At 36.6% G+C, this 144,179-nt stretch overlaps 4 protein-coding genes across 4 annotated transcripts; 1 reads left to right on the top strand and 3 right to left on the bottom strand.

The window, feature by feature from the left end:
• Positions 1-11,850: 11,850 nt before the first annotated feature.
• LOC129247583 (uncharacterized) lies at positions 11,851-12,875 on the bottom strand. The gene has a single exon (XM_054886764.1). It carries the CDS (start codon positions 12,803-12,805, stop codon positions 12,005-12,007), a length of 801 nt encoding a protein of 266 aa, XP_054742739.1. The 5' UTR covers positions 12,806-12,875; the 3' UTR covers positions 11,851-12,004.
• Positions 12,876-16,686: 3,811 nt separating this feature from the next.
• LOC129248184 (uncharacterized) lies at positions 16,687-24,422 on the top strand. Its single transcript, XM_054887645.1, has 7 exons — positions 16,687-17,667; positions 17,727-17,804; positions 17,866-17,992; positions 18,051-18,154; positions 18,281-18,379; positions 21,979-22,074; positions 22,125-24,422. The coding sequence occupies exons 1-7, from the start codon at positions 16,825-16,827 to the stop codon at positions 24,006-24,008; spliced, it is 3,231 nt and encodes a 1,076-aa protein (XP_054743620.1). The 5' UTR covers positions 16,687-16,824; the 3' UTR covers positions 24,009-24,422.
• Positions 24,365-25,742, bottom strand: LOC129248185 (glucose-6-phosphatase catalytic subunit 1). The gene is made up of 5 exons (XM_054887647.1): positions 25,627-25,742; positions 25,372-25,536; positions 24,830-25,301; positions 24,651-24,769; positions 24,365-24,551 (listed from the first exon to the last, which is right to left on the bottom strand). The coding sequence occupies exons 1-5, from the start codon at positions 25,692-25,694 to the stop codon at positions 24,365-24,367; spliced, it is 1,011 nt and encodes a 336-aa protein (XP_054743622.1). The 5' UTR covers positions 25,695-25,742.
• Positions 25,743-30,127: 4,385 nt separating this feature from the next.
• Positions 30,128-112,963, bottom strand: LOC129247091 (dual oxidase). The gene is made up of 13 exons (XM_054886012.1): positions 112,813-112,963; positions 90,987-91,210; positions 46,254-46,334; positions 40,420-40,769; positions 40,112-40,316; positions 39,638-40,041; positions 39,302-39,579; positions 35,849-37,497; positions 35,664-35,787; positions 35,333-35,583; positions 34,196-35,028; positions 33,999-34,127; positions 30,128-30,787 (listed from the first exon to the last, which is right to left on the bottom strand). Exons 2-13 carry the CDS (start codon positions 91,180-91,182, stop codon positions 30,659-30,661), a joined length of 4,629 nt encoding a protein of 1,542 aa, XP_054741987.1. The 5' UTR covers positions 91,183-91,210; positions 112,813-112,963; the 3' UTR covers positions 30,128-30,658.
• Positions 112,964-144,179: the final 31,216 nt, after the last annotated feature.

Below are 144,179 nucleotides of genomic sequence, written 5' to 3' on the forward strand. Positions count from 1 at the left end.
TGTCGTTCGTTCCGCGCTCTCCCTTGCAGTTCAAGCACATTAGCTTACATTTGCTTGCGTACGGAATAGATTCGTATATTTGATATTATATGTCCATATGATTTGTATGCATCTTTACATATAGATTTATTCTTTTTGAAAATTGCGCGAAATGGTATATGTATATGCATGTTTATATACATATATTAGTATACAACATATCTTATAAGGTATATGGTAAATATTACCATACATTTTTTCCTTCATATATAATAAAAAAATTAATAATAATAACATTAAAACAACAGGTATTATTAACAAACTTGGTTTTATTTTAAATTCTTCAAGTAAATCAAATTAATAATAATCAATAAGAAGGCATATGCAAATACAAATACGTGAATTTATATATGTACATATGCGCATATACATACATATATACGCTCACTTAAATAGGAGAGAGCAAGATGTCGAACGTTGCCGTTCGTTTGCTTTGTTTGCTTTGTCGTTCGTTCCGCGCTTTCGCTTGCAGTACATTCAATGCAATGAGCAAGGTAACGACAAATGAGCAAGGTAACGACAAATAAGCAAGGTAACACTAATGAGAAAGGTAACGACACATTTTTTCGTGCGTGCAGCCTGTTAAATCGAATTATAAGACGTTATCACGTCAAAAGGCGTTTCAACTTGACGACTGCAATGAAATGCAAATTACCAATTCTGTTATAAAATTTGTGGGCACTGCAAGGACGCAGGTTTAATTTTTAACACAACTCTGACTTGGAAAAATCACATCTATAGTGCAATAAGCAAATCTGGAGTTTGCTACTCAGCACTTTCCCCCAGTGGAAATTCGACTGTTTTTAGCAAAAATGTTCTTCATACCAACGTTACTTTATGGACGTGAAATGTATGCCGATTGTAATAGGCTATGTCGCAGAAAGCTTAATTACAACAATATTTCGAGGTACGTTTACTACATGAAACGCCACGAGCACATATCAGTTTTTTCTAAGCTAATATTTGCCATACGATTTATTGGCTTGCTAAAGTTCAAGAGTTTAACACTTCTTCACAAAGTCATGGCTTCTCAGGAGCCCAAATACTTTACGCACCGACTTCAATTTACTAAATCGTCTCGACCTCTTAACATACTTAATATGAAATATAGTCGCCTCGTAACAGAACGTCAGTTCTTTGTCTTAGCTGTACGTCTTTGGAACCCCCTACCACAAACAATCTAAATAATCAGAAGTTCACCACCTCTTAGAAGTGAACTGCTACATCACTTAGTTGCCAATGGTTGCTTTTCCCTTTTTTCTTTTCTCTGCTATTTTTATAACTTCACAATTTAAGCATTTTTATGCAAGTATTGTACGAGTATATCCTACTGAGACCGCCTGCTAACTCCATATATTGGGTTGTCCGGAAAGAAATTGCCGATTTTTTTGAAGAAAGTAAATACATTTTTATTAAAATTTAGAATGAACTTTAATCAATTATATATTTTCCATTTTGTTCGATAATCTTTTACCATCTTTCCGTCAAATTCATTATTCCGCGCTCATAGAACTTCTGGCCTTTACTATTGCAAAAAAACTGCACCAAGTGCGATTTTATTGCCTCATCATTGCCGAAAGTTTTACCATTTAAGGAGTTCTGCAAAGACTGAAACAAATGGTAGTCTGACGGTGCAAGGTCAGGGCTATATGGTGGATGCATCAAAAGTTCCCAGCCAAGCTCTCTCAGTTTTTGGTGAGTGACCAAAAATGGATGCGGTCTAGCGTTGTCCTGATGAAATATGACGCCTTTACGATTGATCAATTCTGGCCGCTTCTCGTTGATGGTTGTATTCAATTTGTCCAATTGTTGGCAGTAGACATCCGAGTTTATTGTTTGGTTCCTCTGAACAGCTCAAAATATACCACACCCTTCCTTCCAGTCCCACCAATCTGGCAGCGAAATCTTCTTTTGTTGAATATCAACCTTTGAAGTGGTTTGTGGGGCTTCATCATGCTTGGACCATGATCGTTTTCGATTGACGTTATTGTAAAAAATCCATTTTTCATTATAAGTGATAATCCGCTTAAAAACGGATCGACTTCATTGCGTTTAAGATGCATATCACAAGCGTTGATTCGGTTTGTTAAATGAATTTCTTTCAATCCATATGGTACCCAAATATCAAGCTTTTTTACCAGTCCAAGACTTTTTATATGCTCATGAACGGTTGACTTTGGTATACTTAACTTCTCTCCAATCTCACGCAAAGTTACATGACGATGCATTCAATTAAAGCCTTGATAGCGTCTTCATCGACATCACTTGGACGACCTGGACGTGAAAAATCTCCAGAACGAAATTTGATAAACCAATTTCAACACTGTCTTTCTCTTAAGGCTTTATCACCATACAAATCACGCAACTTTTTAGCAACCTTCTCTGCGCTTTTTCCTTTATGTAAATAATAAAGTAAAATATGACGAAATGCTCTTTTGTGGGCTCCATATTAAAATTGACGCCCAACAAACAAATATACATAAATAAAATTACGCGCACTTCTTTTCTAAAGCAAGTCAAAAGTGACAGCTAATAACTGTTGAAAGAAGAAATTAAAATAAATAGCCACGAGCTGTCCAAAACAATTATCAACGCCGTCTATATGTAAAATCGGCAATTAAATTCAAACACTGAAAAATAACTTTGGGTTGTGTGTTTGATAAACAAATATATAAATAACTAAAAGTATATAAAAAGTGGCTCAAAATTAATCACCCTATAGAAAGATTTTTTTTTTTTTAGAAAATAATCTTTGTAAATGGCGTCGTACGTCAACTTGTGAACTAGACAGCTGCACTATACAAACAGATACGCGCGTGGAGCGCGTATAGTCATCATTTCATGCCGACTGATTTTAATACTGAAGGCAGACGCCATCCAATGGATGACGAAACCAATCGTCACCTGGCCCAGTAGCGGTGGGTACGAAAAAGTATTTTTAACAAATCATTTAATACCGGCTGAAATTTTTTTTTGTATATTGTTGCCATTTAGTAGTATAAAAAAAGTAGTCAGCTGCGCCGTAGAGGGGGGGAAATAAGTCAGCTGAACAGGCGAACTTGTAAAATAAATTAAAAAGTGAAACTACTTTATGCCGATTGAAATTTTTTTACATAATTTTGGACACATATGAAAATATAATAATGATGGTCAGCTGCGTTCATAGCGATGGGAAGACCGTCAGCCGAAGCAAGAATGTATCATTGCGTTCAGCTGACGTATTTTCCCCCCTCTACAACGCAGTTGACTTTTTTTTATTCTACTAAATGTCAAAAACACAAAAATTTCAGCCGGTATAAAATGAGTTGGTAGAAATTTTTTTCCGACAAGTCTCGTACCCTCCCACAATCACACCCACCGCGGGTGTGCCAGCTGACGTTCACTTTCGTTATTCATGAAAGCTCAATCACAAGTATAGTCAAGAATTTAACGGTATAAAAACGCAGTCTAAAATCGACCCTGGCTCCCGGACTATAAAGGTCAAAATAAAGATTTCTATCATTCAAAATAATTTTTTTTGTTTTTAAGTTATTCAAAAACAAAATTGGATGATTCATTTTGCGCAGAAAAGTACATACCAATGCTCAGGTAAAAGGAATTTGTCTAATGTTTTCCCTATTTATCTTTCGTAATTTCGATCCCTTCGCGATCGACCCACAGTGCTTTAAAGTCATGGAGCGCGGATTTTGTCTAAAGGGATTTGTCTATTTATTATAGAATTGCTATTCGTTTTCTTCTTTCCGAACACCGACCTTTTTTAATTATGTATTTATGACTTCCGCCGTAGCCGAATGGGTTGGTGCGTGATTACCATTCGGAATTCACTGAGAGGTCGTTGGTTCGAATCTCGGTGAAAGCAAAATTAATAAAAACATTTTTCTAATAGCGGTCGCTCCTCAGCAGGCAATGGCAAACCTCCGAGTGTATTTCTGCCATGAAAAAGCTCCTCATAAAAATATCTACCGTTCGGAGTCGGCTTGAAACTGTAGGTCCGTCCATTTGTGGAACAACATCAAGACGCACACCACAAATAGGAGGAGGAGCTCGGCCAAAACACCTAACAGAAGTGTACGCGCCAATTATTTCTTTTTTTTTTGTATTTATGACTTTACGCATTTTTATTTTCCTATTTCAAACACCCAGTTAGAAGTTCGCACAATTTTTTGAAAGTCCTTTGGGCGACGCGTATCTGTCAATTATATACTTCACAATAAATAAAGTGCATTCAAATATGGAAATAAATATGCGACATTATATTTAAATTTTTGAAGTTAAAAAGGTTTCAGATTTTCATACTTTTAACTAAAAGGCTTGTCCAAAAATTTCCACCAATAAAAGTTTTGCAAAACAATCCAACTCTAACCGAAAATTCCAAGTCTTTATTTTTTGAAGAAATAAGTAAATTTTATAAATAAAGATAATGATAATGAATATCCAACTAGATGGATTTGAAAGCCTTGGATTCCATTTTGTTGTGCGGCTTTAGTCTTCGATTAAATTTTTAAGTAATCTTGAATTATCAATTCAGAACGAACTGAATTCCTTTGCTATAAAACTTTTTGGGAAAGCAGCAGGAAAGATTCGCCAACCATATCCCAAATATAATTTTGATTTGGCCTGCCAGAAATTTTAAAATTTTTTATGTGCTCCAATGCAATATAAAAATAAATAAATAAATAATAACCAATTTTTCTTAATATTTATATGGCCACAAATGTATCGGCTACTTAAATTAATTCTTTTTTTTTCATTTTTCAAGGATATGTACGGGTTGTTACCCTCTATTTAGAAATTAAGGCATAGCAACTCATGTTTGATCACAAGTCACTGTTGATAGTTATTCGTTAAAGCTGTTAGCGAATTTTTTAGGCGAAAAGTAATTGCTTCTACCTTGGACACAGCAGGCACAGAAAAATCTCCATAAACGCAACTATTGTATTCATGCTTTTACATTGTGCATGATCAAAGGAGAGCTAAAATGGGGAAGTCCCGAGAGCATTCGTGAGTTGGTGATAGCTCAACTCTCTTAATTTTTGAAGAAGTATCATCATATCTAATTTGTGATATCTAAAACTGCAGGTTTATCAAAATAGTGAGGGTTAGCATGTCTGAATCTCAGTCCGGCGAGAGCAGGACAGCTGAGGAGAACATGCTGTGATATACCACCACATCTTCCAGACAGCTGCTGCAGAAAGGACTCAAAGCAATGCCAAATCTCACCGCGTGAATATCTAATGGCCAATGTCCGGAAAGGAGACTCACAACATTCGTGAGTTGTCGATCGACAGGGAATTCGGATATTTCTCGACCAGTTTCTAACTGACCATTGTGGAGTCCAGTCCAGCTGCTTTTCTTGCGGATTCGATGTTTATTTCTTGAATAATTTTTACACAAGTGAGCAGCCAATCAGCTGAGTGAGTAGCCCTTGAATCAAACTTCGAGCCACCCGTGAAAAGAGCCACTCTTCCCCTCAGAGAATAGTCATCGATTATTCCATTATAATACAAGAATCAAGAACCCTTTGTTCATTCATTCCTAGTGAGAATAAGATATACGGTTGTCAAAAAAGTCTTGCGGTATTGAATTCTTGAATTTTCAATTGTTCATAAAATTGGTTATAATAATGCGATTTAAGTCAAATATGCGCCGTTTTGTTCGATGACGAGTTCCCAACGAGATGCCAACTTCATAATGCCCCTCTTATAGAAGCTCGCTTCCCTATTGTCAAAAAACTCGGAGAGCCAATTTTCACAGGACTCTCTTGTGGACAACTTCCGACTACCAAGCTCGTTCGCCATGGACAGAAATAGGTGGTAATCACTTGGTACGAGATCCGGACTATACGGTGGATGCAAAAGAACCTCCCATCCGAGCTCCCGGAGCTTCTGGTGCGTCACCAAAGATGTGTGTGGCCTGGCGTTGTCCTGATGGAAGACAATTCGGCCTCTGTTGATCAAAGATGGCCTCTTCTGCATGAGTGCTGCATTCAAGCGATCCAGTTGTTGGCAGTACAGGTCCGAATTGAGCGTTTGGCCATAGGGGAACAGCTCATAGTGGATGATTCCCTGCCAATCCCACCAAACACACAGAAGAACCTTCCTGGCCGTCAATCCAGGCTTGGCCACCGTCTGGGCAGCTTCACCGCTTTTCGACCACGACCGTTTGCACTTCACGTTGTCGTAAGTGACCCACTTTTCATTGCCAGTCACCATCCGCTTCAAAAACGGGTCGATTTTGTTGCGATTCAGAAGCGATTCGCATGCATCCATACAGGCAAAAATGTTTTTTTGCGTCAAGTCGTGTGGCACCCATACATCGAGCTTCTTTTTGAATCCAAGCTTCTTCAAATGGTTTATAACGGTTTGATGACTCATGCCCAGCTCTTGGCCGATGCTACGGCTGCTACTATCCCGGTCTCTTTCGTTCAATTCAGCGATTTTATCGCAATTTTCGACGACAGGCCTTCCAGACCGTGGCGCATCTTCGATCACCTCTGCACCAGAACGAAAACGTTGAAACCATCGTTGTGCGGTGGAAATGGAAACTGTATCGGGTCCATAAACTGTACAAATTTTATTAGCAGCATGAGATGCATTTTTGCCTTTATCGTAGTAGTACTGTAATATATGCCGTATTTTCTCTTTATTTTGCTCCATGTTTGCGACGCTATAACTCTCGAACGACTAAAAGCAAACAACAATTAATCAAACACGTGCTACCACGTGAAAAGAGCTTTCCAAAAAGCTCTAGCGGGAACCGATGCGACGAATACAACTAGAACCACGCGCTTGCAAAGACAAGCTTGCGGAAATACCACAAGACTTTTTTGACAACCTTATATCTGTGCTACTTTGCACATGCGCAAAGTATTAGCCGTCCAGGCCAGGGGCTTGTTAAGAGACAATAAGTGGGGTGGAGTTTAATCTACATTTTTTGTAGCCAGTCATATTCTTCGGCTCTGTTGAAGCGTTTCTTTCCGTACTTTCTCAAATAGTGTCCCACTCCAGTTTCCAGTTAGTTTTCTTCTTTTTCTTCCCTCTTTAAGAGTGTAACTCAGATGGTAAGCATCCCCAGTAGCAATTTGCGTTTTCACTGTTGTGCAGTCCAAAGATTTATACTCTGGTAATATCACCGAGCTCTAATCACTATCTGCGATGCCTGATTTAACAAAAGTGCCCTGAATGAGGTATACCACTGCCTACAATTTTCCATGACTTCGACATAACAGATAATGGTTTCTATAGATCTAAGTCCACTACTCTTCATAGGACCATTGTGCTTAGAATCAAGAGCTACGGCATTTAATCTTCCGCAACAATGCTGATTGCATCAGCTCTCAATCAATCTGACCAAGGTCTAGTCAATACCGAGAGTAGACTGGCCTCTTATGATGGCTCGATAACGCCCTCATACTTGAGATTATTACTCCCAGTAAAATTCCAAGCACCGTCTTATTGTTGTCTGCAAAAACTACTGCGAGTCAAAATTCTTATCTAGCAACCCAGCATAACGTCTTCTTGGGAACAGGTATCTTTAGAATATTTTAGGATCTGTATCGTTTGAGCGCTATACCTAGACGTTGCCGCCGAAATCTTCTTTGAAAACGCCTTTTCTTTTTGCCGCTGTTTTTGTGGGACTCCAATATCCCGGTATCTCGGAACATATATACTCACCAGTAACCGCGACAAGTTTCCCTTACGGGTTTCTTCAGGTCTATAGGTGTATAAATAAGTTCACGGAAAATAATCAAATTCTTTACGATTGGGTATTGATATGCATAATACACGTGCGGAAACTATTACGTATTGGCATCGTGAACACTGCGTGTCCGCGCAAGCAAAAACAATACTACTTTCATTTGTGCAAATAAATAGTTACACTAATCTCTTAAAGTTTTAGGCAGAGAGACTTGAGTACTTGGTGGCAGAAGATGTTTATCAGCCGAAAACATTGTCATTTGACAAAAATTTAATTAAAAAATGCGTGTGGTGCCGGTGAAGAGCTCCCGTATATATGTACCTATGTGTAAATGTTCATATAAAGTTATGTATGCGTAGATACGAATATACGAACACTTTTTTAATTATTAAAGTGCGTAAGTGTGCAAAATAAAGAAAATAACTTATCGCCTAATACCCAGCCAACACTTAGAAGCATAAACGAATATTCTTGTCACGCAACAAGTCGCGAGAAACTGCGTGGTTGGAGACGTATGCAACGTACCGTGGAAGAAAAAACGCGCACTTCTTAAGGGGCTACATGGGTTTCGTTGTTCAAAAAATCGATTTATTTTTTTTTAGCTTATTAATTTCTACAACTTCTCAGGAATATTATCCAAAATTTTCAAGTCCATCCGAATAATAAATTCGGAGATACAGCCTTTTGAATGTGTGCGCTCCAAGCCACTTTTATTATTACTCAAAACTTTAAACGCGTTTTTCTCGGAACCGTGTTTTCAAAGTCGGTTGTCAAATGTTCTCGAAAACTACTCAACCGATTTTGGTGTTCGAAATACAATTTACTCGTGCTTGAACGAAGGATTTTGTTTTTTTTTTTTTGAATTACAACTATTTAAAAAAAACAAAATGTCAAGCAAATTTGACCGAAATTTTCATTTTTTTGCAAAAATGTCTGCCAAAATTCCAATTTTTTTCTTTCCTTCGTTCAAGCACGAGTTTATGGTCTTAACTAAAGTACTTATTTTTGTTTTTTCATTTTTGATGAGCCTGTCAGGAGTTATGCTGACAACGCGGACGCACCTTTTTTCGAGGGGTCACCGGAAATGACGTCACAATGGAGGAGTTTTAATTTTTCTTTTTTGAAAATTTCAGAAATTATTCTTTAAATACATATGTATCTATAAGACAGAAAAAAGTTTGAATTAAATAAATAATTTTTTACATAAAAAAAAATATTGAAAATATGCCTTTTTTAACCGACGAAACCCATGTAACCCCTTAAGGGGGGAGTCCATGTAGAAGCCTCAAAATCGGTCATTTTTTAAAAGTATTTTTAAAAGTGTTAAAATAATTATATTATCTTGAAACTTTAACACAACTTTACTTAACTTTCGAGAGTACAAAAAAAATTTTTTTCATTTTTTTTTCAAAATGGCGGCTCATTTCTTGTCAGCTACCTATGGCGCGAGGTCCCAAACTGCTCTATTTATTACTCTTAATCTATCGATCTGAAACAAAAAAATGAAACTGGTTGAAAGGATGAACCTATAAAATTAAAAAACAAGTATTGAATTAATTATGAAATAAGCCTTTAAAAAAAGTCAGAATTTAGGGCTATTTTATTGACATTTTTAACCCCCAAAAAGTAATTAATTTGAAATTTTAGGTTTATCCTTCCGGTAGTAATGTATGTACAGAAAGGCTTCCCCAAACTTCAAAAAAATCGGTCTATAACTTTTTGAGTGACAACACGAGCAGTTTTTAAAAATACAGTTTCGAGATAAATGAGTTTAAAGTTTGAGGTACAGGAGCGCGCGGACCGCTCTCCACATAGTTAATGGGCTGTAGAAGCTATAATATTTGGAACTTCCGCATGAACATTTCACAGTATATTCTTAAGAAACTACCTTTTCGAAAATTCGAAAAAACAAAAAATCGATTTTTTGAAAATTTTACATGGACTTCCCCCCTTAATGCGCACTTCTTCTTCTATATAAAGTGACTCATAGCGGCTGGAAGAAAATGGCTCTTATCATTCTTGCATGGAACCTATCGTGTATATGTACATAGAAAACCAGGAATGATAAAAATCGTTTCACCAGGAGAATGATAGTGTACAAGATTTGGCCAGGCGCAGCGAAGCTGTGAGAGTAAATGGCTACTACATTTCAGGGTATTTTACAGCAGAAATGTGTAGCTCAGTTTACACGTATTCTTACACTCTTCTAATCAGCCGTTGGTTGAAGATAACCAGTCTTTCATGGTTGAAAGAGATAAGTTTACAACAAATTTAGTGATTGAAAAAAAGAAGCGAGCAAACAGCTGACGGATGTGCGGAAAATCACGTAATCAATTTTTGCTTTATGTAGTTTGTGTTATGTTGAAGGTTAAGGAAAAATTGTAAGAAATAAAGGGTGGTTAAGTTTCAAGGGCCGGTGTTGATTTTGAATAAAATACAATTTTTTTAGGAAATTATTGTCATTTCTCTTTATTATGATAATATTTGTATGGCTCAATTACGTATGGAACAAAATATCGGCCAAATGGCCGCTGCGGCCTTGGCGGCACACCTCCATCCGATGGTCCAAATTTTCGATGACGCTGAGGCATAATTGAGGTTCTATGCCGTTAATGTGCCGAATTATCTCATCCTTTAGCTCTTGAATTGTTGCTGGCTTATCGACGTACACCCTTTTCTTTCAAATAACCCCAAAGAAAGAAAACCAACGGTGTCAAATCACATGATCTTGGCGGCCAATTGACATCGCCGCGACGTGAGATTATTCGGCCATCAAATTTTTCGCGCAAAAGAGCCATTGATTCGTTAGTTGTGTGACAAGTGGCACCATCCTGTGGAAACCACGTATCGTCCACAATGTGAAGCTTTTCAAAATAAATAAAATAAACTTTTCGAGTTATCGTGTACGCCAATTCGAAAAATATAGTTTTAAGAAAAACGCTCTAAAGTTTGAATATATAACTATACCTCTCCCAGCGCTCGAACGGAGAGATTAGACTCATCACGGTTGACGATCTATAATATAAGAAATACTCAAATTTACGTTCTAAAAATTTTTTGACATATTCTTGAAGGATTATATTAACATGCAATGAAAAAAATTTTTTTTTTTCGAAATTTTACAGGTTATCTGTCGGCTTACAGCCTCTTGTAATCAACTGAAATCAACCATCTTTCTTACTCATCTCTCGTTCTTACTTAGCCTTCGTTCGACCCTCATCACTTCACTGTCTTTATAGGGACTTTTTAAGACTTTCTATTAAGTTTCCACGACAGTCGGTGCTACGTTACCGAAACGACCCGGATTTATATCTGGGCAAGCACTGTCAATCCAGCAGCATTACCCGTATGTAAGCATGGGGAATGTTTATGCTGCTACAACAACAACAACAACTTTCTATTAAACTTAAAACATTAAAAAGATATTCTTGAGATTGTAAATAAAAAACAATGGAACATTTGAAAGTGCTGGAGAAGCTAGCCCCCTTAAGGTTTTTCCATAGGCCTTTCGAAGACAAATCATCGTGGCACTTCCATTGTAGGTATGTCTTTTTGACTTCTCTACTGCTTGTAGATACTTTATTCCTTCCAACCCGTTATTTTTCCAATGATTGAGTACTTCTACAATGTTTCCATTTCTTTCGAGCTTTACTATGCTCCCTATTACAAAAATAATACCTTCCACGTACATTTTGGTTTCTTGTTACCACTGATTTAAACTTTTCGCATTGGAACAAATCTATGAAATAGATGGTTTTTTCTTTTAAGGACTGGTCAAGAGAGCATATTGCCAGGAAAAATATATGGTTAAGTAGAGCATCGAAATGATACAGTTTCTCATAAACTATTGCATGAACCAATTAAGCACAGAACAGCCTCTTTATGTAAGAGATTATTAAGAATACGCTTAAATTAAAAAAAAAATAACTCTTTTAACTGTATTAATTATTTATTTTATATATTTATACAAATGCGAGTATTTTGTACATTTTTTCGCTAATATTTGCATCTGTATTATGTATACACTGTGGTCTTGTATGCAACCGTCGCATACATGGCTAATGGGATATGATTTAAGTTCCCATCTAAACTAATCAAAAATGTCAAGCTTAATACTAAACAGTAAATTGAGTAAATATATTTTCAAATTATAAGCATTATAGACATTTTAGCTGCTTGCAAAATGTCATAAAATAAAGGAGTATACGAGTATGTATTCAAAACAGACAAATGATCTTCAATAATCTAAGCACAGTATGCTGTGAATCTAACTGCCTGTGCGTGCATTGTTGGTTTGCAGCAAAGTCCTCCGTTTTTTTTGGACGTTCGATGCCTCCAGTGAACGCCTTCTTCTATGCTTTATACGCTCTTCTAACTGAAATTGCAAAACTTCAGGTTTTGTCTCCAAAGAAAACTGTATCTCTGGCATATTATAGGAGGCGAGAAGAAAATTTATGCGAACTCGATCCTCAGCTATTTGGTGCAACAAAGCAGTGGTTTCATCTGATATAAGGAGTTCAGTGCATGCATCGGATAATTGTTTGCCGAGATTGGCGGTCGCTGATTTAATATTTAGAATTTTCGGTGTGGTTTTGTGTGATTTTGGTGACTTATTTTGTTGTACACCATCAGAGTTAACGTTTGTATTGTTTTTCGATTTGGTTGACGTATTGTCTTCGTCATCATCTAAAGCTATCGTTTCGAATTCTATTTCCGGACTTACACACAGCGGATGATGCATACTCTTGCGCCGACTTCGTTTATTTTGTGGTATGATTGCACCACTTGAGGTTCCAGCTGCAGCTATTACCAAACCATTATTTCCAGTTGGGCTTCTATGCACACTAGCAATTGCAGAAAGTGGTGATACATTGATAGAAGTGACATCTGAAATAACTAGTGGTGGGGACATACTGCCCGAAGAAACCACCGCAGGCACTGCATTTTTTGCCGAAAACTTTGCCACTGTAGATGGCATATGCAAAGGCTGCAGATCTGCTACTTCACTGCTTTTTGGCACTCGGTCAGCCTCGTCATCGGAGTCGGAAATTTCTATTACTTTTGACATTATATCCACTATATTTAATTTACACAAAACCACTTGATTTGTTTATCGACATACTAAATGCGTAGTCAGCTGTTGTGATCAATAACACAAACCATATGAAAAATATCCCAGGGAAATTAAAACAACGGCGAGATGCCAGACTTCCCCTATTGACATGTAAACTGCAAAGGCTTTTTGCTTACCATACTCGTATTATTATTAGAACGTCAAAAGAGAAGGCATATATCAATATATAGTAATAATGGCACATGATACTTCTGATAATATGAATTTGTTCCATTTTAATATAGTATAATGACGGTTGTAAAGTGAAATACTTGATCGCCCTCAGACACATGGATGAATGAATAAGCAAAACCAAAAGCAAAAAAATGGTCATCATCGACGGGCGCTTATAAACAAGAAATATTGGTTTCCACAATTATATGAGATAATTATTTAACAAGTATATTGGTTTGTTGATTATTCAAAATAAAAAATATTTATTATTATTATTCTTATTATTTATTAATATATAGTTAAAATTATAGATTAATCTAATATAGGGTGGGCCATGTAAAATTTACTTTTTGAATCGGCTAAAAAAAAAAATACTCAAACTTTTTTCAAACGTTTTTTTTTTATTTTGAAGATTGAACATTGTCATTTATGAATGAAAAATAATATTGTTCAAATGACTGCAACGACTGGCTTTACAGTAGGCCATTCGATCAACCCAATTTTTAATCACATTTTTGATTGTTTGGGCTCCATTTTCATGAATGGCAACTTCAATTTCGTGTTTTAAAGCATCAATCGTCTCTGGATGGTTCGCATAGCATTTGTCCTTAACGGCTCCCCACAAAAAATAGTCCAACGGGCTTAAATCACAGCTCCGAGGCGGCCAATTGATATCGGAATTCAAAAACGGTAACCAAAAGTTCGAGTGTAACTTTGGCAGTGTGATAAGTTGCACCGTCCTGTTGAAACCAAATGTCGTCAATGTCATCCTCTTCAATTTTTGGAAACAAAAACTCGTTGAGCATGTCACGGTAACGCTCGCCATTTACTGTAACCGCGGCAGAAGAAGAAGACTCACCACTTTGGCAATAGGTTTTCAATATTTCCCAATTTTGTTCAAGCGTATAGCGACCCATTTCGTAAATGTCAAACCTTTAAGTAAATTATGAACACATTTGACATGTCATTTGTGTGTGATAGTAAATGTAAGTATATATAAATTATAAAACTAAATAAGTTAATTTTGATTTGATTTTGATTCAATATTTATCAAAAACAAATTATTTTAAAACTTTTGTTTTATTGATATCAAAAAATATCAAAAAGAATTTTAATTTGATATGCAACATTTTGCTTGCAGGCGAAAAAAAATTTTCTTGACAATATTTTTGAAGTGAAAACTTCTTTAGAATCGTTGGGAGTGATTTGAGACTCGATGAAACGAAAAAGCGACACTACGAAGCGTTATATTGTGATATACGTATATGTGTGTGGCTGCGTACTGCTGAGACACGCTGGTATAGTGAGTATTGTAGTATGTATACTACACTGCCTATTACATGCTTTGGTGTTTAGTTCAAGCGTCATACGTATGTATGCTAGTACGTATGTGTGCGCGCCTGCGTATTACGGAGCCATGGTGAGCGAGAAGGCATTATGTATACCTATACTACACTACCTAATACTTGCTTAGACCAAGCGTACTACGAATGATTGTGTGTATGTTAGTACGTCTGTGTAATATACGCGTTATGACGCTCATAACAGCAACCGCGTCCGTATTTTTATATTCGTAAATGTTTTCATTTTAAACGAGCAAAAACAACAATTGACGCGGTATTTCAAAGATATGTTGACAACATCGAAACCAAAGCATTTGTATCATATTTTAGCTATCATAAGCCACTCGTATCATTTGTTGAAATTGAAAACATTGAGGATGAATAATAATAAAATGAAGAAAATAAAATATGAACTTTATAGCAATATTATAATGAACCCACAATTATCCCGCTCCTAATGCTGCTTTCGTCTCATTCTCTCTCAGTTTGTTTTACGGAAGGTTTCACTTCTATCGCGTCTAACCGTTAGACTGGTATTTTTTTGATAATTAACGAACAGATATATTTTTTGAAACAATTTATTTCTGTTACCCACTTAACGTTTGTTAGTTTTTATATCGTGTTAAAATGAACGTTATTATCAAGATAAGAACTTACGAATTTCTCTCTTCCTGCAAAAGTGTCAAACTATCACTAATTATACTCGTAGTCATTTTGATGTGATAATGAACAAAAAGATTAAACTTTAACTTGAAGCGTATATAAAAGATTTGAAACCAAAAAGCTTAGAAATGTATGAATAAAACACAATTTTTTTCGAACTTTAATTTGAAGTGTATGCAAAATATTTTTAAGCCAAAAAACTTAGAAATTATTGAATAAAACACAATTCTTAATATTCTTAAATAAATAATTTTGATTACTTTAACAAATACTTCTCGAATTCGGGCAATGGTTAGGGGGTTCTTTTCTTATTTTATAACTTTTTGTTGTAAGTAAAACTACACGTAATAAAATATATGGTAAATATTCCATTCTATTATTTCCTTCCTAATAAATGTATATTTATATTTTTTTAATGTTATTTATTCATTATTTCTGTTTCGGCGTCAGTAACGCATGCACATACCCACGCAGGGTGCTCGGACCCGAAAGTTATAGAGCTTTTTTAATTATTATTATTAAGAAATAATAAGTTTTAATTTTCTGACCGTGGTTTGGTGTTTAATGACTAATGAATGTACTTTACATTTAAAAAGTTGACAAAATATTTTCTAGTTTCGAACTAACACTTAATGCCTTAATTGTTATTATTATTGTTATTTTCTATATTTTACCCCAAACGTGTTTAATACATTTATTATTTTCAATATATTATTTCTTTCTTTGATGATAAGCATTTTATATTCCCTAAAATCACCTAAATTATTGAGTATCTGTTAAATTTCAGCATATGTCTCTTGCTCTTATTATTCCAGTTTTTGAAATCTTTATACTCGTTTTGTGATTGTGGAACAATATTCAAAAAGTGGTTTAATCACGACACGTATGCGTTTTTATTACTGTCACTTATTTAGTTTATTTTATTAATGTTGTAACATCTTCTTATTTTTAAAGTTTCTCCACTTACAATTTTAAAAATATCAGATGAATATATATATAATTGATGCGTACACCCTTTTTGGGTGTTTGGCCGAGCTCCTCCTCCTATTTGTGGCATGCGTCTTGATGTTATTCCACAATTGGAGGGACCTACAGTTTCAAGCCGACTCCGAACGGCAGATATTTTTTATGAGGAACCTTTTCATGACAAAAATACACTCGGAGGTGTGCCATTACCTGCCAAGGGGCGACCGCTATTAGAAACATGTTTTTCTTAATTTTGGTGTTTCCCCGAGATTCGAACCTACGTTCTTTCTGTGAACTCCGAATGGTAGTCACGCACCAACCATTCGGCTACAGTGGCAAATATATACTGCCGCTGTAAATGGAATAAAAATAAGCCGATCGAATTTAAGAGCATACAAATGTAATTACTCTGTTATTAAAAGGTAAGAAGTTCGCATTCCGTTATTGTATAACATCGGTGGTGAAAATATTTGTAAACTAATATATTTAAACATTGTATTGACAAATTTTTAAGACGATTTTTAATCATGTTGGATATAATCTTAAAAAAAAAACTTTATTGAAGTAAAAGTTTGAATTTTACATCACTGGTATGTGTTTCCTTCAACAAAATCTGGCATCTTTATGGGAAATTTTTGTAATAAATTGTATTCGGTATTTTCAAAATTTGTTCTTGCATTTTATTGTATCGTTAAGCATATTTTATATTTATTAACAAAATACATGAAATATTAAAACAGAATGAAAAATAATTAAATTTTGACACAAAAGCGCAATGGAAGTATTTAATATAAAACATGACGCACCATCTATAGAAAAAGTAGCACAATGGATGATCAAAAAAGCGAGAACAACGCTCCGATTATGAAAAGTGCCGTTAGTGAAATAGAGTCGCGGATCCGTGAGTCAATACTGCATAGCCCTTCACCGCGTGGTTTGATGATACGAGGTTGTGGCACTAAAGAAGCAGTTGAGAAATATGATCAGTTAAATGCAGCTTGCTCTAAGGGATTAATGGGGCACGTAGATTCCAAAAAAATGAAAACAAAGTCGGCATCCTTGCTAAAATATATAGACTACAATTATGATCGCTTCTTCAATAATCAGAATTATATTGAGTTAAACAAGCTGCAAAGTGAAGCAATTTCTCTAAAAATTAAAGAAGAACCCCGTGATCAAACTAACATGTCTGATAGTGAACAAAATGATACAAAGTCGATAAAGCTACTTACAGGATTTATTCTGAATCCTTGCGCTGCACTTTCAAAAAATAGGGCGGTTAAAGGACTTGATCTTAAAAAAAAGGAATTAAAAAAACAGGAATTGATTGAGCAAAATACCGATGCAAATACTGGGCCCCAAATCGATTATCTCCAAACAGTTCAAGATAATAAATTTATGCCAGAAATTTCTGTTCAAATTGGGAATAAAAAGTTGGCTGGACAAGAACGCGACCAGTTGGCGCAAAAGGATATTGAGCCAAAAATTATAAAAGAGCAGTTTGAAAAAAGAGTTGAAACATTTGAAGGTAAAGGAAAAGAACACAAAAAACGTGGAAAATGGAGAAGAAACCCCTTTGCATTAATTGCATCGGAAACCAAAAAATATGCCCTTCGAGAATCCGTGCGCGGTGATCAAAAGATAAAAGAATCTCCTTTGAAAGACACTGAAGTAAAAAAATAAGTAAACTATTCTTTAAATGTTAAATTACATATAGTATATGTTTTCAGATAAAATTTGAGTATTCCAAACCGCTTTTTAATGCAACTGTTAAGAACGAATGGTCAGATAAATTACATGAGATAAAGGTGAATTATCTTTTTACATGTAGTTTTGTATCTAATATTATTTAATATTTATTATTTACAGTTGGAATGTAGGAATTCAGCAATAGATTCAGAATCACACCGACTATCCGATTTTGATTCACTGCACAATACTTACTTTGATTCTCTTACCCAAATCGGCAATGCAGTCGGATCGTCGCTTAGTACAAGTACGTATTTCTAACGTTGCTATATAAAAATAAGCTAATTTTAAGCTTGATTAAATAGATATTGAATCGCAAGCTTGGCTGGCTAAGTTGGCTGAACATCCATGTGCGCCAATTAAAATTGTAAAACGCAGCACGTCTATAGAGATATACTCAGCTGAAAAGGTTTGTTTTGTAATAAACTCAAGTGATATTTATTCAAAACTTATTTGCATACAAATACATAACTCATACCCATGTAAAATATTTTTAAGATTGGTAACTGATATTATAAGAAATTATTTTTTCTAGCCTAAATGGAAATGTAATAAGAAAACAGAGGGCAAGCAAAATAATTCAAACAAAAATAAATTGGCAAAAATTAAGCAGATAAATAAAACAAAACCAAAGGTAATAAATAATGTTTGTTAAATGTTTTTTATTCTACTGCTTTTTGGACTACAAAGTCAACAAACCTTTTACATAATATTTCGCTAACTAATAATAATTATAATTAAAACATTAGAAATAACAGGGGTTTGAGCAATATTAGAAAGTTACGGAACATTGCCAGATATAGAGAAGCATTTTGTGACGTAAGGTCTGTTCATGCAGCAAATAATTTGTAATAATTGTTACAAACTATCAAGTTTTGATGTTTATGTATCCAAAAAACTTGCAAAGTAGAGGAAAGTGAGAGAGCAAAATGGCATTTCATTTTGAGAGGAAGTTGCAAGTTTTTACTAGATAAATTTTTACTTGTAAGTATTTGCAAGTGAAAAAACAGCTGATTGCAAAGTAAAAATAAACACCCGAATTAAGATTTGCGAATTGCGTTAACGTTCTAAATTTAAACAAAAAATGGAGAATGCAATATAGAAGAAAATATACTAACATTTTAGATAAAATGTATAAATTTTATTTGAAGTCATATACAGGGTTGGCCATATTAAACTGGCCCATTGAGTAACCCTATAACTTTTTACTGTAATTTGAAATCTAAGGTTTACGTCAACAAGCCAAAGACACTAGGCGCACTTAAGGCCAATATCCGACGGGAAATAGCCGCCATATCGGCCGAGACGCTGGCCAAAACTATGGAAAACGCCGAAAAACGGGCACATTACGCTATACGAGCTAAGGGCGACCACTTGCGCGATATCATATTCAAAAAGTGATGTAAACGAATCTCCTTGAACTAAATTAAATGTTTTTCACAATGAAACACAAAAAAATGTTTCTTTTTCCATATTTTTTTAATAATCACATGGGTCAGTTTAAGATGGCCAACCCTGTACATATCCAAATACGTGCTAAGGGCGACCACTTGCGCGATATCATATTCAAAAAGTGATGTAAACGAATCTCCTTGAACTAAATTAAATGTTTTTCACAATGAAACACAAAAAAATGTTTCTTTTTCCATATTTTTTTAATAATCACATGGGTCAGTTTAATATGGCCAACCCTGTATTTAATAAGACTTGGATATAGAAATAAGACAATGATACAGAGGCATGTACTTCTGAACCACAGCCAGCAGTCACCACTGCTGCAGTTTCCGAAATTCAAATCAAAAGCAGTGAAGGTTTCTTTTGTGCTTTATGCTTGTACTTGTTGGTTATTAACTCATTTGGCAGTATATATCCATGCATTGACGGAATCAAGAAAAATATGAAGACAGCTGTGCTTGCCGTCAATACAATTTCTAATGGTATGTTCTTCATCTGACAGCGATGATGAAATGGTACAAATTATTGTGGACAAAATAAAATCATTTGATGCTAAACTCGTTATTTAGCTTTTTATTGGTCTTATTTTATTTCTCTTTAATTTAGTACGTGGCAGCTTAACTGAACAAATTTTTAATTTTCCCCGCCAACAATTTAATCAGCAGTTCGTAAAATTTGCATATTCTTACTGGTTTTATGATATTTTTCTCTTTTTTTAAGTTACCGGATAATTTTTACATGAACAGACCTATAGTTAATAATATAATTTAAGGGTTGTAATTATTTATTAATTTGTTTGCTTTGTTTTGTTCTTCTTTGTGGTTTTATATGTATGTGAATCTAAAGGGTTTTCGAATAAGAGGTGTTACTTTGATATTCCTAGAAAAATGCTATTTTTTAATATAAATGATCGGATGTTTATTTCAGTATAAAGCGGGAGGTATGCCGTTAATAGGGGAAAGTAACATCAGGCAAATGACCACCACGACCACGCTTACAGGACAATATCCTTGTAATGAAATTTTTCATAACCAAATTGCAAAGTGGCTGCCCTATGTCCTCGATAGCCTCACGAATTCCATCTTTGAGGTCTTGAATCGACCCTGGGCTTTTGGCGTGACCTTCTCTTTCACGTGGCCCCAAAGAAAAAAGTCAAAAGGTGTTAAATCACAAGATCTTGGTGGCCAATTGTGATCACCTCTTCGGGAGATAACACGGTTCGTAAACTTTTCCCGTAAAAGATCAATGGGTTCGTTGCTTGTGTGGCACGTAGCGCCGTCTTGTTGAATAAAAACGTTGTCCAGATCATTACCATCCAATTCCGGCCATAAAAAATCGTTAATCATCTCTCGATAGCGATAGATAACATCTGTTATTGGAAAACCTTTTATGTACGGATTGTGTATATTGGGTACGGGGGCATAGAGGGAAATTAAATAGTGAACAGAATAGCTAAAGAAGGCACGAGGCTTGCAGTGGATCAAATAAGTCAAGCACTTAAACCCCTGCGCACAATTCAAAACGCACTAACGGAGCACACGTTAAGAAAGACAGATGGCTTAGCTTAACCAATTCAAAGTTTTCGGGATCATGTGCAAATATGTATGTGATTACAAGTATACTAAATCGGTTATATCGTTCGATAGAAGGAACTGTAGAGCTTGAGTTGGTGTACCAACAGGGCAGCCTGGCTGTAGCGCATGATTAAAAGCAAAATCCAACTCTTAACGATGCTTGCAGGAAATGTAATGAGCCGGGTACAAGATAAACGTTGGAGCATCTTCTATGCTACTGTCCGGCTCTTTCAAAAACTAGACTATGTACATGGGTGCTCTCAGTTTTGAAAGACTTGAATCTATCTCTGAACTGAAGCTTGAGCGACTCGCAAAATTCGCAACAGTACGCGCATTATGAGTAATGCATATTTTCGCTAAAAATAACAACCTGATCTGGGCCAAGATGGTCTCTGCGTGGGTTTGGCCAGCCAGTATAACCTAACCTCACCTGAGTATGCATTTATATATGGGCTTATATAATTATTTAAATTATTTTTGTGCGATCGCTAAACATTCAAAATCGAATGTGCAGATAAAGAAGAAGAATAAGCCCAACGATTGCCCTCCTTCCGCCCAAAGGGCACGAGGGGCGCATTCCACATGACTTATGGACCAATTTTGTTTTGGTGTCAGGCCAATAAAGTGAGATGTTTGTTGAGTGTCGAGATCTGAAACTCTTTAGCTGCAATAAAATTAATCAGCTGAATAAAAATTTCAAAATTAACCATCGTCAATAATTTATTGAGAATTCTTGACGGTAGAAAGCGATTCTATAAGTAAAAAGAGCTGGAATGGGAGTTAAAATATTGGCATAAATATCAAAGAGGTTCCGTAAGGTCGTAATTAATTTAATGGTTTAAAAAAGCCTAAGGGTTTAAAAACACCTCTCTTGATATTCGTGAGGGAACGTTAAGTTAACTTCCGTCAGAAGAATTGGGCTGGAAATTGACATATGATAAATTATTTTCACGACGACCAGTAAGAGTGAGAATATTGATAAGCTTTAGGCGAATGGTGCATGGAAGAATATCATATAGCCAGTTCAAGTAAAAATATCTAAAAGCAACAACAATTCTAATCTGTCGAACCGTAAAGTTGTAAAAAGCGCTTTAGTAAATATGCGATACTAATAAATTAGAACCATGTTTCGTATATAAACATTAATCGGTTAAATAAAAAAATATTTAATTACTTATTACTTTTATGCTTCTAACCATTTCAGAGCAACTGTAGAACTAAGTCAAACACTGAATCCCAACATAATTATTCTCAGAAAAGTACATCGGAGACCAGAAAAATATGTAGAAAAAATCCAAAGGTACACGTTTTATGTTATAATATTTTGATAATGTCATTTTCACCTTTTAGCGCAAACGGCGTCGCCGTATATTCGCGAATGATAAAGCTTATTCTTGTCCCATCACCAATGAGAAATTAAAACAAATTACGTGCTCTGCTGATGGCAGAATGCATTTACGTGTACGGAAAAATAAAATTTTGAGCAATGGGCTTGGCACATCGTTTCCAAAACCTATGCTGGAGGAAAAACCGGAAATTGCAACTCCACCTGCACCTATACAAATCAAGGCAATTAAACCATGTTTGGATATTAATTGCGAAGGAACAAAATCTTCTTATGAACCTCTGCCATTGGAGTATCAAAAACGAAATGCCAGCAAAAGTGAATTAGATTGCTTACGAAATGTGGAAAAAGACTTTAAAAATCAATTTTTATCACACACAAATTATAGCGAAGTTAATGAGGCGATTTCTAATTTACAAAAATCCGTAAAAACAGAAATTGACTGCAACGGTTCTGAAAAGCTCAAATCATGTGCAATGGTAGACAATGCAGCTAAACTCAGTTATGATGTGTCTGTTCAACCAAGAGTACGTTTGAGGTCTATGAATGTTAAACGAAAATTAAGTGCATCGTTTTTGGAAACTCACATTAAACGAGAGATGATACCTAGAACAGTCGAAGTCACAGGTCTATCGCAGCCTTGCAAATTTCTCAAATCGATGAATCCAAGAGTTTGCCTGAAGCGTTTACCTCCTCCTAAGAATGTGGGATGCTTGGAGCCAGAGAACTCGTGCCCCATGACTCTCAGAACTGAAAGCATAGCGAAAATAGAAAATCATGTAAAGACTCCAACTGCTGCCAACTGCACCACATCGAACAATATTGAAGCATCTTCAAAAGCCCAGATAAACAGCAGTGTTTGTCTGAAGCGTTTACCACTTCCTAAATACTTGCACCAATCAAAGCTACCTGATACATGCCACATAAATATTAAGGCTGAAACTATACCAGAGACGCATGTCATGGATAAACCACTAAGCGCGGTGAAGAACTCCAATGCATATAGTGGAACCAAGATAACACCGAAAAATAAGCGTGTCTTGGATTTGGAGAACTGTAAATTTTTGCAGTCACTGCAACCGCAAGTGCGCCTGAAGCGTTTAAATTTTCATGGCAGATTTCTTCGTTCGACAGTGGCAAAACGTATTACCGTCTCGGATTCCATACAGGTGCCCTCAAATTTAAAGCCATTAGTGCGTCTCAGGCGTCTAAAGCTTGTTGATTTAAAAATGAATCATTATTCAAATAATCAAAAAATTGAAAATAATACCAAGCAGCTGAAGGTCGACTTAAAAGTCAAGCGCAAATGCAATTTTTACGAAAAGAATGCAAGATGTGCTCCAAGAAAACGTAAAATGTACAAAATGCATATAAAGGAAGAAAAACTATCTCCAAAAAGGAATGCTTTACCGATTACACCAACATCGCAATTGCGCATAGCGCAGGCGTTTAGCTTGCAGCCAATAGTACGCGTTAATCGATTAACCAAGTTTAATCAAGTTGCAAGACGGCACTCGAACAGGCAATCAAGTGTGAAGTCTACGGAACTAGAAACACAAGTAAAATCGGAAGCCTTGGATGCTAGTGAAGAAGAGTTGACACCTGTTTCCTTTGCCAAGCAATACGAAGAGGAGGATAGTGGTGTTCTTTTAGATTCAATAGACAACGCTAATACGTCATTTCATGGTGGCCAGCCTGAAAGTACAGCTGGGAGTAAGTCCCCGGCGCATACCAAGTTTGCGACAGATGACATTCTATTGAAAATTGCATTCCAACGTGCATGTATAAATGACTTGCTTCTGCGAAATGGTTACTCAGCTGTACAATTTCGCCTGTATAATAAAATAGAGGAATTAAAAATATTTTTGGACTACTTGCTGGCCAAGTAGTTAGATATATTTAAGATTTATTGATACATTATTTTATATTTTGCTATTTTCGACTTATTGTTAAGGTAAAAGCTCCTAATTTTTAATAGTTAAGATAGAATATCTTTTTAGTTTCATTGTAAAGATTTAATTCATGCATTTTTACGGGCTACATAAATCCCTTCAAAACTTTTGTTCTTGCTCAAACTTATATAAACTATTGACAACAATTAAATTGGGATTATTGATTATTTCATCTAAATTATATTCCAACTTTAAAAGCATTCAAAATATATACAAACAAGTTTTTTGTTGTAGCGAAAATGGTTTGGCAGGACCGGCTGCTGTAGTAGATGTCACTTTATTAAATTTAAAAACTATGTTGCTATTTTTGGTAAAATTGTTAAAAGTGTGAATGAATGCATAGCATTTCGCAAAAATTCGTATGTGACAAATGCAACACGACCGTGACTTTTCGGCGTCTCCAGACGCGCATAATAATTGAGTACTTCAAAGATGAGCAGTAATGGTAAGCGCTTGCCGATAACAGTTTTTTTTCCGTAGCTGAAAAAATAAAATTATCATAATTTAAAAGGGTGATTTGGAATACTTTTTCAAATTTATGGTTTATGAATTTTTATGTTTCCAAATATTCTTGTTTACCTTTTGTAGAGAGGCGCTGAGAGTACTACACCCATTAGATATCCCAAGTCACGACCGAGCACAAAAATTGAACTCTCCTCGTGACGCATTTGTGCTGGATCCACACACCACTTGAAAGCCTGTTCAACCAATTTGTCTCGGTTATTGTCAAAAGAATAATTTTCTATTGCCACACTCACCATTCGCACCGACCAATGCGGATCCAAATCCAGCCGCAACATGCCAAAGTAGATTATCACTGGCAGTAGGCTCAAGCAGAAAACAATCAACACTGCCTTGAAGCGATTTAGAGTATAGAACCTGTCAGGATACTCATCGAATGTATGCAGAGCAGCTATGGCCGCAAAGCATGACGCAAGGCATTGATGTGGAAATTGCGCACCCAAATAAATGCGACTGAAAGCCATGCAAGTGGCTGCTAGTATGACTCCGGCCCTACAAATGGCGCTCAGATGACGCATAGGCCACTTCAGGTGGTTCCAACAAGCGGGCAAGAAGTACAGTATCAGTAAATAAATGAATATGGTGAATGAAAGGCAATAACTCGAAGGAAAGGCTGCCGTAGTTTCGCATGTGCCACGGTATTGCTGTAATGGGATTGTCTCATTGTATTCACGTATCCACCAGTAGGGCCGACTCGCTGGAAAAGACCTGTCAAAGGTATAGATGGACAAGTATTCTTTTTTTTTGCATCAAAAATCACATTTATTAACACAAATACCATTTGATTAGCGAGGAGAGCACATTGATGACACCTAATGCGCCAACCAAACGCACCAATAGCTGATGGCTAAATGCACCCACGAATGGCACATAAATATCTATTAACTTCGCTGGTTTCAAGTGTTCGCTGAGCAGCAGGAGTGCCGGTTCTACTGGCATTAAACTGTAAAAAGATAGAAACAGCGTGGGCTATTATGTAAATGCAAAATATGTAAGTTTTACCAAAATTTTTCATTCCTGTTGCTTGACTTACACATTTTGCGCCCATTGCACCGTTAGTATTTCCACATGATAAAGTGTAGCAAGTGAATCCTCCCACATTTTTATGGAACTAAGTAAAACAAATTTGTACTGAAAATTTCACGTTTTCTTGCTGTACTTGGCTTGTCATATGGTATACTACCGGCATTTTACCTTGACATTTCAAGGGCATGCGCATATCTCATTTAACGTTCTTTAAAAAAATACACGTAATTTCTGTTACCAATTATTCATTTTGTTGTTGTTGTAGCATAAAACACTTACTGCATTACTGGGGTGATATATAGCCCTTAGCCGGCTATAATAGGAACTCCTTGAATCAACGTTTTTTTATATTTGTGTAAACAAAAAACTTTCCCTGCCAAGCATTTAAAGTTGAACATTTTTACTTATTGTGAGCCCCAGAAATGAGTAGATAAAATTTGATATATTACATGTTTTAAGAGGGGCAGCATTTCGTAGAAAATAAAAGTTAAATGATTTTTAAATCTTAAAGTGTTTGTGCTTTGTGCGCAATTGCAGGAAATCTAATAGAGTTCAGCCTAATAGAAGCGTCACCGGCAAAATTCAATGTTAGACTTCCGTTATAAAAAAATTGAAATGCTGTCAAATAGGGATATACTTTTTGTAACATACGCTGTGTAATTTTTTAGTTTTGTGTTTTTATAAAATGAGTTCCGTATATGAAGAACGATTTGAAACAGCAAAATATGGTATACCGAAGTTAAAAACGTTGAAAACTTCCTCGCATAAGGTCCAAAAAGGAATGCTTCTCCAAAGCAAGATCAACTGATCAGCGATTTGTTTGTGGCAAAGGGTCTGTTCATGTTACAAATTATCACGTTTGGGTGTTCATGTACCCAAAAAACTTGCAAAGTAGGGAAAAGTGAGAGAGCAAAATGACAAATCAGTTATTTTGCATTTATTTGCTTTTTTTAAGGGGGAAGTCTACTGTGAATTTTTCAAAAAATCGATTTTTTTTTTATTAGCTTAAAAAATACTTTGAACCCTCTTAAATAAGGTACAATATGTGTTACAGCTGGCTAAATTTTTCTTCGTTGAAATTTCGACCTTTTCCCGAAGCGCTCCAAAGCGCGTACGTGCTAATACTGAAACTTTAAACGCATTTTTCTCGAAACTAAGTTTTTGTATACGGTGTACACGATATCTCGAGTTCTGATAAATTAATCAGCTTAAAAATTTAATTATATATTCTCTGTAATAGTGTCTCTCGTCTGACATAGGATTTTTTTGATATCGTTATTTGTTAAATTGTTATAAACAATAGTAACATCAATTTTAGGCAAAAAAAAAGAAAAAAATTTCAAGAATTTTTTTTTCAACGCCAAAATTTTTTATCGACATAATCCTACGTCAGACGAGAGTCAATACTATGTATATGATAACAATATTTTGTTTTTTTGTTTTAGATCACCGAAACGTAAGATTTCATGTACACCGTTTAGGCACCTAAGAAAAGCGGACCTGCGCTTGCAGAAGTGCCACAGCGTCCATTTTGAATATTTTGACTTAAAATTTTTTTTTCAAAAACTTAAATATATAATAAAGATAAGAGTTTAAATAGATTTTATGTACGAGCAATATTTTGTTAGAAATAAAATCCGGAAAATAAGCCTGTTTTTTCCCTTGTCACAGTAGACTTCCCCCTTAAATTTAATACGATAATACGGTAGCTCAAGTGAAAACATTTTTAATTTTTGTGATTTTTCCTGCCAACAATTTAATCAGCTGTTCGTGAAACTTGCAAATCGTTACTGGTTTTGTGTTCATGTACTTTTTTTTTTTGATATTTTTCTCTGTGAGAGAGAATTCTTGGAAATTATAAGTTACTGACAAGTTACTGCATAGTTTTTACATGAACAGACCTAAACCCGAACTTAGCGTTGTGTGAAATGGAAGCCGTTTTAAGCAAAAGTGGTGCTAATGTATCCAAAGACAAAGACATTTACGTACAGAAGACGTCAAATTCCGGAGCGCAAAAAAAACCTCTGTTCTTATTATCACACATTGAAAAAAGACTTGCATGGACTGAAGAAAATTCAGAACGGAATTGAGCAAACGTAATATTCACGGATGAATCTTCATTTTGAACGAATAGTTGCATACGTTGGCCTGGCGTACTGTTGATAATCAACAACTTCAACGAACTGCTAAGCATTCAGTTAAGGTTTGTGTTTGGGGCTGCTTCTCCGAAAAAAGATGTTTATTTGTGTTTACCGTCAATTTGAATGCAGTTTTGAAGAATACAATTTGCCGTCAGTTGTAAAGATGCTTAAAAGAACTAGCCTATCTTGGGGTTAACAAAAAGGCAACGATCCCAAGTATCGAAGCGGAATGTGTGTAGAGTGGAGACAGTAAAATGGGATTGAAATTTTTGATGCCTGATGCAAGCCTTATTGAAAATGTTTGGGCAATAGTTAGGCAAAGATTTGAAGGAAAACAAAATGGACGATGAAACGGTTATCACGGCTAATTCGGCGGATTTGAAGCCGATTACCTCATCAACATTCACAGAAATTAAAATAAATAAGGGCAGCTCTCAACTACATAAAGATCTCGACTCGGGAAGACGCGACATGCCAATTGCTTATGTGCGAAACATGGAAACTCCAAGTAAAGATTGGTCTTGTGATTTGTTAATGGTATCCCTGAAAGTCAGATGCAGTGGAATAGCAGCCTTCTGAACTCGCATACTCTTTTAGTAAATCTCGTACAATGACTCCCTGACTGAGTAAATCTCCCCATATTGAGATGAACAAATAAAATAGATTGCGGTCAAGTCGCTCTGAAGTTCTTGCGAGGCAAGTTTTGTCAATTATTTCTACTGTGCGTTTCATATTGCCAAGTGCTCAAACGTGTTCCTGAGCGCGGTTCACTTAAAAAAAGAGAGTTTGGACGGCAACGACGTAACATGTGCGGTAGCTGCGTTGATTTTTTCGTATACGACCAATGCAATCTCATTTTTGCCGACCGCTGGCATCTCCCTTCCCAAGAATGATAGAAACAAAATTCCGCCCATAAGAGAGTACGTGACGTCGCATTAGCTGAGTTGTGAAGTGTTGCCAATCCTTTGCTATTCGCAGTAAATTTGGTGCTTTTTTATACCCAAAATGCGAAAATTTGTAAGTTTGGTGTTTGTTTCTTTTTATTTTCATAGACAAAAATGGACCGTGGGACTGTATTGAGAAAAAATCCTATCGCGAAATTGGCAAACTTGTCGATAAATCATGGTCCAGCGTTTGAAACATCGTTATGTATTATTGCAATACTGGCAAAATAGCTCCGGAGAGCAGATCTGGCCGCCCAAAAAAATTAGCCAAACGACAGGAGCGAATTGTGGTGTCCACGGTGGCACAAAATCCAAAAATTTCGGCTGTCAAATTTTGCGAGACCATGCAAAATTCATTTGAAATCAATTTTAACCCCTAAACTTTTCGGAATAACCCATATAAGGCTGGGTATCGTGGCCGAGTTCCTCGACGCAAATCCTTCATATCGAAGGTAAAGAAGAAAAAGAGGCTAGAATTTGCTAAACAGCATTTAAATAAGCTCGACGCTTTTTGGATGAATCAAAATTCAATTTATTATCTGATTCAAATGAGCATAAAAGATTTGGTGAAAGCCAAATAAAGAGCTTCAAGAGAATAACCTGCTCAAAACAGTTAAACACGGTGGAGGAAATGTGATGGTTTGCGGGCGTATTGAGCATGTGTGGCATCTTCTTGAACGGAGGTTACGATCTCACCACATAACGTCAAAGGATTCTCTAAAAGAAGCAATAATTGCTGAATGGAATAAAATAACACCTTCCGAAACTTCAAATCTGGTAAATAGTATGAAGAGACGTTTGCAGGCCGGAATTCAGTCTAAAGGAAGACGCACAAAGTATTAGCGCGTTACAGCTGCAATGGAGCAAGCTGATTACGCTACCTGTGCCAATACTTTTTTGATGTGAATTTGTGCCTTATTTTATCTTTCAAGGTTGAGCTTGTAAACTTGAGTGGAAATTATTTTTTTTTTTTGTCCAGATACGTAACGATACGTTTTCTATTTTGTTATACTTCCATTAGAAGAAAAGTTATACCACTGAGAACTTTGATTTTTCGAGTGTGCCAATACTTTTTTCACTCACTGTATGAAGACTCCATTTGTCTTGGCTGTTTGATAGAACGGTGAAACGACTTTGTGGGTTTGACTAGGATTGGGTATAAAGTGTTTGAAGCCATTAGCTGGGAGCAGATCAATGGAGCTTTTTTTTCAAAATATATCTATACTCGGTTGATTTAAAGCAGATGAAAAAGAACAAAACGGTAAAACAGTTATTATGCTAAGTTCTGGTTTTCTCTCAATTTTTTGTATTGTTCCGCAAAGAAATATAATAATACTGTCGGAGGGAAGTGTACATAACTGTAATAAAACACATATCGTTGCATTATATTTTTTATCTCATACTACAAATTTAATGAGTTCATATAATAAATAATTACATCAGATTTTTACAAAGGGATAACAAATGAGATTCAATAAATAAACTTGAGTTGAAAGAATAAGTCGTAAAATAATTAATATTACAACTATCGTTTGTTATGGAGTAGTAGTAAGAGTACCAATACTTTTACAAAAGATGATGTATGTGGTAATAGTATATACATATACATACCTACATATGCAAACATTCTATACAATGACAATTCTTAATTTCTCTAGAAAAATTCATAATGAGAAGATTTCCATACTCATGGAAATAATGGAAAATCGCTATTTTGACTAATATCATTTTTAATTAGATTTAATTTAATTTTAAGCTTAGTCCTCTTCATTTTATTTGTTCGAAGGATGACGACGATTATTTTTAAAAAATTACTTAAAAAGTAAAATGTAAGCTCTGACTCAGAACCAAGTGGTGCTTTCGAGTTACGAGTGGATGTTGAAGGCTGTGTGTTGCGATAATGATTGCATTACTGTTGTTTTTCCATGTAAACCTCTTTAAAATACAATTCAATTTAACCGAAGTTCTCGAAATGATGTATGAAGTATGGAAGTTTGCGCGTTTTATTCACCTCATCACAGGCGGACATTATACTCTTCGTGAGTGGCCTTGGGCCGCATGAAAAAACGCCAATTTTCGATACCTAGTTGGGAAGAAATTAAAAAAATTAATAATGAATTCCGCAGTTATGAATAGTACGTAGATAATAATTATTGAACAAATGTGGCATTTAAAACTTCATCAGTTTTCGGCAGGGCTCTCTGCCAATATCTGGTGTCTTGATTTTTTTCCTATAAAATCGTCACCTACAGTTGTAGCACTTAGTCCTGAACACTATTTTGCGAAAAAAATGCAATGATTCTGAGAAGATTTTTAGAGGTGTGGCCAAGATCAGATCGTTAACTGGCTTGCAGCGAATTTGAATTGAGAAGGTGTGCTCAATAGCATACCGTTATTCGGCTCTGATCGAATTTGACAGAATCAGCTGATGGGCTGATGTAACAGGGGATGTGCTTGCAAAAAATTGGTGGTATGTGAAAAAAATCAACATAATGTCACTTCCTTGCCATCCGAACAAGGAATGATTGGACGAATACATGTAAAATGATCGTGCAGAATGTGGCTGCCGAATCCCTTGTGACGTGGCAGTCGAAGTTCTCCTTACAATTTTCTTTTTTACCACAGTTAATGAGCAAACCTTGTAAATCCAGCAAACTTGGACGTACCAGGGGTCATGAAAGCGGTTTGTTTACGATAAAACTGAGATTGTGTTGGTGATAAACGAGAATATCAACGCGTTCACGTTATGTCATTGCCGTCTGCACAACGACTGATTGGACGCGTGTGTGAAAACGTGTGTAATGAGCAAGCAAAATACTGTTGAAGACTCCCCGATGATGTGGCAGCCGAAGCTATTCTCACTTCTCACTCTTCCTTGAGTCGCTACCATACGTACGCTCACATGCACACTAAGTTACTGTGGCCACCTTATGCCAGGTATTCTTTAAGCAACTTGATAAGACCAAACTCTGTTGTTAATGCATAGTTTATGGATTTGTAGCGAATAACTAACGGAGCATTAGACCCACTATAGAATTCGTATTTATATTAGAAAAACTTATAGATATCCTATCTTTCTATTAATTTTAATTTATTAAGCTTAACCGATTTGTAAAGTTTCTCGTGACTCGATGGTTATATAGAAAACCTTCTGGACTCTTATTGAATTTTAGGCTTTCGAATTATTTCTAGAATTCTTTCTAGTATTTTCCACAAAGATGGAGTGTTGTCTTGCTCTTCTCGAGCGAAGAGTGAAAATATCTTATTGCACGATTCGAATAAATCTCGAGTTAAAGACCTCTGAAACCTGTTTCGGCGAACTCAACTTAATCTGAACTCTGCTAAAGCCGGTGGAAACTGTCGAGCATTATTGAAGAGGCCCAACAGACACGCCATAAAATACGCTATTTGGGAGGAAAGTGTTGAAAGAGAGGCAAGTGTTCCATCGCATGCGGGGCATTAAATGGATTTATAGAAATATATTGACATTAATCTCTATACAGTATTCAGAATAAAGCCGCATCTATATTAAAGAGAGCATGAGCTGGAAGAAAGTTTGAGAAGATGCTGTAAAACTGGGCGCATGATTACATCGAATGGATATAGCAAAGTTGTTTGTTATTTTTTCAAGAACAATGGCCAAAACGAAATAAAAAAAAATTTATTGAGAATACTCTCCAAAAATTTTGTGTTATTTGGAATCGACTTGTCCCCGACTTCAATGTAAAATTCCACTTTCGAGCAATATTGGCATATGACCTCAAGGGCGCGACCGTGAGATATTGGCAAAGTTTTCAAACACTGAAGTTAAACCAATGTTGAGCCTCCATCATTTGGCATCCTTTGTTCATTTCAACTACAATTTGAGGGTTGATGATAAAATATTACTGAGAGTTATCGTCGGTTTCTGCTTTGGCCATGGTTCATGTGAAATGGTTAAATAAAATGGATCCAAAATAAAATCAGGTAATATTGGAACTGTACAAACGGCCTTAATCACGCCAAAAAGTTCCTAAGCTTTAATATCAACACAGCAAAATATGCTCTAACCTTAGATAAAAAGGGCCTTAGATTACTCTGTGGAGCACTTACATGCCACTTTGCCTGCAATAAACATTTCACTACTATATGACTATGGGATGAGTTTATGCAGGTTCTGCTGCGATGAAGAGAAATCCATAGAACACCTAATCACTAATTGTGAAGCGTTAGGTCACAGGAGACACAGAATCCTGGGCTCGTACCAACTAGAGGATGCAGACTTACAAATGCTCCCTAATGAGCTGGTTCGATTCTTCGCAATACTAAATAATTAAAATTAAGCACTTGGGGGCGCATAATAGATCAGTCTGGTCGCAGTGCATAAAGGCCTTAGCCTAACCCGTACAAGCATTACCATGTGAAGATATTTATATTATTTCCAATAATTTAGTACGTGTTCACAACCCGTGTGGAGTTGCCTGGTCTCCCATCGGGCGCGTCTCAGATGGTGGATTGGAAAGCCCTGACATCAGACGAGTGGCCTTCCCTGATGGGGTGGGCTCAACACTCGTGTGATGACTCAAAGTTGGCATAGAATCAGGGTGCCATCCGCGAACCAAACTGGCTAGGGAGGCGTCCCGACTAAAAACCATCCTTGGTAATGGACAAAACAGAGGATATTACTCCAGGTGGATTCCACTCAAGTGGCAATCCACCCGCTTCGGCGGCAGGGGCATGGATTCTGGAGGCCCCACTATATCGTGGCTTACTTCTTCCATCCTACTTTGCATCCCATTGTGGTTTAAATTTAGAGCTCTCGCTGACTTTCAAAAAAAAATGTGATTGGGAATATGAAGAGGATAGGTTATTGTTATCACTGCGACTGAAAAACATCAAGTGATGGTAAAAATTGTTTCTGAATATATTTCTGTCATTAAAAAACCTCTCATGAAACACCATCTGCCGTTTGAAGGCGGTATAAGACTGAAGATCTAACTAACAAACTAGCGGAGTTGGTCAGCAAAGCACCTAACAAATGATTGATGCGCCAGTTATATCGTTCATGTGGTGCTAGAGTATAATAACTAACACAGAAAAAAGAAGTCCAGTTTTTTATCTGCCAGTCCTTTTTCTATACTCGACGGAACCAATTTCTTTTGCACCAACCTTTGAATTGTCGAGTGTTCGGACGATTATTTCCATAAAAAATCACGAATTTTGCTATATGTTATTCTAAAAGATCGGCAATTTTCTTAATAATTGGGTATAATTTTCTTCGCACTCGTTGTTTCATATTGGCTTATTATACTTACATATGAATGCTTTTTTTGCACGAATTTCAAAAAGCTTGACATATCAGGTCGACCGAAATGATTTACCGCCTTGAGACCCGTGAAAATTGACGTTTTCGATAGACGCTGGAAGTGATTCTCGCAAATATACTGTAAAAAGCAAATGAAAAATATGTGAAGATCTCATTAAGGATTGTAACTAAAGTCGCACAACTCACCAGCATGGTGGTTCTCAGATCGAATTTGTGGAAAAATTGTGTTATAAAAATGTGTATTTCCAACACATTTGTGACATCCTTCTTTTCCACATCGCGTAATACATCAATGAACCATTCGAAATGTTTATGCGAAGGGCAAATCCAAAGGAAGTATACTTTCTTGCACGCTACACCCGAGTATCGATTCGTGCTCGTACCGAACACAAGGTCGTTCAGCATAGATGCATACGGCGTGACACCAATGCCACCGCCTACCATTACCGCTACCTCGAACTTGTACCAGTCCTGATTGCCACCGCCAAAGGGTCCTTCAATACGTATTTTTGGTTGGTCTTCCGGATTGTAATTACATGGATCAAAGTAATTACGCAGTTTCCAAGTCCAAGGGCCCTGCGCTTTTATATGACAACTAAGGAAATTTTCATGAGGCGCCGAGGTCAACGTGAAGCTGTGCATTTCGTGTGGCCGAAAAGCAGTGCAAGATAAGCGCACCCACTGACCCGAGAGATACTTAAGATTAGGTGGACGATAGAACTTAATTTTGATGACGTCTGAAGGTAGCAGATCAGTCTCTATAACGTCCAGTGCCATATATTTGGTGCGTAGAGAGACGATCTTGTCAAGCGTATAAATAATACCAGGCCCCAGGAAGAACATCCAGAAGCGTGGAGGTCCAGTGATACGCGCCAAGCCGTGGATGAGTGAAAGCAAATACAGTCCAATGTATAATTGATGAGTGTTCCAGAAAAATTTGTAGGCCTTTTTGCGCACAGTTGGATGAGCGAAAACGAAAATGATACACATGACAATAAATAGTAGAACGCCAGTGATGCCTGGAAATACAAACATTGAGTTGAAATATAAATATTGGCTAGAATACATTTTGCTCGTTTGCTGCAAGAACGTCATAATCCAAAAAATTGGATTTTAGATAATTATTGCAAAAATTTACACTTTCGATTATGTTCTCTAAAAAGTCCAAGGGGATATCTGGTAATAGTAACTAATTAGATGAAAATGTGTCGTTGCTTTTACTTGGTGAGATATCGTAAATTTAAAAATTTGAAGCCATTTTTCTGGAAATTTCTCGATTTTTTGGATTATGACTCGCTTTGCTGAATATGTCTGAAAGCTTACCGGTAACTGTCTGGAACAGCCAGAAAGAGATGTCTGGTTTGTAGTCGGAGGCGAAGTGTACCTCACGCGTAAGGCACCGTAAATTCTCATGGGATTGCGTGGAGACGTGATAAAAATTGACTATGTGGCCAATGGTGTGCAGCACCGAGAAAAAGAGTGCAGTACAAGCTGCGATTTTGTGGAATTGTATGTGCGCATCGAGTGGAATGTACTGCTGTATGGGAAACTCCTTCAACTTGGTAATGAGGTTTCTGAAAAGGCGCAAATTATATGAGTTTTTCAATATAAAAATCGATATTAAACATGTAAATTTCCGGTCATCGAAACTCACCTGGACATTGTGAGCAACAGTAAGGAATAGCAGAAAGACAACGAAGCCGCTGAGCCACGTGTTATGGCAATACCCACGCCCATAATGTGTCGCAGATCCGTGTGCTCAGCCATGAAGGAGTAGTCTGTAAATATTAACATTAATTATAATATTGTCTTCACCCACTCAGTTCATTATCTACTCACGTATGAAGCGCTCTACGAACAACACAATCGTAATGACGTAAAAAAGAAATAAATAAAATATATTTTGTCTGTTCTCTTCCAAGAATGTTATATAGCTATCCCACTTCTCTTGCATCCAATGTCTCGGTTTCTCCTGCATTGGCTCGATATTGAATGAAGTCATGCGCGCCACATTTGTTGAAGTGTCGAGAAAATTCTGTTTTGCACCTTTGCAGTCCAAGCCGATTGCTACAAAATCGCCCTTATATTCTTTCATCATTAACTTGAAATCCTGGTATGTCAAGTGATTTTTGTGCTCAAGTCCCACGTCTTGGAACATGCCATCAATTAGTTCGGTTACTTGATCATCACCCAAGCTGGTAGTACGCGCCATCTCCACTAACGAGCGCATCATTTCGCTCAACTCACCCTTATCGATTACACCATTGCGATCATTGTCGCACATATCGAAGATAATTCGCAGCTTATCGTCCGTCTTGCCGCGCGAGAACAATACAACAGTCTCGAGAAACTCCTGAAAGCTTATGCGCCCATCTTGATCTTTATCAACAATATTAAACATCTTGCGTACGAACATATCGTTCGGTTTCATGCCTAATGCAGCTGCAAATTCCGCCTTCGAGAGACTGGTGCGCATAACAGTCATTACTTCTCCATCAGTGGAGGCGTCGGAGCGGCGTCGCCGTTCGCCCGGTCGTAAGCCAAATGTTAGCGCATATGCTTCGCGGAAGAAGTACTCCAGTCGTTTCTGGCGTCTTTCTCGGGTTTCAGCGCGTGCTAGCATGATCTCGCGGTTCACTTCTACCAATGTCATTTCCTTTTTATGCAGAAAGAGAAAGTCTTCCAGCTTCTTAACAAACTTACGTCTCGCGCCATAGGATTCTAGTTCTAGCACCAAATCATGGTCGTTGGGTACACGCAGTAATATGTATGGCTTTTTCTTTATATGATTTGTTGACGATTCTTCCACTGTCACCACATCCACATTCTTCAAACTGAAAGAGCGTAACTTTTCGCCCTTCCTATCCACTGTGTAGATAGCCGCCTCCGGTCCAAATTTTACAGTCACCAACCGTTTGTGATTCGCATGTAACCATTCACGTGCCAACATCTTATCAACAGAACCTTTATTTTGTGCTGAACGCAAAGCTTCTTGACGTATCTTTAGCTTGCGCCTTTTGCTATTCTGCAATTTCACTACGCAGTAGCCAGCTCCAGCGCATAGTATGGGCACAAATCCGAGAAATACGCATGCGTAAATAAACATTAACTCCGAGCCGGAGAAGTAATCGTAGCCCTCAAGGTATTGGCAAGGTTCCAATTCCGAAGCATTCAACTGCATGGGCTGTGGGCAGGGGTCACCCTCGCGCCACATGAATACATCGTGTTGTATGTCGGAGTCATTGATGTCTGTGCTATTTACTATAACGTCCCACATGGTTATCTTGCGCAAATCTTCGATTTCTTCTCGTGTAAAAATACCATTTCGTTCGTTTTCGAACCAAAATCGATCAGCGTCACGTAAACGCTCGAATTGTTCCTTTATTATAACTGTGAAGAACTCGCCAGGTTGACCGTACGACTCGAGCATGCCTCCAACATAGACGTCCACGTCATCCAGACGACTGTTGTAGGCAGAGATCAGCATTCTGGAAAGGTTTGAGTTTTTTTATTAGAAAAGTTCTTGCGATTTAGTCCAATAATAATGAAAGTATATTCAATAATAAAAATAATTGGTTGATAGTTTGAATAATAACGATTACTTTAGCTACAAATGGGTATTAAGTTAGAGTAGACGGTCTTCTCAAATGGCTAGAGTGATACCCAAGCCAACTAATTTACACTAATTTTACTTCTAACAGTATCTTAAACACTTCGTCAATCACTCCAATCACATTTTAAGAGAGTGCATTTATCACAGCCGGGCATTAAGAAAATAAGTGTTGATTTAAGAATACTTCCAGGTAAACCCTTAGGTCTGCCAGCAATATGACGTGATGTTCCCAGTGTCTAGTTTCATATCAGAAAGTAAATACGGCTCTCTTTGTTCAACGAGGGTCAGAGTATTTTTTTTTGTTTTTAATTGCCCTGTACTTTAGTGGTTCAAAATCATGATTGTCCTTGTAAGTAGATCTTTCAAGGGAAATTTGTAATTTGGTACCATTGGGTTCATAAAACTAACATAAAACTTTATTTTATGCATCTAAGAATTACACTATATTTCAGTCACATATCCATATCCAATGAATAATCTATTTAATTCCTTAGAATCAGTATCTGTTTATTTTTCAAATTTGCTCTCTATTTATATTTACGTTTTAATATCCTGTTACATGAAATTTAGGAGGATTAACTGAGATTTTTGGAACACTCTTTTAACTGATACAGCCTATGAAAATTATTTTCAATATTGAGTCTAGAATCTAGTTCCTCTTATAGATATAATAGGATCAAACCTAGCTCGTGTTGACCCTCAAGGTGATTTTTAAAATTGGTACTATACTCACGTTAGGTTAGGTTGAAGCGGCTGTCCATTATGGGGCACACACAGGCTCATTGCTCACTGTGCTGCCGCGCGAGGAACTTGTCTTTATATCTCCTAAAACCAGTGTGTATTTTCAAAAATTAGAGAGATTCCTGATTTCCACAGTACTCAGATCTTCCAATTAATTAAAAAATTGCCTAAAGTGAGAAATATACATCTGGATAGAGTAGGACAGTGGCGTAGAAGGTGCGAGATCGCCTTTCCTCATCTAGACAGCTTCTGCTGAAGTCATGTTTTGCACGGCCATTCTCTGGACGTGTCTGCCTATTAGGTGTTGCCTATTGAACGTTATAAGGGAAAACAATGTGCTAAGACTGAACTTATTTCGATTTAGCATAGATTTTGTGTGTTTAGCACTAAGGGTCGGCCACAGTTATCGGTTACTGCTGACATTTCATTCCTCAAAAAGAAGTAGCCTACAAGTCTGTAAGGGTATGCCTATGACATTATCTGTGTACTCATAGTCAACTTGGTGCCAAGTTTCGCTAGTTCATCGGCCCTGTAGTTACCCTCAATGTCGCAATGGAAATCACTCCGCCATCTCGTTAAGAGATGTGCCGCAATTCTTGGCTACCATGGAGGTTTCGACTACTTTTTGAGGGATTTTATCGCCGCCTGCCTACTAGTAAAAATCTATATATTATATCATCGCCAGCTATCCCATCACACTATACCAGTGTCGCGGCTTTCAGTAGTGCCCTCATTTTAGCCTGAAAGACACTACAGTAGTCGGGAAGCCGAAAATTAAAGTAGATCTCCAGATGTTCGGAATATACACCTCCCCCCACCCTGCCCTCGAGGTTTAAGCTATCCGTGTATACATAGACGAACTCGCCTTTTCTTACATCGTCCCATTCCCACTCTTTCCTTTAAGTTAGGAGGGTCGTAAACGTTGTAATTATTCGTACCTTAATAAATCGGGATTTTTCTCAAACAGTTCTGGATTGATTTCCTTCCAATCATTACGTCGAGGTAGCCCAAAAGCTTCACGCGCCGTATTGTAGTCCGGCAGACCATTATCACGTCCTCGCATGATATTCAAAGCACCCAAGTCGCGACGCGTGAACTCCATGGGTCCGAACAGCTTATCACGTACATCTGTGCACAGCACAGGATCTTCACGTTCCGCAATTTGTGATGCCATACCCAGTAGCACCTCTTCGAGCGTGGTATCTGTGAAGAAATCCTGGAGGAAGAAAAAACTATAAGAACCAATTTAAAATACTCCTTAGTAAGTAACTTACACTCGAGTCCCACCAAGTGGAACATAATCGTATTGCTGGATAACCCATAGGTGTTTTCTTATAATTACATTTGGCGTCACGACGATAAATACCAGGTGGTATCATTGTATGCCCGAAACGAAATGCAGCCGCTTGGAAAATATGACCAACACCGGGATGTATCTCTTGCTTGTAACCTTCGTAGGGGTTTACACCGGATCCGAGAAAAGCTGGTAAGTACTCATACATAATAATGTTTTGTAAACTCGCGATGACCATATGACGGGCACGCTGAAAAATATCCTCGTCACTCCAATCGGAATGGGCTCGCTTGATGCGTTGCGCGAGTGTATTGTGCCAACGTAGAAATAGTATGCCAAAGGAAAGTACAGCGGGATTTTGATTTGTTCGCGGGTCACCAAGCACTGAGGAGTAAACAAAACGCCGAAATGAAAAAATGAGCACTTATTTGCTTAAAACAGAAAACAAACTTACAAAATAAACGCTCTGGACTTAGCATCTTCATCACATTTGGGGCTGGATTGTTGAAGAGAGGCACACGCATTGTATTCTTAATTGGCATTTTGCCACCTTTTTCCGTCAGAAGAGTGCCATTGTGAAACGACCGCATAGCATTGAGCCACGCCTCCGAGGTGCTGTAAATGAAACTGCCATCAATCCAAGCAGTCATTTGATTTATCTGCGAAGTGTAGGCAATTTTTGGTTGGGTGATAAATAAAGTTCAAATGCAAAAATGCTGAAATATCTGTTTATTTCTTACACTTCTGCGCACACAAACTTACCTGTTCACGGGGTGCATTCGGGCTCTGTCCTGTATCACGATCGTATGCAGCGCGATGGAACGGTATATAACGGTCGCCGCGGCATTCACGATCGTACATTTCATCACATTTTTCTATTTCAATACGATGCATTTCAATGGGGCAACCCGATTCGGAAGCCATCACAATTTCATTGGCCACCACTTGACCAAAAAACGCCAAAAAGGCTGTGCGATTGTGCTTGGACGCTAAACCATCTCGGCCGCCCATGAATAATCGGCTCAGTCGACGCGTGGACGGACGATTTGAACCGGCCATAGCGTAGACCCCATCGGAATACGAAGGAGGCGCCTTCCGCACCAAGTGACTATCTGCAAAAATGAAATAAAATTAATGGAAATTAGTGTTGTTGAGCATAAGATAAATAGAGGTTAGAAATTAATGAAAAAAAATTCTTTACAAAATTTTATAGATGATCTCACAGTAAAGTGTAGTAAAGTAGATTGCTTGTGCGTAAATATTTTCGGTTATACTAAAAATAACGCTGACGACATCTACTGGACCCAAATAAATTCTTGGCTTGGCTTTGTTGTCAATCTCTATTAAGATCTGGAATCGTATGCTCTTTTATTATGCATTTAATTGGATCGGAGTATAGCTAGATAGAAAATTGGATGTAGCAGAACAATGCACCACTGTGAGCTAAAAGGCCTTTTGTATGCCGCAATGAGATATTTAGGCTCCCTAATGATAGCTAAAATCTGCATAAGAAATGAATTCCTTCCACTTAGAGTTTTGAATGCACAAGAGATGAAGTGATTCAATTTCTTTCTGGTTAAGACCCTGACTCTATATACGAGCATTTACTGTAAATAACTGATGTAAGTATTTATGACTATTTAACATAATGTCTTATCAACCCAACAACAACATTACTTCGCCTGCCTGAGACTTCTACTTGTAGTTCTTTAGCATTTACACTGTTATATATAAGAAATATCTTCAACAATGGTAAAATTGCCTCACAATTTATCGCCAGTGTGATGATAAAAATAGACTAGCTTTTATTAATGAACTGTCTATACGTTTTCAAACCGTCAAATGTACTTCAGAATCCGTTTGATTTAGCTACAAATAAGTGTATGCGCGTCCTCTACGTCACCTGGATTATTTGCCTGTTGCTGAGACACCACCAGATCAATAACAGTAATAGCTGCAAAAAATACTATCAACCCGATATTTTAGTCAACCAGACACCAGCTATCAATGAACAATAAATTTATTGCAAACTTGACCTTCTAAATAATTGGATAGTCAACAAGTCCCATAACAAACTAATAAGCCGCAGGGTAATAAGAAGCTATAGCCAAGCAAACGCAAAAACAATCATAATTAGACGCCTTCATTGCCAATGTCATGAACAGAATAAAAAGCCATGGTTAACATCATCATATTATTAAGGATGCTTTGCATGATCGAATTCTGATTGGACAAATCCGATCACGCCACATCAACTAGAAAATAGTTTTAAAACCAAGTCAAGTACATTCAATGATTTTCAAGTGACTATTGGAAAATGTGTGGACGATAAAATTTAATTTATCTTTTTATTCAGGCTTTTGGATCACTTCTGTGTTATCAAAGCGAAGTTGGCCACTATTAAAGCAGCAGTAGATGGGCTGGGTGCTAGTGTAGTATCTTTTAAGAAGATACATTTTTACCAAGTTGAAACTTAACTTGGTAAAAATGTATCTCCTTTTGTCGCAAGACTTCCATTTCTGTCGTATCTAAATATTTCGGCACTAGGCGGGACTGCCTTAAACCGCTGATGGCTGACGAGCGTTTGGTTGTCCCGTGCAATGCTAGACAAGGCTTTCTCTGGTTATCTGCGGAGATCTTGGGCAGGTTGACCGCGTGCCAGTTCAGCAAGCAATGGGCGAACACATGTAGACTTTCAGCTGTATCTCTCGAGAGGCTTTAGCGGTATTTTAATGGAGGATGATGAGGATCATACTTCTCAATATTTACTCCTATGCCGCTTTTGCGGAACAAAGTTTAAAGCATTCTGCTATCAGGTTTCCTTTCTGCAATTCTTAACAAGGTCATGCTTTTTGCTCGCCGCTATTGTTCCTTGCTTTCCAGAACAAATAAAAAAAAGGGTGGCGACCGCAGTAACCGAATAGGTTTGGATGTGATTGTCATTCGGGAGGGTTCGGGCTTGAACCTAGCTGTAGCATGAAATATCAAATAATAGAAATTTGTTTATAATAGCGCCCACCCGTCACCAGACTATATAAAAGCTTCTCATAAAAATCTATCTCCCGTTTGGCGGCTGTTGACCCCTCCATTTCTAAAAAAACTTCACGGCGCATACCACAAATTTGAGGAGCAGCTCGGCCAAACAGTCAACAAAGGATGTAACGGCATTTATATATAATACTAGATATTACCAGCGACTTCACTTTCTTGCTAAATCTCTGAACTAAGCATTTTCAATTTTATCTTAACTCGAGAGCATAATAATCAGATTCTCTTAGAAATACCTAAAATCTAATTGAATTTAAGGTGAATTATTTTTAATAGGTTACTTAGTACTAGAATTCCAGCTAGACGTGAATGGGTTGATAATATACCTGGCCGGAAAAACTGCTTATGGTTTTTTACTGTTGACTCAAAGCTTGACGCTAAAGTTGGCTTTGGTGTCTACTGTAAGAAGCTAACCGTAAGCGTTTCGGCTCGTCTTCCTAATCACTGTAGTTTATTTTAGGCTGAAATTCTAGTCATTACTGAGGTAGCTGGCTGATTTGGCAAAAATGTGACTACCTTTAGAGAAGTCTATATTTATTCTAATAGCCAAGCGGCAATTAAATCCCTCGATTCGGTTGCCACTAACTCCATCATTGCTCGCAAATGCCAGGCATCTCTTAACAAGATGGCAGAATATTTTCTTATTCATTTGATAAGGGGCCAGGGCATAGTGACATAACAGGAAATTGTAAGGCAGACAAATTAGCGAGAAATGGCACTGCCACTCGACTCCCTCTTGGTATGGAGTATGGTAGGTATACCCCAAAACGGCATTTAAGAAGTAGCATTGTCACTTTAACCAACACGGGATAGGAGAATCTGGCCAAATTGTGACGTCAGACGCTACTTAATCGGTCAAGGAAAAACGTCTCTATTCTAGTTACTTTGATCAGACATGCTCAAAGATTGAAAGGACCTAATTTTAACTACTGTAGAAGCTGCAAGAAGGAGGAGGAGGAAGAGTGAATACTTTGGCCAATCGTTTTTGATGATTTTGAGATATTAATGTCAGCGTACAGATTAACCCTAGCTTGTAAGATGTATAGCGGAGGTTTTTCATAGTAGTTTTTTCCTTCGAAAAAAAGAAAAAATCGTTTAAAAAACCAAACCTGTGATAAATATACAAATATAATGATGTAGAATTAAGATTTATATCATATTCTGTAAATTGTGCGATAACATAAATATTGTAACGTTTTCTACTTAATAAACTCTTATCTATCTTCTAATGTCAGCCTAATAAATGGGTTCGCACTTGAAACAAAGTTGTTTAACGAGGAGTAGCAGGCAAGGGATATAATCTAAAGACCGACTGCCACTGCTACTTACCTATCTAGGGTGAAGGCTGCTGGCAGAATATGAATTTTGAATGACTACGAACTTGGATATTTATTATTTTTTGCATTACACAAAGACTGAACCAAAATTTACAATTCAATATTATACGTTCGTGTACAACAGGGTCCTTCAATCAAGATCGAAATGTAATTCGTAATTTCGTCCTTCTGGGCGTTGCAATTCCGACTCTGTCCAAAATATTTGAGTGAGGTTGTTACGCTCTAGTTTAAGAGCAAAATTGAAATTGAAATTTGAAAAAGTCGAGCCAAGAAGCACCGAGAGATTAACCCTTAAAACACTCAGGCCCATTATAGTCAAAGCTCTGGAAAGTAAAAGGATAGCTACTCAAGGAGGAAAAGAGAACAGAAAGAGAGACATAGGATAAAATAGAGATATATAAGTAGAGGTAGCTGGACCTGTTAGAACTTTCCAGATTCCTTGGCAAATCTGAAAATTTCCACCAGTTTGAGAGAACTAATATTACTCATTCTCATGAAATCGGAACCCGAAATTCGTAGCCTTGCTCTAGCAAATGCAGGATATCCACAGAGAAAATGCTCAGTGCTCTTCGCCTTCTCTAAGTAAGTCAGACAAATCGGGTCCTCAAGGATTCCGATTCCTATGCTGACCCCATGGATTGTGTGCTGTAACAATACCGACCATCAACCGAACATCTTTTCTTCCAAGTTTTAGATTAAACTTCGACAGTTTTCTGTTTGGGCTTGCCTTTATGTAAATTGCATACATAATCTGATTCCGATTATTGGCTCTGGTCCCTGTGGGGTAACCGCTGATCCACAGTTGGCCAATTCATCGACAATTTCATTGTCTTGAACACCGCAATGTTCTAGAACCTATATAAGCATAAGCTTATTCTGACTTGCAACAGAATTAAGCTTCTTCTTACATTTTTGAACAATCTTTGAGGTTAGCTCCAGGGCTTTCAGTGCAACCTGACTGTCACTAAAGATTCCAATCTGTTTCTCTGGACTATCTCATAGTCACCACCCTACGACATACCCTTAACAAAGTGTCGTAGTTTTATGGCGGTACACAGAGAATACAGAATTTAAAAACCCTGAGCTTTCGGATTATTAAAACGATTTCTATGAATATCTCGTCTCCAATACCAACCAGTGGGTGCAAATAAAATCGGATTAATTATGTTCGAGCATAAGTATTTCTTTTTAAGTATGAAGGCCGAAATATGGCCCAAATCGGTCCATTAAAAGATTTTTTAGAGTATCTCCTCCCAACGTGTTCAGGTTTTTCAAAGACATTTACTTTTGATTGGTTTACACATAAACCGAATATGAACCAAATTGAACCGTAATATGATTTTTCGTAACTTCTATTCGGAAACCTTCTCAGGTGTACTCACAACAGCTCTTTAAAATTTCAACGCCTTCGAATGAACGGCTTTGTTAACTATAAACTACAAATAAACTTTCACATTAATATTTATATATTTTATGGACGTCTCTGTCTAAGCGTGCTCCTTCTTTCACTACAGCTATTTAACCTTCCCTCACTAGCCCCTGTAATGGCTTTCTGTTTGCGGTAGTTAGTTTTCTTAATTTCTTCTTTCACTTATCATAATCAATTGCTTTTAAAGCTCACTTAGCGTTAAATGCACACGTGAAAAGCTAAGTTTGCTTTCATTGATTTCTGATAAAAAGCAGTGTTAAAGAATGTATGTAGTAAAAGTAAACTCAATGAGGATGTGAACTGCCAGCAGCGAGAAAGCTGACAACTAAACCCTTTGAAGGTGTTAAGAAGTATTTAAAAGTCCATTAGTCGACCGCCGATGCCTGAAGTGATCGCAAAGCAAATTCTTGTCACGATCTGCTAATGAACATATTTTTTACTGTACACCAGCCACGTTCCACACGAATATGCAAATCAGTTAAGTCGCAGCATGTGGACAGCTCTGTATGAAGCATCAATCAGCTATGTGAAGTTAAGATTTTTTACATTAAAATGAATTTAAATAATATGTAGCTGGGTGTAATAAGTGCAAGCGTAGCTAGAAAGGGAACTCGGGTCAACGTCACGGCCTGTTGCTGGAATGTTTCATAATTCATATGAAATTACGAAATTGTAAATTTAGAACGTGTCTCGTCTACCAGATGTGTGTTGCCAACTGTTTTTACTTACAAACATACATATCTCTGTATATAATATATTTTATTTTATATATTTGTACTCACCAACAGATCCCCAGTCTGGATGCGCTAAATTGTTATACCAGCCATCGTAGCGTTGTTTTTCTGTTAAACTGTACATTTTATCTGAAAGTGAAAAGGAAATTTTGTTATTTTATTTATGTGTATCGTAAATATATTATAAATATAATAATTTATATAAAATGATTGTAGATTTACAATCCATCGGGTGTTTTTTTAGTTGCATCAATATCGATAACTACATATAATATGATTTGACAGCTGAGTATGGCATACTGTGTTGACATTTCTGTTCAGTAGGGTTTGGCAAGTCATCATTAATCGTTTATCGACAGAACAACGCTTCCAAATTGTGGAAATTTACTTTGAACAAAAATAAATAAATCTGTTCGCGAAAGTTCATAGAGCACTGGAGGCTCATTTCTTTTGAAATGAGGAAGGAGCTGCCGTTACGGTGCATGGCGAGCGCTATCGAGCCATGCTGACTGAATTTTTATTTCCAAAATTAGTCCGCTATATATCGACCACATTTGGTTTCAAGAAGACGGCGCAACTTGCCATACAGTGCGCTTAACAACTGACTTATTTCAATATTCAAGGCACCATTGACGCCATACGGACAGATTTAGTGAAAAATGTAGTCAAAAATTGGACTGATCGAATGGACCATGCAACTCGTAGCTGTAGTGGACATATGGCGGATATCATATTCAAAAAATAAATGCCATGAAATTATCTACCAGATTAAAATAATAAAAAATCCTTTCAACAATATTTCTGTTTTGTATTATCATTTTAAGTTCTTAAGCTTTTAAAAAACACCCCATACAAGGTGGCGCAATATTAATCATTTTATCGTAAGATTTATAATTTTTCCAAATGGCGTCGTACGCCAATCGTATATGACACTTGTGAAATAAACAACTGATGCTTTCCATTTCAATTCAACCGGGCTACTCGGGTCATGTTCTTCGATTTCGATGTAACTTAAATATGTTGCTCTCTGGTCAAAATAATGAGACACGTATTTTTTTGTTCGCCCGAAAAAAATTTTTTTCAAGAGTTATCGGCAATTTTGTTTTTTGCCTCAAACTCGATTTTTTTTAATTATATAAGAAAAAAATTTTTTGAAATGCCCATAACTTAGTCAAAAATGAACCGATTTTAATAATTCTGGGTTCAAAATGATCGTAATTACTTACACAAGCGACTTCATGTAGAAACAATTGCAAAAAAGTAGTTGAAAATTTTTTATTTAGTAAAAAAGAAAAAAAAATTAAATTTTTTCAAAATTCAATATTTCAAAAAGTGCATTTTTTTTTTTTTTATAACTTTTTCCAAATCAAAAAAACATCTCAAACTTTAATTGAGCTGCATGCCTAGTAGCTAAAATGCGTTGTTTTTGAGTAATGAATTTTTGAGTAAACACCCTGTTTCGCACTTTTTGTTTTTTGCAAAATAAAAAATTTTCAACTACTTTTTTGCAACTATTTCTAAATGAAATCGCTCGTGTAAGTAATAACGATCATTTTGAACCCAAAACTATTAAAATCGGTTCATTTTTGACTAAGTTATGAGCAATTAAAAAAAATTTTCTTATATAGATTATTTCCATTTCAATTCAAAAGGGCTATTCGGGACATGTTCTTCGATTTCGATGTAACTCAAATATGTTGCTCTCTGGTCAAAATAATGAGACACGTACTTTTTTGTTCGCCCGAAAAAATTTTTTTTCAAGAATTATCGGCAATTTTGTTTTTCGGCTCAAAATCGATTTTTTTTAATTATATAAGAAAAAAATTTTTTGAAATACTCATAACTTAGTCAAAAATGAACCGATTTTAATAATTCTGGGTTCAAAATGATCGTAATTACTTACACGAGCGACTTCATGCAGAAACAATTGCAAAAAAGTAGTTGAAAATTTTTTATTTTGCAAAAAACAAAAAGTGCGAAACAGGGTGTTTACTCAAAAATTCATTACTCAAAAACAACGCATTTTAGCTACTAGGCATGCAGCTCAATTAAAGCTTGAGATGTTTTTTTGATTTGGAAAAAGTTATAAAAAAAAAAAAATGCACTTTTTGAAATATTGAATTTTGAAAAAATTTAAATTTTTTTTCTTTTTTACTAAATAAAAAATTTTCAACTACTTTTTTGCAATTGTTTCTACATGAAGTCGCTTGTGTAAGTAATTACGATCATTTTGAACCCAGAATTATTAAAATCGGTTCATTTTTGACTAAGTTATGGGCATTTCAAAAAATTTTTTTCTTATATAATTAAAAAAAATCGAGTTTGAGGCAAAAAACAAAATTGCCGATAACTCTTGAAAAAAATTTTTTTCGGGCGAACAAAAAAATACGTGTCTCATTATTTTGACCAGAGAGCAACATATTTAAGTTACATCGAAATCGAAGAACATGACCCGAGTAGCCCGGTTGAATTGAAATGGAAAGCATCAACTGCAATATACAGACAGACAATCAATGGAGTGAACAAAGGTCAAAATAAATATTTCCATCACTCAAACTAAAGTTTTTGTATTTAGTAAAATTGTTATTCAAAAACAAAATTGGATGATTAATTTTGCGCTACTTTATACTTCAGAGGATGGCTTATGATAATTTTTTCAGTGTAATTATAGACTAACTCAAAACGTTTTTTCTAATAGAGATCGCTTTCGGCGAGAAAGCTTCTCATAAAAAAGATCTGTCGTGCACAGACTATTTGTTACCACTTCTAATCTTTTTTTTTAATAGGCAATAAATTCAATCCCGCGTCTTTAAATATGAAATAACCCAAAAGACGGTGAACTATACTTGTTCAGGTTGAAGTCAGGGGAATCCACGGTGGAAGACTAAAACAGTTGAGACGTACGAATCGATTGCAAGAATTGAAGTGCGAATGACTAATCGGTGTATTACAAAGCTATGTAAAATTATCTTCTCTGGTAAAGCGAGTCATTAGAAGCCTCATGTTTGAAGCTTATTATATTCACAAAATTTAAATGGATACGTGTCTTTTGATATGTAAGTTTAATTTGGTTAATGTGAACCAATTGTTATGTGAAAAAAGTTATAATATTGTGAAAGTAACTTCGGCAGTAAAGTCCTTTCTCGACGAACAAAACTAACACTCTAAAAGACTCTCATCATGCCCGTCCTAAGATTCTGCGTAAGATTTTTGGACCTTTGCACGTTGGCAACGGCGAATATCGCAGGCGATGGAACGATGAGCTGTATGAGCTTTACGACGACATAGACATATCGCAGCGAATAAAGATGCAGCGGTTACGTTGGCTGGGTCATGTCGTCCGAATGGATACAAACGCTCCGGCTTTGAAAGTATTCGATGCGGTACCAGGGGAAGGACTTGGCTTCACTTGGTGTGTCCAATTGGCGCCGGTTAGCACGAGAAAGAAATGACTGGCGCGCTTTGTTTAACTCGCCCAAAATCGCGTAAGCGGTTATCGCGCCAATTAAGAAGAAGAAGAACTTCAGCCTCCATGCGATCCGAGTAAAAATTCAAAAATTAAGATTCAAATGAAATCATCAAACATCGGAAAACAAAAATATTAAAAGCAAAAGCCATAATTCTAAGTTATATACAGTTTTTAAATATAAGATAAAATATGTGCAAGAAAAAGAAATTTGTGAAACGATTAAATATGCTTGCTATTATTAAGGAAAACTTTTATTTTCTTACAGCTTAGCCAAAATTTAATTATTTTCTCATGACTTATCTTCCCATCTGCAACCACATCCGCGTTTTCTCGCTGAAAAAACAGTATTATAATATAATTAAATTCAAAATTTTTCTCTATTATTTTTCTCTCTTATTTGAACATAAATTCCTGCAAATTAAGTATATCACGACATTAAAGTAATTACGAACTGTTTTCGTTAGTTATTTTTGGCTCCTTATTTCTTGCATCCTAACATTTCATCTTTCAGCTGTTTATCAGTGCTCAGAATACTCAAACGAGTTCCTGGGTGCGCTCTCACATGAAATAAGAGGGTTCTAGTCATCTATGGTTCAAACCAAGGATGATAGATTACCAGGTATGGTCAAAAAAGAAAATGTGTGAACAGCTTCGACTGTCACGTCACCGGGGACGAGACAGCAGAATTCTGAGAGCTCATTTCAACCGTATTCCCACACTCGTCCATTGTTCGATGGCAACGAAGTAACATGAGCGGGGGCTGTGTTTATTTTTTTCCTATATCACCAACACAATCTCAGTTTTTTCGTAAATAAACCGCTGTCATGACCCTGGTTACGTCAGGATATCAGCTGATTCTTTCAAGCTGAGAGCCGGTTAACGGTCAGATATTGCCACACCTTTTGAATTGCTTTTCTCTATGGTTCAGACGACAACAAAGTAACACCCGTATTGGTTGCACTGATTTTTTTTCTATGTTACGAACACAATCTCGGTTTTTTCTTAAACAAACCGCTGTCAGAAAATCAGCTGATTATTTCAAATTCGCTGAGAGCCGGTTAACGGTCTGATATTAGCCACACCTCTGCATTCTTTTCACCATTTAATGAAGTGCTTAAACAGCCGTTTTAGTAGCTTTTTATGATTATGGTGTACTATTTTATTGTTGATCTTAGAGTTTCGTTTTCAAGTTTATATTAATTTAATTTTCAAACTATCAGCATTAAATCTCTTGTTTCAAACTAATAAAATGAATGAAAGAAAATGCAAATTCAATTAGCACCTAATTACAAATTTTATATTTTTATGACTATCATATTTTGCTAATGTAAGGGCATTGCAGTCGGAGATCGGAAGATTTTCAAGAAGTAATTAAATGACAATGCAATTGAAACTTCAATCATTTAATTACTGAGAAGTTTGAGTATACACTCGCTAGTCATTGGCAGTCATATGCGCTTTAACGTGCTTGGCACTCGTGCGTGATATTTTTATTTGGTCATAATTAAGCAAAAACTAATAAGCCAACTAACATAAATCATGCCGACGCATTTCGGTTTACGTTCATTACTTTTTATATCATTCAATTACTATTCTTATATGAACATAAATCGTCACTGAAAAGTCAGTGTCGTAGACAATTATTCTGCGATTTTTCACAATTAAATTTTGCTACTGCAACGGGTGTGGCTGTTGGTTTTTAATTAATTATTTTTTAGCTTTTTTTGTGGAACAGAATTTTCAGTAACTACGCTGCGAGCAATCAGTGCGTTAGCTTTTAAGCTAAAAGTATAGTTGAGAATTCAGAATTCATTAGTATAAAGTCCAAAATAGTTTTTTCCTTCTATGCATTAAAATGCATTCACATATTTTGTGGCACAGGTGTAACGACTACTTGAATGTTTCTATTAAATTTTACACAGCTGACAATAATAAAATAGCTTTATGCTGGGTACAGAAATATGTTATGTGTGTACTTACAATTCACCGGGTGACTTTTTTAGACTTTCGACACATATGTTGTACAAGCTTTCTTTCCTACGAAGGGCTTTTGGGGATTGGGCACACCTTACGCAAAGACGACAATGACATCGCAAAGATGGCCCTAGAATGGAATCCACAAGGCTCCAGAAGAAGAGGACGACCACGAACAACTTGGATGCGATCAACACACGCGGAATACAAATCAAGATATTCTTGGCATGAAATTCGAAAAAATTGCACAAGATCGCTCACGTTGGAGTGAGTTTCTGCTCTATGTTCTGATTAAGAGCGGTATTTCTTCATATAACTATATATATCATGTTCATGTAGAAACTATTTATTGTTAATTTGACAAGAGATATCAAGGAATAAAAGAAAAAAAAACAAAAAAAAAAATACCAGTCTAACGGTTAGACGCGATAGAAGTGAGTGGCTTATGATAGCTAAAATATGATACAAATGCTTTGGTTTCGATGTTGTCAACATATTTTTGAAATACCGCGTCAATTGTTGTTTTTGATCGTGTTGTCGATTCAGTGCGATTGTTACACATTTTTAAATTGAATGTTGTATTGAGAAAGTCAATTGAAGGAACCGCTGTGTCCAATGCAAAATTTACGTTAAAATCGCCACTTAAAATCATTGGAACTTTATCGTAATCTTTTCTAAGTATCCGCGATACTTTTGGTGTATACTTTATTAAATTTTCGTGAATGAATTCCGTGATGCTATTTATTGATTTTTTTTTCTGTCGATACTCACGACACTTTTCTGTATTATTTTTCGGCATAATTGCGGTAAATATTTAAAAATGAAAATATTTACGAATATAAAAATACACACGCGGTTGCTATTATATTATGAGCGTCCCCAGCAAAACCTGCGTAACCGAAACTCTAACACAATTACATTTTTTTGAATGTTACAAACACATATGCACGCAGGTTTTGCTGGGGCGTGACCGAAACTCTAACACAATTACACATATGCACTCGTATTTGTTTGAAAATCGACTTTTTTTTTTGGTTCTCCGTCACCTTTGGAAAATGTGTAAACAGTAAGCAAACTTTATTCATATATTTTTCCTCATTTTTGCATCAGTAAAATTAAACAAACGCCGTAGCCGAATGGGTTGGTGCGTGACTACTATTCAGAATTCACAGAGAGAACGTCAGTTCGAATCTCGGTGAAACCACCAAAATTAAGGAAAACTATTTTTCTAATAGCGTTCACCCCTCAGCAGGCAATGGCAAAACACCGAGTGTATTTCTGCCATGAAAAAAAGCTCCTCATAAACATATCATAAAATAAAATAAAATAACTGTATAAAAAAAATTTTTTTCTTGTGATTCGAACCAAGGATTTTGGATCGGAAGCTCACATTGCTAGCCGCTCGGCTATCGCGCCATGCTGTCGGCGCTGGCCTAAAAGTTATTTAGTTCGTCGCTACGTTTATATCAACATATAATATAACGCTTCGTAGCCAAGAATGTCGCTTTTTTCGTTTCACTTTTTCTCAAATCACTCCCAATGGTTCTAAAGAAGTTTTCACTTCAAAAAACTTCCATGTCGAACCTCTTTGGCCGACGATTCACTGCAAGAGTAAAATATTTTATTACACAAAAAAATTCTGATATCGGCTGGCCTGCCTCAGGGAAACGTTTTTGGTAAAACATTATATCTTTTGTTTGCATCTGATATTTCCATAAAAAGAAATGTATTGACTTCAACAATCGCGAATGAAACCGCATTTAAGTAGCGAAGCAAAAGAGCACAAAGAGGCATCAAAAGAGTTACAAACGGATTTAAAGCTTGTAGAGCAGTGGCTGGCGAAATATTGAATTAAGAAAATGTTAAAATATCACAGTTAACACGAAAGGCGCCCCCAATAGCTCAAGTCCATGCTGTCAGCCCAATACGACGAGGTGCTCTCGTACTTTTGCATAAAACACGAAAATGTATATTTGTCTCAAGAAAAGATAAATGCTGGCATTCCACAGCGAAGCATTTTGTGTCCTATGGTAAAGGGTTTCAAAAGTGTTATTTAGAATTGGATTGCGCTATCGAGTGATGATTAACGATTTTTCATGGCCGGAATTGGATGGTATTGATCTGGACAACGTTTATTTTCAACAAGACGGCGCTACGTGCCACAAAAGCAACGAAACCATTGATCTTTAACGGGAAAAGCTTCTGGACCGGGTTATCTCTCGAAGAGGTGATCGCAATTGGCCACCGAGATCTAGTGATTTCACAAATTGTGACTTTTTTCTTCGGGGCCACGTGAAAGAGAACGTCTACGCCAATAGCCCAGGGTCGATTCAAGACCTCAAAGATGGAATTCGTGAGGCTATCGAGGACATAGGGCAGCCACTTTGCAATTCGGTCATGGAAAATTTCATGAAAAGAATATTGTCTTGCAAGCGTGGTCGTGGTGGTCATTTGCGGCATACCTTCCTCTTTATAATGAAATAAACATCCGATCATTTATATTAAAAAAATTTCAAAACAACACCTCTGTTGGGAAAACCCTTTATATCTCCTATACTTGTATACCCACGACTTACCATCGGCAAATCAGCAAGTAACTGCAACATTTGCGGATGACTCCGCCGTACTTCCAGTCCATAACACCATCGAAAACGCAACGAATAAGCTACGAGAAGCTGATAATCTTATTGCTACATGGGCTAATAAATGGAGAGTAAAGCTAAACAAAAGTAAGTCAACAGATATATCGTTTCCCCTAAAAAATGCTACTAAATAAGCTACGAAATTAAATAAGCTAATTTGTCTCATTGGTAGACGCTCAATCCGCAACAAATTAATTATGTATGGGTTATGTAAAATTTTCTTTTTGAATCGGCTATAACAAACAAACTAATCAATATTTTTTCAAACTTTTTTTTTTATTGTGAAGATTGAACATTGTCATTTATGAATGAAAAATAATATCGTTCAAATGACTGCCACGACTGCCTTTACAGTAGGCCATTCGATCAACCCAATTTTTAAGCACATTTTCGATTGCTTGGGCTCCAATTTTATGAATGGCAACTTCGATTTCGTGTTTTAAAGCATAGTCTCTCTCTAAATCGTCTCTAGATGGTTCGCATAGCATTTGTCCTTAACGGCTCCCCACAAAAAATAGTCCAACGGGCTTAAATCACAGCTCCGAGGCGGTCAATTGATATCGGAATTCAAAAACGGTAGCCAAAAGTTCGAGTGTAACTTTGGCAGTGTGACAAGTTGCACCGTCCTGTTGAAACCAAATGTCGTCCATGTCATCCTCTTCAATTTTTGGAAACAACTCGTTGAGCATGTCACGGAAACGCTTTACTGTAACCGCGGGTCCCCTCTCGCTCATTTTCGAAAAAAATGGCCCGATGATGCTGCCAAACCAAAAACCGCACCAAACAGTGACTCGTTGTGGATGGATTTGTTTGTCTACAGTAACATGTGGATTTTCTGAGCCCCAAATCCGACAAATTTGCTTATTGACGTAGCCACCGATGTGAATATCAGAAAAGAAGAAGACTCACCACTTTGGAAATAGGTTTTCAATATTTTCCAATTTTGTTCAAGCGTATAGCGTCCCATTTCGTAAATGTCAAGCCTTTAAGTAAATTATGAACACATTTGACATACCATTTGTGTTACCATTCTCAAAAAAATAGGTGGTTCCAAAAGCAAACGCTATATGGCCCATCCTGTATATACTAAGACCGGTTTATTTACGACATACAATTGTTGAGATGCGCTAGTAAAACGTACACCCTCTCCAACGTCTGCAAAACAAAATTCTGCGGAGCATAGTAAAGGCGCCATACTATATAAGGAATAGTGATCTTCAGCCGGGACTGAAGTCACGAAGCAATTTGCCATAGTTCACAAAAAGCGACAAAAAAATCATGCCAACGTTGCAGCATCTGGCTTACTCCAGCTGAATCCTGAAAACGCGGAACGGTAGCAGACTTTATGGGGAGCGAGGGGCGATTGTTGTTAGAAAAACTTGTTTTTATAATTCGATTGTTCTTGCCCGGAGATTCCAACTTGAAAACTTTTGAATGGTAGTCACATACCATCCCATTGCGCTACGGCGGCCGCTAAAACATACTGATAGGTTAAAATTTAGTTTTAGGCGATTCAGTAACTAAAACTGAGTTCTTGAAAAAAAAAAAAAAATGCACCCGACCAATGTTTACAACTCGTGCAAATTTATTCCTTAAATAAGCTTTAGTAAAAAATGTTCAAATCAGAAGTAATCACTTTGCAAGTAAGCAAAATTGTTGAATTTGCAGCAGACTAAATCATGGGTGGATCAACCGAAAATAAATATCTCAATGCCGGAGGTAGCATGGCTCATAACTTTTCTATGTCGTACAGCGCCTCTCAATAAATCAGTCCGACAATTCCTTGCCTATGTCATGGGATTTGAGTACTGTAGACTATATTCTTAGGCTACATCAAGTCAATAGTCTTCGCAAAAAATCTAGCTACAATTAATAACTTGAAAGTCAATGTGTATTTAGTTCTTCTGGAAAAAGTGAAACAAAGTTGAATAGACCGGATGATCTGAATACATGGTCGAGATAGTAATATGCCTGAAACTCTGATGTCATATACCATACAATTTATAAGCTAATAACACAAAAATTTGAGATTTTCTAGATTGTATTAAAAAAAAACACCAGTTACAATACTTGTCCTATTTGTCACCATTTTGAATTACTTACTCATAGCAATTCAAAATCATATGTATGTATGTATGCAAGTGCGTTTTTAAACATTGCTAGTTTCTAGTGCTTGTGCACATAGTTCCATAATTATTTAATTACATACGTATATGTAAACATGCTGCAGAGCTTCCAGATGAATTATATGTACGTATTCAGTAATTCTACGGATTTGCTCTATGTTCTTGATATGTGGGGACATAATATCTTTTTGGCCACAAATTCATTAATTATCTACTTCTTCATATCAAATTGACGGTCAGCCATTCATTAAGCCATTCAATCTGTCTTTGAAAAATGAGTAAATTTTTGAAAAATCAATTTGTTGTTACTAAGTAGGAGGTGCCCGATTTATCTCTTGGTTGCATCCGGATACTTTGGATACCAAGCTCATATGGGTTCTGATCAAAGGAACATTGCAGAAAACTTGGCTGGTGAACTGGCTGGGCAGCATGTATCGATTAAAGTCTCAATTCTCGACTGTGGGAGGAAGGGAAGAGGGGGATATACTGGCCGGGAGCTGTATTTTAGGATCAATGCGGTGAGACTTGACATTAATTCAAATTCATTATGCTGCAGTTACTTGAAAGAATAGGTAGAACCATTTACTCCTTAGCTCTTATGCGTTCTCAGGACTAAAAGTTAGGCATTTTGAGGCTCACTGTTTGGCATGCCCACGGAAATACCAGATTTGGATACTCTCGATTGTTGAATTTGAGTCATCAGCACGAAGCGGTTACCATAGCCGTAAATAGTTATCGGTTGGTTAACCGCTCTTACCTGTAAATAAACCTAAATTTCCCTATAGTAGTGCATTGGAATTATGCTTCTTATCTTTGTGGGAAACCATCTAGCCATGTTATGAGTAATAACCATGTAATAAACTGACTGGCAATAGTAAAAATGAAATGGAATTTATCCATGTAGGGCTTTGCTAACTAAACTCAAGCTTGTGTGTGGGCTTCCAGTGAAACTTGTAAGTTAAGTGTAATGCCCCTTATGTCTTGTACTGAGAAATAAAAACTTTTAAGACTAAGTAAATAATCTAAATTCAATTTTTTAAATTCTCAGTTCATGAAGTCACTGGGAGGAATGTGAAATGCATAAGCGAACCACACCTATAAGGACTCCCATCATTGAAAACACTGGGTAATCCTCCAAAGTTAACAAGCTCAACACCGGTTAAAGGTTCTTAGACCTCCTGTAAGCCGCTATCTGAGTTTATATTAGGGAAGCAGAAATAGTCGCTGGTGGCGATGTCGGTGCTATATATACTTGTAGATAGGTTCAGTAATTTCGGAATACCTGGTATTACTAATCTCGAGATCGATTTTCGATTTGTCGTGAGGCAAAAAAAAATATTGTTTGCACAAATGCAACAAACAAAAATTCGTCAAATATGATATTTGGCCACTTTACCTCATTTTGCTAAAGAATCTAATGATGGAAATTAAAAATGTCAAATATTTGTTTAGCTCAAAGCCGTAGTCGGTCCATTGCATATTGCATTGGTGCATTAAATGCACTACTGATTGTTCAATAAATTTTACGGTTCGACAAGATAGGGCATTGCTACTAGCCAAATTTTTTATTTGTTATGTTGGTATACTCTTTACATGGACGTATGTAAAGTTTCATTTCAATCTGTAAATAGATTCTTTGTTTATAAGCCATTTAGTATCGACGTGTTATAATATTTTTTACAATGGAAAAAATTAGTATAGGCAGTGATTACAGTTTTATTTTTGGAAGGTTTAAAAGCTAAGAAAATTTATTTATTTATTTATTTATTTTTTATTTATTTTTTATCAATTTGAAAACTTTTCATTATCAATTAGAGCAGTAGAAAGATGGGTTGCTGAATTTAAACGTGGCCGTACAAACCTTGAAGACGATCCACGTCAAGGACGTCCAAAAACAGAAACAGTAACCAGAAAATCGTCGAGTGACAAAAAGAGATTTAGTAGAAGCGTTAGACATCTCATTGGGCAGTATAGGCAATATTTTAAATGAGGTATTGGTTTTCAGAAAGCTGGATGCACAATGGGTGCAGCATTCACTACCAATGAAACAAAAACACATTCAAGTGCAACTTTTTCAGCAACCCTTAGAACGTTTTGAAAATAATGAAGTGGATTTTGTGCGTCGATTCATCAGTATGGATGAGACTTAAGTCTATCATCATGCTACATTATCAAAACAAGAGGGTTAAGAGTGGTGTGAACCTGGTTCTTCAGGTCCGAAAGGAGTTCGTGTACAGAAATCGATCCAGAAGGTATTAGCATCAGTTTGGATACGAAAGGAATTCTGTTTGTGTATTACTTGCAAACTAAAAAATAAAGAAATTTTGAATACTAATGTAACCTTTTAGACCAGCTGAACGAAGTTTGTAAAAGAAAAAAATGTATTTTTCATCAGGACAATGCACCGTGTCACAAGAGCATTTTGACAATGGCTCATTTCCATGAATTAAAGTTCGAATTGTTGGAGCATCCACCGTTTTAACCAGATTTGACCCATAGCGATTTCTATCTGTTTCTAGACCTACACAAATACAAGCGTGGAAGGCGTCTTTCATCAAATGATGACGTCATAGCAGCTGTTGAAGCGTATTTTGCAGCCCTTCCAGATTCTCACTTTAGGAATGGAATTCATAACTTTTAATCTCGTTGGAACAAGTGTATTGATGTTCAGGGAGACTATATTAAGTAATAAAGAGTATTCCAAACTATAAAATTGTGTATTTCTTATCAAACCACAAATCTTATTAAACAATCTAGTACTTCGACTTAAAGAAAAAACTTCTACGACTAGTGTTAATAGACTGAAAACTTCTTTCCAAGATATCTGCTGAGAGAATAATATATGACTCGTTTTTAGAAGATTTTTACAAATTATGTGGCTAACGGTCGCTCGCGGGCACAAATTAATTAAATTAATCTGCGAAATCTGCGAAATAATAATGCGAAAACGATTCGCCTTATTATGCATTAAGAGAGAGCAAAAATTTATATTCTACCAGTTTAATTAGGCCACCCTGTGTATTATTTTAACAGTGCGTAGATATCGATCGGTCTGAATGTGAATGTGAATGTCTTTTTAATTGTGTTGAATACTCGTACCTCGAGGGACTCGCAAATTCATCAGCCAGTCTAATGTGACCGTCAAATTAACAAATTGCTCACTTTCAAGTGGCCAAGCAAACACAACTAACGCATTCGTAGAAAACCGCAAATGATAAAATTGAAAATGACAAATGAAATCAAAAATTTGCTTAATTTATACGAATGAAATTTGAGTAGTCGTGTTTGTAGTTGCACTTGTTGTTGTTGTGCTGCTGCTGCAGCTATTGGAATTTGTGCTTTTGTTAATGACAGCGACAGCTACAATTTGTAAGCCACTTTTATCGCGATTTAATGTTTCTTATAGGCAGCTTTGGCACGAACACATGCATACATACTTACATGGAAACATACATACATACATACATACATTTACGCAATGTAGAATAGAATTGCGTAATGAACTGTGTTAAATCTATCACAAAATGGCAATTAAAATAAATAAAAACGCAGTAAAAAATTATAAAACAAATTATTTTGTAAGTAAATAAATTTTTTAATTTGGATTTTTTCTATTTTCTGTTATCGACGCATGCGTCACTTCTATAAAGAGTACGTGCTCGTATTTCAATTTACCACATTTAGCGCCATTCACTGCCCAATTATATTCGATACACTAATTTATCTCAAGTAGTAATGGGCAAAAACTTTGGCAGTGCAAAAATAAATTTGGCTAAACATGTAGACTGAATGGAACTGCAAACACTAATTTAGTTATTCAAGTGCGAATCTTTGGAGTTATTTGTGTTGAACAGCATACTTCATAAAAGTTTGCATACCAAAGAGACAAAAAATTGCATATGTGTACATATATACATTCAATGTACATATATATACCAGGTGGCGCAAAATTAATCGCCATATTGAAAGTTTTGTGTTTTATTTACAAGAGTAACAATCATAAATAACTAATATATTAAATTTAAACTTATGATTTTCTGAACTAAAGTAGCTATATATACATACATATATAATATAATAGGCGTTTACACTCTTTTTGGGTGTTTGGCTGCGCTCCTCCTCCTATATGTGACGTGCGTCCTGAAGTTGCTCCACAAATGGAGCGATCTATACCAGGTAGATGCCTATGAAATGAGACTTTCTTTTCAATTTCAAACGTTTATTAATAAAAAATGGTTACACATTTAATCTTCAAAATAATAGCCATCGCTAGCGACACATTTTTCCCACCTCCCAGGCAATTTGTGGATGCCGCGCCAAAAAAATTGACCGTCTTTGGCCGCAAACCAATCATCGAGCCATTTTTTGGCTTCTTCGTGAGAATTGAAGCGCTGCTCGGAAAATGCGAGGAACAAATGATAATCGGAAGGTGCCAAGTCTGGTGAGTGCCGCATGCATCAGCGGTTCCCAATCGTACGTCCCACAGTGCGGCCGATTCCCGAAAAGCTGGCCAAAACTCAAAAAATTAAGTAATTGATTCAAAATTTCTTACTCGGGGGTTGTCGGGGTCGCTGATTACGAATTTGATCTTAAAATTTTGAAAATCCACCCCTTTCCACACCTATTGGCCACCCCCTCACGTGAAATAGCGTATATTCTAGAACATAATCAAGATGCATGTTAATTTATGTTTTCAGGGACGCTGATTACGAATTTGATCTTAAAATTTTGAAAATCCACCCCCTCCCACCCCTATTGGCCACCCCCTCACGTGAAATAGCGGGTATTCAAGAACATAATCAAGATGCATGTAAATTTATAGGTTTTCGGGGTCGCAAGGTAGCAAGTGGTAGCAGCTGAATCTTGTTTTATTCAGTAACTATTACTTTTTTGAGTAACCTTTAATAGGTTTTAAAGCAGTATATGACGGGGTTGTATTACTATACAGTTTGAAAACTCAAATTTTATAAAAAAAATTGCAAAAAATGTATCTACGTATTGCTGCAGCTAAAAATTCTGTGTCGAGGTATTGATATGTACTAAAGATTTCTCGTATTTTACTAACCTTCCGAAGATGATTCCATTTGGTTTTGTTCAATTTACTCCATTACAAAATTTTTCAAATGTGTACAACTTTCACTATTCATCGACAGTAATACGATGCTCAAACGAAGGCCACGTTGCGACCGAAAATACAGAGGATACTTAGGGTACAGGACGTTGCTATGAACGGTTTTCACTACTCAAGGCATTACTGTAGCCAACCCAAAGACAAAAAAAACTCTATCTAGAAACTTCTTTTTTCGACTTTTGGCCAGCTTTTTGGGAATCGGCCGCACTGTGCGTCCCCACCAATTCCCGGGTCGCTCTTGTTCGATGTGGCTTGTGGCCGCTGTTTTTGGCTTGTGGCCGGGCGGCCCATACGATCGTTTACGCTTGGGATTGGAGAAATACACCCATTTTTCATCACCCGTAACGATTCGATGCAAAAAAGACTTCCTTTTGAACTGGGAGAGCATCATCTTCATCCAGCAATGCTTGCAATGCGGCGTCCTCAAACTTTTTCGGTGGCCGGCCACGGTCCTCGTTCTCCACGCTAAAATCACCACTTCGGAATTTTTCAAACCACCTGAAGCACTGTGCTCTACTTAGAGCATGCTTTTATAAGCATTTGATGAGCTTGAGAAGCGTTTTTCTAACAATGAACTGAATATTGTTGACAGATGACAGACGGAAAAAACAAGACATTTGGGAAGGTTTAAAAATACTCCCAGTAGTTTTAAGCTGACTCCGAACGGCTAATGTTTTTTTATGAGTAGCTTTTCCATGGCAGAAATACATTCGAAGGTTTGCCATTGCCTGCCGAGGGGCGCTGTTATTTGAAAAAACGTTTTCTTAATTTTGGTGTTTGCAACCTACGCTCTCCGAATGGTAGACACGCACCAACCTGTTCGGCTACGGTGGCTGCCGTTCTTACTTACATACTCATGTTTATTGAGGTGAGTTTAAAGGTAAGGTAGAAGGAATGATGGTAGAGGGGCAGAATTTTTTTACGGTGAGTGTTAGGATTTAGCTGATATGAATTGTAACGCTTGTTCAGAGCTTGCTGGGGTCTGGTTTCTGAAATAAACTTACAAATTAAGTTAATACTATTAATATCTGTTTTTTTTTTTAAATAAATCGGTGGGCTTCCAGTTACGAAATATCGCAGCACTACATTCCGATCTGAAAATCAGAAAAGACGAAGAAGACTCACCACTTTGGAAATAGGTTTTCAATATTTCCCAATTTTGTTCAAGCGTATTGCGTCCCATTTCGTAAATGGCAAACCTTTAAGTAAATTATGAACACACATATATGGCCCACCCGTACTTATATATATATAGAAGAAGAATTTAAGAATAAATATATTATATATGGGTAAAGATCTAACATGAAAGAGTCGTGGTTTTTATAGCAAAAATTTACATTTATAGCGAAATTTATTTGATTAATTAATTAGTCTATGAACAGAAAATTCTTCTTGTTCAGGAAGACGACCAAGGAATGACTGATTTACGGTTGTGTTAACCGATTCAGCTATAAAAAATGTAATTATATCCATAAATTGAGTTAGCAATTGTATATGGTGCTCCAATACATTAATATGCTTGTAGAATAGTAAAATATACTCCTAATAATACTGTAAAAAATATCATTGTGTAGCTTGAGATTAAGTTCATCAAGTGGTTAATATTAAGGTCTGCCGAACCAAATAAATGAGAGCCAAAACACCTAAATCTTGTCTCTGCCAGAGCAGGGCATCTAAGCAGAACCTGCTGAAATAATTCCACCTCATCTTTCATACAGCTGACATAAAAGGAATCGAAGTAAAGCCAACTCTCCCACCATGCATCGTTAAGTGCTTCCAAACAATTGTAATTTTTGGCACAGCGCTTTTTCAGTGCTACCAACGTATATTTATTTATACCAGTTGCTCCATCTATGCGCTGGTTGTTAACACTTGGCGAATCGAAGACTACTACTTATATTAATAAGTTCCAAGAGTAACGATATTTCAAATATAGAGTCTGTCTAAGGGAAGCTTGACCGCCATAATTTAGAAACTACATATTTGACCAACTCGATTCTAACGAGCTGCATTGTATTTATTTATTTATTTATATTAAACGCATAATAAAATTAATAATAAATTTAATAAAATGTATAGTCACCACCAATAGCTATATTGACTTCACATCTTCGAATCGTACTTTGTGTTAATATCTGCGCAAGTTGTGGAGGTTATCAACTCCAAATCATACTAATTTGCTTGATAAACGTTTGACCAACAATATTTGTTTTCCCTGAGTTTTTGGTTAACTATTGCCCAAACATTTTCAATAGCGTTGGCATCATGCGACTGTGAAGGCCAATTCAGCATTTTCGTTGCTTTTTACTGCTTTCACACTACACACCTTCGGCTTTTATGCTTGGGATCGTTGTTTTCTTCTAACATCCAAGATTGGCTGGTTCTTCCAAACATTGTCGCAGCTGACAGCAATAATGCTTTTTGGTAAATTTTATTCGTCAAAACTAAACCTATTTCAGAGAAAGATATTCAAACACTAAACGAACCTAACATTAACCTAACCTTGTCGATTATCATCAGTACACCAGGACCGTTGTATACAATTATTCATCGAAAAAATCTTCCGCGAATATTGTATTACGTTTGCTCAATTCCGTTCTGAATTTGCTTTGTCCCATGCAAGTATTTTTTCAATGTGTGAAAATGAGCGCAGCGGTTTTTGTAATGTTCCCCGGAATTTGAGACCTTCTTCACCGAAACGACCTCGAATCGTGTCGTTGGATACATTAACACCACTTTTTCTTAGATCCGCTTCAGTTTCACGTAACGATAAGTTCGGCTTTGTCCCAAACAAATCAACGATCTTCGAATGCTGCTTTGGAGAGGTTTTTTTGTTTTAGGCCTCGCCCGGGCAAGTCGTTAACGTTTTTAACTTCGCTATACCGTTGAACTCATTTATTTCTGAACGCCTTCGACTTCTTCAAATATTTTGATGCAGATGCAGATACAATTTTTGTACATTTGGGTGTGTACATAGCAACACTGCTTCAAATACTTTTTTATAAACATAAATTATTTTGTAAGGACAACGTACGCTTTCCATACAAATCTTACAAATTGCATAATGGGTATTGCGAAAAGGATAATCCTTTTTCGCAGCATCGAACTTTCTTTATAAGGGAACTCTCAAGTTTAAATTTTGATAATCACGCTTCTATTAGACGGACTGTATTAAAAATGGGCACGTCACATAGCGACGGGAAAATAAAAGCTAAAAAATGATTAATTACTACATAACCCAATGGATGTCTTTATACTTTTAACACAACAAGAAGTTTAAATACCATATTCGACGGACCCATCTGGCAACCCTGTGTCTTTTGACAGAAACGTCAGATCGGTTAATGACATACCGCGTTGGAAGCGTTAGTCTAAGCAAATTTTTACCATGGAACAGTACACGCCACGCGAGCGCTCCCAAATTGTTGAAATTTACATTCAACAAAAGAAGTCAATTGTGAAAACTCAACGTGCGTATAAGAAATTAAATAATGTAAAAAGTGCGCCTTCTAAGAACACCATTAAACGATTGTACGAAAGGTTTTCGACTGGTGATGCTCTTTCTAATCCAAGGAGGCCAAATCAAAACCGACCAAGGCGATCGGATGGGAATATTGCTCTTGTACGGGCCAGTGTTGAGACGTCGCCAAGAACATCCCAAAATCGCCGTTCTCAGCAGTTGGGCATTGCTCGGATCACTTTACAATGAATTATCCGCATTGATTTGCATTTATTTCCGTATGATTCAATTGACGAAAAGATTATTGCCTGCGGACAAGCCTCGTCGATTGGAATGGGCACAAAGAGTTATCGAAATGGCTGAAGATGACGAGCAATTTTGGAACAAAATCATCATGCCCGATGAGGCTCATTTCTTATTGAATGGGACGGTATTTACGTATTTACGCCACTGAAAATCCTCCCGAAATTCAAGAGGTACCTCTTTACGACGAAAAAGTCACTGTTTGGTGCGGCGTTAGTCCGAAAACGATTATTGGGCCGTTTTGCTTCGAAAATGAAGATGGTCAAGCTGCTACCGTCAATCAGGAGCGTTATCGCGATATGATAACCACCTTTGTGATGCCAATTATTCGTCGAAAGCGTATGAGGCAGTTCTCGTTTCAACAAGACGGCGCTCCACCACAACAAGCTCGCCCCACAATCGATTTTTTGAAGAAATTGTTTCCTCGTCGTTTGATGTCGAAAAATGGCGATTTTAACTGGCCACCGCGTTCGCCCGATTTAACGCCACCTGACTTCTTCTTGTGGGGATATTCAAAATCAAAGGTTTATATTAATAAGCCAAAGACCATAGAAGAGCTCAAGAACAACATCCGTGAGGAAATAGCTGCTTTTCCAGCCGAAATGTTAGATAAAACTATGGAAAATGCTGCAAAACGGGCACAATACGCCGTACAGGCTCAAGGCGGCCATTTGAGAGATATCATATTCAAAAAGTGATGTCAACAAATCTACTTGAACCAAATAAAATGATTATTATCGTCAACATCAAAAAAATTCTGTTTTTCTTTGATTAAAAAAAAAAACACATGTGTCCGTCGAATATGGGCAACCCAGTATAGTCGGTTTTGCTATTGGACCAACGGGCAAAATTAAAACTTTTATTCAACTTTTGCTGAGATGGATCATTAACCAGAGTCTATTAATGATTAATGAATTAAGTAATGGAATATAACAAAGAAATTTAAAACTCAATAAGTAGAAAGTTCTAAATCGACTTGAACTTGTTTTGAAGAAGCTTCGCAGATATGCAGGTGGCCACATAGTTTAAAGGCAATGCAAATAACTAAAAACTAAAAACAAAATACCATCTGATGATCTGTGCCTATTTACTTTTAATTTATTTTATGTTTCGTTTTGACATCAATTCAACAATTATAAATTATCACCTGAATGTTTTTATTATTATTCCTCTTATTCATTTTCGACTATCAATTTTTTCAAGTAAATTAGACACAAAGAAGCAAAATAAAATGTTTCTTAAATTTAGAAAAATATTAAGATCCGGTATCCACATTTTGGTTTTTTTTGTAAGACTATCGTCAAAAATCAGTTGCCGGTTGTTGACTTTTATAGAACTTCCTTTCAGCAAAAGTTAATGAAAAATGGGAAAATAAACCAAATAAAAATTTCTCATCTCATCTCAAATTAATAAATGCTTTTTTTAATAGAAATAAAAAATGAGATGAAATAAAAAAGTGAAGGGGAATCGCACAACAAATGATAGTAAATCCATATTGCCGACTGCCGCTTACTTTCCACAAACTCAACTTAAACGTAGGTGAGCTTAACAACTCGAGTTTGACCGGTAGTGGCAGGGGGAATCCAAAAAGAAAACGAAAATAGAAAAAATTGAGAAGAATTAAGGCTGATGATGCTTTCAGTGGGCTACTGTAGGTTGATACGCTTCATTTGCATAGTAGATAAACGCCTTTCCTACCTGTTTCTTATACAAGATGAACAATATGAACGTGCAATGAGTTTTTTCGTCTTTTTTTTCTTGTTTTGTTTTGGTTTTTTATTAGAAAATCAGAATATTGTTTCAAACATGCAAATGCAAAATATTTCCATTATAAGCATTCGGAGAAAGATAAAATAAAAAACTCTTATGACCAAACGCACGTCCGGAGTTGAAGCAGTTTGCTTGTGTGTAGCCTGATTGCACACTACAGCTATGCTAAATTCTTTTGTACTTACACATAAAGGGTGTCCGATGACAGAATAATGAATTAAATGCTTATTAAAAAAATACTTACTATAAAAATTTATTTCAATAACTATTACAAAGTAATATAAATTAATTTTTTTTTTTTAATTATTTCCTCTCCTTGACCGTTACGTCGGATACACTGGCCTGGCCTCCCTACTCCGTGCCACTTGCTCGAAAAGTGATATCTTTAGCCTCGGGAACGATAATTTTTTTGTTCGGATTGCAATAACTGGAAATTTTGCTGCTCCACACTTCGATTCAAATGAAAATTGGCTTGATCAATCCAAATGATAGTGCTAACCATGTCAAGTCGCTCTGCTATGGTCTCTCACAAATTTTTACGCAAATTGTAGCGACAAGTTCAATCTTTTCAATGGCTTTCGCACCTATAAACGAATAAAATCTTTACTTGGGGCATCACGTTACCGTCGAGTTTTGGAACGTGAACAAGTGAAGAAAATCAATGCCTTGAAATGCGTTTCCATTGTGAACGCACGTTGTTCATCCGTCCATTGAGACATGGTGAGTAAATAACGCGCCCGAACTACGAAGCTAACGCGGCCCCTCCCCGCTCATATGCCTAGTGGTTAGGAAGGATCTATAAATATATAACTTAATTCTGCCACCGGACACCCATTAATGGCAATTATCCGCACCAGGTTGGTTGTGTATGCTAACTAGCTAAGGACCCCTCAGACTGCATGATTTTACATTAAAAAATACGAGTAGCGGGAAATCGGTCAATGAAGCACAAAATATTTGTTATTCATTCAAATTTATTGTAAAGTAAGACCCTTCCGAAAGAATACACTTATGACAGCGAATAATACATCTTCAAACTAATATTCCTGTACCGACTTTAGTTTTGACCGCGAATTCTTTTTTATGCCTTCGATTCTCGATCCGAACGGGTGCTTCATTGTGGTAATTTGTCTTTCAGATAGAGAAAAAAATTAGTCAGTTTGCAATTTTAGTTGTATACGGTGATTTTTCGATAATAATTGTTTGAAATCCTTGCCAGAAATTTGTTCATAATGATTGCTTTGTGCGATGGTGTGTTGTTTTGCCGCAAAATCCAGATAATATTGTATGCTTGGGAACTTGGACAACGCTTTTAAACGGTCTTTTGATATGATCAATTGCCGACATTTTGTTGAAATTTGTGGTGCTAAACAAGAAGCATAAATAAAATAAGACTATTAACAAGATTTTAGAAGGTTAATGAAAACATCATTAGGCAAAGAAAAATTAACCCCGGTGACATTGAGTTCAAACGATAAGGTCTGGTTGAACTCATTAAGGGAGCGAGCAATTGGAATTTATTTTTTACTTTCTAGAGGATTGAGATTTAAAAGAAGTGAAAGCAAGAAACGTGTAAGATTTAAAAATGAGAAAGCCATTGTGATTACTGAATGTAAACTTCGTACCAAAAATAACACCGAGGTTTTTTATTTGATCAACAATAACACAGGCCGACAAAATTTAACCAACATTCAGACCCAGAAACCAGACTATATATTTCTGAAGGTTTATGATGCGCTGAATCCCAATCTGACCTCAGAATTGCTCTATCAGCTCTGGTTTTGGAGATATCCTAACCTAAAAGTGCAAAAAACACCGTTTTTGTCCATATTTGAGGTTATGTAGCCTTGCAGATGTTTTCCTTCACCAAAATTAAAGGATGGCATCTTTAAATACAATCCTTCTTTTTTCAAATGGCGTTGAGTTTGCTCAAATATCATTTTTTTTTTTCGCTGAGATATCGCATTTTGAAATTTTCATGTTTCTAAATTTTCCTACACCTGAAAATCGATTGAGATAACATAGACATGATATAGTCGATTACTAATTTCCTTGAATTCAGTCTTATTTTTCTTAAAATTTTGTCTCACACCATAAGTGTGCTGACTCAACACAGCCCTACACTATCTAACCTTTGGGTACCGAGTCACACACAGCCCTAACCCCTAGAAACCACCCCTATCATACCGCAAGCAGGCAATTTAGAAACATGAAAATTTCAAAATGCGATATCTCAGCGAAAAAAATGATATTTGAGCAAACTCAACGCCATTTGAAAATTTCAAAATGCGATATCTCAGCGAAAAAAAATGATATTTGAGCAAACTCAACGCCATTTGAAAAAAGAAGGCTTGTATTTAAAGATGCCATCCTTTAATTTTGGTGAAAGAAAACATCTGCAAGGCTGCATAACCTCAAATATGGGCAAAAACGGTGTTTTTTGCACTTTTAGGTTAGGATATCTCGAAAACCAGAGCCGATAGAGCAATTTTGAGGCCAGATTTCGATTCATCGCATCAAAATCCTTCGAAAATATATAGTCCGGTTTCTGGATCTGAGATGCTGTCGGCCTGTGTAATTACATGAGGCTGATCATTAACCAATGTGATCCCTTCTACAGGGTGGGCCATAAAGCGTTGCTTTTTGAACCACCTATTTTTTTGAGAATGGTAACACAAATGACATGTCAAATGTGTTCATAATTTACATAAAGGTTTGCCATTTACGAAATGGGACGCTATACGCTTGAACAAAACTGGAAAATATTGAAAACCTATTTCCAAAGTGGTGAGTCTTCTTCTTCTTTTTTGATTTTCACATCGGTGGCTACGTCAATAAGCAGGATTGTCGGATTTGGAGCTCAGAAAATCCACACGTTACTGTAGAGAAGCAAATGCAAAAATTGAAGAGGATGGCAAGGACGACATTTGGTTTCAACAGCACGGTGCAACTTGTTACACTGCCAAAGTTACACTCGAACTTTTAGCTACCGTTTTTGAAAACCGAATAATCAGCCGAAATTCCAATATCAATTGACCGCCTCGGAGCTGCGATTTAAGCCCGTTGGCCTATTTTTGTGGGGAGCCGTCAAGGACAAATGCTGTGCGAACCATCCAGAGACGATGGATGCTTTAAAACACGAAATCGAAGTTGCCATTCATGAAATTGGAGCCCAAACAATCGGAAATGTGCTTAAAAATTGGGTTGATCGAATGGCCTACTGTAAAGCCAGTCGTGGCAGTCATTTGAACGATATTATTTTTCGTTCATAAATGACAATGTTCAAGCTTCAAAATAAAAAAAAAATTTCAAAATGTATTGATTAGTTTTTTTTTATAGCCGATTCAAAGAGCAAAATTTTACTTGACCCACCCTCTATTTAATATAACGGGGAGTTCTTCAATGAGTAAATTTAATTTATTATTGAATACTACGAATTGTGTGGAATGAGAATGCGTGAAAAGGTCAAAAGCAGCTATAAAATTATAAACGACTTTATTATTTCTGTGTTGTTCTAATAGTTGAGAATACACCCACATTTGTGTCAGCAAGAAAATCCCACAAAAATTATCGACATCATGCGGATATAACTAATGTACGCATACTGCAGCACTCAAACAATACCACTTAAAAAAAATATTTGTAAATAAATTCCATTAAAAAAGAACGAAAATACGTCATAGGAAACACCTAAAGTTCATTTACTCCGGCCTAGTCATATATTTCACATACCTACATACGAGTATATGCGCTGCCTGCGCGCTTTATTGTATTTTATGTTGCCAATCAACGCTTACATTCCGTCATCAATTTAATTTAGTTTCAGTTCCGGCTGAGTAATTGCACACACGATCTCCGCAAACACAATGAATTCTCGTATGGGATTGTGTAATCAGAATGAATGATGATATGAGATGTCGACACATTAAGTGGTAGATGAATGAATCAGATGGTACGAATGGCATGATATGCCGTGAAATAGTAGAAAATACTGTGGATAGGAGTTTTATTAAAAACAAAACCATAACGTGAAATAAAAAAGTTAGTTAAATAAGTGTCAAAGTTCGACAAAATCGTCAAAGTTATAGTGCAATGATTATCGTATTTATAATTCTGAGATTTTTTGAAATCTATTTACATTTGACACTTGTGAATTAGATAGTTGCAGTGTACAAATAGACAAGCAATGGAGCGCGTAAAGTCAAAATAAAGATTTCCATAACCCATAATCATTTTTTTAGTTATTAAAAAAGTTATTTAAAAACAAGAATCGAGGATTAATTTTGCACCACCTTGTATAAAACTCGCATCATCTTTGCCGCATTAATAGACTTCAACGAATTCAAAGGAATTTTTTCCGTATCGCTTTGAATTCACGTAATTTTGCCAAGATGTGCACCATAAATGCATACTTCACAAAGTAGAAGGAGTGTTCTTCACTCCGTTATATCTTTGATACCATCAGTGGGGTAATCGACTGTCAATTTCTTTTTTTACTTTGGCTTTCCACCAAAAAACCTCTTTCTGGTTCAAGTTAGTACGTCTTATGCCTCTTGTGCTCCGATAGACTGAACACTGAAAGAATTTAATAAAGCTTGAAATTCTTTGGCTTTTGATTCGTTATGTCATAAACAAACTTCTAAGTTGTGACTAAATGAGTTATGAGAGACAAGTGACTTCTATACAAATAGAAACGACAGGAGCTTTGTTCTGATAACTTCGAGTTTTTTTTATTAAAAATCGTCCCCTCTTGCCCTGATGCACTGTGCTTTTCGAAAGAGTGTTTTAGGTCATTGACCGGTATGTCCTTCAGGATGTCGGTACAAGCCGTTTGGATAGCCTCTACGGACGCAAAACGTTTTCCTTTATGGTCAAATGCAATTTTCTGAATAAGTAGAAGTCACAAGGAGCCATATCAGGTGAATACGGTGAGTGATTGATGGTTAAAATGCGATTTCTAGTCAAAAAGACAGTCACAAGAGTGGATCGCCCTGAAATACATACTTCCTTCTTCGCGGTATTCAGGGCGAATTCGACAAATGCGTAGCAACAAACGCTACAAAACGCCAAGAAAAAAAATTGTATTAATGGTTTCGCCCGTTGGCACGAACTCCTTGTGGACAATTGCCTTGGAATCGTAAAAACAAAGAGCATCGACTTATTTTTGACTTCTCCAAATGCGATTTTCTGGGTGGTGGCTCGTCTGGGGTCTTTCATTCGGCACTTTGACGCTTAGTTTCAGATTCATATTGAAAACACCACGTTTCATCATTAGTTCAAATGTAAAGAAAGTTCTTATCTTTTCTCGCCTCTTTAATGAAGTATTTCGAATGTTGAATTATGAGCAATTTTTGGTCCTCAGTTAACTTGTGCGGAAGGAAACGTGTAACCTTTCGTAAGTCCTAAAGATCAATTAAAATGCGATAAACTGATGTTTTGGAGATATTCAACTCCGATTCCATGAATTTCAACGATGATTTCGGTTCATTTTTTATAAATTTACGAACAATTTCTATGGAGTTTTCGGGGATTACTGATTTTGGGCGTCCCGTATGTTCATTGTCATTTATGCCCTCACACCACTCATAAACTTTGGCACGAGATGGACGATCATCGCTATACATTTTTTTTATCCATTCAAATGTTTCGGTAAACATTTTACCTCTTACTCTTTGTTCGAAGCTCATTTTTGTACCGATGACACAAACATACTGACAATTTTTAGATGCAATACCTTCGCTTCCACTGAACCTAATGGCACCAAGCTTTCACTGGAAGTCGGCTAGGATGTAACTTCCAACGCATTAACTCATTAAAAGGATGGAGCCATCAAAAACATTTTTATGACGCCAGTCTTATTTATTTTGAACTTCACCTTGTAGAAGTGCAAGAGCAATTATCAGTAATCTTTAAGAAATTTTGCATTTCCACAGTTGCTAAGAATAAATAAACAAAAATATGTTAATAAATATATTGCAAGTCAAATTCATTTTAAAACAAGCGAATTTTATAAAGCTCTTTTGAATAGGTTCTATCCTTTTCGAATAAGTACCATAGTGCGGATTTCAGATTATAGAGACGTATTCCAGTTTGGACCTAACAAAAGCATTATAAAGAAGCTTTTCTATGTAAGAGTCTTTAATTTAAAACTACGTACCTCAAGAACTTATATTGGGTCCTTTTCTCTTTACTGCTTTCATTAACAACATAGTTCACGTGTTCCATTTCTTGTCTATTTGTTTCGATGGAGTGATTAATTTTGGACCACTTTGTATAATGAAGAAATATCGATATCATCCAACATTTAAAATTTAAGCAAATTTGTAGCTGTTTTTTAATTATTTACTGTTATATGAATGGATGGCGCAGTTATTCTTCGCTTAGTGCGTTTTATTTAAATTAACTGCGGAAGATTTGTTCTAACGAATGTCCCGAGTTCGTCAGAATCATAGTGTGTTTCTCGTTGCAAATCACGATCGAAAAGGTTGTTTGCAGGTTGGTTTGAAGCAGGCATTCCCAGTTGCACCAGCGCCTTATTAGCGATTGTCAACCATATGTCTTCAATTAAAATCTATGTTACATCTATGAACATGTCATATACGTTTCTTCTGTGCAAAAATACATGGTCATACTAATTTTTATGACAATCGGTTGAACGGGGCAGAAGTTGCTACTCTGCAGCGCCACCTGTTGGCGGGTGGCATCAATGAGCATATTCTATGAACCTTCTCCGTAGAAAAATACATATATGTACCAATTTTTATAATAATCGGTTCAGTAGTTTTTGAGTTCATCGATGACATACGGACAAACATTCATTTTTATATATAAGAAGATTATTACTTATATAATAACTTAATCGGCTTCTAAGTTCAATTGCTATGCAAATAAATATTTTATATAAAACTTCTTAGCTTTTTATCTGCTTATATCTCAAGCAACACGTCAAAGTGGCTACCACTAACTTCCTTATAACAACAAACAACTACGTCATTTTATATTTATTTTTGATGCCATTTATGTTTTTTCTGCAAATATCTATACATTTCTCAACGCTATCTGCCATTACAAATTCCGCTATGCTAATCATTTACGTCAATAATGGCTTACTATGTTCGCCGCCTCGTCTATGTTGCAGTTTATCTGTAATACTTGTATAAGTATGTTTATATGTGTGGTCATGGATAGCTTCACGATCAGCCGATTAGTGCTTCTAACAGTTTTGTTCAGCCACGGTAGCCCCTAACAGTTTTAAGAGTAATGCGGTGATGCGATCAGATAAGCAATTACGCGTGGCTATTGCGCAGAAAACAGTAAATAAAATCACATAAATAAAGAAGCAATAAAATCTATGCAAACGAATCGACAAAAAAATCCTCAAATGCTTACGTCACAAAATAACATCAATGGACAGGTGACTGAGAGCTAAAGGTATGTATTTTATTCTATTTGCGTTAGTGTGTGTTTATTTTTTGTACGTGTATGTGACTTTATGTAATGTAAACAACAGTATGGCATGTCGGGACGCGCCCCCTTTTAGCGCAAATCTTTGTTTTTTTTTCTGTATTTTAATTAATGGTTATTTATTACCCATGTGAGTGTTTGGCTGTACGTGCGACTTTTCGTACAAACGCAGTGTTGGGCTTGTTTAAATTTTATTGTATTAAATTTTTATCTTTCGCTTAAGTTTAACGCATTTAAATATGAAGATATGAATTACACTCAAATGTCAATGGCTGTCATAACATTTGGTGTGAATAAAAGCAATAAAATATATGCGCAGACATACGCGCGTGTGTGAATTTTTGCGAAAGAGGGCTTCAAAGAATATACAGCTTGTGGAATGGTGTCACAAGGATGTGTCCCAGGATCGCTACTCAGGAATGTAATATATGACGGCATTCTGCGATTGAAAATCCCTAGGCGTGCAAGAGTTATTGGCTTTACAGTCGACAAAGCTATTGCAGTCGTAGACAAACACATAAAGGAGGTGGCAAAAGTAGCAGTTTCACAAAAGGTGTGGCTAGCAGAAGAAGGCCTTGAGGCAGTGTTAATAAGCAGCAGGAAGGTGTATGAGGTCGCTAATATCACAATCGGGGGGCATAAAATCGTCTTAAACGCTACCCTCAAATATCTGGGCATTATGTTTGATGCTAGACAAACGTTTAAGCTACATATTTAAAATGCAATAGAGAAAGCTGAAAAAGTAGCAGCGGCATTATCTCGCCTCATGGTGAACTCGAGAGGGCCCAGACAATAACGTAGGCTACTGTACGCAAGTGTGGTAAGCAGTGTCCTTCTGTACAGTGCATCTATCTGGTCCAGTGCGCTGTACAAAACCGCATGAGAATCGACTCTGCGGTATAAGAGTGTGAGCACATTCTGAACTGATTGAATGAATGAATGATTGAAAATGAGGTTTGCGCTTCGAGCTCGTGGTCAATACCTCTACCTCACAGTAGCGCATTCAAACCCAGTTCCCTTAATAAACCTACGAGAGACCTAGGTTGGGCTGAATTAATGTGTAGAAAACGGTGTGTAGAAGTCTCCGTGCACTGGTTGCAGAAACGACTCGTTTCAGTGGACCACATCTCAATCCTGTGCAGATGACTACACAAGTTGCAGAGCAGGGTGGGAGAATGCAGGTGAGTATTTCCAATTTATCCTTAGGGAGGGTTATGAGTTGTCTGAGCCACCTTTGATTATATACCCTCATTGTAAGGACTTCGCCTGGCGTATCCTCATAATTTGGTGTCAGCTCGCGTTTCTTAGCCTTAGCTCTTCACTTGTAAGCCTATCCGTGATGGTGTGTTTTCTCTTATTAATGAAGAGCTCGGTTCCTATTATTACACCATTATAACCTCTCAATGCATTCGTTCCCGGTTTTATCCTGCAAGTTTAATTTTTTAATTTTTCGATGCTCAAAGACCAATGAGGACTTAACCTCAAAAGCTGACAATGCCTTGAGTGCCGCCTGACTCAGATCGCTCAGAATGACAGTTTCTATCTAAGTTGACCTCTGGAAGATGCTTAAAAAACTACACATCGGCACAAATCGCTTTGTTTTGGAGCCATATATTCCAACGCCTATGTCTTCTGGTGTCTCCGAGCCATCTTCATATCAGAGAAGGATACATTCTGTAGAGTTTCTAATACCTTTGAAAAATATATTTTAGCAAGGAAGATGGCTGAATGCTCAAAAAAATTAGATGAGTCGTCAGACAGCGAAGTAGAATTGTTGGCAGAAGTGGCAGAGTCGATGGAGTAATTTATCTAACGGACGTTGGACTTATCACCTAATTCCTTCTGCAGGGAGACAGACGACACGGGGAAGTGGTTTTCCATTCAATTATTGACGGTACATGGATGTTTTAAATTTTACTTAAATAAATTCGGACATGGAGACCCTTACTGCACCTTCTTTGCAAATGACGTCATTGAAGATGCAGAATATTGTTTTTTCGTCTGGCCGCAGTTTGAAACCTAAAGAGATGACTTGAGCTATAGGGTGGTTAAGGTTCAAAACCTGCTAACATCCGCTTGAGTGAAAAGAAAACTAGTCCGCTGTTCGCAATATGACAAATAAAATCATCACAAAGTTATATCGCGCGGCACACTTTCGTATAAAGACAACTGGTCGCTTCCCCTCCTCGAAGCAATACCTAACCGTACTTCCGCAGACGAAGGGAAACGGAGCTGCGATAGGTTCTTAGAGCGGTGACCCGAAAGGTAAATGCCACATTTGTGTTTAATGCTTTGTGTTACCTCTCTAAAAAAAAAATGTTTAATTTTTTTGCAGAAGTGCTTTACGCTTCATTGACGCTGACGAATTTAAAATTTATTCTTATATATTGTACATATTTTTGCGCTAATTTATGATTTATGTTAATAAGCAGATTATATGCGCGGTTTCGGGTTGTTCATTTCTCATGCTAATTATATACAATTATGTATTGTAAATGCTGTTGTAATAATGTATGTAAGCCTAGTAATCATTAATAATTGAACCTTCATATGTATTATATCAGGTGCAAATTAATTACCGTTCAATTTATTTGTAGGCGAATGAGAGGTTACACGAGTAGAAGAGGTAGATGCAAACGTTGGAATGCTTCTAAGAGGGATAAAAAAATATGGATATATGTACGTAAAAACAGACAAATACCTCATGCATTATAAATTCCATAAGCACGTTTAAATTCTATGTTTACAATACCTTCCATTTTAGCGCAGCTGTTGTATTTTCATAGCAGAATTTAGAAAATTTATCATAAGTTGATTCACTGGAACTCATTAACTCTACATAAAGGGCTTATTAAATGCCTTTTTAGAATGAATAATATATTCTGATGGACTCCAACCGTAAAATCAATTTTCTCATTTTGGGTGAGTATTTTTATGACGCAATGTCAAGGGTTAATTGGAAATTAAGCACATCAAATATTTATGTTCTTTAAAATGAAAATAAGGAATATTTAAATAACAATTGTTTGCTTAGTATTGCCTATGTATATATGCCCCTACATACATATGTACCTTTGCCCCTTTTATATACATACGTTAACGCTTTCAAGTTCGTGCCTTAAGTCTTCTGTTCCGCATTACTCGGCAATTAAAACAGGTCTGCCACGTGAACTAAAGATTTGTATTGAATTTAATTTTGACTTATGCATTTGTTTAACAAATACTGTGATCTGTTTTTCGCCTTTTACGAGTTTTTTTTAGTCTTTTAGAAGATTTATCATGATTTGGGTCAGTAATTTAGCACATAAATCATCATCAGAACATATTTTTTTGAACCTTCGCATACGTTAAGCGGCTAAGAGAGATGTTAAGTAATGAAATACTATTTCATTATTGTATTTAGTTGATTGGGGACCGAATTCCTGCAATAATTTTTCATTAATTATGACTCGAACTAAGAAAAAATTTGTCGTTATTTTTGTTTTGTTAGACGTGACTGTAAAGTCTTCACAATTGTTTACTTCAATTTTTTTCAATCACTTGAACGCAATAAAGTTATTGCAAGCACATCACCTATCTTTTGCAGTCTTTTCAGGTAGTTTACGGTTGATATCTTATTTAGAATTCAAGCTAAATTACCGCAAAATTTTATCAAATAACACTTAAAAACATTTTAGTAAAATATCATAGTTGGTTCATTCGGTGAACCTTTGAAAAAGAGAAAACAATTTTTTTGGTTTAAAAATATAAACGACGCATTTGGGACTTTCATACTTTGTGCAGACATCAAATGGAAGTAAAAAGTATTAAAAAATATGTTATCAAAAGCATTCTACAAAAATACTTGCTCTAACCAGAGCATCACGCTGTGCGAGAGCAGCAGTAACGAATTCTTCGGCTTCTGAATTCGTAAACAAATTTCAAATTCGTGTTTAAGGCACTCCTGTGCATCACAATGTGAACACTTCTTCATTAGTAGAGTACTAATTTTTATGACATATAGTGGACAAACGTGGCCGCCGTAGCCGAATGCGTTGGTGCGCGCCACCATTTGGAAGCGCCCGCGTTCAAAACCACTGGTATGAAAGCTGTTGCCCCGCGGCAGGCAAAGGCAAGACCCAGAATGTATTCCTGCCAAGATAAAGCTCCCAATAAAAATCATTTGCAAACAGGAAATCATCTTTGAATGCCCTTTAGAACTATTTAAAAGGCACCTCAATAAGTACGTGCATTCCATTTAATTTGTACGCAAACAAAAACAATATTAAAATAATGTGGGTACCAGGACATGCCAAAAAAAGTTCATCGAGAAACACTCTAGTTCAATGACTACTCATTAACACTAGAACTATTAACAGTTCCTATGTACTTATTTCTACCAAACCGGTTATTTTTATAAATTTAAAATGCAAATTGCAGTAAATTAGCCAGTTTCAACACTTTTTTTATTTCCGCGAATTGTTCCAACTAAAATAATCCGTGTTTCTAATAATCTTGATGCCAGTGATTTTTTTGGCAAACAAGTTATCAGTCATTACTGTTCTTCCTGCACCAGTAAATGGCCCAATTAATTTTAGGACAACAAACTCACTCAAAAGAATTGAGGATTTTCTTGTTTCGTTCTTTCCCAAATACGGGAAATCATTTATAATAAAATTGCTTTGTAGATATGGCCCAGGTAGATCTTGCAGTAGCAATTTAATTTTATTTACGGTCACTCCCATCCGACGATGATGACAATCTTCTTGATCCAAGTACATTTAGGATGATCTCTTCTTTATTATTGCTGTCTGAGGATACGCACTTCTTCTATTTCTGATTGGTCAGTTGAAATATATGCTGGTTTATTTTCCCCATTAAAATTACCTCTGTCGATATCGAAAAAATATTTCCCTATATATGTTATATCCTCTAAAAGTCTGGTTACTTTCGGAAGTCTCGGAAATTTAAGGTAAAAGTTTATAATTGGATAAAAATATATTTTTTCACTTTTTGTATCGTTAAAATTGCATTTTATTCACTCACTTTTGAGTGTTGTTTCCATATTTGGATTCAACAAGATATTGTTGCATTCCGAAGAAGGGAATCCAATGTACTCCCATATTACTGTTGGAACCTTATACGAGATACCCTTGAGTTACAGTGCAAAACCACCCTTGAATTACAGGAAAGCCACCGGGACCAAAATAACATTGCCGTTTCAATCAAAACAACAAAACAAATCGTGAACGAGTATTTTACTTGTAAGAAAACCGTAATTTTAGACTTGGTCTCTGCGGACTGATATGTGATAGCAAATTTTTAATTACGTACTCTAGAAAGCTTTTACTACCTCGGCTGCACTATCACGGCAGGCGGGAGAGCAGATGAAGACATCAAGTGCATGCTATTGGGAATAACTTTCCATTCTTTCTTAGCCAAAGCTACGAATTATTTAAACAATTAAATGACTCCTGATATTATGTGAAGTAAGTGCCATTAGAAGCTACAACTTTACTCCATCTTTCAGGCGGCATACGGATTCCTCTGACAAAAATTCCAGTTCTTTTGACTTAATTCATTCATTGAGCCAGTTTGCGATGCTCTGGTAAGAAGTGAACCGCTCTCCAATAAGAGCTGACTGCATTGATCGAAACAGATGGTAATCCGAAGGTGAAATGTCTGCTGAATGTTATATAATAATATATCTAAATATTTCTGGACCGATTTCGCAGCATGTAGCCTGGCGTTAGCATGCAGAAAATCAGTTTGTCATGCCTACCTCCCATTCCGGCCGCTTTTCTTTGAGAGCTCGATTCAAACGCATTAACTGCAGTCGGTAACTGATGGCAGTGATGGTTTCAGATGGTTTAAGAAGTTCGTAATAGATGGCATCCTTCTGATCCCATCAGATGCACAACATAACCTTTGCAGAATTAATATTTTTTTCGCTATCGATGGACCTGGTTCACCTGGTAGGCTCCAACATTTTCGATGCTTCATAATAGATCTATTTTTCTTCGCTAGTGACGATGCGATGCAGAAAATCTTTTCTTTTCTGCCGTTCAAGAAGCATCTCACACGTCACCGTGTCTCTCGATATCCCTAACCGCAAGGTCGGCGTTCGGGCAAATTCATACAGTATGGGCGAGTTCGCGCGCTGTAGAGATTAACGAATGAGGCATCCATCCTAAGGCAAATCAAATGCAGAAATTGGCGACGTATATGTCACACGCTTAGAAAACTACCAGATAGTATCACGAGAATTCACTGGACTGGAACCCAGCAGGGAGCAGAGGTCTCGGCCGGCCAAAGAATTCTTGGAGAAGATCGCTGTTTCGCGAACCAGAACTATGTACGTTGGAAGGGTATTGTCGAGGTCATGTGGTGCCGAACAGAGTGAACAAGGAAAAAACTCTTACTATATCAATACTAAGGAATAATAATCACATAGTGCGACCTCAGTTAAGGGGGGAGCCTGGTTTATAAGGTAAAAAAAATCAATTTTTTTTTTTTTCGTTTTAAGCGATTCCTAATATATTTCAGAATATTCACACAAAGTTACAGAGCCTAATTCTCAATATTTCCGTAGATACAAAGCCAAAGGTAGGCGAGCTTTAGGTAGTTACGCTGTGACCGGACAGCTATAGTACAAACTTTATCTTCTTTTCTCGACTTTTCATTTTTATGATTTCTTTGAATTGGCGTACATGAATGGAAAAAAACTAATGAACCTTTTGAAATGAATCATAGCTTGTTCCCTTCAGTATTATATTAAATTCTCTTCTATTTGAACTAAGAAAATAGATGAAAACATTTTTTTCAAGATTTTCATACCAAGTTGAAGTGAATTTTTTTTTATAGAAAGGCATTTTTTTCTTTAAAACCTCCAAAAAGATGAAGTTTTGGAATTTCTCTCAGTTTTCTTAGTTCATCTAGAATAAAAAATCATGATAATTAGAAATCCATTTGAATTTTTTGCTTTAGATAATAATTACGAGCTGTATCTTGTACGCCAGTTGAAAACTCCTGCGTTGCAGTGCTCTACTAATTTCTATGTTGTTTCTATGAAACATTTTTTTCAACTTATTTTAACCAGTACACAAATTTTTTATATAATACTTTTTAAATGTTCATTAAAAGATAGAAAAAACCTTGCAGTGCTAAATTAATTTTTTCCTTAAAAAAAAAAATCGCAAAGAGATGCAATTTTTAGACCTCATAAACCAGGCTCCCCCCTTAAAATAGAAAAAAATATTGTTACTTAGATGTTGTGTTATTGGCCGTAAATACAAGGTGACGCAAAATTAATCACTCTGTGGGAAGTTTTATAATTTTTGCAAGTGGCGTCGTAAGTCTTTGACACTGGTGAACTACACAGCTGCAGTGTCAAATAGACAAGCAATGAAAATAAATATTTCCCTATTGCCCTATTTTTACTCAAAATATATTTTTATTAAAAGAAGCGTGGGATGCTTGCTATAGTAAATATTAAAATCATTCTATTGGCAACTACCTATGTACAGAGGGTTATGAAAGTGAAGCAAAATGAATCCCACGCTTTTAACTCTAATTTGAATTACTCTATTTGTATCTTAATTTTTGTTATAGTTCTGTTCTGAGGTAGTTGACTATGACTGATCGTTCGATTTACTATTACTTCATTATAGGCCCCTTTGTCATTAAAATTTATTTTTTACTTTTTAGTTCGATTAGCAATAAAAGCGTGTTTTTAGTTTTTTTAACCTATTAGTTATTTTCTACTTTTTAGTTCGATTAGCTATAAAAGCGTGTTTTTTATTTTTTTGTTTAACTACAATATTTTTTATTTTTAGTATATGTAGGTGTTTACGAGTAATATACTATTACACAACCGCTCACTAAATACTAACCTCAATGGTGGTGTGGAAAAAAAAATTCCCAATTTTTGTTTAAAAAAATACCCAATTCATGTTTCTACCGGTGTGGCAGTATTGGCAAATGTTATAAAAAATGCACATTTTTCAGCGCTCTCACAAGAAAAAGAGTTTCCCATCTAGTCATCTATGTTGTGTGTTCCGAGTCGATCAGATTTTTAGAAGCCAGTGAAAATTAAGCTCAAAGATTCCGTTACATACATACATACGACCCGAGCTAATAAAAGTGTATTAAAAATAAATATACTCGTATTCATAGAAATTTCTATCATCCAAACGTTTGACTATTTTTCCAAACAGTTTTCATTGTCACAGAAATCATTAAAATGACTTGCAGCCAGGCGTTCAAATACAATGAATTTGCAAAAAACAAGATATGGCAACAGTAACCATGGCCATTTGCCAATTGCACCCAACGGCGACGATGACTGTGCAGCATTGGCCAAAATAAGCCAAGACCTTCAATTATTCTTTATTTCGCATTCAACAGTCGATCGCATTAGCCAATTTGGTAGCCACTAACAGCTGGTAAGCGTTGGCCACCAGCAAGAGTTCTTATTTGCAACAGTTTTTGCTCTCAAAGATCACTCTATGCGCGCAACATTTTTTCTGATCCTATATCTTTAATGAAGTAGAGTGCATATTTTCGTTTTTCGTAAATGGGAGCAATTAACGGCTACAAATAACAAACAAGTGGCATTTTTAAATTGCTACGCAACCACCGAAATGCAACCATGCATTACTCAAACTCAAACTCTATTCGAGTTGGTATGAATTGGTATTCGAGTCGGCGGCAGTTGTGCGCTTAAGTACAAATACCTACACTTTTGCTTTGCGTTGCTAATTAAAACTAAAGCCATACAAGTACAATCGCCACAAATTTGGTTATACGAGTATGCAGCGCGAATATTTGTTGGACGATGACAAATGTGTATCACCAACACAAGTTGTATGCACATTGATTTTATACTTTTCAGTTAATGAAAAATAAAATTATTTTATTCATGTAGTTTTTGTGTGTTACGGTAACATTTTGGGTACATATCGCAATCAATTGATCGCAATTGGCTGCACGTTTCATCGTTTATCTGTATTAATTTCAAAAAGATTGTTTGTTTCTGTCATTTTGACACCTCCTTCATTAGCAGTTATATAGAGAGTAAGACATTTTCGTGCTGAAGAGGTTGGTGAGAAATGATAAAAATTATAACAAGTGGCGCCTAGAGCATTTTAAGCATGTTTCTTGGGTTTTTGGTTGAGTTCCTCCTTTTATTTGTGATGCACATCTTGAAGTGGTTTCATAAATGGAGGGATCTCCGAACGGAAGATAGTTTTTTTAGGAGAAATTTTAAGGCTGCGGCAGCATGTTACTTATTCCAATATCGCTAGTCTCTGTATGTATTTCTGCCATAAAACATCGCCTGGACTGTAGTTCCCCTCATCTGTAGAAAAATATTACTTCGCATACCACAAATAGGAGGAGGAGCTCGGCCAAATACCCAACAAAGGGTGTGAGCGCAAATTTATATTATTATTGTTATTACGAAAGATGGTTCAAGTATGCTTAAAAATATACTCTTCGGTTGCCTTAGATTCACACTTAGTCAGTATGGGCTCGCAAAATTACATGAGCTGCTGCTGATCCAGTATTTGCTGCTTTTATGCAATTGTTTTATCGTAAAAAAAACTGCTAAAGGCGCTCTCATACTCTCTTTGCCCGGGAAACTCACCTCGAAGGTGCACTGTCTACTTAGTTTATCGCTCATACAATTTCGGGCCATATCACTATGACTATACATATAAGTTTGACAAGAAAATTAACAGAAGGTATCCCTCAGAAAAGGATATGCCATCAGTGAGCATCGAGCTATTTGTGTCTTTAATGAGCCGATCGAAAATTTTGAATAGAAAGTCCTGCGTAAACCATAGCAGCAAGCCTCCCAGCATGCGCGTTATAGTTTACTTTTCTTTTCTATCAAATATGAATTCAAAGTAATCTGAGAATATTTAATTCCCCATAGTTCCAACAAACCCCAAATTTCTTCCGCTTTCTTGGTTAAACCCATCCATTGAGGTGTTTAAAGAATGTGATTCCTTTCAGAGCTCTCCACTAAGTAAGGACTCCATATAACATAAAGCCACATTCATGCGACAAGTTTAGCTATTCCTACGGCAAGAAAGGTTTGTGCGAGTCTAAATCAATGAGTCAATATTACGACGCAAAATGTTTGATGTTAAAAGATGGAAACTATTGCAACTGCCAAGGGTTCGCGTAATTCGAATTTTGATATTTCATGCGCACAAAACTGTGAGGCGAATAGAATACCGAAAACCGATACCAAGGCGAATCTAGTAAAAGTGGTATCGGTAAATCAACTGATTTATTTTTTTTCTTTCGCCGTGTCTATGTGACTGTGAAACAGGGCGAATTCATTATTTGTTTTCTAATTTGCCAATACTTTGCCGTGACAATAAAATTTACTGACCTTCAATTTGACCCCGCAAGGGCTAACTGACAAATTCATGTTTTGAAAATTTTTCGGTAAATATTCTGTGTTTGGCCTTGAACTGACCTTCAATTTTACATCGCAATGGCAAATGGATAAAAAATTCGTACTTAACAACCCGTAAAACGTATATATCTTTTTTTTTAACTTTCCGGTGAGTATTCTAGGTTTGTCATTGAAAAAAATTAGTTTCTACGTTTTTAGGTATTCAGGTTATGATTTCACTTCGTTCAGGGGGTGGAACTTTGCGTACTTGCCGGGATGTATTACCGTCGATTAGAACTACAATGAAAAAATGCGTATTTTTTGATATAATAAAAAAAATTTGAAGTTCGGGGAAAGAAAATCTCTTCCAAAATCATTTACGAGCATTTAAAAAAAAAATTATTAAAATCGGTTGATAATTGCCTTCTCTAGGACTTATGATCAAACTTTGTCGAAAAATGCCCATTGTTCAACAGCGCATCCGAAAATTGGTGCATTATATATACTTATATAAGTATACCTACATATATGTACCCGGAACGTGGCCGGTACATTGCTGAGTAGGCATTTTCCACGGGAATGCCAACCGCTGCTCTGGTATTTTCTCAGTGAATTTTTATTTGCGTGTGCGAAGTGTTAGGTTATATATATATAAATACTATATATATATAATTGGCGCATACGCCCTTTTTTGGGTATTTGGCCGAGCTCCTCCTTCTATTTGTGGTATGCGTCTTGATGTTGTTCCACAAATGGAGGGACCTACAGTTTCAAGCCAACTCCGAACGGCAGATATTTTTTATGAGGAGTTTTTTCATGGCAGAAATACACTCGGAGGTTTCCCATTGCCTGCCGAAGGGCGACCCCTCTTTCACCGAGATTCGAACCTACATTCTCCCTGAATTCCGAATGGTAGTCACTCACCAACCCATTCGGCTACGTTACCGTGTTAGGTTACCGTCATATATTGGTTGGGTTGTTAGCTTATAGTACGGATACAATGAATTGTTTTGAAGGAATGTGCCGACTTTTTTATTGCCCTCTTCTTTAAAGTTTCGGCCATAAGTTACTTTCATTTCCGCATAAAGCTTTCGCTCCTTAATCTTTTATATTTTAGTCAATGATTTAGAAGTTTCTCACTGTTATTATTATATAAAAAATTTATGATTAAAATCTCAATTCGCGCAAATGCAGTTCTGCAACAGAGTTGTAAAAGAATAACAGGGTTGCAGTATTGGCCGACATCAGTGGATGCAGTCGCATCCTCTTTCCTGCTGGGTGAAATTTAAAATTTCTTCATGTTAATACAAAAAAAAACAACAACTAAAAGAATTAACCTTTTTTTCATGCTACTTTAACACTTTTTTTGGATTTCTGATCATTTTCCATGTACACTTCTCATTACATTGTCCAGCAGTCGTAAGAGGAAGAATCTCAGACCAATTTTGCTGAAGCCAGTACTTGTCCAGAGTTTCGGATAAAGAATTGATTGAATACAGCTTTAGATTTTATGATATTAGTCATCGCCGTAGTTCTTGAAAATCCCGAGCACTTGTATGAAACTAGTGCAGAAAACATTGAAAACATGATAATGCCGCTTGAAGGTGACGCTGCAATTAAAGTTTTTCTATTCGCAGCTTAACGTTTCCAAACAAAATCTGAATGAGATTCACAAAGAAATTGACTTAGGTATAGAACAAAACAAGGGTGAATAAAAAAGGCTCGTTGAGTATGTATGTATTGAGTGATATTGGTGATATTAACCAATCGCTGCAGGCATGACAAGCAAAACATGAAAATCCATTAAGTATTAATATATGGGAACTACAAAAAGATTAAAAGTGAATACTTAATCACTTTGTTTTGCTCACAAAATATAGCAGCAACGTAATTTGCTCACTTATAATAAAGTTTCCTAAATTTTTCCCTTTTTTGAATTATTGAAAATTTTAAAAGATAGGCGGAGGGAGAGATGGCTAAGATCTTACTTGCGACTGAAGAATTTAGGAGTGTTTTCTAGTGTACCATCTGCTTTCTTGAGACTTTTTTTTACTAATTTTGTAGGTATAAAAACATTATAACATGCCTGGTTTACTTTTATATTGATTGAAATAAAAAGTTCAGTTCAAGATCAATGGAATAAAAGCTCACATGTCGTCCTACTAGTCGATTTTTTTTACTTTATCAAAGTATTTGACGATTGGCTTGGCAGAGCCTCAACGTAGAAATCACCGCTTTGCAAGTTTCAAGCAGGTCAAAAATTAAAGAGCAAAAAAATTGCCCACTACTTGTATGCTCGCCATTCCCATTGAAATCATGGATGCCAGCTCTCGAACAAAAACAAATTCATGTAGAAATCTGCACCGCAATAAAACCGACCCCTTACGCCAAAGCTGCAGGAATAGATGGTGTACCTGCTTGCTAAAGTAATAGCGCGCATAATTCTCAACCGGCTGAAAATCCATATGGAAGCATCTATAAGCTCCTGCCGCACAGGTTTCCGTAGTGGATTCTTTTGCCCGATCAAATGAACACCCTTAAAATTATCATCGAGCAATGTGCTGAGCATAAGTCTAAGCTGTATTTGCTTTTTATTGATTTTAAAAAGGCTTTCGAAAGCATTAAACCCCTAATTGCTCTGATAAGGGAGAGCTACAGAGACGCGAGTCGCTACGTCTTACACAAAGGATTGCTTTTTGAGCCTTTACAGGTGTTGAGCCGTGTGCGGCAAAGATGTATATTGTCTCCAATGCTGTTTCTTCTTGACGTCGAGGATGTCATGTGCACTTCTTTCATGAAAATGAAAATCAGCAGAAAGGCATTAAGTGGCAGATAAACAATCAATTGATCAAGTACCTGGACCCAAGACGCGGATGACATCCGTTTACTAGCTTATAAACTTTGCGACCTGAAGCTGCTTACTCAAGCCATGCCAAAAAAGCTTCAAGTTACCAGCCTCTAGATCAGCGCTTTTGCTGCATCTCAATGAGCTCACATCAGAGCCGGTTTCAGAGGGCATACAGTAGTATGAAAGTGTAGAGTAATTTTGCTACCGTAGCTGCAAGGCGGCTCCACCTCCGAAGGCGGCTATGAGGTAGATGTTGAGTGTAGGATTAGAAAATCTATTGTTTTTTGGCATCATTACGCTTTTAAGGTAAATTAACAATATCAGCTTTCATATTAAAGAGCGAATATCTAACACTAATGTCAAATTTGTCCTCCTATATGGTTGAACTACATGGCTCCCCCGGAGGAGCCTGATACAGCGCGTCCCCAGGTGGCGGATATAGGAATGTCTCCCAGGTATGAATAGTGGGAGAGAAACGAAATATTTTTCGCGGTCCACACAGGTCGAAGACGTAAACTTCGTTAAAAAAACTAACTTTCCTCGACGCCTGATTCATCCTGTGAAATACGGTCGAAAGCGAGTATCTGTACTTGGAGCAAGCGGCGGGCTATAAAAAAATTGTGATATGACAGGTAGAACTGGCATATGGCATTGATGTATTCACCCACTGATATACGTGGGGTTGCACAGGGTTGGTAGCCCAGCCGTAAAAACAAAATACCCAAGAAACTGAGAACTCCGCCTTATGCTCCGACTATGAACGACACTAAAATCTTACGTTACATTAATTTTATTTTGTGTTCAATTTATTGTCAAGGAAAATAAAAACATGGAAAGTAGCGTTTGTCAACCGCTGCGTGCGGTATATTTTGTGAATTTTTTGGCACCGTACAATATCCAACTCGGACTTGTTAAAGAAAGCTAACCAGCCCAACGTGGCCGCAGAAATACAAAAAGAGAAGTGGAAGTAGATAGGGTAGGCTTAGAAAAAGTGGTGCAATGTTGCTAGGCAGGCCCTGTGTCGGAATCCCTTCCTTCCTGGTCGAGGTGTGGGAGGGTCACGTACTGTCTGGAGACGCTTAGCAGAAGCTAAAATGAACTATCTTGATCTTAGAACTATCTTCCTCGTGGAACGAACTGGAATGTGTAGCACAAAACCGTGTGCGTTGGCGAAGAGGCGTAGTTGACGACGGAGTTTAGCTCCAATAGGAACAAAAAAATTAAAAATACCAATCCATGTCTCTCAAATATTTAGTTGGAACTGCAAACTGATCAAAAATAGTTAATAGTTGAACCGGACCTGTTCTCAATAGTTCTAAAGTTGGATAATATCTTTTCCTCAACTATTTTTTATAGTAAAATTTAAGGTTGTAGCTTTTTTCCCAAATTTCTTTTCATTTTTTGGGTATCTCAAATGATTAATTAATTGTAGCGTTGATGAAATGCCTTCCCAAAACTAAATTGGAAGTCCCGGTGATCGCTTCACTGTCAATAATGATGGCAACATGCATTTTTTGCTTTTGATCGTTCTGCTTTTTTACACTTTTCGCAATTCCAGTCGGCATCTTTTAACTATTTTTAACAGCTGAACAGATGAACAATTAATATCTAAGACATTAACACGAAATAATGTAAAATTCACAAAAGAAAACAACAAAAAAAAACTATAAATAGCCGCTAATAGTTGATTGTAATGCATTGCGGATATTTTTAAATTACTTGTTCATATTTTTCATAGTAATGCCGTAGTAATTTCGGAGAAAACTTTCAACAAGTAAGGCAGTCAAATGATTTTTTAATTTAATTTTCTTGAAAAAATAAATAAAAACGCAGTAAATAATTATAGGTGCATGAGTATATTTTCGCCTTAATGAAAGGGCCATTGAGCATCGCACAAATTCTCCGAATTGGCCATTCCAGTGAGTTATTGAAAAATATTAATTTAATGTTAACAGATGAACGCAAAAACTGGTTAGTCTTAATTTTTTGGAGATTTTTTTAGGATTGGACCATAAAGATGCTTGTCTTGAGTTTTTTTCGAAGAGTGTAGTACAGATGACCTAATAATTCAATGTCTTAAGCGGTTATATACTAGGCAGTTTGTTAAGAGGCGGCCAATAAGGGAAGAGGGAAGCGTGGTATTTCGAAGGATGATCACGCTAATTTTTTTCATATTTTTCGCAAAACAAATGGGCTTGGTTATCTACATATGTGGCAAGTCGCAAAATTTTTTTGAAAGCAATTTCCATACAATCAATCAAAGGTCCAACATTGCTAAAGTAGCAAAAAAATAAAAATCTATTCGAAAAGTTAATTTCCAGCGGTCCAGAAAAGCGGTATAATGACACCAGTCCAATGAGACCCGCCGGGAGGAACGTGCACTGGTGTTTCTACGTATGGTGCCGAGCCAAAGTTTTATGCCGCTTCCGAATGGCAAATGGCTTTTTATGAGGAGCTTTTTTAAGGCAGAAATACGCACGGAGGTTTGCCATTGCCTGCCGAGTGGTGACCGCTATTAGAAAAATCGTTTTCTATCATTTGGAGTCTAAGGCACTGCTCAATGATAGTCACGCACCAGCTCTTTCGACTACGGGGGCCGTCCATTTATATGACCAAAAATATTTTCAGTTCCAGGAAATGTGGTTTTCGCATATCCGTTTTGTAGGGCAATTAAAATTGTTTTACTAAATTATAGACTTTCTACTTTAAATCAATATGAAATACTGCTAAAAAAGAAACTCGAATTTAATGGGATCCTATATTAAAGCTGAAGAACAGAAAAAACTATAAGAGAAGTTAAAATAAGTTTAGTTTCAAAATTTTATTATTTTCAATGGTTCAAAGCTTTCTTAAATATTGAGGGGGGCCATGAAAAGCAACAGAATCTTTATATTATTATAATATAGCAGTAAAATCAATAAAAATTAAGTTCTTAAATTTCGCTTCTTTGGAGGCATCTCTAATTTAGCTTTCCTCAATCTTATGATTGAGATATCCAGAAAAAAGTTCTTATATTTCAATTCAATATTCAATTTTTTTCTTTTGGAATGAATAAGAGCACTCAAAAGTAAATATGTAAAAAATAAATATTTTAAATTTTAGTGCTAATTGTTTATATCTTATGCTAATTATATCATTTTACAAATTTTAAGTGCATAGTATGCAAGCGTCATTAAAATAAGTATGTATGTTTTCCTTTCGACTCACCTTGACAATGCACATCCAAGCAAATGATGAATATAATGGCAAATATAAAGCATATTTTGTTGCTAACTCCAATACTGCCGGTAACATTGAAATATTGCAATCGCCCCGACTGCTGCTGCTGTCGCTGGTGCTGCCACAGCCGGCAGTGGTGTTGGCTTTGATGACCCCACGCTGGGGCTAACCTTTTAACACTCATTTTAAACAGCAGGTACAAATATTTTGCGCTAATATAATATTATGAAAATATTTTAATTTTCTATTAATGCTGATTTTGTTAAGATTTCTATTATTATTTTTTTTTTTTTGTTTTGGGGGGTTTTGGAATAACTTTTGTATCAAAACGAGGCGTCGAAGCGGATTGAAGAGATGCAATGCTAATGCTGTGAGCAATGAGCAAGACTACATCACTAATCGAACGGATTGTTGTTTCTGGCTGTTGCGGTTGTTATTGCAGTTGTTGGTGCCGATGATGACAGTCGTTAGTTGTTAATCATTGTTTCTTATTTTTGTTCGTATTTATGATTGTTGTTGTTAGTTATTGTTGCAGATTAGTTGCGATGGCACTGATGACAATAGCTTTGACGCCTTGCTCCAGCAAACACTTCCTTATAGCAGTTTTGCATTGAACTCTATGGAAAATTATGGGAGATCTTTAATTACTCGTTAATACTTTTGCACAGTTAATGGACATTTTATATTGACTGATGTCAAAGCATTGCTTTGAGTTGATGGTTCTGGTAATTTGCTGATTTGCAAAATTGAGCAATTATACATTTAATAATTATCTGTACACTTAATTAACACTTTTTTTTCATACGATCTGACTGCTCTTTATACTATATTCTTCGGGTTTACTCACATTAGCAAGATATTCACAATATAGATACCGTACGATCAACTTTTGTGTATTTATAAACAATTTTTATTAATCAATATCTTAATTTTACAATGTTTTTAAAGAGATTTGGTTTCACTAAGAGTCATTTTGAATTTGCGATATTAATTTGACTAGTTATATCACTCTTTTGTGCAGTACTTCATAATGCGAAGTAGTGCTTTAATATTGTGGAAACTTATTTCCGAAATCCACAAGAATTATTGAGAACTACATAGAGTCAACATCGACCTACACTCCCCTAGAAGCGAAGACAATCCAACTGCCGTGGGAAATACGTGGAGCACCGCGCAGTGATTAACCCATTACAGCATAACGTTCGATATATCGGACATCAGTTAAATCAAATTTGTATCAAGCAAGTGTGATGTGGAGGTGGCTTAAAGGTTGTAATCGAAAGAAAACTATTTCTTCAACTATGGCAACCCTTCATTTGTCAACCCATCGCAAAGAGTTCCCGTTATTTTAAATTTTTCAGTATGGCGGATTGCAAGCAGACTGTAGATGAAATTTGGAGCCTTTTAGAGAGCGATGATGGAAATATTATTTACGTAGAGCCACCAATCGAACTTGAAGGCCAAGCCACAGATGAGGACAGTGATAAAACGGATGAAGAGCACGATGCTAATTTGAACCATTTAGGACGTAAGTTATTGCGAACTAAGAGCGAACTCCGTCGTTTTCACACAAATAGGGGATCTAATCAAGATCAGTGTTTGCACGAATTCGGGAATTCTTTCCAAAAGCACTACGGCATAGACGATTATTATAGTGTCGATGAGAGCATGATTCCATATTACGGAAAGCACTACGCTAAACAATTTATAAGGGGAAAGCCCATTAGGTTTGGATTTAAAAATTGGGCTTTGTGCGCAAGCACTGGATATATGGTTGCCTTTAGTTTATATACAGGAAAAAGTGCTGAGAAAAAAACCTTTGGGCTAGGTGGAGATGTAGTCCTCACCCTTTTAGACCTTGCAAAGTTACCATCTAATAATGGGATAAAAATGTATTTCTATAATTTCTGTACATCTTTAAGTTTGTTGAAGCACCTCCGAGAAATAGGATGTAATAAGGACACTGAGTCCTTGTTTGCATTTAGGAGGCATGTGGCTCGAACTCTGCTTGTGACACACGGAACACCCCCACATCAAGGACGAAAACCAGCTACACCATTGTCCACTACACGGTTTGATTGCCTCAACCATTGGATTGTTCCAATAAATTCCGAACAACGTTGTGCAAATAAGTGTGGTGGGAAATCAAAATACAAATGCCAAAAATATGAAGTAGGCCTCCATCCTAAGTGCTTCATGGAGTATCATGTAGAGACCAATACCTAAATATATTTTATATATAATTAATTTACTTGTATTTCTTCATTTTCAGTAATATTTTAAATAAATTTTGCTAGAATCATTTGGTTTTTTTTATTTCTCATGAGATAGCTTGAGGGGCCGGTATGCATAACGTTCGATAAATCGGACGGCTTGTTTACAACAAACTACAGACAAATGTGTAACTTTTCTTTCACCACTCGATTTATGTGATCTCCATAACCCGAAATTTTCACAGAAATTCATTATAAGTATAAGGGCAAACTTTATGCAGTAATGGGTTAAATTCATTGTTAAAAAAATAGATACGCCTTAACAAATTAATGACAAAAATGTCATAGGCTTTTGAGGATTCTGCATAATTATAATCAATAGTAAAAGAGGGGCTCGGCTATTTGAAAAGTACAACACCAGTAATTATGACCCTTCCCCAAATCGCTCACTGACGGTAATGCCAGAAGAAAATGTGCAACAACTCGAAAAATTAATGGAAAATTGAAGAATTAAATTGTGGAAAATAGCCGAAGAGCTCGAAAATTAGAGATAATTAGTATCATGAATGCTCACACCATTCGGCCCGAAGCAACGATTCGAGATTTGTAAAATTTTTTGGAGTTTTGTCAGTTTTTGGACAAATCGACTCCGTGCAATGAGTTCATGCCGCAGGCTGTTTGGGGTGTTGTTGAACAAAGGTTGCAGCAATTATTAGAGGGTCTAATTAAAGAAGACACAAGACAAAAGATTGAATTAGCTCGTGAAAATCGAGACAGGAGTGCAATGTTCAGCTTACTTCGACTTTGGCGTTGAACCACCACACTTAGCAGCTGTGAAACGCTGGTTTAACGAGTTTCAGGGAGATAGCGACATCTTCAGGAATAAGTGGACCCAGCACACATCCACGAACATTAGGTTGCCAAGATTTGTTCTCGTTGTTACCATATAAGTTGACACTTGCCCAAAAAAGACTCGTGCCGTTTCGTCTAAAGAAATGTTGAAGAAAGTCAGCTGTTAAGCATCAGTTGTCAGGGTTAAAACTACGTCTATGACATGATCGCAGATGACAAGTCTTGGATTTATGCATAAGAGCTGGACGCAAAACAGCAGTGGATAGTATGGCGGATAATATGCCAAATAGTGGATAGTAATCGATTTTCAAATACGGAAGACAGTTTGATAACGCTAAAAGCCTTAGAAGTGCGATTAACGTCGGATGATCAAAAATGTGTCTCAATATTATAAAAAGCCTAACTATCGGGCGGCCGCCGTAGCCGAATGGGTTGGTGCGTGACTATCATTCGGAATCCACAGAGAGAACGTAGGCTCGAATCTCGGTGAAGCACCAAAATTAAGAAAAACATTTTTCTAATAGCGGTCGCCCCTCGGCAGGCAATGGCAAACCTCCGAGTATATTTCTGCCATGAAAAAGCTCCTCATAAAAATATCTGCCATCCGGAGTCGGCTTGAAACTGTAGGTCCCTCCATTTGTGGAACAACATCAAGACGCACACCACAAATAGGAGGAGGAGCTCGGCCAAACACCCAAAACGGGTGTGCCAATTATATATATATAAATATACCTATATATAATATAATGATATCGATGCATGGACGACTTTCAAAAGTTGCAATCCAAGGAGGATCCAACACAAATTACTAAGTTCCGATTTATAAACAAACCGACAATTCTATTTATTTATTTTACATACTATACTATAATAACATTGGGCTTATACTTTTTTCGTTCTGTAGATTTTACTTTTCTTAACTATTAATTTAAGTTTCGTGATTACCGGTGCAGTTAATTCTGATTAAAATTGTGGTGTGACAGGCAGGTGTTACGCGGATTAGTGAACAACTGACTTGTTTATTGGATAGTTTTGTCAGTAAAAGAAGGATCGTAGGCGACTAATACGGGTATTAGCTTCACTGTTACTAAAAAATGATTGTTTATTTAAAAAATATTAAATTCCGAACGTTTTAGTGTAAACTAGCATTCCATCCAATATCCACTATTCGTAAATTTAGTTGCTATCTGTTCTGCAAAAAGATCTCACTTAAACCTCTAGGGTCTTTGTGTTACCATTGCTATGTATTTGGAGGCGAAGAATAGGCGGAAGGAAACAGGCATAGTAAAATTTATTTAAAATAAGAAGGCGTGGCACCACAAATTCGGCAGAGGCAGTTCGTAAAACTCGAACATTTTTAGGTCATCGTGAAGCACCTTGTCAGACCGCAATACAGAAATTGGTGGAAAAAATCGAGTTGTAGGGACAAGTTAGTGATGTGAAGAATAAAACCCGTGCGTCGCTTCAGAACAGCCGAAAATATTGCTGTTGTAGCCGAAAGTGTTAAAGAAAACCCAGGTTTGTCCATTTCTCATCGTTCTTTGGAATTAGGCATTCCACAAACGTCATTAAACCGTATTTTGCATAAAGATTTGGGTCTTAAGGCTTATAAAGTCCAGTAAACACAAGAACTCAAACCGGCCGATCCTCAACAACATCGCGTCTTTGCTGATTGGGTCGTTGAAATGCATGAAAATGATCCGAAATTCCATCGAAAAATCATCTTGAGTGATGAGGCCCATTTCCACCTCGGTGGCTTCGTCAAAAAGCAAAATTGTCGGTTCTGGGGCTCTATCCTCAACGTGTGATTGTTTGGTGCGGTTTATGGTCCGGCGGAGTCATTGGACCTTACTCTTTCGAAAATGAAGCTGAAGCAACAGTTATGGTGAATGGATTGCGCTATCGAGAGATGATTAACGATTTTTTATAGCCGCAATTGGATCGTATTGATCTGGACAACGTTTATTTTCAACAAGACCGCGCTACGTGCCACACAAGCAACGAAACCATCGATCTTTTATCAAAATAACACCTCTTATTGGAAATCCCTTTATATTTGAAAATTTCTAAAATCCAACTCTCGCTTTCTAAAGTACTGTTGGATAAGGTGTAATTTTATTTAATTATTTTTTTTATTTTTTATATGATTTAATTTAATTTTATTTCACTTTATTTGACCTGATTTTAATTTAAAATTTAATATTTTTTAATGCGTTTGCTTCCTAACCATTTTTTTTTTCTTTTTCTTCTTCTATCGTAATTTAGGAACTTCACGCATATTACCTCAAATTCACAGTCAAAGAAGGTCGCATTCGGGTATAATACGTCAGCTAGACAGCTACGTGAGTACTCAGCGAATAAGTGAAGTCATTCGTTCATTCATACATTTTGTCGGTCAGTTGGCTCTGGTCGCTTTGTATTTGATTTATTAATAAAGCTACAGTCGTTAAGGTTGTCTTCCGTTACCTAACAGGGTTTTAATTAATGTACGTAAACGCTGTATTATCCACTGAGCTTCTCCGCCATGGCTACGTGCGCGATTTCAATTTCATTTGTATGTATTTCAAGTACACGTACATACGTACATAAGTAATCCGCGCAGCTATGTGAGTATTTGTGTACACAAAAGACTCGTAATATTCTATAATAAGCTAAGAAAAAATCGAGTACCAATTCGTGCAAAGCGCACAGAACATATTAGGCAAATGATGTTCCTTTACAATAGGAAACTTTGTATTGTTGTTGATGAAACCCCACTAATTTCAATTATCAATTTTGTCTGACCTATTCTACATATTTTTTGTGGCTGGTTTTATTTTATTTTTAGAGTTTGCTTGGCACATTTTTCAACAGCTAGTAAATCGCCTTTAAATTTATGGTGTGAAATATTTAGTTGAGTGGTCTTTGTTAAATGTATTTAATTTGGTTTATTTTTAAATTATTGTACATTTTTTGTAAATTTATTTTTAGAGTCTACAATAATTTATTTTTAACTTTTTGGTTTTTTGGTTTACGTAAAAATTAATATTTGTGTGTTTGTATGTATTTTGAAAACTGCCAAACCAATCTTAGAATTGGAATGAAATTTCGTCAAGTTATTTCTTGCAATTACCGTTAGGACATAGGCATAGTAAAATTAATTTAAAATAAGGTGGCGTGGCTCTTCCCATACAAACCAATTTTTAAATATCGCCCGACTTCGACACCATTAAATACCAATGACTTGATTTTGTCGAAAACTGATTGGGAATTAGTGCAAGGAACACAATAAACAAAAAGTAAGTGCTAAAAGTATATAATTCAATAATATTTAGTTTCGACCTGCACACTAATATCACGGATTTTCCAAATTTCATGACATGCATTACTGGGAAAGTTTTACAAAGGCCATGCAAAGCGATATGTATGGTGCTCAAAGAAAGGTATGGAAAATGTTAAGAAATCAGAAGATAGAAGTGAATGAAACAATAAAAATGCATCCAATACAAATTAATAAATGGAAATCATACCTTAAGTAATTATGCAAAAATGACACCACAATGATAGCGAGCGCTCCATTCTATGATTATGAATCTAGAGATGTAAATATAACTACTAATTTGCAATAAAAATGCTCAAGAATAGAAAAACTCCTGGTCCTGACGGTATTGCAAATGAAATGCTTAAATATGGCGAAGAGTATCTTCATCAAGAGGTTACACATCTCTTCAACATTTCATTGAGAAATGAAAAAAAGGTGTGGAAATCAAGCGTTACAATACCAATTTTTAAAAAAGGCAGGAAAGATGATCCACAGAATTATCGCGGTATAGTCTTGCTAAGCTCAGTTCAAAAGCTTTTCACTAAAATTTTGTTGTTGGAACTACGTCTTCACTCACAAGAACTAAAGGAGCAGCAAGGCTTTCGTAAAAACAGGTTCCCAATGGATTGTATATTTATTTTACAACAAATTATGGAAAAGTCAATCGAGTTCGATAATTATGCTTTAAGTTCGATAACCCTGCTTAAAAAATCGTTTGATCGAGTCAAACTTGAGGATGTACTCCAAATATTAAAAGAAAGAAAGGCGCATCGACAAATCCTACAAGTCATCAGCGATCTCAATACCGCGTGCTCAATAAAAAGAGTAGTAAATGGTAAATACTCTAAGAGTATATTGCACTAACGGAATACGGCAAAGTTACTTCTTAAGCCCACAACCTTTGAATCTTATTATGGATAAAATTATCTCAGAGGTAAAGCAGTTGGCTGGATACAAAATGAACAATGAAAACATATCAATAATTTGTTACGCAGTTTCGGTAGCTGATTGCGAAGATAAATACAAAATAGAAGTTTCAACTGGAAAAACTAAATCTTTAGTAATATCAAAAGAACCTAAAAGATGCAAGTTGGCGTAGAACAAGTAATGCATGTTAAATATTTGGGTGTAGATGTATCTAGCAATTGATATACATAAAATAACAGAGGTGCAAGAGAGATGCGCAAACGGTGTACGGATATCAGGGTGATATATGAATATGGAAAACAAAACACGAATCTACAAAACAATTGTAAGTCCGATATTGACTTGCGCTCGTGCAGAGGACATAAAAACGAAGCAATTGCTGCGGACTACCGAGATGCATACTCATACGGCCATAGCTGGAAAAACTAGACTCGACCATACAAGAAACCAGGAGATAAGAGCACAGACAGGGGTGACCGACATTGTAAAATTCATAAGCGCTAGAAGACGATCATAGATCGAACATGTGTCACGAGCCTTTAACAATCGGTTGATAAAATTAGTTCGAGATGGGATACCAGAAGCAAGAAGACGACCAGGAAGACCACCAAAACGGTGCGCAGAAAGTTGGATATATACCTACGCAGAAAATCAATAACAACAATGATCTGAGATTTATGCATTATATTGTACAGGAATGTACAATAATTTATGTGTAATATCCCTAAAAATTAAAAAGTATTTTTGCATCCATGTAAAGGGTTTTCCAATTACAGGTGTTATTTTGAATTGGATTGCGCTATCGAGTGCTGATTAACGATTTTTTATGGCCGAAATTGGATGGTATTGATCAGGACAACGTTTATTATCAATAAGACGGCGCTATGTGCCACATAAGCAACGAAACCATTGATCTTTTACGGGAAAAGTTTCCAGACCGTGCTATCTCTCGAAGAGATGATCACAATTGGCCACCCAGATCTTATGATTTAACACCTTGTCACTTTTTCTTTGGGGCCATGTGAAAGAGAAGGTCTGAAGGTCTACGCTAACAGCCCAGGGTCGATTCAAGACCTCAAAGATAGAATTCGTGAGGTTATTGAGGACATAGGGCAGTCACTTTGCAATTCGGTTATGGAAAATTTCATGAAAAGGATATTGTCCTGTAAGTGTGGTCGTGGTGGTCATTTGCCTGTTTTTTTTTTTCACTATTAACGGCATACCTCCCTCTTTATAGTGAAATAAACATCCGATCATTTATATTAAAAAATATCATTTTTCTTTGAATATAAAAATAAGACCTCTTATTAGAAAACACTTTAAATACCCTACGATCAAAAAGCTCAGTGAAGGTGATGTTGACTGTTTTCTTCGATTGCCAAGGCGTAGTGCACCTTGAGTACCTTCCATCAGGCCAAACAGTCAATAGAGAATATTATTTATCCGTTTTGAAGCGTTTGAGAGATGCTGTATGTCGAAAATGGCCGGATATGGGGGCAAACAATTCTTGGATTTTGCATGATGATAACGCGCCATCGCACCGAACCCAAATTGTGCTGGATTATTTGACCAAACACCAAGTAAATATCATCGTGCAAGCACCGTATTCACCTGATATGGCCACGCGCGACTTCTTTTTGTTTCGCAAGTTGAAGTTACCACTTCGAGGAAGGAGATTTTAAACGATAGAAGAGATCAAAGAGAATGCGTCGAAGGAGCTGAAGGCCATCCCTTGGTCGGCCTATCAGGGGTGCATGGAGGACTGGGATAAACGTTGGCACATGTATGTTGCTTCAGACGGGTAATCTTTTGAAGGAGATAAAATAAATTTGCCTGAAATTTAACTCTGTTTTGTTTTATTTAAACATTCCCGGTACTTTTTGATCATAGGGTACAAGTATGTATAAAATGTATAAAAGGCAAAGCCTATAGTAAAAGACAAAGAAGAAGAAGAAGATGGAGAAGCATTATTTTCAACATTGCGTAACATTAGACCACCACGATTATGTAATGGAACAAGAGTCGGTGTGAAGAAACTGATGTTGAATGTCATGGAGGCAACAATTCTTAATGAAAAATCTAAATTAGAAGATTCCACGCATTCCAAAAACATAAAAAATAAAGCACTTGAATAAAATTCCATTAATAAATCATTAAATTCCAACAAGGGTACTCATTATATGTCATAACAAAACAAAATAACTCTTCCAATAAAATTAGTTTTTCCGCGGCAGCGATGCGCCGGGCAATAACTATTTAGTATGAATGAAATATGATATAAAAAACTGGTTTTTATTAGAGTGTTGTTAGCGATTAAACGTTTGGTACCAATTTGATTTAAGGAATGTCATAAAAGATATCAAATTTAAGTGTTTGATGGACGCGAGAATATATTATTACTGCGCTTAAAAGCGTGGCTAAAAAGTTTATAAAAAGCATCTTTATAAAATGAATTATATTGCCATAAACCCCAATATGTGCTTATATAGTATTAGGGTGATCCAAATTTGTTTCTTCTACATTTTTTCTACGGTTAAAAAATATGAAACACCCCATTCTTATTCACTTTTTCTTTTATAACCACTGAATTCCTATGAAAAAATGCACTTTTCGTATTTGTTTTTCCGTATTTAAAAGAAATAATTTGTATTCTTTTTTATTTAATAGCCAATGAAAAATGAGCAAAATGCTCTTTTTCGTAAATTTGGTATAGAGGCATGTAGTTTTTTCCGAATTTTTTAGGTTTCATTTCTTAGTATATACACAAATAAACAATATTTAATCCATAGTTACAGCGCATATTAAAACATTTGACTTTTATTATTTATTAATTTTGGAAAAGTCGTAAAAAAATTACTTAGTTTTCGATTTTTTTTCTATTTCGCTTCATACAATAATCACTAATACGAAAATATTACAAAATAATAGGACTATGTTTAAGTTCGTGCGGTTTTTTTTCGAAATTTGAAACTGTATTGACGTAAAATGGTTACAAATTTAATATTCAAAGTATTGTCCATCGCTTACTACTACTTTTTCCCATCTTTCTGGCAATTCACGGATTCCCTTTGTGAAAAATTCGGTCGGTTTTGCCGCAATCCACGAATCGATCCATTTTTTGACTTCATCGTAATTACGGAAGTGCTGGTCAGCCAGGCCATGTTGCATCGATCGGAAGAGATAGTAATCGGATGGCGCAAGGTCTGGACTATACGGCGGGTGGGGTAGGACATCCCATTTGAGCGTTTCTAAGTATGTTTTGACCACTTGTGCAACATGTGGCCGAGCATTGTCATGTTGCAAAATAACTTTGTCGTGTCTATCGGCGTATTGCGGCCGTTTTTCTCGCAGTGCTCGGCTCAAACGCATCAATTGTCGTCGGTAGACATCCCCCGTAATCGTTTCATTCGGTTTCAGTAGCTCATAATACACAACACCCAGCTGGTCCCACCAGATACACAGCATAACCTTCAGGCCATGAATATTCTGCGCCGACGTCGATGTTGAAGCATGGCCAGGGTATCCATACGTTGCCCGACGTTTTGGATTGTCGTAATGGACCCACTTTTCATCGCCAGTCACAATTCGATGCAAAAAACCCTTTCTTTTGTGCCGTTGAAGCAGTTGTTCGCATGCCATAAAACGGCGTTCAACGTCTCTTGGCTTCAATTCATACGGCACCCAATGGCCTACCTTTCGGATCATTCCCATGGCTTTTAAACGTTTGGAAATGGTTGATTGATCAACTCCCAAAGTTTTTGCAACCTCTTCTTGCGTTTGAGCCGGATCTTGATCGAGCAATTCCTCCAATTCGGTATCCATGAACTTTGGCGGCGCACCCTCGCGTTCTTCGTCTTCCAAGCCAAAATCACCACTTTTAAAGCGTGCAAACCACTTCTGGCACGTTCGCTCAGCTAGAGCATGCTCACCATAAACTTCCACCAAGATACGATGACTTTCGGCTGCTTTTTTCTTCATATTAAAAAATTCCCCGCAAAAACACATTATTTGGCACGAAATTCGACATTTTCAAGTGTGGTAAAAATATTGTTGTTTACGCTTCAAATAAAAAACTTATACTGACGTTTGTGCCTTACGACAGTAGCTCTCCAATGAATGTTTGGAAATGTGGATCGATGGAATAATAATCAAGTTACGCCATCTGTTGTAAAACCGCACGAACTTATCGATAGACCTATTATTTTTAATAAATTATTGTATTTTTTAAATTATTTGACAAAAACAATTAATTTTAAGTCATTGCCCCGAAAATGGTTTGTATCTAAAAATATTTACAAACAAAGCTTACAATACGGAAGCAACTATCTGAGCAAACTATATATATATAAATATAATTCGTGCGTATACTCTTTTTGGGTGTTTGGCCGAGCTCCTTCTCGTATTTGTGGTGTGCGTCTTGATGTTGTTCCACAAATGGAGGGACCTACAGTTTCAAGCCGACTCTGAACGGCAGATATTTTTTATGAGGAGATTTTTCAGATATTTTTTATGGCAGATTCGAACCAACGTTCTCACTATGAATTCCAAATGGTAGTCACGCACCAACCCATTCGGTTACGGCGGCCGTCTGAGCAAACTGCTTTTGGAATTTTTCATTTGTGCCATTCGACATATTTGTTTTCGTTTTCATTCCATTTCGGTGCATATTTGTTAGAAAAAAACTGGTTTTATTTCAAATCTTTCAAACGCATTTTTGAGCTTCAAGCCACACAAATTGATCTAAATTAATACCAACAATACTTTTTATTTGAGAACATGCGAGACTGCTTTTTTACGTGGAAAATCTTCTTCATCTGAGAATTCGTCATTCTGTAAGCCTATACCTACTTTTCCATTTTTCATCAGAAATTCCTTTGCCCGGCGTTAGGAATTGTGACGCTGGCAGATGGAATTTTGCTAGTGTTCAACGAATTCCTTCTTCTCCCACTTTCCGAGAAATTCGTTAATGTGGTCTTTTGTAAGTCCACCGAAAAACTCAGGACCAAGTAGAGACATGATCAGCCCAGCCATTTCATTTCCCTCATGTCCAGGAACCCAACCTAGTGATACTGTGTTGAAGTTCTGTAACGCGTTAAAAAGGCTCAGACTGTCATTTACTATTTTTCAGATGATTACAGATGATATAAGGCTAAAAGTATTTAAATGTGGGTTCCTCTTATTTTGCTGTGAAGACGTACCCCCACACATATCTCAACGGCATGTATTCCTGCCTGGCAGATTGTTGGATAAAAACTCATTGGAATCGATTTTTTGAATTTAGGCCCATCAATTCTCGTCTTCTAATTTCGACCCATTAGTAAGCCATACCTAGGGGAGCTGTGTAGGTATATAAACTGTCTTCGTTTACAGATTTTATAATAATAAGAGAAAATACCCGAATTTTTCATAAATATGAGAAAATGTTTAAAATATGGAGCGAATGCAGGCATAGCAGAACTACAACTTGCTTCTGTTAGCTTTACTTTGAAAGGTTGAACTTTCCATGTTTAGTGTAATTTTATTTACCATATATTTTACTTTCTATCATTAATGGGATTAGAAACTGGTCACAGCTGTGCCAAAAATATATGGCAATGTTGCCGCCTTATCATTTCACTTTAGTGCTGTGAATTGTCCTATTATTGCGGTAAAAATGTGATAATTTTTATGACGGTAGCTTCACAATAATCAGCTTTTTGTTATCCATATTTTTTTTTTAATTTTATGTGGTAAAAAGCCAAAGGCATTTGAGAAAGTATATTTTATTTTAATTTTGTGCTATTCGTATCATAGTTTGTTTATGGCTGAGAAAAAGCAAACATTGCAGCGCGAAAAATAGTAGCTTTTACGACATGTTAACAAAAAATGGATCAAAAGTGTTGTTCACAGTTAAAGAAAAACAGCTTTTCGAAAACCAAGTCACAATTTGCATAAAAATACCTTGAAAATATGTATTTGCATATAACGTCGATATCAAAGCTTCAATTCAAGAAATTGCAAAAGGTATTAATAAAACGAGCAATATTTCTCCCCATATATTAAGCATGGCTGACCTTAAGGAATACATAAACTTGGACTAGTTATGGGCTTAGTAGATAGTTCATTACATTTTCCATACCCGCAAAAAAAAGTACCTAAATATGTCTTTTTGTTTGTTGTATTTGAATCCAAAGAAGGCCTCTAAATGATGGATTATTTATTGTCAAATGAGTAATAAAAATGTTTTTGTGGCGAGTTTGGTGACGTTCCAAATTCACAACACGTTTGAGCCACAAAAAATTAGAAAATATGCACATATTTATACATACATACACTTATAAGTTGGAATGCAGTGGTGACATACATATATATATAAATCAACATATAAAAACAATGACAAATACTAAAAAAATTTATGGATGTTTAGCGAAAATTAAGCATTATAAATAGTGAAAAAAATTAGCAATGTTTCACAAAGGTAGTCGTCATTCATGTGCGTAGGTATGTATGACATGTATGAATCTGGCATTTTAAAGTCTCTGTGAAAATTATTTTTTTTAAAGTCTCTGTGAATTATGCTTTTGAGCTCATTAAGAATATACTTATCTGATGAAACTTGTACCTAAAAATAATTATCTAGTTAGGGCCTTTCAAACGAGATGCTTAGATGTCAGTACAGAGTAATTTCTAAACGGTAACTTTTTTGTGCAACCTTTAAGATTTTTCAAATAGGCATTTGTAAAAATTTGTACATCTTTTCATTGGAAGGGATTTTTAAGTGGCGGGTCTCAAACCCAGCGCATAACTAGCTATTCTGGGATGCTTCGCCTTCTGACGTTGGCTCACTCCCGAACGGGTGTTCAGAAGCTACCCAGAGAATACTTGGGCTAATCCCGGATGTTGTGAGCTGCTTGAACCATGTGTAGAAGAATCGTCCTGGCCATCTAGATTCTGCTCAAGATTTTTGGACATTTGCACGTTGGCAACGGCGAATATCGCAGGCGATAGAACGATGAGCTGTATCAGCTTTACGACGACATAGACATAGCGCAGCAAATAGAGATCCAGCGGCCACGCTGGCTGAGTCATGTCGTCTGATACAAACGTTCCGGCTTTGAAAGTTTTCGATGCGGTACCAGCTGGTGGTAGCAGAGGAAGAGTAAGGCCTCCTTTGCGTTGGAAAGATCAGGTGGAGAAAGACTTGGCTTCACTTGGTGTGTCAACCTGGCGACGGTTAACTCGGTCAAAATCGCGTAAGCGGTTATCGCGCCAATTAAGAAGAAGAAGTTGTGAAATTTTACACGATAGAACAACGCATTAAAATTATTGAAACTTATTATGAAAATGATCGATCTTTAAGAAAGCTTGTCACAAAATTTGATTTTTTTTGGGGAAATTGTCGTGCGCATAATTAAAACTTCAAAAATGCTAATTTTGACTCTTTCAACTGCCAAATTTCTGAAATGGATTGGAAGTCAACTTTCTATGCTAAAAATGTTTCGAAATGTTTTGAAGTGTTCTTGCATGAGTAGTTTGAAATATTTAGCCGAAATCTCTCTTTACTGCCTGGTAAAATACGTAAACTATCCTGAAGAAAGAAATATTTTAAGCTCTGGGAGGAAACTACAAATATTGCCTTTAAAGATACATAGATTATAGAAATTTTTGTGTAATAAATATATATTATCGGTGCGAAATAGAGTTAAAAGGAAACCCAAAAATTTTCTGGAAATACATCAATTCGAAAAAGGGATGTTCTAATACTTCAACCAGAGTGAAATTTAATGGCACTTTTCAGAGAGTTTGGCTGACTCCGTAAACCTCTTTGTTGACTTTTTCTAATCCAATCATGTCGTGGACTCCGAAAACACCAACTATGACACAAAACCATAGACTTTGGCTCGTTGTCGTTATCTGAACAGGATATTATCAGTGGTATGTCATCTTTACCATTCTTTTTGAAAAAAGACATTGATGGAATATCTACATAAAAACCGTAAATGTTTAAGAGTAAGTCTCAAGTTGATACAATAAACACCGATTTTTCGAAAGCAGTTGACACGGTCTCGCGCAAAATCCTCTTCTGGAAACTTGAAAATCTAGGCTTCAACTCGGCTTTCCTGTTATGACGGAAATCATATATGTCAAATAGAATTTCATTTGTTGAAATTGGGAATACTAAAGTCCATACATACATTTATGTAAGATCTGTAGTACCACACGGTTGCATTCTTGGACCTATCTTGTTTATACTTTTCATTAAACAAGATTGGTTTCTCATCTATTCGAAATATCTACTCTATGCATACGATTTGAATTTTTTTCTCACAATCTCCTCTCTATCAGATACATTGTTATTACAGGAAGACTTGAATTTTTTGAATGACTGAGAACTGCAAAAAACAACTGTGACTTAATATTAGTAAGTTTTATCATATGACGGTTTCAAAGTCTACGAATAGCCTTTCGTCAACTTATTATGTTTTAAATGTAACTCTTGTCTCAGTCAATGAATCGTTGTTGTTGTTGTAGCAGCATAAGCATTCCCCATACCTATACGGGTAATGCTGCTGAAATGACAGTCCTTGACTGGATATAAATCCGGGTCGTTCCGGTTACGTAGAACCGACTATCGTGGAAACGAGTTTTGATTCGTCTTTTACGTTCATTATCCATATTAACTCTTTTATTCTGAGGCATATGCCAACTTAGCTTTTTTGTGACGCTACGCTAGTGATTTAAAGACCCATGCACCAGAAAAGTCTTATATTATATAATGCTTTAGTCCGTTCGAAGTTGGAGTATGCCTCCATTATCTGAAATCTAATGTGTTTCTCACATTCACTTAGAATTTAAGGAGTTCAACTCAAACTTGTATGTTTTGCTCTTCAACCTTTACACTTTGATAGTCCCTTGCCATCCTACAGCGCTAGATAAGCATGCACATCAATATTTTATCACTTGAGATGCGACGACTTGTTGAAAGCTTAATGTTTATAAACGATATAATATCTAGAGCCATTGACTGTTCAGATGTACTCGGCCAAATAAGTTTCAATGTTCCTAATAGAGCACTTCACTCTAATAATCCACTTTATTTTAAAGTTCTCAGATCTAATTACCTTACTTTCGCCCATCTTACAAGAGCTTGATGAGCTTAATTAGCTTCCTATAAGTCTTGATCTTGATTTTGTGATGCCAAGGCCTTTATTAAAGTCACTTATTGTGTCTTATTATTTGGCAGTTTATTTGCCTATCTATTTGATTTTGGATTTAAAGTTTTTGTTTTTTTACCATGTAAATCTAGGCAGTAAGGCTGTTACCATTGACTTAACTAAAGAAATAAATTTAAAGGTTGTTGAAAAATTTTCAAGAAACTACTTCTGCCGAGGGTAAGAAAAGGACTTGCAGACTGATCAAAAACCAGACGGCCGGTTGGAAATATTGCTGCTGTAGCACAGTGTTGCCGAACTACCTTCAACAATCGAAATCTCGACCTTCTAAACAATTAGGCATTCATGAATTGACTTTTTGGCGGATTTTACCAGCAGATGTGCTCATGGTGCACATTTAAATGCTGTAATTTTTCACATACAACTGTTAAGAGCAGTATTTTGAATAAAAATAGTGAAACGTGAAAGAATCTAAATTTTTACATTTTTTATTTTAAAAGTTTTATTTTAGAACAACATCTAGGCGCGTCTTTAGAAAAACTCTTTATGTAAAAATTTTTATTTGCGCAAATAAATGGAATTGTAGGTGAATCGTTTAAATACTTAGTTCTTATTGGTACACTTTATGCGGCCGCCCTAGCCTATAGTTTTGCATCTCATAGGCCGAAGGTTCGATTTTTTATCATCGAAATTGAAAAAGCACTTTGTATACAATAAATAGGCTGATAAATACAAAGGTAAACTGTGCCAAATGATTTTCTTCAATTTTAGTGTGCATAAATTTGATTTTTTTCTACATCCGTTATTCAAATCAATACAATCACTACATCTTTTGTTAATCAAGGGATGTTCGTTAAATACAAACCAACACATAGTAACCCAGCAACAAGGCCAAAATCATGTTATTCATTTTTCATAACAAATGGCGCTTATGTTCAACCGAAATTGCACAATTTCGCAATGATTTTTCTTCAAAAATTTCACATCTTAAAAAAGCTTTTGTAATTACAGTAAAATACCCGTTGACCAACTTTGATTGCGAATCTATTGAGGCACTTGGCTGTAATGATGTGGTAAATCATAGAAAGTTCAAAAAAATGAAAAATGTATTTTTAATATTGCATTAACCTTTGAAAAGTGGGTGGGATGGCAAAATAAATAAATTTGAACCAGCAAATGATCACCGCAAATAATGCAAGACCACTGTAACAATGGCAAATATTTAGCTCTTGGAAGTGAAATGGTGAAACTAATTTTAAATGACATACAAATCAAATACAAAATATATAATTTTTTTTTTGTTTTTTGTGTCGGGACAACTAGCAAGTGCAGCACTCAGACCTTAGTTGAGTCCATTGTACTTTACTTGGATTCCCTATTAATTTTCTTTAAATCTACCCCATCTCCGCAGAAATCTGAGCAGATCAGAAAGTACTCAGCCGTCTCATCCTCCTCTTCACAAACTGGGCAGAGTACACTGTCTAAGATGCCCACCCTTTCCATGTGCTTCGCCCACAGAAAGTGGCCCGTCATCAGTCCAACCAACCGTCTGCAGTCCCTTCTGCTTAATGACAGGAGGGTTTGCGACAGTCGATCGGACATGACAGGTAACATCAGTTTAGTCCATCTGCAGCCTCTCTCAGCCTGCCAAGCGCGCTTGTGGGTTTTAGTAACCCATTTACTAACCGTGGCTTTGATGGCTGCAGAAGGGAGAACGGCTAAGGAGTCAGAGGTAATGTACATATATGCATAAGTAATTAAGTGCGTATATTTTTACCCAGAAAAATTCATGTTTACCCATCAAATATTCTTGTATACATGTAAATAAAAAAATATACCAAAAAGCCGAATTTAGAAAATCTTACGACCAACTGAAAAATGTTCTCTGAAACATGCTCTCACATACTAGAAAAAATAGTGATCCACAGACAACACCAAACTGTCGAAGTAAAGAGGGGTTCAGAATGCGAAGTAATAAGGCTGGCATTGTAAATCTTTTCATTGTGGTTTCTTACATATTTACTTATTACTACTGTCAATATACACCGCACCTCTGTCCCCACAATGCTTGTTCCTTTTAACTCCATTACTTAAAGGGTGCATATATGTATAAGTAATATTATATATACAGGGTGTATATAGTACAACAGTTGAAAGCATTCATATACTATATGTGGCTATAACTTCTCCCACCCATTACGTTTCTTTTTGCTCTTCATTCAGATAAGACATGCAGGACTACAACTTAACTCAATAAATGAAGAGACATCCAGTTGTCGTAGCTATATGTGCAAATCACACCGATTTAGAAATCTCGAATTATCTAAAGTGCGCCAATTCATTCATTCATAAGGTTCGAGTTGAATTGTAAGTATCAGGCGGCGATGCAGAATCTAATGCAAAACGCAAAAAAGCACGTGGAATGTGTTGATACTGTCCTATCTGTGAAACTTCAAAATCAATAAGGGCTCTTGCGAGGGAGCTTAATGTTTTTGAGGGGCTTATCCGTCGGGTTGTTCATACATAAATATATTCGGTATAAATTCTAATTTATGCGCAGAAGAAAGTTTATATCGAAGCAAACACGCGCACTAAATGAAATAACCTGAAGCGCATGATATGTTAAAGAGCTTTTTTATGGCGAAACAAATTTTCCCCAAGACCAAACGAGCAACCGCAGACATGACAGATGCCTATGTTTCAATTCTGCTGAGGATTCAGGCTCCTGTTACCATACACATGAAGTTTCCAGCCACTGTTATGGTGTTGTGTTATGAGTAACAAAGGACATGTCATGTCACTACACTTTTTTACCCGAGTGAGTTCTGCTTCATATATCTAGGCTCTAGGGACAGTAGAGAAACTCTGAATTGTACGCAGTGACAGTCCATACATCTTTGAGCAAGACTCTGCTGTTTCGCCCAAAGCGTTGACGACACAAGATTGGATGGGGGAAAATTTCTATGATCACATGAAACCGAACTTATGGCCGCTTAAAATGCCAGACCTTAATCTTTTGGATTACTGGGAATGGACACTAGATGAGTGTGAAACCAATAAGCCTCCTTATAACACCATTTCTTCTCTGAAGGCTGCAATTAATACCGTTATGGTCATTATGAATAAGACGCATTTGATTCGGGCATGCAAGCATTGCCGGACACGGATCAAGGAGGAGCCAATGGAAATGGCATCGAATGATTTTATAGATATATAATAAGTTAGCTAATAAAGCTAATTGATTTACTATCAAGGCATCCGCAAATACCGTTCCCTCCCTGTATATAATTGGCGCTTACATACTTGTTTGCAGAGCTGCTGTTCATATTTTGTGGTGCGTGGCTTAATGTTTTCCACAAATGGAGGGGCTTTTTCTTTTTGGTAAAAATACGCTCGGAGGTTTGCCATTGCCTGCCTAGGGGCTACCGATATTAGAAAAAACCTTTTTCTATTAATTGGTGTTTTGTGCCCGGGGTCTAGCACCACCAAACCACCCTGTTACGAAGTTCAGAAAGAAGTTGAAGGTAGTATTGTTGACTAGTATTTTAGCCTTCAGGAATTCGATGAAGGCGTTAAATTGAGGCAGAAATACCAGAAAGCAACTACCATAACTCACTCAAAACACTTATTGACATGCACTACTTTCAATACAGCAGCGGTTTAGCTTGAGTTTCGTGCGAAATTTCACAACAAAGGTTAGATGATTTTCAGCTCTAATCAATTTTTACGGATTTCTAAAAACTTTCTATGGTGATATAGCAAATAAATACAGGGGAATATGCACTTTGAATCCGATGATTATTTACAATTTTTGTACGAAAAGCCTTTATTTTTTTTTAGATTTCACACATAATCTATAATTAGCTTTTCAAAGTCACGTTAGAATATTTTTTCGTGTTAATTTTTTTGTTGCTTTTATACTTTTTATTTATAATTGATTATACATAAGTATTAGTATGTACAAATTTATGTTTGGACATACTTAGGTACATCTTTCATTTGCATAATTGTTAAGTTTTTTTGCTTTCTTTTTATTTTCCGCAGCAAACTATTCTTAGCTCATTTCATTTCGATTCTCTCTCTTGTCTTACTTCCAAAACGCGTTATTACTTATAATTTCTTCTCACCGCAACTTCCGACACAATTTTTTACGCAATGATTGTTTGCTGTCGAAGAAACTAAATAAAAAACCACAACTTTATAATTTTTTAATTATATTTTTAAGCACTTGCTGATGTTTGTAGTGAATAATTTTGAGGGGTATGGCAAGTCTTTGCAACGAAAAAATGTTCAAGGAAAAATCAAAAAAGTTATGCAAGCATAATAAAGTAAATATTAAAAAAAGTTTGCGAACACGCAAGCGCAGCGTTCAGCTAAGCTGGGTTGCTAGCTGGGCAAGCGCAGCGAGGGACCAACGACCCGCAAAGTAAACCAATACTAACACAAACACACACATGTGTAAAAATCGCACTCATGGCAAGCGAACAGGAAAGACGCACAAAGAGAAAATTGTTGTCTTCATTTGTGTACAGAAAAATGAAATAAAGCTACTCAACAGCTGCTTTTCAAGTTTTGGGAAGTTCGAGAGGGTGTTAGTGTAGTAGCGGGGGTGAGCATGCATATTTGAGTTTTTTTTTGGCGGTATGGTTGACAAAGCGAAAAAGCAAAAACTGCTCTCACTCAATTCGGCTGCTACCTTTTCATGCAGATTCGTCAAACAAGCGGATCAATAGGTATGTATGTATTTTACGTACATATGTACATTCAAATGATTGAGCGAAGAAGAGACATCGACGAAACGAAAAGAAATTGAAATTAATTTTTTATTTAATTTAATTCAATATTAATTTAATTTTACATTATCCAGGTAAGATAAAATTAGAAAAGCTCTAAGTTGTATAAGGAAGTAAGCTCTTCAACATATTTAACACTCATTTATGTATGTATACGCGTGTATGGTAATATTGTGTATTGGCAGACGGCACGAAGCACGTATCAACGCCAACACTATAAAATCGATGCTCTTTTTAAGCTTGAACCTCCTATGCAATGTTCCAAATTTAAAATGAGGTAGAGGAAAAGCACGACTACAGTTACTGAGTTGGCGGGCATGTCGTGCTCTTCAAATTCGCTGGTACGCAGTTACGGCCTCATCCAAAGTCTTGGTTTCACAGCTACAATCCATGCGCATAGCTAAAAATATCTACACGTATTGCATGAAAAGTAATATTTTTTCCTTTTCTTTTTTTTTTGTTGTTTTGCATATTATAGAGCAAATTACGATCCCTGTGCTTCACAAAACTTTTGTACGTTCGTTCACCGCTAATATCGCACAACAATATCCGTAATACTCATACGCGCACACTCACTTCTCATATCAGCGAAAGCAATAACAAAAATATGCGAAATACACTCTTTGGGTTATTGCTATTTTCACTTCACTTTTACTCCACACGATTTTACCGATTATCCCAAAACCGTCCACATTCGCCAAGAGTCCGTCGAGCACTGAAGATCGCTTTGAGCCATGACTACGTTTTGAGCCATAAGCACGACGAACAACGAGCAGTCAAGTTGTGCCAAGCAAGTGCCAAACAAACAACGACCACCACTGCACATCAGCTTCAAAGGCCAGTGCAGACAAAGGCGAGGGTGAGCAGGCGCGAAGACATAGTTTTTGTCGTCGTCGTCTCCAACCTGAATACTCGTAGTGCGCTAACTTGCTCTACCACTTGAGTGCTAACATACATACTTACTTTGTTATTCATGTTGTTGCCGATTTAAGTTAGTCTTATTGTTATTGTTGCTTTTATGCACTGGTACATAGCTCTGCTGCTGTTGTTAACAGCTGAGTTCGTACATATGTACATGTGTATGCTTACGTATGTGTTTGGTGGAACCGGTGTTGGAGCTACCAGCTGCTAGTCGTCGTTGTTGTAGCCTGATTCCGCTTGTTGGCTACTTTTTGTTTCTTATTGCCGCCAATGTTGTCGCTAATACAACTGTTGCTGGTGCTATGTTGTGTTGGTGTTGTTGTTTTCTGACTGCCAACTCTTTTGTTGTGGTTGCTAGCTTACGATTTTTTTGCTTTGTTTTTTTTTTTTTTGTTTTGTGGCCTACGTTGACGGTATTTTTCATTTCATATTTGTATTCGTTTCATTTTGCATTCCTTGTCGCTGTTACCTGCATCATTATTGTCATTGTTGCGCACAATAGTTGTTGCTAATGTAAATGTTAAATTTGGTAGTAACTCTTTGTGCTTATTTTCTTGAGTTTATTTTATTTTACTTTTATTTGGTAATCATTGCTTTGCGCTGTGTTATATTGCAGTTTTCTTTTTTATTTACTTCGGCACAATCAACCGCCACGAACAGCAGCAACTTCGACGTCACTTTCTTGCTATTTGCTTCGTATCTCGTTGGCATTTACCATAGACAGTGCAGTGCAATAAAATTGGTGTTATGTATCGTACTAAAAGTCAATGGAGAGCTCTTTTTGTGTGGCAAATTGCAGAATTGGATGTTGGCAAACTTCGGGTTTAGTTGGACGGCGCTACTTGTCTACTTTTGTTATGAACGGGATTTCATATGCTGAATCGTTGAAAATGTTGCAGAAAGCCTATGGCGAGTGTGCTTTATCAAAAAACATGGGTCTACGAGTGGTATAAAGCTTTTGCAGAGGACCGAGAAGTCGTGGAAGATTTGCCCCGATCTGGTTGCCCATCAACGTCTTCAACGGACGAAAACGTCGACAAAATCAATTAAATGGTACTGGAAAACCATCATTTAAATTTGAGGGAGGTAGTTTATGACCTCAGCGTGTCTCAGGAATCAATTCGCAACATTTTACACCATCAGTTGGACATGAGACGCCAAGACGCGTGGCTGCTCGACTCGTTCCACAAGAGTTGAATTTCTTTAAAAAAATTCAACGGAAGAAGGTGGCTGAAGACATGCTTGAGCAAGTGAATTCGGCCCCAATGATTATCCAGTGCATCATAATAGGTGATGAGATGATGGGTATATGAGTTTGACATGCAAAGCAGTTAACAGGCGGCTGAATGGTGCTATCCACATGAGCCGAAACTAAAACACCACGTCAAAGTCAGTCAAAAATGAAAGTCAACCTACTCGTTTTCTTTGATTAGCATGGTGTTGAATACTCGAAATTCGTTCCAAAGGGTTCTACGGTAAATAAAAAATGTTATTTGGAAGTAATGCGAACGTTAAGAGAGAATGTGCGTAGGAAATGGCCCAGTTTGTGGAAAGAAAACTCATGGATCTTGCACAAGGCTCATATTGTGAACACTTCTTTGACCAAGAACTCGACAAATATCATCGAACAACCACCGTATTCACCGGATTTGGCCCCTGTTACTTTTCACTTTTCCCAAAACTTAAATTGCCACTCCGCGGACGCCGCCGCTTTTAGCCGATATGGGCCATTAAGCAGAATTCGCTGAAGGAGCTGAAGAAGATCTCTTCAAACGTGTTTAAAAGGTGCTTTGATTTGAAGGCGACGAAATAAATTTTGATGATTAAACAATTAATTTGCGTATATTGGTACATCCCGATACCTTCTGCGAAAGCTCTGCTAAGCACCATCAGTTGCTCGAATACGACATTAACTGTAAAACCTCAATTTGTAGAACAACAACAAGACAAACAATTGAAAGAAATGTTATTGGAAGTTTGTTGCTGATTTTGATAACTTTCTTTTCGAAAACATTATTTCCATCTGGATAAAAAAATTCTGCAACAACCGCCAGGTGACGCTCTAAGCCAACTGACTTGAGTTAGTTATTCTTTGTTAGTTTGCCACATCTGTGAATAACATTCCTGCCAAAATTCTTTAACCATTGATTGACATTTGTAAAAGTCATGCCGTCTTGCCGTAAATGGATTGGAATTTGCCACTACGAGTTTTTGTTAAAAATATATTCAATGGTACTAAAACTTTAGAAATTTTGGGAAACTATTTCGGTAATGATACTCTAAAATATATAAAGTAGAAGGAAAGTTGACTAATAACCACAAATTAATCAACAGAGAGCTGGCGAGCTTGGAGAGAACTTGAAAATTGCTTATGGTCCGTTCAGGGCATTGTAGTTAATGAAAGAACTTAAATTTCTTTCAAAAAAGGGACCGAATTGATACCCGCAAAGACATCATACCCAAGGATGAGTCCGACCCAACATTCATCAAAAGCATTATTACTGGAGACGAGAGGTATGGGTACGTGGGCTTATGTGTATGGTACACAATTTACATATCAGGCGAGGTAGTGGGGAGCTCCGAATGAACCAAGACCATAAAAACAACGTGGTTTTCAGTCAAAAAAAGAAGGTGAAGCTCACGGTTTTTATGGACTACAAGGGTATTGTACACCACGAATTTTTGCCAGAAGGTCAGATAGTTAATAAGGACTATTATTGGGGAAATATGAGACGTTTACGTGCAGGAATTCGCCAAAAAATTTGTGAGAAAACACACCATGCACCATGATAACGTACCATCTTGCAGTGCCACCATTATTTGTGAATTTTATATAATTTAAATATAAATTTTATAAAATATTCTCTTTATACTGATGCACTGTTCGTAGCTGATTAGGCGCGCGAGGAGTAAAATGACGACTCACATTTGCTCTCATACAGACATGGATATGTATATATACGAGTATGTGCAAGTTTGTATTTCGCATGAAATTTAACCGATATCCACATTTGCACTCCCCCACCATTTAATGTGTCATTGCTCGTCTGCATGACTGCATTTTCTAAGCTCTCTTTAGTATTTTTTATTTTTAATTTTTTTCTTCTGCATTTTGTGTAGACGCCTTCTCATACGTCATTTGGCATCCAGCTGTGGGTTGGATATAAAATAATTAATTTACTGTGTGACTAAATGACTGTTTGAGTGACAGCCGAAAATTCTCGCATTAGACGCAACGTAATTATAATTACCACAGTAGAAACTTCAGAGTATCCTTGAAGTAAATAACACCAAACATACATAATTAACTAACCAAAGGTGATTATGTTCGGGTAAATAAGTTGGATAAATTCGTGTGTTCATATGGACAGTGGCATTTCAACTGGTGACCGCATCGGGCATTCCAGCAGATTTTATTTAAAAACAATGCATATTAGGTGGGTAAGCATTTACTTTAACACGTTTGCGTGTATGTATGAATGTGCTTACAGATGATCATATGGTTGTAGCTGACATTGAAAGACTTTGTAAGTGTACAATAAATTTGGATGCCAACTGGAGTTATCTACATACATACATAGATAAGTATGAAATGAAAGTTTTTTGCCACATAATGACAAAGTGCAATATGGGTGCCTTGTGGCTACAGAACGGTCTCGAGAGACGCAATAGGCGTTATTGCGAGCAAACTACCAGCCGACATTCAGGCAAAGGAGTTGAGCCGTCTCTATTGCAGGCGACGGGTTAAGCCGTCATTAGAAGAAAGGCAAAGTATGTAGATGAGATTCGTTAATCAACGGACGTTGGACTCATAGGCTTATTTCAAATATTAGCCAATGGGTGACCAGGAAACACGGAGACGTCGACTACTATCTCACTCAAATACTGAGTGGCCACGGTTGTTTTTTGGAGTACCTCCATCGATTTAAACTGAAGGACACCTCGTTCTGCCCAAACTGCAGCAACGCGATAGAAAGTACGGAACACGTATTCTTCTACTGCGTTCGTTTCCGAGAGGAGCGCCTAACGCTTGAAGCACTTCTGGGCCCGGAAAATCTCATCACCAAGATGATCGCATCAAATACTTGCTGGAATGCAGCAACAAATTTTGCAACAATGATAGGGCTATATCTTCAACGCTAAGCGAAGAATTCAGCAGCAGCTTTTGACTGGAGGTAGACTGCCTACGAACTGACGACAAATCACAGACGCCTGAGCTTAGTGCTCAAGACAGTATCAGACTACAACATGTCAGTAATACTTACGACACCTTTTCCGATGTTTCATTTGCTGCAGAGCCACTTATGAAGTGGAAGCAATGGATACTATCGATAGCGTATAACCCCCATGTGAGAGGAACCTGGACGTTGGTACCTGTTGTGTCAATAGACTTAAAAGCGGCTCCACCTTGACGAAATGTTACCATGGTCCCAGGGTGGAATTCAGCCGATAAGGAGGGTTGTTATAGTGTTAGTGGGAGCATGCCCCACATACCACTGGTGCGACGGCACCTTTGGCGATGTTTCTGACATTTTGATTTTAACCTCCATAAAAAAAAAATATAGTACTTCTTTGTTTTCGAGTGCTTTTTTTATTTGGTGTGTTATCCTGTGTCCCTGATCGATTGTAGAGTGTTTACTTCGAAAACCAAACTGATGATTTGGAATTATTATTTTTTTTTGTTTTATTATTTTGTTGATTCGCTTTATCAACACATTTTCTAAAAGCTTTGAGACTAAGGGTAGGAGTGATATGCGTCTATACCATAAAACCTCCTGTACAGGTTTTACCTGGTTTTTGAAGCATAATAACATCTGCAGTTTTCCAGAAATCTGGACCGTAATGAAACTTAAAAGATGCATTCATTAAGTTAGAAGAGTTTGGCTGCTTTTGGGGGGAAGCTACTTGAGTATTTCTGTAGGGATTAGATCGAAGCCAGGGGAATATTTTTAGCATTTTAATGTCTCTTGTTAGTTCGGCTTTCAAAGTTGCTTCACATTTTTTAAAGTCATTACGATCATTGGATAATGAATGCAAGTGACGAGAAAAATTATCATTTTCTTCATTCTTTATTTTCCGACTAAGGTCTTTGGTCATTTTGTTCAGCCTAGTTTTATCTATTGGTGCTCCTGTTTTATGCCACTTACTGCGTACTTTACTCTTCAGTGAAATAAGATCTCTGATGTCCTTTGAGTATTGTATAATGATTGTGGTTTTTTTAATAGTTAAAGTACTTTTCCATGCGGCAAGTTGCACGTTGGGCATAAAATTTTGAGCTGCATTATCCAATTGCTTCTCTTTGATTATTTGTGCTTCACTATTTTTGCAATTTTCTAAAATTTTCTTGAAGTAATCTGAATCTGTTAATCGCTTATTCAATTTGTCCATAGGTTCTTTAAAGATGATATGCTCGCTGAGAGACGAAAATATTGGTTAGGGTTCTGAATTTAGATAATCACAAAAGTATCTTCAATTTCTAGAAAGTTTCGATATATTTTGTTAACTACTAGCAAACCCGGCCCCCTTCGCTGGGCACACTAAAATAGAATAGATATGGTTTAGAACAGAAAATATATGGTTTTCATATTATTTATTTCTTTATTCTTTATTCAAGCGCTTTGGCATAAACAATATTTTTTGTTTTTCTATTTGTTTTTGAGTAAATATAAAATATAAATTGAAAATCAGGAAAAAAGAAGATTGTTTTTAAATGTCAAATCAACGCATATGAATAAACAATCGTCTTTTTTCCTGATCATCCATGAATTTTTCGTTTCAATTTATATGTTTTATTAAGCATTGGAGCTTTTTTAACCATTATCCATTTATATTTTTCAAAAAAAAAAAACGAAAAAAATTTTTTTTTCACGAACACATAATTTCATTCGGATTTCACATTAAATTCTCAAATTTCGTAAGAAATTATTCACTGTTCCAAAATCCACTCCAAAAAAATGCACAAACAATTTTTACATGTTGCACTTACGTGTTTTCCTTATGGCATCCAAATCAGAAAGAAATATAGACCCATTGTAACTCACACTGTCAATTTGACAGTTCAGTTCCGCCCCAAGCGTTAAAAAAGTAAGCGACATTATGGCTGGTTCAAAAGAACGCTGTACCCGTTGCCAGTGCTCCGAATTACAACCAAACTTTACGAAACCCATTTTCAATACTTACTTAACAATGTGCGTAAGTTTGGTTTAATTCGGTGCAAAGACACGGCGGGTCCACGTTTTGGCATATATTTCGAGACCCTAGTCATCAATAGGTATGAAAATTACCCCGTATTAAAGCACTTATCAACAGCTTTCATTTGATACCCATATTGTACATACACAACCAAAGGTTACCCGGGTCCACGTTTTGACCTATATCTCGAGACCCCAGTCACGGAGCGGCATGAAAAATACTCTGTACTAAAGCATTCCCCAACAGCTTCAATTTGATATCCATATTGTACAAACACATTCTAGGCTCCACGTTTTGGTCTCTATCTCGAGACCCTAGTCACGGAGTGGCATGAAAAATACTCTGAACTAAAGCATTCACCAACAGCTTCCATTTGATACCCATATTGTACATACACATCCGAAGGTTACCCGGGTCCACGTTTTGACCTATATCTCGAGACCCTATCTACCAATAGGTATTCAAACTATACGGAAATCATCTTCAATATCTACTTAAGAATGTGTGTAAGTTTGGTTTAATTCGGTGCAAAGACACGGCGGGTCCACGTTTTGGCATATATTTCCAGACCCTAGTCATCAATAGGTATGAAAATTACCCCATATTAAAGCACTTATCAACAGCTTTCATTTGATACCCATATTGTACATACACAACCAAAGGTTACCCGGGTCCACGTTTTGAACTATATCTCGAGACCCCAGTCACGGAGCGGCATGAAAAATACTCTGTACTAAAGCACTCACCAACAGCTTCAATTTGATACCCATATTGTACATACACATCCGAAGGTTACCCGGGTCCACGTTTTGACCTATATCTCGAGACCCCAGTCACGGAGCGGCATAAAAAATACTCTGTACTAAAGCATTCACCAACAGCTTTCATTTGATACCCATATTGTACATACACGTCCGAAGGTTACCCGGGTCCACGTTTTGACCTATATCTCGAGCCCTATTTCCAAAATAAAATATAATCCATGTTACTCGTGGATAATGTAGCTTTCGAATGGTGAAAGAATTTTTAAAATCGGTCCAGTAGTTTTTGAGCCTATTCGTAACAAACAAACAAACAAAGTTTTCCTCTTTATAATATTAGTATAGATGAAGAAACCAATTAGGTCAGGCATTTTTTTAAATCAGTTGGCCAGTACGTTGGTTTTCATCTTATGACCGCATCACATCCAGCAAGTTGTGTTGTCAGGTCTTGAGTCCCAGTGTACGTTTTTAGCGTTAGAGTCTTCACCCATGATGCATCTATTATATATATTTTTTTAATAGTTTATAATAAAGGGTTTTCCAATGACAGGTGTTAGGTGTTAAACAGGAGAGATGATTAACGAGTTTTTATGGCCGGAATTGGATGGTATTGATCTGGACAGCGTTTATTTTCAACAAGACGGCGCTACGTGCCACACATACAACGAAACCATTGATCTTTTACGGGTAAAGTTTACGGGCCGTGTTATCTCTCGAAGAGGTGGTCACAATTGGTCACCGAGATCTTGTGATGTAACACCTTGTGACTGTTTTCTTTGTGACCACGTGAAAGGGAAGGTCTACGCCAACAGCCCAGGGTCGAATCAAGACCTCAAAGATGGAATTCGTGAGGTTATCGAGGACATAGGGAAACTACGTTGCAATTCGGTTATGGAAGATTTCATGAATTGGATATTGTCCTGTAAGCGTGTTCCTGGTGGTCATTTGCCTCATGTTATTTTCCACTATTAACGGCATACCTTCCTCTTTATAATGAAATAAACATCCGATCATTTATATTAATAAATAGCATTTTTCTAGGAATATCAAAATAACACCTATTATTGGAAAACCCTTATTACTCAAATTTAGTCTGGTACCTTTCGGGGCTGTATAGTGCAATAAATGATCTTCATTAACGGTTAATGCTGTAGCTTGGAATTCATCATCAGAAACTTTTTCTCCTTCGAAGTGCTTGACGTAGCTTTATATTATTGTTGCACTACCACCTCGAGCACAATCGCCTGGATGAATCGCATGATAGGTTTCATAGTTTTTAATTTTTAAGTATTATTGCATTTGGAAATGCATTTGAGATATCATACAGACAACAACATTTTCTAAATTGAGAGGATATTTTGAGCATTAAAGATCTATCTCATATTGTACGTGGCCGATTGACCTAAACAAAATAGCACCATTCCGAAAGCTCCGTACCCACCTGACATGATTCCCCATGGCTTTTTCCTATTTTTATGAATCTAGCTACAACAAGTGGAAAGGAACAGGGACTATAAAGAAGAAATCGCAGAAGAAGCCTGTGAGATTAAATTGAAGTGAATAAAATATGTATTTTTGTTTTCAGGGCGTTTTTGAGCAGAAGGAATAAATTAAGCAGTCACTTTTCAGTTCGAGTTAAGTAGACATCTTCACTGAAATTGTCCATTTAATATAACAGTTTTCTTACCTTTTACCAAAAATAAAGTGAGCACCAAAATTTGTTGAAATATCTGAGTTAGCGTTTGAATGGTAAAAGAGACGGCCATGGGCAGACACGGCTTAATCGATTTCTCTTTTTAATCGGAATGATTCGGATTCCGCGGTTATAAATGAATATGTTTTACCATTTGGCAAATAATGCAAAAAAAAATCCTGAATGCAAAACTCATTGACAGAAGCTTCTGTAAGTTGTAAATTAGCCGCACCAGCTGTTCATTGTAACATCCATACATATGCACTTGCATAAAAGTATTGAGTGAAAATGCTCAATCGCCAAACCGCAGGTAGTCTTAATCGAGGCGCTGCGCTCCCAACACTTAGCTGAGTGAATTGATTAAACGTCAGATCAAGAGAGACCAATCAGGCTTTTTTTGCGAACTGGAAAAAACGAAAAAAGGCAAATACTCAAGCCCAAACTGATTGACTTGACTTTGACGTTGGTTATGGATCTTTGACTACAGTTTGACTTTAGCTCTTACTCTTGAATTCGTAAAAATGTGCACTTGTTGTTGTAGATCTCGTTTGATTGATTGGGTGCTCTTTGAGGTCTAATAGTAGCATTTGTCAAATTGCGGTTGATCCGAGGGCGGTGTTTGTACGTGTGTTTTGTTAGCGAATGTGTGCATATTTTTCAGCACTTATAGTTGTTGATGGTGCGAATGCTATGTGCTGCATTATGCGAAATGTAAGCAGGAAGCAAATGGTAGGCGGTCGTTTTGGCAGCCAACAGCTTGAAAATATTAAGACGTCATCTACATAAACTACCTCGATACATACTTACATTTTTAATATATGAGGATATGTGTACATTAAGAGGCCACACCAAAGAGTTTCGGTTTTTCAAAGAAATTTTTAAACTTATTACATCTTTAGACTTGAAAATATCACCTAAATTCGATAAGATAAATATAAATACAAATAAGATTATTTAAAATTATTATGAAAAACATTTATCCAAATCTAAGCTTAGCAGACCTGAATATAAATGCTGAAAATCTTTATCAGCGGAATTGAAACGATGCCATTTTTAATGCTATTTTTTACGTTTAAGAAAAAAAATTAAAAAAAACAAACGTTAAATTTTTTTTTTATTCATAACATTTTTTCTTTATTTTCATAGTGTTAAATTTTGTTAATCTTGGCTTGAATAAAGGGTAATTGATAAGGTAAATTGGGTATAATTTTTTCGGCGTGTGTGAAATTAAAAGAGATTAAATAATATCGATGTAAGAACATTTTGTACCAAATTCATTTTTTTATGAGAATTTAATGGTTATTTAAAAATTGAAAAAAGGAAACTTGTGTATTTATTTATTTATTCTTCGCTAGGGGTTCTTACAGACCACTAGATTAGGTAAACATTTTAAATAAATTCAATTTGAAGTTAAATGTACTATTTTTAAATTAAAATTTAAATTTCGACTTGTTGCATTGTCGGGTGGTTAAATTTCAAGGGCCGATGTTGAATGTGAACCACACCTAAACGTCAACTACAAGAAAAGGTGTACGTCGATAAGCCAGCAACAATTCAAGAACTAAAGAATGAGATAATTCGGCACATTAACGGCATAGAACCTCAATTATGCCTCAGCGTCATCGAAAATTTTGACCATCGGATGGAGGTGTGCCGCCGAGGCCGCGGAGCCCATTTGGCCAATACTTTGTTACATACGCAATTGAGCTATAACAATATTATCATAATAAAGAGAAATGACAATAATTTCCTAAAAAAATTGTATTTTATTCAAAATCAACACCGGCCCTTGAAACCTAACCACCCTTTATAATTAGATTTATGTAACGCGACCGTAAAAATTCTGTCCTGCTTCAGTTCACATTTAGGGCACTGGAGGTTTGGCAAATCGTAAATTTTTCTACAGTCTACTAAAACATTGTATGTAAACTTTATTGAAAAGTAACTTCTTCTATCAGATAAGCTCCGTAAGTACAACAGTTTACGCCTACCCAAATAAATGGGACAACTATTTCGATAATGCAAACTTAGTAAAAATTCAGTGCAATCTTTCTATTTTCTATGAATCAGTTCCAAATTATAAAAAAATAGTCTAGCAGACTGCACTCCAAACGAAACGCTTTTAAAGTCATTGAATCATAGAAATCATCGGAGCTCCCACGGATAAACCCAATCATTGAAAATGGTTTAGGCGCAATATGGTCACATGCTCCACAAAAATTAATTTCGAATAGAAAAGCATCCCAAGTCCTTTTTTTCAATATCTTGACATCCAAGGTGAAATTGAAAGTATAAGAACTAGTCTTCCCAGAATATGACACAATACCACATTTCTGAGGATTTAGATGTGAATATTCACTGTGCACCAGGAGTGAAAATGTTCAAGGTCCGTTTGAAAATTACTACAGTCAGTCACGATAAGGGTTCCCAAAAACAACTTCATAACGCCCGCGAACATTAAACATTTCGCGTTAGAAAAATTAATTGGTTAATCCTTAATAAAAATTACACACAAACAGTAGAACGCTGTGAGTCCTCTGATGTATGCCAGACCGCGCGTTTACTATTACGGTCGATTTCTCGACACCCATTTTTACAAAAAGCGTTCTGCCAGTTAAAATAATTCTCTATTGAAAAATGTTGAGATCGTTCCTTTAATTTCGAAGCCAGACAGTTTATTCATAAGAATAGTAAATAATATAGGAAATCAAATTGCTTCGAAAAAGTACTTCGTTTCACGATGGGTCCACGATCTCCTGATTTATGAATAGGAACAATTGAACATAATTTCCTAGGATTCGAAAAGATTGTCTTATCTATACATTTATTAAGAAAATGAGTGGATGAATAGGGTGTTTTTGGAGTTAAAACTGTAACTTATGGCGATCATAAACAACGAAATTCGTCCGCAATTAATTCCGTGAAGTTATAGTATAACATTTTTTTTAGTTAGTAGATTTTTGAAATAAAATTTATTTTTAATATTGAATCAATATAATCAAAGCATGCATAGCTCAATATTTTCGAATATGAGTTCTTGTTCTTCTCTTGTTTTATTTAATTTGCTTGCAACATTCCATCCATTGCCACCATGGCCAGTTGGTTAGCTGGCATCCTTTTAACATGCTTGTGCCAGTTTTTACGACTTCTCCGGCCCGGAATTTGGTAAAATCATTTTATATTGAATTCTTCGGACGGTGATTCCAAGTGTTATTTAAGGTTTTGGTTATTAAAAATAAATAACTTTATTTTTGTTAGTTTTTGATATATTTTGTACCCAACTTTTGGGAATTTCGATGCATTTAAATTATTCATATCACTTCACGCCAGTTTCAATATACTTTAAGATTACGTGGAATCTGACTACTATTGCAGTGAAAATATATTTGAAATATCCCTAAAAGAACGGAAATACAGCAAAAAATGTATAAAAGAAGAAAACCCTTAATTCGAGCTAAAATTAAAATTTAGGAAATTTAAAAGTAACAAAAAAGCTGATTGCATTTAAAAAGTACAATCATTTTGGAATCAAGAATGCAATAATTAAGTTACAACATCAAATAAATTGCTTGCAAAATTGCGTTTGTAATTCTGAAATGTTTTATTTATGTATCGGGTGTTTTTTTAGTTGCATGAAAACTATGGACATCGTTAACTATGGAATGCCAGCTGAGAATGGCAAACTGTGTTAACATTTCTATTCAGTGAGGTTTGACAAGTGATCATGAATCGTTTAATGCCAGAAAAACGCGAAAAACAATATGTTCGCGAAGTTCATAAAGTATTGGTGGCATCATCTGTCCGTATTTCTTACTAAATGAGGAAAGAGCTGCCGTTACGGTTAACGGTTACTAAGTCGGTGGTCTGCATCGAGTGGTCTTGGGGTAAATCCCAAAAAAACAGAACTAATCATGTTCGCCAGAAAACCCAGGATGCCTTCCATTTCAATTCAACCGGGCTATTCGGGACATGTTCTTCGATTTCGATGTAATTCAAATATGTTGCTCTCTGGTCAAAATAATGAGACACGTATATTTTTGTTCGCCCGAAAAAAAAATTGTTCAAGATTTATCGGCAATTTTGTTTTTCGGCTCAAACTCGATTTTTTTTATTTATATAAGAAACTTTTTTTTTTAATTGCTCATAACTTAGTCAAAAATGAACCGATTTTAATGATTCTAGGTTCAAAATGTTCGTCATTACTTGCACAAGCGACTTCATGAACGAACAATAGCAAAAAAGTAGTTAACATTTTTTTGTTTTGCAAAAAACAGAAAGTGCCTAGGATACCTGTTCTAAACCCCCTACCCTTGAGGGAATCGCAGTGTCAATTGGGAATAGGAAGCTCTCGTGGAAACAAACGATTAATGATAGCCGCAGCTCTTTATACATGCAAAAGAATTGTGGGGGCAAAATGGGGCCTCACCACTGGCTACATACAGCAGTGGTACGGCCTATCATGACATACGGTGTCTTAGAAAGGACAACAGTAAAACGCCTCGAAAGTATTCAAAGGGGCGCTAGTCTCGGCATAAGCGGGGCACTAAAGACTACGCCCACGGCAGCGATGATGCTGACCTTATTACCGTTAGAGCCCTACAGCAAACAGCTGGCGGCGAAATCGGCACTTAGGTTAAGAGAATCTTCTAACTTAGCCACTAACAGAAGATCTCACACAAGAATACTTGACGAATACCCCGCCCTACATAAAATCGACAGACTTTTGTAGCTCAGTAGAGTTGCATTTAAACACATCCTTTACCACAACTTTCCCACCGAGAGAAGATTGGGACAATGGGGTAATGGATAATAGAAGCGGAATCAGCATCCATACTGATGGTTTCAAGCTAAATGATAAAGTAGGCGGAGGCCTCAATTCCAACATCTCATTCCGGTTACCTGATCACTGCAGTATATTTTAAGCTGAAATTTTGGCTATTAGTGTCCTAACCACAAGAGATATAAACATATATTCAGATAGCCAATCGGCACAGAAAGCTTTAAAATCGCCTAATATTAACTCGAAGACCGTAAAAGAATGTTTCGACGTTTCGACAGAACTACAGGTATCACAGTACTTTGTAAGTAATAAACCTGCTCTGGGTGCCGGGTCATAGAGATATACAATAGAAGGCAACTGCAAAGCAGATGAACTAGCGAGATTGGGTACCATATTACCGATCCAACCCGACAAAGCGAACATACCTATACCTTTAGCAACTTGTAAGATGATAAATAGATAGATAATACACTATCAGTGCTGCCAACAGGCTATGGTCTCAGTCCCTGACCTGTGCCACTAGTAGAATGACGTGGCCGGTATGGAACATGGGCCGCTCAAACCGGCTGTTGAAACCAGCTGTAGGAAAAACATGAGAATTCTTCTCGGGGTCCTAACAGGGCATTGTCTGATTGGCAGGCATGCCAGTAGACTGGGAGCGCCCTATAACGACTATTGCAGAAGCTGTAACGACATTGAAGAAGAAGAGACTATAGAACACTTTCTATGCGGGTGCATGGCTCTGGATAGAAGGTTCAATATTTTAGGAAAAAGTTCTCTAAATATCTCGGAAGAAGTAGCCAATATAAAAATAACGAGTCTTGTTAGATATATTAAAGCCACAGGTTAGTTCAATGAGGACAATGTAGATTGAAGAGAGGGTACAGCCCTGGTGGTACAACAATGTGCCTACAGCAGGCCTAGGTGTGTCAACCGACAACCACTATACCTACCTACGGCTAATGGTGAGCACCATTGAGCCACGCTGACTGTATTTTTGTTTCCAAAACTTAATCGGCTAAATACCGACGACATTTGGTTCCAACAGGACGGTGCAAATTGCCATACAGGCGCTTTACAAACGATTTATTGCAATATTCAAGGCGATATTCGCGCCTTACGGCCAGATATATTGAAAAAACTAGTCGTAAAGTGGACGGACCGAATGGACCATATAATTCGCAGCTGCGAAGGGCGTATGTCAGATATAATATTATTATTATTATTTATTAGAGAAATATAAAATATTGCCCTAACAATTTTAACACACTGGCTGCATTGGCCTACGGTGTCGGATATGATATATTAAAAATAAATGCCATGAAATTATCTTTTCAGATATAAAAAGAAATTATTTGTTCATTTCAATGTTTTGTATTGCGATTTTAAGTTCTCAAGCTCTTATAAAAACACCCAATATTTATGGCTGCTCCGTAAGAAACATACATAGCGCACATAAATGCATATTTATAGTATGCACAGTACCGTGAAAAAGCTCAGCCACCTCCTCTGCTGATACATAATTGCCAAATTTCTCTAAAATATTAACTCCTTTTATAGTAATTTTTCTCCCAACTTTAAGGAAAAAAAAATATATTTTGATGTTTAAATAAATAAAATTCAGCATTTTTGCTTTAGAATGTCTGAAAGATGAACGAATTATGCTTTAGCTGGTTTTTTCATACCGTATACGGTATGTACCGTCTTCTAGTCGTATAGGGCCGAATATTTTTCTAAGAAGAGTCAAAATTTATTCACTGCTTTTTTTAAGTTGTGTGCCAAACATAAAAGGTCCGGCACTCGAAGTATAACCAACTTCAGACCGCTCGCGCAGCTGATACACTGGCGTCAGCTTTACATTAAGCACCTTAATGTGAATAAGTTTTTGTTAATCGCACCATTACTCGTTACAATGATATTGGTAGCATCGCGAAATGTCATGGAGGTGGTCCTTAAAAGACTGCAACTAACGTGAAACGGTTCAAAAAGTGAGAAGCGACTTGAGCGAAATCCCTGATGAAGTGAAAATCAAAATGGCGAAAGAACTGAAAATATCTGACCGTAGCATCCACCGCATACAGAAAAATCACATAATCTCTCACCAAAGCAGCAACAAGTCAGACTTGAGAGAGCGAAGGAGTTGCTTCGCTTGACCGAAAGCGATCAATTTCCGAACATTGTGTTTTCTGACGAGAATTTTTTTTCAAATTGAGCAATTTGTAAACTCCGAGAACGATATGGTTTATTTGACCGACCGTTCATACGAGAATTTGAGTCATCGATTGGCCACCAGGAGGCCGCACCCGCCACAGGTAATGGCTTGGCCTACTGTAACCGCAGATGGGCGCTCTCCAATCGCTTTTATCGAGCATGGCGTCAAGGTAAATGCAAAATATTATCGGGAAGGTATTCTGGAGGTTCCTGTGAAGCCTTGGGCAGACAAACATTTCGGTGGCAGACCATGGACGTTTCAACAGTACTCGGCACCGTCTCACAAAGCTTAAGTGAACCAAGAATGGCTAAAAAATAACGTTCCGAACTTAATAACGTTCGTAACAACACAATGGCTCTCAAATTCACCAGACGCGAATACGATGGATTTTACTCTTTGAGCCATTTCGGAGAGCAAGGTCCGAACTAGAAGATTCACCAGCCTCCCTTGCCCGTGAGTGGGTCAAAATACCTACAAGTCAGTTGATTCCCACGACAGTCGGTTCTACGTACCCGGAACGACCCAGATTTATATCCGGCCAAGGACTGTCACTTCAGCAGCATTCCGCGTATACGCACGGCGAATGTTTTTATGCTACTACAACAACGCCAACAACAATAACAACCTACAAGTAAATCGATTCTTAATTATTTTCACAAATTTTTTACTTTGAATTGAATAAAAGTGATTTGCCAAACTAAATTTATTGCCTTTTTGAATTGGTTACACTTCGAGTCTAAAGAAAATAGAGATTGTAGATTGATTGAAAAGATTGGATTCTGAAATAGCTGCATAAACATTGGAATGCGAAAGCAAAAAACAAGTAAGTGATTTTGATTCCAAGTTGTATCGAGGCTCCGATGCCGTATGAGATCGCCCCCTATGCGACAATGTTAAGCTTGTTTAATGGGTGTAAAAATAAATTGTTGTTCCATGTGAACTTTTGATTTTATTTTTAATCAATGAAATATGTAAACAAAGCACTAATTTTTGACAAAAGTGAGCAATGCAAATTAATCAGCTATTCTACTGATACGCCTTGGTATCACTTAATTTGAAATTTTTTCAAATAACTTGAAAATTGCGTTGAAGCTTTTGTTCGACTTTAGTGGAAATAAGGCAAAGAATTACGCAATTATTTTACAAAATACTATTTATGTTGAATAAAATAACATATTCGAACAAAAAGTAATAACTGCTCAATTATGGGCCATCTGTTGTAAGCTACGAAATTAAGGTATAAAACCTATGAAGTCTTCACAGCAGATATCTGTAGCAAATGTTCGTCGAACAAAACCTTTGCTTTAAAATGATGAAATCAATTGCAGCCAGTATAATATAGATAATATTAAAACATGTTATGCAGTAAGTGTTACATAGGATAGGATAAGCTGCCAAAATTATCCTATCCTAAACTCCAAATAAGAGAACGTCGCTGGGGTTCTCGTTTTCAATTAAATAATTGAATTCCAGTTTTGAGTTTTTACTTGTGGATGGTAATCTCAGTAAATAAAAGGTTGAAATGTTAGTTGAAGCTAATATTTAGTTAAGGGAGAAATATTGCTTAATTTATCCACAGTACTGTATACCTACGCTTACTCGTATGTACAAACTACTTCAAGCAGACCCACCTGCGTTTTGATTGCGTTAATGGCAGCTACATCAACTATGCTTTTTTAACATGTGGCGTTCATAAAATTTTAATGGTTTCAATTTTATTGCAGTTTGTCTAAAAAATTGTGCGCATGTGCAAATAACTTATTTTCTTCGGTGCTGTTATACTCATTCAGTAATTCCATAAATATGTATTATATGTTACCACTAGAGATTTCAGTCAAAATTCCGAGATCCCGATATTTTTTTAATTCCAAAACATGCTGGGATAGTTGAGTATAATTTTTTTACACAAAATGCAATTGGGAAAAATTGCATCACAAAAATTCGCTTTTAGTACCCTAAACTGCCAGGTTGGCTCCCGCATTCGCGTACGAGTAACTGAAATTATAACAACCTAATTTTTTAGTAAACACATTTTTTTTATTTTATTGTAGTTAGAAAAGAACTTTTTCTTCATTTTGGTGTTTCCTTGAGATTTGGACCTACGTTGTCTCTGAAATCTCAGTCACGCACCAACCCTTTCGGCTACGCCGGCCGGAAGTAATAGTTAATATAAAAAATATGAAAAAAACATACTAAACTAGATCAAGTTTCTTGGAGACCGAAATAAAGTGCGAATTCCTTTTTATACATCCCGATATTATTATTTATTTATTGGAAGGAGTATATTATAATTAAAACAGCTGAGCTGAATATCAAATACATAAAACCTTATTGGCTTATCAGCAGAAACTCAAAGCTGAGCATCAAAAACAAACTCTTAATTTACAATCAGATTCTTAAACTCCAGATGTGGAGATGCACAGCTTTCAAAATAAGATGCTCCGAAATATCGTAAAGGCACCTTGGTTTGTTCGGAACGACATATATAGATCTGCGAGTGAGCATAGTCAAGGACTCTAAGCATTCTAAAATAATATAACAAACAGCACACCAATGTTGATTCTTCCAGTCTTTGCAAGGAAGCAATATACAAAAGAAGTTTGAAAAGGAACAAATCACTGGACCTTGTGGTTACCCCATTATCATAATATGTCCATGTTTTGAAAGAAATATTACTTGTTAGTTTGTTAAACAGGGGTAATAGCATGAAATGTAAATAAATGTTTAATGTTTCAATAAAAGTAAAAAACTATCATTAGAACTATTTATCAAATTTCAACGTAACTATACTAATATAACAGTATTTAAAATAATAATAAAATTAAAAGTTTATTTATTAGGTGCGCGACTAAGTTCTCGCTGTTTTTTTTTTTTTTTTTTTGATGAAAAGACAACTTAATTCTGAAAAAAAATGGTTACAAGTTAATCATTGAAAGTATTTCTCATCGCTAGGTACTACTTTTTCCCATCTTTCTGGTAGATATCGTATACCGTCGCTGTAAAACTGTTCATCTTTTGAGGCTATCCACGGATCAAGCCATTTTTTGATGTCTTCTGCTGATGATGGAACTGCTGGTCACCTATACCATGTGCCATCGATCGGAACAGGTGATAATCGGACGGCGCAATATCTGGATAATATGGTGGGTGCGGTAGGATTTCCCATTTCAGTGTTTCCAGGTAGGTTTAGGCCGAACGTTGTCATGCTGTGGAATCACTTGTTCATGCCTCTCCGTGTATTGCGACCGATTCTCGCGCAGTGCTCAGCTCAATCGCATCAATTGAAGTCGATACTGATCCCCAGTGATGGTTTCGCTTGCTTTTAACAGTTCGCAATAAATAACACCAACTTGGCCCCACCAAATACATAGCAAAACCTTCACAGCGTGAATATTCGGCTGATGCGATGGTGTAGAAGCATTTACCGGGCAGTCCTCATTTTCTTTTCTTGCGTTTGACACAAATCCTCATTGAGCAATGCCTCCAATTCAGCGTCTTCGAAGGTTTTTGGTCTTCCTTCACGCGATCGGTCGTCAACATTAAAATCATAATAAACAATAAAGCAGGATATCCATAAACTTTTTGTAGCTCTCGATCCGCTTCCTGCAAATGACGATTATTCGGCACAAAATGAGACATTTTCACAAAACCAAAGGATATGATACCAAAACAAAATCACTAATGTCTCGAAACAGTTTGTTTACCATATGTCTAAGATTGGTTTATGACGTTTAGGTTATGTTAGAATCGACTAGCACACACTGCTGGCAGGATCTATTGACAAACAGCCGGAACTTAGTTGGGCACCTAATATTTTTTGACAGCAATTGGAAAATGTGTTTTTTACAGCAAGTAAAATAGTCTTAATTCAAAAACCACAATATTGTCATTCAGTTATACATGATTTATCTGGTTCATCATATTACCTGCTCACCGGTTTCTTTTTTTTCAGAATATCGACCGCTTTTTAATTTCGTAATGCGCGGCAGCTTGGGAGCTTATTGTTGAATTATTTGAGTAATTTCGGTTAATTATAAAACTAAACTAAGCTCAAATCTAATGAACTATATTTTACGAAACGAATACCTCCTGATATACAATATTTTTAGTAAAAACTCGTTCATCGTTACTTACATGACCATGATTTTTGTATTTACAATATAAAATTCTACACCTGCAGAGATTCGAACATAACTCCCAGCAATATTTAGCTGTCCGTGTGTAAAACTGGTTCTTTTAATATCTAATATCCCGAGCATATGAAACGCCCTGCGTTTTATTTATTGCCATTGCAATCACGTGAATAATTAGAAATTGGGTTCTTCGAAATTAAACGGAAAAGTTCAAATGTTCACATGTATTTTATGTGATTTACAAATAATTATCTTGAGAAAGGCCAAAAAACTCTGTATAGTAGAGCGTTTGTTTGGGATTCTTGAGCTCAAAACGAATTTTTTTTTTTACTTTTCCTGTGATAAAATATGTCAATGTAACGATATGAGATTTAAGTTGTGTACGATATGAGGTGCCACACCCCCTTTCCCCAATACCTGATGCTTTTCGCCTTAAATGCGTCATTTGTAACTTATGCAATGATGCACATTACGATATTTCAGTACCTTAACATAAGCGGTTCCAGAGAAAAGCTATGTGAATATTTAGTGCGTGTGGGTGGTGTCACGCCCTCTTTTCCAATATCTACTACTTTTCACCATAATACAGGTATTCGCAATTTGTGTGAAACTAAGAGTTCGAGAGTCTGAGAAATGGCAAGTGGTAAGCCGGCAAAAATCTAGGCCCAGTACCATGGCAAAGGAAGCGATGGAGCACAGAACGATGCAGCAAGCAAGGCTTAAGCAAGTCAAAAGAAGAATGAGCGAATACCAAAACCAAAATCGGAGGCTGTGTTGGTAAAGCCGGTAGAGGGTCACAGTTATGCTGAAATCCTCAAAATGGCATAAGAAGAACCAAAACTGGCGCCCTTTTACTTGAATTAGAAAATGGGAAAACAGTTAACCCTGATTTTTTTAAACAATAGAGGAATCCGTAAAAGCGATCGGTTCCATTACAACCCTCAGACCAACTTCAACTGTAGAGATCAGAAATTGATGCCGTCACAGAGAAGAAGGAAGTTGATGATGCTGTGAGAAAAATGCCGGACTAACAAAACTATCGATGTTAGGATCACAAAACTTAATCAACGACAACAAGTACGGGCTTATGTTACTCTCGCTATTGAAAGCGCAGAAAAGCTGGACAAACAAAATAATATCAAAATCGGATGGGTTAGTTCAAGGAGGAGAGCTAGCACATTTCTGAAGCGGTGCTACCCGTTCTTCAGTGCCGGACACCTTCGAAGCAATGCGGAAGCAGTCCCGGGATGGAGGGAAAAATCCAAGAGAAGAGGAGGGATATTTTTAGTGGAATCACCACTAGTAGTGACGGTTACTATATGGTGCGAAGGCAGTTTTAGCCCAACCTCACCGCCAAAACAAAAATTGTGTAACTGTATTAAATTTCATTACCTTAGCCTTTGTGGTTTCTATATTAATACCCACGACTTTTCACCATAAGTACAGTATAGACAACATATACATTCGTGGGAAGTTTCAGTTCCCAAGCTTAAATGGTTTTACAGATATATTGGTTTTCCCAATTTTGGTCTATATATCAGATGCAACGCCCGCTATATATCGGGGCTAATATTTCTGCACTCAAGGAGGTTATTCCTTTTTAAGGCATGCATTTTTTTCCATTCTGCTTATGTATGTATTGGGTACCTGGTCACAAAGGCATTATAGGGAACGAAATATTAGATGAGATAGCAAAAAGCGCTGTTAGACTACCTTTTGAACAAGAGAACGACATAACAAAACCTATACAATGAAATGGACGACTACATGAAAAGGCGAGTGGAAGCTAAGTGAACTAATCTGATCACATGCAAAACAGTAAAAGTTATGTGTAGAACTAACGACAAAAAACTGACTCAATTCGTACTTACGATCTCGCGAAAGGACTGCAGAACTATCATAGGTATGCTACAGGTCATAATCTATTGGCTGCACATGGGTACAAGATAGGGATTGCTAACACGGACAAATGCAGGAAATGCAGAGAGGATGTTGAGGAAACTTTAGAACACCTTCTGTGCGTTTGTCCGGCATTATTAAAAACGCGTTTAAAATGCCTGGAAGCCCCATTGTTTGAGGGTCTGGAGGACGTCTTAAAAGCGAGATCCGCTTTGCTCTGCTTAGATTCGCCAAAAGCGCTGACATCCTACATGATGCCTACGTTCGGTATTCATAGAGGTCGGTCTCCATCTGGTATCGCTAGGGATCAAAAGGTCTATGCGTGGATTATTGTATGTATACCTTGCAGGCATAGAGACCCAAAAAGCCTAGTTTGAAAATTACCAAGTTCTTTAAATTCACCAAAATTAGATCATTAAAATAGGGCACCTGTGTTCAAACTGATTTTAATTGATGCTTAGATGATATTACATAGTTGTTTTGTATAATTAAGCCTAAATGAAGGCTTCTCTGCATTTCTTCCTTCACAAATTGGAAGAGAAGCTTGACCTAAACAGCTTTCAAGAGAGTCTTATTACTTTGTCACTCAACTCTTCACTGTTGCTCATGCGCCAGTGATCTAATGAAGAAAAGCCCACTTTGACGATCTGGCAAGCCATCGAATGCATTTATTCGACACATTCATAATAAAACTTTAAAAATACATATTCGGGTAGGTCATAACTTTGATCACCACGTCGAGTTTAGTAATTGAAAAATTTTAAGATTTATGAGACTCCAGCACGGCAACTCTCTATAACAAAAACATACCAGCATTTGGCTGCATGTGGATGAGTATTTAGGTGCATGAATGTGGATATATATATATATATATGTGTGTGTGGTACTCGTATGTATGTATGGTATACGCACGCATTGCATTCATTCTTTCAATGCGAACATTCACTTCCAGTCAAATCTGAAATTGCCATCATAGCAAAAAGCATCGTCAACGTTTTACCTTTATCGTGCAACCAATTATCGTCGCATTACTTTGCGTTATTATGAAATATTTGTCAATAATGTCTATCAAATAAAAATAAATAATTTTTTATATGAATGCTCGTTGAAAAAATTGACAGATTTTTTTATTGAAGTATACCAGTTTTTGCGTTGACACCGACGCTATGTGACTCATTTTGTTTGACTGCTCATTTTTATTAATTTTAAAACCGTTTAAATGCAATAAATAAATATTTAATCAGCTATGCTGTACTCTAATTAACTAGTGAATATAAAATTAAGACTCGATTCGTATGGTCGGTAAAAATACAAATTTAATATCTACTCATACAACTGTAAGCTGTCAATGTCAACAAGTTTTGGCGGATCAATTAGAGGACGAAAATATCTTGTTTTTTTACAAATATATTCCTAGTTGAAGCAATTATTATTGAGTAAATAAAAGCAAAAAAAAAAAATAGTTTATTAATGTAATTCTTTGTAATTATTTTTACGAAGTAAAATTAAATTAAGGAAATGTGTCTAAGGGTTAATCTAACGGGGTGCAGTGGAATACAGTGGAATTATGGGTATGTAGCTACAAGTGCGCAACTACAGCGTCCAGCACTCGAAGTGTAACCAATTAAAAAGGCCATAAATTTAGTTTGGCAAATCACTTGTATTCAATTCAAAGCAAATATGTGTGAAAATAATATAAAATTAAGAATCAATTTACTTTTGCCTTGACTGTGGCCCTGAGACGGTCCAGAAACGAATCGCAAGCTGCTCGAATGTGTCTTGGAGGTATTTTGGCCCACTCGCGGACAATGGCTTTTTCCAGCGCTTTAAGACTGGTGAATCTTTTAGTTCGGACCTTGCTCTTCACAATGGCTTATAGAGAATAATCTATCGGACTCGCGTCTGGTGAATTTAAGAGCCATTGTGTGGTCGTTATGAAGTTCGGAATATTGTTTTTTAGCCATTCTTGTTTAACTCTCTCAGCTTTGTGAGACGATGCCGAGTACTGTTGAAACGTCCATGGTCTGCCACCGAAATTTTTGTCTGTCCACGGCTTCAAAGCAACTTCCAGAATACTTTCCCGATAATATTTCGCATTTACCTTGACGCCAGGTTCGATGAAAACGATTGGGGAGCGGCTATCTGCGGTTGCAGCAGGCCAAACCATTACCTGTGGCGGGTGCTGCCTCCTGGTGGCCAATCGATGACTCAGATCCTCATATGAACGGTCGGTCAAATAAATCTTATCGTTCTCGGAGTTTACGAATTGCTCAAATTGAAAAATTTTCTCGTCAGAAAACATAATGTTCGGAAATTGTCCGCTTTCGGCCAAGCGAAGCAACTCTTTCGCTCTCTCAAGTCTGACTTATTGCTGCTTTGGTGTGAGATCACGCGCCTTTTGGATTTTGTAAGGTTTGACTTTGAGATAATTTTTCCATATGCGGTGGATGCTACGGTCAGATATTTTCAGTCCAGCCATTTGATTTTCACTTCGTCGGGAATTTCGCACAAGTCGCTTTTCCCTTTTTGAACCATTTCACGTGACGTTGCAGTCTTTTGATGACCACCTCCTTGACGTTTTGCGATGCTACCAATATCATTGTAACTAGTAATGGTGCGACAAAGCTTTATTTATTATATTTAAGGTGTTCGACTTCACGAACAATCGCCGGTTGTGATTTTCCAGCCAAATATAGTAAATATAATCACAAATGAAAGTACGAGTTCGTAATTGGAACGACCGAAAGACGCATATAATAATTTAAGAGTATAAGTGTCAGTGAATTTGAAACTATTTCGCCTCACAAACCCTGATACCGTTTAAGCTTTCCAAATAATATGACTTATATGTCTAATAAAAGGCAAGTTTCTCGAAGAAATAACGCCAAAATCTTTAACTTCATGTTTAATTTCAATGTTGTAAGCCCTAAGTTTTGGAATATGTGACTTTAAGACACTTTGTGAAACCCATAGTTTCAGTGCGTCAATGCCATTTTTAAGCTTAAGTGCGCCATCTGGTTTCAAAATTTTGAAAAATAGTTTTAAATCATCAATATAGAACAAAAATGTCGCGAATCGAAAGCAGCACCCGTGCCATTTATAAACAACATAAATAATAGCGGTCCTAGTACATATTAGCCTTTCACACAATACGCTCGCTAGAACCTTATAGGCGATATTTAGAAGACTAATCCCTCGATAATTCGGCCGCCGTAGCCGAATGGTTCGAATCTTGGTGAAAAACCAAATGAAGAAAAAGTTTTTTCTGATAGCGGGCGCCCCTCGGCAGGCAAACCTCCGAATGTATTTCTGCCATGAAATGTATTTCTCCTCATAAAAAATATCTGCCGTTCGAAGTCGGCTTGAGACTGTAAGTCCCTCCATTTGTGGAAGAACATCAAGACGCACACCACAAATAGGAGGAGGAGCTCGGCCAAACACCTAAAAACAAAGGGTGTACGCGCCAATCATATATATATAATCCCTCGATAATTGGCACAGACAATAACAGATGAAGCGCGTTTGAGAGAAAGATTCTGCGGAAGATTTTTGGACCTTTGCACGTTAGCGACGGCGAGTATCACAGGCGATGGAACGATGAGCTGTATGAGCTTTACGACGATATAGACATAACGCAGCGAATAAAGATCTAACAGCTACGTTGGCTGGGTCATGTTGTCCCTATGGATGCAAACGCTCCGGCTCTGTAAATATTCGATGCGGTACCAGCTGGTGGTAGCAGAGGAAGAGGAAGACCTCCTCTGCGTTGGAAAGATCAGGTGGAGAAGGACTTGGCTTCACTTGGTGTGTCCAATTGCCGCCGGTTAGCACGAGAAAGAAACGACTGGCGCGCTTTGTTAAACTCGGCCAAAATCGCGTAAGTGGTTATCGCGCCAATTAAGAAGAGGAAGAAGTACATATACTCCCTTGAGGAACGCCAGAAGAGACGTTTGGTTACCGCCTACGTGCATCGAAGTGACTGCAATATATTTATACTTTTTTTTTTAATTCTACACCTTATTTCTTGCTTTAGGACGTATATTAGCTCCATATACATATTTATCTACTTGTGCGTATGTGTGTATAAATTCAAATGTTTATGGCCATCTGATAGCTGACAGTCCCACAATTATAGCCGGCACCTGCTGTCAATTTTTCTCGCATTAATAAAAGTTACGAGTATATGGCGGCATTTTTATGCTCAAGCATTCGCTTTTCAAAAAGTACATATGCACTTGTGTGTATGTATGTATATATGTGGCAGTTGTATGCAGTGAGAGCTCAGTTGTCGTCCCAACACCATTTGCACCAAATTGTGATTCCACTACATTCACACTTCGTTAACTGATGAAGCGCGAATCGCATTAAAAATCATTGCATTGCATTACTACGAATTTTTTATAGACTTTTGTTGCATTTAAAGACTGAACCGTGTTTCATAGTTTATTGGCAAATGCATTCAGACACCGAAGACAGCTAAAGCAAAGTGTAGCAGTAGATTGCAGAAGTAAGTGCAGGTAGTTGAAGGGTAATTAAACTCAAGGCTCCCATATGAATCTACATTTGTATCGATAAACATATGCATGAATTAATATTTATACATCTGTAGGTATGTAAGTGCATGCATACAAAATATCTACTTGTTTCTTTACAGCGATATTAATAGATCAAGTTTATACGCTTGCGTTCCACTAAAAGCGCACAGTGTCATGTCTTCATAAGCTTTTTTTTTTGCAAAAACTAGAAGGAGCGCTCCTAGCGGAATGAAATTTTGTATGCATGTTTACAATATTCTAAAATCAGGGTATCCGCTGGCAAAATTAAGAATTAAAAGCTGAATTTAAAAAATTGCTACTGAAAAAGTTTATTTCCATAACTATTACAAATAAGCCAAGTGCGAATTTTGTTTTGTTTTCAATTATTTCCTTCAAATGTTGACCTCTGCGTCGGATACACTGTTGAAAACTGACCTCCGTGCACTCGCTGAAGAAGACGTGCCATTAACCTCTCGAATGCTATTTTCTTTTAGTGGCCGCTGAATTTCTTTCATAGACTTTACCTTTGAGGTATCACCACAGAAAAAAGTTCATAGCGGTAAGATCAGGTGACCTGGGTTGCCAGGATAAATCACCGAAATGGGTTATAAGTTTGTTGGGGAAGAAATCCCCCAGAATCGGCATGGTATTTTTGGTCGTACACGGTGTGGCGCCATTTCGCTGAAACCAAGGGTGTGTACCCATTATTGGCAACAAATAATCGTTCAGCATGCGCCGACAGACGCCGTCCACAAAAATGACATGCCATCCACCATTTCCCAAAAACAAAAAAAATAATATAGAACAAAATAAATGATGGTCGAATTACTCCACTGCTTGCAAACCAAACCGCCACTTTGGGACTATTAAGTGGCTGTTGGTGTGGACTCTGTCCTTTAGGTAACCAATAAGTGAAATATCGTTTAACTACACTTCCATTTAAACAAAAATGAGCTCCATCAATCCAAGAGTCGGTGTTCATCGTAGGAAATCATTTCAACAGGGTCTCGCAGAAATTTATATACAATTGTAATCATTTAAGCGCTTGTATGGTTTGAAGTTTGAAGGGGTGAAATTAATCAATCAATCAATCCTTCCTGAATATTTCATGATCAAGAGTTTTTGAAAGTCCCAGGGCAGCCGCAAACTTGTTTGCCTACCGAACTTGTTGGTCCTAACATTCGCATTCCTGAATGAATCAAATTTTCACTTGGCGCATCATATAAACGTCGAATATTGTAGCGTGAACAAAATCTACATCTAAACGGAGACAGTTGCACACGAAGTAGCCTTGAAGTAGCCTTCGATTGCTTTACTCATACATTGCGACATCGTGACTAAATAACTCGCACGAATAACGAAACCAACGCGGCCTCCTCCGCACTCATACGCTCAGCGGTTAGGGAGAAACTTTAAATTTAAAATCTAATTCTGCCATCGGACACCCTCTACATATTTTAATTATTGGCCAAATTGGTTTGTGGGGGACTACTATTCGGTACTCGGTTTCTTCGAATCTCTGGACATGGAATACGAAATAATAGAAAAGGTTGTTTCTAACAGTGATCGCCCCTCGGCAGGCAATAGCAAACCTCCGAGTGTATTTCTGCCATGAAAAAATCTCTCATCATAAGAAGACCGAACCGTATTTTTTGTTTTTGTCATGAAAAATTGCGAACGCTGTTTTGTAATGCCATTTTGAAGGTTTGGGATTTGGTGGGAAAAAATGTGTTGTGGATTTTACTGCATCATTCAATTTTTAAAATTTAATGGTCGAAACTTGTATTTTTTGCCACCAAAGTTCCACTGTACGCCGTTGAAGTACTTGTTGGCGATGTCATGCGCCTTCGCTATTTCTGTTGCATGAAGGATGTGTAGTCACGCATTTAAATGTGGCATTACACATGTTTCCATATGCTTGGAATGGGTGGGTGAGGTAGTAGACGATAGTTCATTACCAAAGTCAATGTTGCCCACGTTGCCATGGTAGCCTGTGCATACCGCAATCGATTAACCTTGAAATGAGTAAGTTTTTAATTTTTGGAAATAATTATATTTGTTAAATTATAACCCATTTATCCAGCTAATAATATTAAAAAATACATTCTTAATTTTATGTTATTGTTCAGCTGAAATAAAATGTGTCGTTTCTGTACGACTTTGCTTATTCGTTGCAATGTAATTTATATAGAAATGCAAAATAATTCATTGAATATTGTTTTTGAATAACTTTTTTACTTATTAAGAAAAAATGCTTTTGGGTGTTGGAAATCCATTGCTTGTATGTTTGTATAGTGCAGCTGTCTATACCTATATGTCTAAATATGATGGACATGCGACGCCCTTTGCAAAAATTATAACGCTTCCGAGAGAGTGATTAATTTTGCGCTATATTGTAAAATAATTTCCAATCATATTGGCGCATTCGGAGTAAACCGGATAACCATACATATTCCAATGGACTTCTGGGATATATCGCCTTTGTAAATAATGCAAAAGTCAATATTTTCACCTTCGGAAGAGGACACAGTGCTTTGCCTGTTCTTCGGTTTTACACGAACTTTCCGCTTCTTTTCATCTCTGCGTAAATCGAAAACAACTTCAGGCGTTGTTAAAATGCTGCTTCATGTAGGTTTGCCTTTTTGGTTGCTGTACCAAATTTAAATAGGCAAATTTCCTTTAGTGTATTAAGAAGTGATGCGGTTGATATACTGACAGCTGATTTGTTTTTGCCAATTCAGAAGCTTCAACGTTGTCACCACTTTATGGGCAGATAGCGTGATATCACCACTGGTGCAACTCGTTGCAACTCGTTTTCGACATTTTTATACCGATTTCCTTTTTCTTAATTGCTTCCAAAATATCATCATAATCAAGGAATAGCTCATTCTTTGTATAATATAACTTTTGTATAATTTTAACCCTGCTTTAATAACCCCATTGAAAGTTACTAAGAAGATAACCATTCGTCTTTGAGACGTATTATTGTTTTCTTAATAGGACAACATATTTTTAACTATGCTTTAGCTTTTTTGAACTTACGTGGAATTTTTATATATTTTCTTATTATTTAAAGGCATTTATTATTAAACATTTTTTATTAAAAAACAAAAAGCCAACAAATTCAGTCTTCCTATAAAATAAAATAAAAACTCTTAGTTTTTTAAGAAAAAACTAAAATGAACACATTTTTATTACTTTTCTTCCTTGTTTAAACATTAAAATAAAGATATATACATTTTTTTTAAGCTTGCAATGTACAAATTTTACATATGGGGTTCTTGCATTTGGCGCATACCATTTTTGATATTCGTCTTATATTAGAGGGACAATATGAACAATATCTGTTTTTGTTGGTCCATATTCTTCTCTGTTTTCTTTATTACTGTCTTCGAGCTCTTGCGGCAATGGATTTTTATATTCCGCTTCAAAGCATTACTCATATTGGAAGCCTCTAATCGCTTTTTCATCGAAGGTGACGTCAATGAATTAGACAAAGTTTTCATATACTCTCTTCGAATTAGCGGCTTCTGATTTCTGGACTGCAGGTTGTGGCAATATATTACATAAGACTTTGTGAAGGCTATGTTGAGCATTCCATAAATTACTGCCATAGGCCACCTGTTAGTTTTTCTAGAGCACGACATTGTTGAACACTTATGGTCGAGCGTGTCGACTCCTCCTTTTGTTTGGTTATAATATAAAATCATGTCTGGCTTTCCTTGATTGTTCCCTTTTCATTACAGATGAGAGCATGAAAACCATTTTAGACGGCTTTGGTTTATATGACACTAGCGAAAACCCGCCCGTTCCGCTGGTCGTCTTTAAAAAAATCTAGATTAATTAATTAAATTAAGCCGAAAAATACTGTGTGTATTTTATAAATATTCTCCCGCATGAATAGTAATGAAAGAAGTTTTAAATAGTAGTAGCAATTAAAAAACGTTTGATGTGATTTACTTTATTACTTTTTTTATTGTAATGCTCTTTGGTATACAATTTTCTTCGTTTTTCCATGCGTTGTTGAATAAATGAACAATACCGATGGCTTACCAACTCTTGAGCATGAAACATAAAGTTGGCCATGAGAAAAATATGGGTATTCTAAATCAATACCACAAATTGATAAAGTTTGGCCTTGTGACTTATTACTAGTAATCGCGAATGCAAGGTGAAGAGGAAATTGAAGACGTTTGAATTCAAACGGCATATCCGATGGTATTATTGGTATTTGCGGTATTAAAACGTCTTCACCAGAGTATTTTCCATTCAAAATTGTTGCTTCAATGACGTTATTCATCAATCTCTTAACTGTTAATTGAGTGCCATTACATAGTCGTGGTTGATTTATGTTTCTCAACATAATAATCGGTGCTCCTATTTTCAAGTTTAGCATGTGTGGCGGTAATCCAGGTAAATCAAAGGAATTCAAAAATTCAGTGGGATAATTTACAATATCATCTTGATTTGTAACAGTGTCAACGGATATGTTTGTTCTGGACTTGGTATGTTAGCCAAAATAGCCGCATTCCTTTAAATTATCGACGGGAACTTTGCCATTTCCATTATCCAATAATTGCTGTGAAAATTCAGCAGCTGATGGATCATTTTGCACTAGAACACGTACATTTGTAGTTAGTTTGAGTGTTTGAACATGTGTCCACAAATATGATGATTTCAAACATGCAGCCAATTCATCTGCTACAGTTGCTCGAGGAGTAACAGGCAGTGTTTGTCTAAAATCACCTGCCAGCAGCACTAAGGCACGACCAAACATTTAATTTTTACTACGTAAATCTCGTAATGTCCTATCAAGC

This window comes from Anastrepha obliqua, chromosome 5 (genome assembly GCF_027943255.1).
Source record: "Anastrepha obliqua isolate idAnaObli1 chromosome 5, idAnaObli1_1.0, whole genome shotgun sequence".
Classification (NCBI taxonomy): domain Eukaryota; kingdom Metazoa; phylum Arthropoda; class Insecta; order Diptera; family Tephritidae; genus Anastrepha; species Anastrepha obliqua.

Coding starts and splice junctions, on each gene's coding strand:
- LOC129247583 (XM_054886764.1), bottom strand. CDS start 12,805: ATGTCAAAAGTAATAGAAATTTCCGACTCCGATGACGAGGCTGACCGA.
- LOC129248184 (XM_054887645.1), top strand. CDS start 16,825: ATGGATGATCAAAAAAGCGAGAACAACGCTCCGATTATGAAAAGTGCC. Junction 18,380..21,978: donor TAAATAAAACAAAACCAAAG/GTAATAAATAAT, acceptor TAACCATTTCAG/AGCAACTGTAGAACTAAGTC. Junction 22,075..22,124: donor TATGTAGAAAAAATCCAAAG/GTACACGTTTTA, acceptor TTCACCTTTTAG/CGCAAACGGCGTCGCCGTAT.
- LOC129248185 (XM_054887647.1), bottom strand. CDS start 25,694: ATGTGGGAGGATTCACTTGCTACACTTTATCATGTGGAAATACTAACG. Junction 25,537..25,626: donor GTGCAATGGGCGCAAAATGT/GTAAGTCAAGCA, acceptor ATCTTTTTACAG/TTTAATGCCAGTAGAACCGG. Junction 24,552..24,650: donor TCAGCGCCTCTCTACAAAAG/GTAAACAAGAAT, acceptor TTATTTTTTCAG/CTACGGAAAAAAAACTGTTA.
- LOC129247091 (XM_054886012.1), bottom strand. CDS start 91,182: ATGAGTGTTAAAAGGTTAGCCCCAGCGTGGGGTCATCAAAGCCAACAC. Junction 40,317..40,419: donor CGAATGCACCCCGTGAACAG/GTAAGTTTGTGT, acceptor TACACTTCGCAG/ATAAATCAAATGACTGCTTG. Junction 35,029..35,332: donor GCTGTTCCAGACAGTTACCG/GTAAGCTTTCAG, acceptor TTGTATTTCCAG/GCATCACTGGCGTTCTACTA.